General features: G+C 47.7%; 1 protein-coding gene and 1 pseudogene across 1 annotated transcript; one reads left to right on the top strand and one right to left on the bottom strand.

The window, feature by feature from the left end:
- Positions 1-36,124: 36,124 nt before the first annotated feature.
- Positions 36,125-72,000, bottom strand: LOC134944232 (nondiscriminating glutamyl-tRNA synthetase EARS2, mitochondrial-like; annotated as a pseudogene).
- Positions 72,001-72,095: 95 nt separating this feature from the next.
- On the top strand, positions 72,096-133,971 carry NDUFAB1 (NADH:ubiquinone oxidoreductase subunit AB1). The gene is made up of 5 exons (XM_063934756.1): positions 72,096-72,353; positions 93,450-93,572; positions 126,993-127,080; positions 132,344-132,463; positions 133,839-133,971. Exons 1-4 carry the CDS (start codon positions 72,198-72,200, stop codon positions 132,433-132,435), a joined length of 459 nt encoding a protein of 152 aa, XP_063790826.1. The 5' UTR covers positions 72,096-72,197; the 3' UTR covers positions 132,436-132,463; positions 133,839-133,971.
- Positions 133,972-144,179: the final 10,208 nt, after the last annotated feature.

The following is a 144,179-nucleotide window of genomic DNA, read 5'->3' as shown; positions in this document are numbered from 1 at the left end:
ATCACAATCCACCCATGTTGAGTGAGAAATTGATGAGTCGTATTCCTTGATCAGCTGTTCCTGGAAGATGGCTTAGATCAGCAGATCAACTAGATAAGGTATGACCGTGACCCCTTACAGTCTCCAACTTGCGACCCTTATCACCCTGATCCTTGTAAAAATTCTCGGGGCCGATGATAGGCCGAATGGTAGGGTCCCAACTGGTAATGATCTTTCACCAGTATGAATCCTAAGTATGCTTGGTGAGGAGTTCAAATCGGGATATGAAGGAATGCATCCTTTATGTCCAAAGACACTATGACTCCCCCGGGTCTAGGCCTGCAATGACCGATTGGATTGATTCCAACTTGAATCTGTAGGCCGGTAGAAACTGGGTCAAAAACTTTAAATTGAGTATCGGTGTGACCGTCTGTGGGCACGACAAAAAAGATTCGAACAGAACCCCTTTCCTCCATGAGAGTAGGGATGTGTGTAGCAATTTCCAAATTGTCGTCGGTAATGCCTTAGCTTTTGAACGGAATGACAGCTTAGGTGTTGTCAATATTTATCCTTAATATAGGGAGACAAACCCTGTTGATGCAAAATTCTCTTCTCGAGTCTCAGACCCGGTCTCCCTAGACCTTTCCAACCCTTAACCCCGTAGGAGGTCCAAGGTGAGTTTGTGTAGACACCCGATTACTGGCTATTGGGAATAGCCACTTTTATCCGAGACTCCTCCAGCACGAGACTGAGAACCAAACTAGTTGAATAATGGACCAGAGTAACTGCTACTGCCTATTGGTACAGTTCTATGATACCCGGTAGGCAGAAGATCCGTTTCACTCCACTTGTCTGAAAACCAGTAGACTAAGGAAAGCTTCCCCTCCCAGGGAAATCGCCTTCCAACCCGGTAACTATAGCCGCTTTACCGAAACACGAACCTCCTAGGTCCGTGTGAGAAGGTCTTGCCAGTAGAAGTTGGATTTCCATGTCAATTCCAACCTACCTACGACCCTTCTTTTTCAGTGGGACTGCAATAATTAAGAATGTCCCGTTAACAGACTAGGCAGGGGAAAGCCCACCATTGTTATGGGATTCTTTCCCCTTCTGTGGAATCCGAAATTCTGTTAGTCACAGAAACCATTTGAGAGATATATCTAAGATCGGAATGCTAACCTTCCTATTAGCCTGATAAGTATATGTGGCTAACTCTCGGACATGCTCCGCTAGGAAAAAATAGTATTTGGGAATTTGGAAGCATTAACTGGCCTCCTCTAGTAATTTACGCCTCTAACGTTTCGCCCTCCGTTACGAGAGCCAACACCCTTTTTCCACTCCTACTCTAGGGTAGGAAAGGGTCTCATTATCGTTTCCACCCATTTTGTTATACCCGTGCGGATGGAGTAATTTTAACTATGGATTACTCCCTTTCGGATGGGCTCGCAGCCCATACTCAAAAGTTGAAATATATATGTCAGGTTATGTTTTCCTAACCTTGACGGATCACTGCCCCTCTGGTTGTGTGCCCATTCTCAACAGTCGCGCACCCCAGGGCTGTTAACCTTAGTGCTCATTTATTTGAGCAACCAAAGTAATCATTGCGTTCCCATTTACCTTAGATAAACATATACATACCGCTCAGCCGGACTTTCACCTATTAGAATAGGAGGAGAAATGCCGTAGAAATATTGGGAGCTCTGAAGAGTATTTGCAACAAGCTGGAAATCTTCTTCTAGTAAAAAATAAACAATTAATATAAATACTCATTCAACTATCACCAACAAAACCCACCAACTGCTGATACAGGTAGAGTTGAATTGGGTGACAATATCTGATGCTCCCTTCTCCGCCGGACCTGTCATCAGCGTCCGTTGGAGGCATTATGCATATAAATATATAATTAGATGTACGCCAAAGGTAACTGGAGTTATCGTGCTGGTAATAAGACTTAGCGTTCTTGGTTTGTGCATTTGATGTTGAAAATGCACCCCCACAGAATACATTGCAGTGCATTTCATCTTTATAATAGTCAACGGAATACCGTAGCGGATGACGGGAACAAAATGTACACTGGAGTCACCTGGCTGGTTGAGAGAGAAAAAAATTAAAAATTATTTTAAACCGCCTCGTTGCAACCCTCGCACATCCAACTGTGATTCAGTTCTGAGGTCGGGGTTGATAACCAGTCGTTCCCTTTATTTTCACAGGATCTTTGTATTAGAAAGTCCTTGAAAATTATAAAGTGTAACCTTCTGATTGAAAACACATGGAAAATCCTCTGCTTCAGAGTCCTAACCTACAAGCAACCAGCAGAGGGAGTAAATACTGTATAATAAAACCCCTCCCCTTTATCTGACTGACCAGGAAACATGGTCACACTGATGGGGGCGTATAGCCCTTCCAGTCAGCATTCTGGCGCCTTTTACTTAATGAAAAATTGCCGCCACTGAAAATTTGAATACACCTCGTCATAAACCCCCAGTGATTATAGAATTACACAATAGGTGGTCTCTAACTCAGGGCTTTGGGCATTATCCCCTATACTGTGGATAATTCTTCTCTGTATCTGTATCAGTGGCTTGAACCCGGGACGCTGCACATTGGAGTCAATGCTCCTCTCTTGCCTCCTCCCGCGCTCTGGGTCCCCTGCCTTCCCGGGTACTGTACCGCCAGCACGGATAAACCGAGTCCTCGGCCGCACATATCACTTTCCCCCGCCATCCTCCCGCTTGATGTGCCGGTGGAGGAGCGGGCGCGCGGGACAGCGTGCATGCTCCTTCTAAGAGCGGCATAGGGAGAGCCATATGCCGTGGCCGAACACTTGACTTGATAGAGCTGCAGAGGGAAGGGGAGGGGGGGGGAGCGGGGGATGCTGTTAGACTGTCCTGTTAATTTGTCAGACGGCAGCAGCGTGTAGTGGGACTATTATGAACTAGGGCTGCTCTATTGCCACCAGTATTCACTGTAAACTCTCCTGACTCTGTGTTTCGGATTTTCCAGTTGAGAGACGTAGATCCCTTTAGCTGGTATCCTTGTCTCTCTATTCTGAAGACACTTGTCCCCCTTTTAGTAGGCTGACGTAATCTTATCTTCTGTTGGTAAAGCCTGCACCCTCCTATAATTTAGGTGGGATTGGGCATCGTTTTCCTTTGAGAAAGCCTGCACCCTCCTTTTAGTAAGGATTGGGCCAGTCATAAATGACAAAACACACACAAAAAAAAAAAAAAAAATTTATGGAGCAGGAGCTCCCATTCTTGTGCTTCTTTCCTTCTAGCACAATTTTTCAAACTGAGGGATGAGGGGCGTGAAGGGGGAGGAGCTGGTTGTGCAGACAATGTTTCATTTTAGATTGTGCCACACCTCCGGTTGCAAGCTTCACACCCCTAATGTACATGATGTTCCAATGTCCCCTAGTGGATGAAAGAGAAAAGAGGATTTTGGTACTAACCGATAAATCCATTTCTCTGAATCCTCTAGGGGACACCGGAGCATTCTTAGACATTAGGGGTGTGAAGCTTGCAACCGGAGGTGTGGCACAATGTAAAATTAGCATTGTCTGCACAGCCGGCTCCTCCCCCTTCACATCCCTCCTCCCTCAGTTTGAAAAATTTGACTGAGAGAATAGGACATGACAATAGCACAAGGCGAGGAACCGAACCGTACAACCCATCAAACAGCATCCAATAAACTCGTACTCGTGTGTACGAACTGTTTGAACAAGAAATTTGAACACAGCAGGTTGACAGCACAGAGGCGGGCGTCCAGTGTCCCCTAGAGGATTTAGAGAAATGGATTTATCGGTAAATACCAAAATCCTCTTTTCTCGTTCATCCACTAGGGGACACTGGAGCATTCTTAGACATTAGGGGACGTCCCAAAGTTATCCCCCAGGGAGGGAGTGCTGTATGTGACCTGCAAAACTAAACGTCCGAACTTAGTCGTCAGACGCGAAGGTGTCAAACTTAGAAAATTTCGCGAACGTGTGGGTTGAAGACCACGTCGCCGCTCTGCAAAGTTGAGTAGTGGAAACACCTCTGGCAGCCGCCCAGGAGGCACCCACTGATCGGGTGGTATGAGCACCCATCTGAACTGGAACCTGCTTGCCACAGTAATCATAAGCTTGTCGAATGGTAAGTCTAATCCATCTAGAAAATCCGCGGATGAAGACACCACTCTCCCGGATGCATCTGCCTTCCAGTTTTCTACTCCTGGAATGAATATTGCCGATAGTATGATGTTTCGCCTGTCCGCCCACAACAGGATCTTTGTTGATTCTTTCAACGCCATCTTGCTCTTCGTTCCCCCTTGACGGTTTTTGTAAGCCGTCGTCGTGACATTGTCTGACTGTATCCGTACATACTGACCTATGACCAGGTCTTTGGCCAAGAGAAGTGCGTTGTAAACAGCTCTTAGTTCCAGAATGTTTATGGGTAATCTGCTCTCTTGAGGCGTCCACCTTCCCTGGAATTGATGGTCTTCCAGGACGGCACCCCATCCTCTGAAACTGGCGTCCGTTGTCAGAATCCTCCAGTCCCAAATACCGAATCTCTTTCCTGCTGCGAGATTCTTGTGCATCAACCACCATGTGAGGGAGATATGTACTTGTGGTTGAAGTCTGATTCTCCGATGAAGTAGCCAATGCGAACCTGCTCCTTGAGCAATGAGGTTCATCTGAAATGGTCGGGAATTAAGTCTTCCGTACTGGAGAGCCTCGAACGACGCTACCATCTTTCCTAAAAGTTGTACACAGAGATGGAGAGACACCGTCGGTGTCCCTAGTACCTGAGTCACCAACTTCCGTATGTCCTGAATCTTGGACTCTGGTAGAAAAATTCTCAATTTCACCGTGTCCAATATAAGACCTAGGAACTGAATCCTTTGCGTTGGAATGAGGTTGGATTTCTTGAAGTTCACTATCCATCTGTGTTGGATCAGACATTGGTGAGATGTGTGAGCATGCTTTATCAGCTTCTCCTGAAAAGAGGCTTTGATGAGGAGATCGTCTAGGTAAGATAATATAGTGACTCCCCTTAATTTCAAATCTGCCACCATTACCGCCATGATCTTTGTGAAGATCCGTGGGGCTGAAGATAGACCGAACGGTAGAGCTCTGAATTGATTATGATCTTACACCAATGCAAACCGTAGGTAAGCTTGGTGTGGGGACCAAATTGGGATATGCAGGTACGCATCTTTTATGTCCATGGATATCATGAACTCCTTGTGTTCTAGACCTGCAATGACCGACTGTATTGATTCCATCTTGAATCTGTAAATTCTTAGAAATTGGTTTAAAACTTTTAAATGTAGAATCGGTCTGACTGTTCCGTCTGGCTGTGGCACGACAAAAAAAAAACTGGAATAAAATCCCGTTCCTCTCTGAGGGGTAGGAACTGGAACAATGACCTCTGACTGTAGCAATTTTTGAATTGCTGAAAGTAAAGCTTTTGCTTTGATAGGGCACCGAGGTAACCCTGTTGTAAAAAATTGACTGTGAGGTCTCTCTTGAAAATCCATCCTGTACCCTTGGGAGATTATATTGTTTATCCAATTCTCTGGAGAGGTGTTGGCCCATGTGTCCTGAAACCTCTCCAGTCGTGCGCCCACCAGGGGAGACCCTAGGTGAGCTAGGAGACCGTCATGCCCCGGTTTTTTCAGCAGGTTTATCCTGCTTTCTGGTAGTTGCTTGTGAGCGGCCTCTACCTCTGCCCCCACGTGCCGGTCCACCAAAACCTCTTTCTCGGCCTCGAAAGGACTGAGATCTGAAAGAATTAAACGATGGTCCCGAATAACCTCTCTTAACCTGTGGAGTGTGTATAAGGAGTAGGCAGGAATGTGGACTTTCCAGCTGTAGCTTGGGAAATCCACTTGTCCAATTCTGGACCGAAAAGCGTGTCACCCGTAAAGGGAATAGCTTCCATTGCCTTTTTAGTGTAAGAATCTCCTTGCCATTCTCTAAGCCATAAAATTCTCTTTGCTGATATGGCCGATGCGGAGATGCGCGATGCAATTCTACTGGCATCCTTAGATGCCTGACATAAATATGAAGCTGATTCCCATGGCCTTGTTCACCCAAGCACAGATGAGTGTAGGTCTCTGTGCTGCACCTGCTGCTACAAAAATCGACTTTAAAGCTGTGTCAACTTTACGATCTGAAACCTCCTTTAAAGTCGTTACATTAGGTATTGGTAAAATTGTCTTTTTTGACAACCTACCTAGGGAAGCCTCCACTACCGGTGGATTTTCCCATTTATCCATTACCCCCTTAGGTAAAAGATACGTTACCTGAAACCTCTTTGGGAATTGGAAGCGTTTATCAGGTTGTTTCCATGCCTCCTCCATTTGATTTTGGAGAGACTTAGGAATGGGAAACATTGTTAAAATCCAGTATTACCTTAATTAAAGAATCAATACCTGAGATCGCTGAATCCTCTTCTGTGGAATCAGCATCCAGGTTAGGTTCAATTAACTCACCTTCCTCCGTATCCATAAGGAGACCCTCCTCTTCCTCCGTTACCTGAACAACAGGGAGGGGTCTTTTAACCGCTTTGCGCACAATTGTGTCTGGTTGTGCGGGTGGCGTTAATCTGATGAGAAATTCCTCCATTGTCTTTGAGAATCCCGCAGCCCACTCTGATTGTTGCTTGTGTGATTCTGCCAACTCTTTGGATATTCTGTGACCGTGATGGAGCACTGTTCCCTGGTTGTGCGCCCTTGTCTACGCAGGAGTCGCACACCCCCGAACTGCCCATCCTCGTGCTTTTCTTATTACATTTCGTACACACGTAATAGGCTTTTGATGTCTTGGTTGCTGCCTTAGACATGATTAGCCCTTTTATTGACAATTTAAACACAACTTTCACCCTTTATTCAGGAAAAGAAAGTTTGTAGTATATGACGGGAGTGAAGTGTTTGGAACCGGCTGTAATAACTCTTCTGATTCCGAGAGGTAATTAAAAAATTTTTTTTAAAATTAATTAATAAATAAATTATCAAACATCAGCCGGTTAGCAGCCCTCACAAGCCCAGCTGTCAATCAGCTACGATGATAGGGTTGTCCACGTACTCCCAGAATTTTCCTCAGGATCTTTGCATAAACCAATACTGAATCTAGCGCTCTGTCACTCCAATCAATATGCTGCCAGTAACATAGGGCTACTCACCCCTATTAGATTAAAAAATCAAAGAAGCAACAAAGAAAACTAATATTACAGCGCATATGGATTAGAATTTATAAGGGTCTTTTTTATTAAAACACATATATATATAAAATATGCAATTTATACCACCGGCCGGTCAATATACCTTTACAATGATTATTTCACATATAAACTGGATGTAGCATATATTGTAACAAGTTACTCTATATCCACTTAGAATTTCTTAACAACACCTATTGTAATGGTTAAAATATAATTTATCCAATATTTACTGAGGCTGAATGATACACACAATGTTCTTTTCTGTGGGGCTATATCACAGTCACTTCGATGAAGAAATGATGAAATAAAGTTATTCCTCACATGGAATGCGGTTATATGCGCTTTATATAGCCACAGCCTATAAATAATGTGAGCCAATGCTCCCTCTAAAAGCGTGTCTGGCCAGACATTTATGCAGTGCGGTCTCACCACTCCTGTGTATGGATTATTTCACCCAGAATGTCCTCCCCGGCTGCTGGTGCTTTCAACCTTTTATCGTGCAGTCATCTCTGGGGGATCATAAGAAAAGGTGAAGAATTCCAACTACAACCTGCTGGAGTGTACGTGTTAGTTGTCGAGACCTCCGGATAGTGGTATATATAGCAATTTAAATGAGTAGTTGACGCGTTTCCCCGCCTCCCTCCGGGTTCAGCGGCTTCATCAGAAGTCCCTTGAAAATATAAGTAATAAGTTATTCCTTCAGGAGATCCTCAATTATTTATGCTATCTTTTTTACTAGCAGGGGGAGCCTAACTAAACTTCCCTCATATGATAAGGTCTAAGAGGGGAGGGCTCTCCCTGCCCCTCAGCTTTGGCGCCTATACTGTTATCTTAAAATGGCCGCTGTAAAAAAATTTAATGCACTTCATTAGAATGCCTGCGCCCTGTCTGCATACACTACACTGAGATTTTGTACCTCCTGTGTCCCCTTTCCTATTAAACATTGACCCGCTTCTATCCTCCGGCTCTCTGTACTACAACCGTGCCGTTTGTATGCCCCCTCGGCTGAGCCGTGTTGTCACGCGGGACCTGGTTACTGTCTGACTCCGCAGCGCGACCCGCCGATCCTCCGGCTCTCTGTGTCTCTATCTCCCGCGGGACCCGGGCGCGCTGTAAAAGTGTCCGACTTAGCAGTGCGACCCGCCGTGCTCACACGGGACCCGGGTGCGCTGTACAAGAGTTATGCTCCAGCAGCGCGACCCGACTCTCCCTTGCATGCCTTCTGACAGCGGCGCTATCTAAGCCGCCCGTATAGCTGGCGCTTCTGCTCTCTGCCCTCTGTTAAGTTATTAGGGGTCAGAATAAATGGCCTGTACTTAAGTGTACAATATACTGCCGGGAGAGTATATTACTGGCCCTGTTACAACCAGTACTCACGGTTTGAAGCAAAAGAGGATATCCTGAGGAGAGATGCCGATCCCTTCAGTAGGGATCATTGTCTCTCACATATATACAAGCTTTGTCCCCCTTTTCATAGGTTGACACAGCCCGTCTTTGAAGAAAATTTGAATTTAGTCAGGAGCTATCTGCTCCTACGTGCTTCACCTCTAGCACAATTTTCAAAACTGAGGCATGAGGGGCGTGAAGGGGGAGGAGCCGGCTGTGCAGACAATGCAAAGTTTTAAGATTGTGCCACACCTCCGGTTCGCAGACTTCACACCCCTAATGTCTAAGTGGAACTCCAGTGTCCCCTAGTGGATGAAAGAGAAAAAGGAAAAATGTAAAGCCTCCTGTAACACCAAGGAAGTGTCAATGCGTCAACTCCTGCTGCTGGATCTATTGTCCTGGACACATATCTGGGCAGCGGACGGCTTAACCGAGACGCCATTAGGTCGACCCCATCTCCTCTCCACCATGTTGAAAATCCGCGGATGTAGGCACCACTCTCCCGGATGCATGTCCTGGCGACTGAGATAATCAGCTTCCTAGTTCTCCACACCTGGAATGAACACTGCCGAGAGGATGATGTTTTGCTTTTCTGCCCACAACAAGATCTTTGTGGCTACCTCTAACGCCATCTTTCTCTTTTGAACCCCCTCGACGGTTTATGTAAGCCGTCGTCATGACATTGTTCGACTGTATCCTTAGTGTTGACCCATGACTAGGTCTTTGGCTATGAAAAGCGCATTGTAAACTGCGCTCAGTCCGAACCTGTTTATGGGTAAGGTCGCTTTCCTGTGACCTCCATCTTTTATGTCCATGGATACCATGAACTCTCCCTGCAATAGCTGACTAGATTTACTCCATCCTGATTCTGCAAACCGTGAGGAATTTGTTACTCTAGGACGGCACCCCAACCTCTGATACTGGCGTCCGTGTCAGGTTCCTTTAAGCCCAAATGCTCACCCTCTTGCCTGCTGTGAGATGTTTGTGTAACAACCACCAGACCAAGGAGGTTTGTGGTGGAAGTCGGATTCGTATATGTAGAAACCAGTGCGAACCTGCTCTAAGCAATGATGGCCATCTGGAATTGCCGGGAATGAAGTCTGCCGTATTGGAAAGCGTCGAATGACGCCACTATCTTCCCGAGAGGTTACCTATAGAGGTGTAGAGAAACCGTCTGTGCCCTTAGAACCGGAGCCACTAACCTCAGTGGGTCCTGGATCTTGTTCACTGGTAGGAATACTCTCAATTGTACAGTGTCCCAGATGAGACCTAGGGATATAATCTGTTGAGTTGGCATGAGGTTTGATTGTTTGGAAGGTCAGAAACCTCCCATGTTGAATGAAAGATTGATGAGATCTCTGAGCATCCTGTATGAGCTGTTCCTGAGATGATAGCCTGGATTAGCAGATAGTCCAGATAAGGTATGATCGTGACCCCTAACTGTCTCAATCTTGTCACCATGATTGGAATGATGTTTGTAAAAATACTCGGGGCTCTAGAGAGACCGAATGGCAGGGCCCTGAATTGGTAATGAACCGTCACCCGTGCAACTCTTAAGTAAGCTTGATGGGAGGACCAAATCGGGATATGAAGGTATTTTGTACTATCAAAAGATTTGAATAAATCCCATTCCTCTTTAAGGATCCGGGGCTGGTGACAAAACCCCTTTGCATGCACGAGTCCTTGAATTTGCCGTTTGTAATACTCTTGCTCGCAACGGGCACCTAGGACCTCGCGCTGTAAGAAACGGACCGCGGGATGCGTGGCCTAGCGGGACTTAGGAGTAGATGCACTGTGCCTGAGCTCCTGCTAAAAAGCTACTCACTAAAGCTTTCTAGGTGCCTACCTGCCCTTTCATTTGCCCCCAGTACACCCACAAGACCCCCACAACGTAAGGTGGTGAGCTGCGGAGCCGGAGTGTAGGTTACTCCTGCACTTGCGGGTTGCGGCCTCCACCCGGGGTGAAGCCGGGACCTAAATTTGAGTGTCAGCCGACCGGGCTCCAGTGCGCTCTGGGCGCTACGTGCCGCCACATAGCCGGCAAAAACGATATACCCCCCGCCTGGGAAGCCTTACCGGGAGAAGCGGCGGCGAAAACGAGCCCCAGGAACTACAGGCTAGCCACCGAGACGAGCTGCGGCCCAGCTCGGGAGGACCCGGTGGCGGCGGCCATCTTGGGAGAGGCGGGCGGGGAACTGCGGGAGCTGAGATTGCACGGACGGCCCCCGTTAGCGGCAGACATCCCGCCATCAGAGCCTGGCCGAGGGCTGAGGAGGCGGTATAGAGTCCCCACTCAGGCTGACGGACCACGGGCAGCGGTGGAAGGAGGTGAGGCCCGTTTGAGCTGGAGAGTGGCGGCCATCTTGGAGGGGGCAAGGTCAGCACTCACTATAGAGTTCATAGAGTTCCTGCAGATTCCCACCAGCCTTGTACAATCACAGCCTGAGGTACTCTATTCTGTATATATACTGGGAGCTGGCTTAAATGGTGCATTCAACACCTCGTACCTTTTTACGCCTATCCAGCATTCCATAAGCATTGCCTAGTCCTCACCCGCTACACCGTGCGCCAGAGCCCCCTGCTGGTAGTCCATATACAGCATCCCCCTCACCTGATACACAGGGGCACTATCTGATGAGAAAGTGACAACGTTGGCTCCCTGTAGTGGTGCATGCTACGGCACATATAGGATGTAGACACCTCTTCAATGAATCCTCATCGTCACCCCCCGCAATCATTTTAGCTGATGTAATCACGCACATGGCGTAAGAAGATATCTGCAGTCCTAGGCCTTAGACGGAATTCTCCTTTCTACTGGGATTCTCCCATTTCCTCAAAGTAATACATGATGGCTCCAAAAAAGAATAAAGCCTCCAAATCAATCTCTCAAGTTGCCTTTTTCAAGCCTTCCCCCTATCGAAATAAGTCTCAGGGGCCTGGGTCTTCTGCCTCCGGGTCGGATCCCCCGCCCACAACTTCATCGCCCATGATGGCTCTATCTTCACCCCAGGATTCCCCCCCCCCCTCTCCTCGCCTGGAGGACAGCGAAGCCTTAACGGTGGGCGCCATGAAGCTATTGTTACACCAGTTTAAAGATGAGGTGGCGTCTGAATTTCGTTCTATGTTGCAATCTTGCCAGCGTTCCGTTGAGGATTTGGGCAAGAGGACCGGACACTTGGAAACTAAGATGGGGGAGGTAGTGGGCTCTCATAATACTCTTATCGATTCCCATGATACCCTTGAAGGGGAAGTGGCGGCTCTGCGGGACAAAGTAGCGGACTTGGAGGACCGCTCACGCAGAAATAATCTCAAGCTCAGAGGGGTACCGGAATCCGTATCTAATAGCAGCCTACATGACTATACAATCGAAATATTCAAGAAGCTGCTACCCTCCGCTACATCTGCGGACTTGATATTGGACCGTATCCATAGGGTCCCGAAGGCCCGCAGTGCTCCCGAAGGGGCGTCGAGAGATGTTTTAATGAGAGTCCATTTCTATCATATTAAGGAATCCCTGCTTAAAGCGGCTAGACCTACCTCAGATACGGCGAGAGCTCTGGGCCAGCTTCAACTTTTCGGAGACTTATCACACTACACCCTCACCAGGAGACGTTCCTTTCAGCCTGTCACCGCGGCCCTTAGGAAAGCTGGAATCGTATATAGATGGGGTTTCCCTACGCGTCTATTAATTTCTAGGGAAGGCACCACTATAATGGTGTCTTCGGTCGAGGACGGTATGAGACTTCTTCACAAATGGAATATAGCTGGAGATCAGGGGTCCAGCTCCCCTGACCGCCGACTTCAGCCGGACTGGTCGACGGTTGGGAAGTAGGCCCTTCTCACTGCGGTGTTTTCCCTGCCATGAATGTCCATTTATAGGACTAGCGTTGTTTCCATATGATTGTACTAATTTCAGGGCTTAGTACAAGTTACATGCCTGGTTATTACATGTTTTACGCCCCCTAGACTAATGTACGGCAGGGTTTTTTTTTTGTTTCTCCTTAAAGGTTGTGGTGGTTTCACGGGCTCCTGGACTGGTCTGTATGCTCTTCTCTGAGCCCTTTTATTGCTGTACTTACAGTATGGCTCTGTGCCGGTTCCGGGACCCTGTGTCTCATTACAAATTAACCTATCATTCCATTCTTAATGACATTCCGTATGTATGCCATGTGCGATTGAATATACAGTTTACAAATATTTGATTACTTGATTGCGGGGAGGTTGGCCACTAACCTCCCAACTTTGTTTGGTGAGGCGCTGTATGTTTTTGCGCCTTACTATGGCTTCGTCTCTACACGGAGTCGACTTTCCTTGTTTTGTGTACTATATTTTTCTCTCTTCTCTCTTTGTCCTCCTCAGTGTGTCTCCTTTTGTGTCTCGTCCCCCCCCATGTCTTTTTTCTTCTTTCAAATGTGTTCAGGGAATTGTACCTTTTAATCACATTTCTTGGTTTCAGCGGATGCTCCGCCTCCTGGTTAGTTTATTATGGTTAACTTGGTATCATTGAACGTTAAGGGATTGAATTCCCCACAGAAGCGTAGACTGGCCTTATCTTCCTTCTATAAAATGAAGGCGAATGTGGTCGCTATCCAGGAAACCCATTTTAGGAAATTAGACCCCCCTAGATTCTATGATAATCACTTCCCTACCTGCTACATGGCCAACGGCCCCGTAAAAAAAGCCGGAGTGGCTATACTAATCTCTCGTGACTGCCAATTCACTTTAGAATCCCAAATTGTAGACCCCGAAGGAAGGTATCTAGTATTAATCGGTAAGCTTGAAGATACTGTTGTCACCTTGGCCTCCTGCTATGCACCCAACTCTGGTCAACTCTCCTTCTGTAGGAATCTATTCTCCCTGATACAGAAGCACGCAAAAGGTGCAGTCATGCTACTGGGGGACTTCAACTTAGTTGTAGACCCCTCCGTTGATAGATCTCTCCCCACCAGAAGTCCCTTGACTAAATCCAGAACGTCCCCTATTAATACCCCTGGGCTTCGCCAATTGCTAGGAGAGTACGAACTCTACGATGCGTGGAGAACTAAACACCCTACGGTTAGGGATTACTCCTTTTATTCGCATGTCCACTCCTCATACTCTAGGATTGATCTCGTATTAACTGACAGAGTGTCACTCCCGGCCATTATGAAAATTAACATACTACCGATGACATGGTCTGACCATTCTCCGCTGAAGGTGGTGTGGAAGCTCGGGGCCCGTAAATTGTCTCCGGGCCCTTGGAGACTAGGAAACTTCTTGTTATGCCATCAAGAAGCTTCTCTTGCCGTTCAACAAACCTTAAGAGTATATTTAGAAACTAACACACCCGAAGATACTTCAGTCTTTAATAATTGGTGCTCTTGTAAGGCTGTAGTGCGGGGGGCTGCCATTCAGGCCGCTTCACGGCTGAAACGTTCTCAAAATGCTGAACGTGCTGAAGCCGAGAGCGAAGTTGCAAAACTAGAAATAGCACATAAGGCTGACCCACATAATAGAACTGCCTTTAGGCTTTTGCTGGCCGCAAGGGAAAGGGTGAACACTTTTTCTCTGCGGGAAGTACAACGCAACCTCGCTCGATTGAATCAGAGATTCTATGTATTTGGAAATAAGGCAGGGCGCCTCTTGGCGCGGAAACTAAGAGGTAGGCGGGCTAAGGCCAGAATCCACTTTGTCTACTCTCCCACGGGTTCAAGAGTCTCTGACCCATATAGAATAGCAGATACTTTCGCAGAGTATTACTCCCGACTCTACAACTTACAGTCAGACCCTGATACCACCCAACCTATTGAAGCTGAAATCCAGTCCTTTTTAAAAAACTTATCCCTACCGACGGGATCAGTACTAAATGCCGGTGGTCGGAATCCCGGCGGTCGAAATACCGACACCGGAATCCCGACCACACAATCCCGACAGGGGTGGCGAGCGGAACGCAGCCCCTTGCGGGCTCGCTTCGCTCGCCACGCTGCGGGCACGGTGCCTCGCTACGCTCGGCACACTATTATATTCTCCCTCTATGGGTGTCGTGGACACCCACGGAGGGAGAATATGTCGGGATTGCGGCGGTCGGGATTGCGGCGTCGGTATTTCGACCGCCGGGATTCCGTCCGGCGGCATCTTGACCGGATCCCCTACCGACACTGGACTCCGAGACCTGCCTGTCCCTTGGCTCCCCCTGGACTATGTCTGAAATTGAGGCAGCTATTGACGGTCTTCCACGAGATAAAGCACCGGGCCCAGACGGTTTTCCATCTAATTTCTACAAAACCTATAAAGCAGACTTGGCTCCAGTGTTATTGGCTGTCTTTAACGAGGCGTCGGAGGCTGGGAGGTTCCCGAAAGAGATGCTTGAAGCAAGGATAGTGGCTATCCCTAAGCCGGGTAAATCTACCACATCCGTTCAAAATTACAGACCGATAGCTCTGTTGAATACAGACGTAAAGCTTTTTGCTAAGATAATCGCTAACCGTCTTTGCCCCTTATTGCCTTCCCTTGTAGCTGCTGACCAGGTTGGCTTCGTCCCGGGCAGGCAGGCCCCGGACAACACTCGGAGAGTTTATAATGTCATTGAGTATTGTAATGTTAATAGAGCACCCCTCCTCGTCCTATCGTTAGACGCTGAGAAGGCGTTTGATAGGCTACACTGGGGGTATCTAAGATCAGTTCTGAGTAAGTTTGGATTCCAGGGTAGGTTTCTAGATTCCATCTTTGCATTATATTCTGCCCCCTCCGCCAAGGTGTATGTCAATGGGTGTCTGTCCAGGGGTTTCGAAATTCTAAATGGCACAAGACAGGGGTGTCCTTTGTCTCCCCTGATTTTCGCTCTGGCTATTGAACCCCTGGCTGAGACTATTAGGACTGACACAGAAGTCTCGGGACCCGAGATAGGGGGACTGAGTCATAAAGTCAACCTCTTCGCAGATGATATTCTAGTATGCTTGACAAACCCCGAATCCTCCCTTATCGGACTCCATGCCATATTAGATAGGTACTCCAGATTGTCATTCTATAAATTGAATACTTCCAAAACGGAAGCTCTACCGCTTCATATCCAGCCACATATCCTGGCCTTACTTAAGGATAGATACAGGTATGCTTGGCAGGTGAAATCTATTAAATGTTTAGGTATACATCTATCGCTTGATAAAGACCTTTATGATTGTAACTACACACCTTTATTTAGCGCCTTCGACAAATTGATTAAAGAATGGTCTCTACATGAAATCTCCTGGCTGGGGCGTGTCTCTGCAACAAAGATGGTACTGCTACCGAAATTCCTATACCTGTTTCGGGCCATCCCCCGCCACTTCCCTAAAGCTCTTAGTGTTAAGGCTAATAAAACGTTATCACACTTTATCTGGAAGGGAGCGAAACCGCGGATCTCTAGGCAGGTTCTGTCATTGCCCAAGGGCTTTGGTGGGGTTGCCTACCCCAACTTAGATGCATATCACTCCGCATGCCTTCTCAGCCAGGCCCGAGATTGGTTTGTCGCGCACTCCCCCAAACCATGGGTAGTTATTGAAAAAGCCTTCTTAGGGCAGATTAATATTACAGACCTATTTCTATTACCTATACATAGTGTTCCGAAATGGATAGGTCCTGGGGACGCAATTAGAAGTACTCTGAAGCTATGGCACTCCGTGGTTGAGTCTGACCCAACTATAACGTTACCTGCAGCGGATCTCTCTATCAGAACGATTGCTTGTAATATCCCTGATCTTGTTTTGGACGCCTGGATTGACGCTGGAGTTGGGAGACTGAAAGATCTTTTTTTGGATAATAGCTTGATCCCGTTCTCCCGGCTTCAGTCTCGGTTTGGGATTTCAAGACATGACTTTTTCAAGTATCTACAGATACGCCATTGGCTCCAATCGTATGTTAACGGGTCTAGAAGCCCACTCCCCCTACCTGCTGTTATGCTCTCTAGATTGTCATCCCCGGGCCATAGGGGTGGGATATCCAGGTGGTACCAGTACATTGTTCTTTTGAATAAAAAAGGTAAACTACATGCGCAGTTGAAGTGGGAGAGAGATCTCTCTATTGTACTTCGAGAGGAAGAGTGGGATACAATCTCATCACTGTGCTTTAAAATCTCTAAATGTCTCCAGCACTCAGAAATGTTCTATAAATTATGCAATAGGGCGTACTTCACTCCGCAGCGGCTTCACCAGATCTGGCCCTCGACTTCCCAGCTATGCTGGAGAAAATGTGGTGGCGAGGGCTCCATTCTACATATTTTTTGGGACTGTCCAATCTTGAGGCCTCTGTGGACGGAAGTATTCTCTCTTTTGGGGGAGCTAGTGGGAACGACAGTGCCATTAGATCCACTGTTTGCCCTATTTCACTACCCTTCTCACACTCTTCTCAGCTGCGACAGGTATATCGTAGGACATGTCTTAATATCAGCTAAGGCAGCAATAGGCCAGCTGTGGAAATCACAGTCCATACCTCACATTCAGACGGTTATTAATAATACCCATAAGCATTTTCTGTTTGAAACAGCGGGATGTGTGTATTCTTCTTCCCCCTCTTCTATCTACATGAGATGGTTTAAATGGAGTGAATTCCGGGAGAGACAGGGTCACTCCGTAATTTTTAGTGATCCCATTGACACGGCAATTCTGCATTCTTCACAACCTGATGATACCTAGTGGTGCAGATGCCCCCTAACTAACCAGGTATTTATATTTATATTTATCTCTATGTTATAATATTTGAGTAAGGTGCTCCCCTGACACGCATATTCTCAACTCCTTGGCGATACGTCTTTTGCCCTCATGTGTCACTGTCTTGTTCTGTTTTTCCCTCTCTACTGCTCTTTCTATTCTGTTATTCTTAAGGTTATAGTTATGACAGATAGTTAAGAGAATCAGTGGCCCTCATTCCGAGTTGATCGGTCGCAAGGCGAATTTAGCAGAGTTACACACGCTAAGCCGCCGCCTACTGGGAGTGAATCTTAGCTTCTTAAAATTGCGACCGATGTATGCGCAATATTGCGATTACTAACTACTTAGCAGTTTCAGAGTAGCTTCAGACTTACTCTGCCTGTGCGATCAGTTCAGTGCTTGTCGTTCCTGGTTGACGTCACAAACACACCCAGCGTTCGCCCAGGCACTCCCACCGTTTCTCCGGCCACTCCTGCGTTTTTTCCGGAAACGGTAGCGTTTTCAGCCACACGCCCCTGAAACGCCGTGTTTCCGCCCAGTAACACCCATTTCCTGTCAATCACATTACGATCGCCGAAGCGAAGAAAAAGCCGTGAGTAAAAATACTTTCTTCATAGTAAAGTTACTTGGCGCAGTCGCAGTGCGAACTTTGCGCATGCGTACTAAGCGGATTTTCACTGCGATGCGATGAAAAATACCGAGCGATCAACTCGGAATGAGGGCCAGTGTACACGATTAGTGAACTAAGCTTCTAGATTCAGAGTTGGTATATATGATTGGACCTACTGTGATTAGCTCAATGCTGTACTCATTATATGACCTCTGTTCGTGTACATTTCTCTGATTTTTCTTCTCTATACTTGGAAATTAATAAAAAATCATTATTGAAAAAAAAAAAAAAGAAACGGACCGCGCGGACGTCTTTGAAACAGTATCCTGTAACCCTGGGCAATAACTCGTTTACCTAGACGTCTGGTGAGGTCTTTTTATTTTATTTTTATTTTATGGCCCAGGCGTTCCGAAAACCTTCCAACTCTGCGTCCACCAAGGGGTACCTCAGGTGAGCAGGGAGACCGCCATGCCAAGGGTTTGTCAACAGGTTCGTCCTGCGTTCTGTGTCGACTGTGAATGACCTCTACCTCTCGAGTAAGAAGTAGGTAGAAAAGTAAATTTCACTGCAGTTGTCTGCGAAATCCACTTGTCTAACTCAGAACCAATTGTAATAGTCTATTCTTGGTATCGGAGTCCACACGCCCTCTTCTGAGCCATAAAACTCCTCTAGCCGAAATGGCAGAAACCGAAATGCGGGACGCTATCCTTAGAAACCTGGCACATATAAGACGCTGATTCTCAAATATGCTCCGCTACTGAGAATCTTCCTCCTGGCTACATTCTTACGCCCAAGCCCTGCGACAATGTGCTGCTACAAAAATTGATCTTAATGCAGCGTCAACCTTGTGACATGACCTATCCTTTTAGGCGGTCACGCTAGGCATAGGGAACATTGTCTGCTCCCAAATGGGTGGCATGAAATCGTTGATCAGGTTGTCTGAGTCTGGAGAGTTTCAGGAATAGACATCTTCTGATACGAAAAAATGGAAACCTCACTGGTTCCGTAACTCCATACCTCGTGAAGCTTAGGATCACCAAAACCGCTTCTCTAAGGGAATCCAAACTCCTGATCTAAGGCAGATTCAAGTATCTCGCCTTTTTATCTATAAGAAGACCCTCTGCCTCCTTCGAGTAAGATGGGAAGAATTCTATTATGCTCACATTACTTAATGCTTGCGCAGGAGGGATTAATTTAAATCAGAAATTCCTCCACAGTCTTTGAGAATCCCTCAGCCCCTTCTGACTGCTGTTTGCAGGATTCTGATATTTCCCTTGAAATATTTGTCAGGGCTTGCTCCCATGACCCTGGCGGAGCCTTGCTCCCGAGTTGAGCGTCCCTAACAGCAGACGCATACTCGAGGGTCGTCCAAACTAGCGCTCATCTTATTATGCATACAATAAGTTCTTGGTAAGTGCATTTGACAGTTGAAGCCGCACCCCATAGAGCGTCTCACAGTGCTTTCCCCCTTTACAATGGGAACAGAAAGACTAACGGGTGATGGGATTAAAGGTACACTGGATCCATCTAGCTGGATATTTCATTTTTATATTACATTTAAAAATTAAATAAAAATAATAATAAATAAAATATGAACAATAATAATATCACCAGCTTCGTTGTAACCCTCGCCCACCGAAACTGTATTTCAGTTCTGAGGTCGGGGTTGTGATCCAGTCGTTCCCTTCATTTCGTCGGGATCTTTTGTGTAGAAGTCCCTTGAAAATATATAGCACAAAAAGGTCTGTTAGACTACATTGAAAATCCATTGCAGCAGAGTCCTAATATACAAATGTCCAGTAGAGGGAGCTCTATTATAAAAAACCCTTCCTCTGCTCTGACTGGCCAGGAAGGGGGGGGGGGGGGTAATATAGAGTCCTTTTTGAGCTTCTAATAGTTTTAAAAATGGTCACCAATTACATTGAATATATATATATATATATATATATATATATATATCTCTAAGGGGGTCTGGGACTCCAGGTCGACAACAAAAAGGTCCGGATATCCTCTATGACCCTAATGCAGTGTCTTACTCCCCTTGTTACTCTGCTCCCTTTATGGCTGCCCCAGCCCTGACTTACTTGCAAGAGGTCTCCAGGCTACTTCTGACACTTGCTATACATCCCCCCCTTGCTGTCTCCCCCAGCCCTCCGCTGGCGGCGGGAGGGGACGAGAGACCGTTTGAGCGGGCGGCGGGAGGGGACGAGAGGCGGGAGGGGACGCACTTTCCAAGCGTCACGGTCTGTGTGTAAGTGGCGGTGGTATGTGGTTACCGCCGCTGATAGCCGCGCTGTGTTCCCTCATCCCTTCGTCTGTAGAGGGGGGGGGGGGGGCAGGCGGGAGAGCTGGCATGATGTAGGTTTGTGGCCGCTACCATAAGAAGACGTGGAGCAGCGGGGGAGCTGCGCTGTTAGCTGCCAGGGCTTAGGTCATAGGAAGCCAGGAGGCAGCAGCGTATGTGAAGCCGCTGCCGCTCGTTCCCGCCCGACATATTTTCCAGCCCTCCGCGCCATGCTTGTACTAGCGCCGATGGCGGGAGGGAGCGTGTGTGGGCTATTAGCGCGGACCCCGTGTAGGTGAAGCTGCGGCTGCTAGCCGCGCCAGATACTCTGTCAGTGTGCCGGTTCCCCCAGCCCTCTGGAAGGAGGGGGGCGGCGGGGGAAGCTGCGCTGCTAAATTTAGGGCTTAGAGCCAGAAGTTAGCAGCCTTGTGTGCGGGAGAAAGTTTGTTAAACTGTCTCCTAGATCCCTAAATAAGCTAAGATAATTTTATCTGTAACTAGGGCCCTTTTTACAACCAGTACTCACTGCTGACTCTGTGCTCCGGATTTTCAGAGGAGAGATGCAGATCCCCTTTAGTAGGGATCATTGTCTCTCTAGTCTTAAGACTTTTGTCCCCCTTCACATTAGGTTGACGCAGCCTTAGTAATTTATTTCTTTGTAATGGAGCAGGAGCTCCTTATGTGGCTGTTACCTCCTTGGCACAATTTTTCAAACTGAGGGAGGAGGGATGTGAAGGGGGAGGAGCCGGCTGTGCAGACAATGCTAATTTTACATTGTGCCACACCTCCGGTTGCAAGCTTCACACCCCTAATGTCTAAGAATGCTCCAGTGTCCCCTAGTGGATGAAAGAGAAAATAAGAATTTACTTACCGATAATTCTATTTCTCGGAGTCCGTAGTGGATGCTGGGGTTCCTGAAAGGACCATGGGGAATAGCGGCTCCGCAGGAGACAGGGCACAAAAAAGTAAAGCTTTACTAGGTCAGGTGGTGTGCACTGGCTCCTCCCCCTATGACCCTCCTCCAGACTCCAGTTAGGTACTGTGCCCGGACGAGCATACACAATAAGGGAGGCATTTTGAATCCCGGGTAAGACTCATACCAGCCACACCAATCACACCGTACAACTTGTGATCTAAACCCAGTTAACAGTATGACAACAGAAAGGGCCTCTTAAAGATGGCTCCTTAACAATAACCCGAATTAGTTAACAATAACTATGTACAAGTATTGCAGATAATCCGCACTTGGGATGGGCGCCCAGCATCCACTACGGACTCCGAGAAATAGAATTATCGGTAAGTAAATTCTTATTTTCTCTATCGTCCTAAGTGGATGCTGGGGTTCCTGAAAGGACCATGGGGATTATACCAAAGCTCCCAAACGGGCGGGAGAGTGCGGATGACTCTGCAGCACCGAATGAGAGAACTCCAGGTCCTCCTTTGCCAGGGTATCAAATTTGTAAAATTTTACAAACGTGTTCTCCCCCGACCACGTAGCTGCTCGGCAGAGTTGTAATGCCGAGACCCCTCGGGCAGCCGCCCAAGATGAGCCCACCTTCCTTGTGGAGTGGGCTTTTACAGTTTTAGGCTGTGGCAGGCCTGCCACAGAATGTGCAAGTTGAATTGTGTTACAAATCCAACGAGCAATCGACTGCTTAGAAGCAGGTGCGCCCAACTTGTTGGGTGCATACAATATAAACAGCGAGTCAGATTTTCTGACTCCAGCCGTCCTTGCAATGTATATTTTTAAGGCTCTGACAACGTCCAACAACTTTGAGTCCTCCAAGTCGCTAGTGGCCGCAGGCACCACAATAGGTTGGTTCAGATGAAATGCTGATACCACTTTAGGGAGAAAATGCGGACGAGTCCGCAGTTCTGCCCTATCCGAATGGAAGATTAGATAAGGACTTTTATAAGATAAAGCCGCCAATTCAGATACTCTCCTGGCAGAGGCCAGGGCTAGTAACATAGTCACTTTCAATGTGAGATATTTCAAATCCACCTTTTTCAATGGTTCAAACCAATGGGATTTGAGGAAATCTAAAACTACATTTAGATCCCACGGTGCCACCGGAGGCACCACAGGAGGCTGTATATGCAGTACTCCCTTGACAAAAGTCTGGACCTCAGGGACAGAGGCCAATTCTTTTTGGAAGAATATTGACAGGGCCGAAATTTGAACCTTAATGGATCCCAATTTGAGACCCATAGATAATCCTGATTGCAGGAAATGTAGGAAACGACCCAGTTGGAATTCCTCCGTCGGAACCCTCCGATCCTCGCACCACGCTACATATTTTCGCCAAATGCGGTGATAATGTTTCACGGTGACTTCCTTCCGTGCCTTAATCAAGGTAGGAATGACTTCTTCTGGAATGCCTTTCCCTTTTAGGATCTGGCGTTCAACCGCCATGCCGTCAAACGCAGCCGCGGTAAGTCTTGAAAAAGACAGGGACCCTGCTGTAGCAGGTCCCTTCTCAGAGGTAGAGGCCACGGTTCGTCCGTGAGCATCTCTTGAAGTTCCGGATACCAAGTCCTTCTCGGCCAATCCGGAACCACTAGTATTGTTCTTACTCTTCTTTGCCGTATGATCTTCAATACCTTTGGTATGAGCGGCAGAGGAGGAAACACATACACTGACTGGTACACCCAAGGAGTTACCAGTGCGTCCACAGCTATTGCCTGTGGATCTCTTGACCTGGCGCAATATTTGTCCAGTTTCTTGTTGAGGCGAGACGCCATCATGTCTACAATTGGTCTTTCCCAACGGTCTATTAACATGTTGAAGACTTCTGGATGTAGACCCCACTCTCCCGGATGAAGATCGTGTCTGCTGAGGAAGTCTGCTTCCCAGTTGTCCACGCCCGGGATGAACACTGCTGACAGTGCTATCACGTGATTCTCCGCCCAGCGAAGAATCTTGGCAGCTTCTGCCATTGCACTCCTGCTTCTTGTGCCGCCCTGCCTGTTTACATGGGCGACCGCCGTGATGTTGTCCGACTGAATCAACACCGGCTTTCCTTGCAGGAGAAGTTCCGCCTGGCTTAGAGCATTGTAGATTGCTCTTAGTTCCAGAATGTTTATGTGAAGAGACTTTTCCAGACTCGTCCATACTCCCTGGAAGTTTCTTCCTTGTGTGACTGCTCCCCAGCCTCTCAGGCTGGCGTCCGTGGTCACCAGGATCCAATCCTGAATGCCGAATCTGCGGCCTTCTAATAGGTGAGCCTTCTGCAACCACCACAGAAGTGACACCCTTGTCTTTGGTGACAGGGTTATTCGCAGGTGCATCTGCAGATGCGACCCTGACCATTTGTCCAACAGATCCCTTTGGAATATTCTTGCCTGGAATCTGCCGAATGGAATTGCTTCGTAAGAAGCCACCATTTTTCCCAGGACTCTTGTGCATTGATGTACTGACACTTTTCCTGGTTTTAGGAGGTTCCTGACCAGATCGGATAACTCCTTGGCTTTTTCCTCTGGAAGGAAAACCTTTTTCTGAACCGTGTCCAGAATCATTCCTAGGAACAGCAGACGAGTTGTCGGGATTAAATGGGATTTTGGAATATTCAGAATCCACCCGTGTTGTCTTAGCACCTCTTGAGATAGTGCTAAAGCTGTCTCCAGCTGTTCTCTGGACCTTGCCCTTATTAGGAGATCGTCCAAGTATGGGATAACTAATACGCCTTTTCTTCGAAGAAGAATCATCATCTCGGCCATTACCTTGGTAAAGACCCGAGGCGCCGTGGACAATCCGAACGGCAGCGTCTGAAACTGATAGTGACAGTTTTTGAACAATGAACCTGAGGTACCCCTGGTGTGCGGGGTAAATCGGAACGTGTAGATACGCATCCTTGATGTCCAAGGATACCATAAAGTCCCCTTCTTCCAGGTTCGCTATCACTGCTCTGAGTGACTCCATCTTGAACTTGAACTTTTTTATGTAGAGGTTCAAGGACTTCAGATTTAGAATAGGCCTTACCGAGCCATCCGGCTTCGGTACCACAAATAGAGTGGAATAATACCCCTTTCCTTGTTGTAATAGGGGTACTTTGACTATCACCTGCTGAGCGTACAGCTTGTGAATGGCTTCCAACACCCTCTCCCTTTCGGAAGAGACGGTTGGTAAGGCAGACTTCAGGAAACGATGAGGAGGATCCGTCTCTAATTCCAACCTGTACCCCTGAGATATTATCTGCAGGATCCAGGGGTCTACCTGCGAGTGAGCCCACTGCGCGCTGTAATTTTTGAGACGGCCCCCCACTGTCCCCGAGTCCGCTTGAGAGGCCCCAGCGTCATGCTGAGGTTTTTGCAGGAGCCGGGGAGGGCTTCTGTTCCTGGGAAGGAGCTGCCTGTTGGTGTCTCTTCCCTCTTCCTCTGCCTCGTGGCAGGTACGACAAGCCCTTTGCTCTCTTATTTTTGTAGGAGCGAAAAGGCTGCGGTTGAAAGGTCGGTGCCTTTCTCTGTTGGGGAGTGACTTGAGGTAAAAAAGTGGATTTCCCGGCAGTAGCCGTGGCCACCAAGTCTGATAGACCAACTCCAAATAACTCCTCCCCTTTATACGGCAAAACCTCCATGTGACGTTTTGAATCCGCATCGCCTGTCCACTGTCGTGTCCATAAGGCTCTTCTGGCTGAAATGGACATAGCACTCACCCGAGATGCCAGTGTGCAAATATCCCTCTGTGCATCACGCATATAGATAAATGCATCCTTTATTTGTTCTAACGACAGTAAAACATTGTCCCTATCTAGGGTATCAATATTTTCAATCAGGGATTCTGACCAAACTACTCCAGCACTGCACATCCAGGCAGTTGCTATAGCTGGTCGTAGTATAACACCTGCATGTGTGTATATATTCTTTTGAATAACTTCCATCTTTCTATCTGATGGATCCTTAAGTGCGGCCGTCTCAGGAGAGGGTAACGCCACTTGTTTGGATAAGCGTGTGAGCGCCTTGTCCACCTTAGGGGGTGTTTCCCAGCGCGCCCTAACCTCTGGCGGGAAAGGGTATAATGCCAATAACTTTTTTGAAATTATCAACTTTTTATCAGGAGCAACCCACGCTTCATCACACACGTCATTTAATTCTTCTGATTCAGGAAAAACTGTTTGTAGTTTTTTTCACACCATACATAATACCCTGTTTTACGGTATCTGTAGTATCAGCTAAATGTAACGTCTCCTTCATTGCCAAAATCATATAACGTGTGGCCCTACTGGAAAATACGTTTGAATTTCTACCGTCGTCACTGGAATCAGTGCCCGTGTCTGGGTCTGTGTCGACCGACTGAGGCAAAGGGCGTTTTACAGCCCCTGACGGTGTTTGAAGCGCCTGGACAGGCATTAATTGATTGTCCGGCCGCCTCATGTCCTCAACTGACTGTTTAAGGGAAGATAAACCATCACGTAATTCCACAAATAAAGGCATCCATTCTGGTGTCGACCCCCTGGGGGGTGACATCTGCATATTTGGCAATTGCTCCGCCTCCACACCAATATCGTCCTCATACATGTCGACACCACGTACCGACACACACCGCAAACTCACAGGGAATGCTCTAATGAAGACAGGACCCACTAGCCCTTTTGGGGAGACAGAGGGAGAGTCTGCCAGCACACACCACAAAGCGCTATATATACAAGGGATATCCTTATATTAAGTGCTCCCTTATAGCTGCTTTAATATATATATATATAGCCATTAATGTGCCCCCCCTCTCTGTTTTACCCTGTTTCTGTAGTGCAGTGCAGGGGAGAGACCTGGGAGCCGTTCTGACCAGCGGAGCTGTGACAGAAAATGGCGCCGTGTGCTGAGGAGATAGGCCCCGCCCCTTTTTCGGCGGGTTCTTCTCCCGCTATTTTTCCAGTCAGGCAGGGGTTAAATATCTCCATATAGCCCCTATGGGCTATATGTGAGGTATTTTTAGCCTTGTATAAGGTTTATATTTGCCTCTCAGAGCGCCCCCCCCCAGCGCTCTGCACCCTCAGTGACTGCCCAGTGAAGTGTGCTGAGAGGAAAATGGCGCACAGCTGCAGTGCTGTGCGCTACCTTATGAAGACTGAGGAGTCTTCAGCCGCCGGTTTCCGGACCTCTTCACGCTTCAGCATCTGCAAGGGGGTCGGCGGCGCGGCTCCGGGACCGGACTCCACGGCTGGGCCTGTGTTCGATCCCTCTGGAGCTAATGGTGTCCAGTAGCCAAGCAGCAAATCCACTCTGCATGCAGGTGAGTTTACTACTTTCCCCCTAAGTCCCACGTTGCAGTGATCCTGTTGCCAGCAGGACTCACTGTAAAGAAAAAAACCTAAACTAAACTTTCTCTAAGCAGCTCTTTAGGAGAGCCACCTAGATTGCACCCTTCTCGTTCGGGCACAAAATCTAACTGGAGTCTGGAGGAGGGTCATAGGGGGAGGAGCCAGTGCACACCACCTGACCTAGTAAAGCTTTACTTTTTTGTGCCCTGTCTCCTGCGGAGCCGCTATTCCCCATGGTCCTTTCAGGAACCCCAGCATCCACTTAGGACGATAGAGAAATAGTATTAATGGAACTATACTGGAAACTACTGAGGAGGAAAGGGATCTAGGAGTCACTATTTCAAGTGACTTAAAGGCAGGTAATCAATGTAACAAAGCAATGAGGAAGGCTAGTCAGATGCTTGGCTGCATTGGGAGAGGAATCAGCAGCAGAAAGAAAGAAGTAATAATGCCACTGTATAGGTCATTGGTACGGCCTCACCTAGAATACTGTGTTCAGTTCTGGAGGCCATATCTTCAAAAGGATATTAATACATTAGAGACTGTACAAAGAAGGGCAATTAAAATGGTGCATGGCCTACATCACACAACATACCCAGAAACCCAGAAAGACTAAGAAATCTCAATATGTATAGTTTGGAGCAGAGAAGGGAAAGGGGGAACATGATAGAAACTTTCAAATATATCAAGGGTTTTAACAAAGTCCAGGAGCAAAACATTCTCCAAATGAAGAGAAGCAATAGGACACGAGGACGTGCACTGAGACTGGAGGGGGATGGGGGGGAGGGGGGGGGGGTTCAGGGGTAATTTGAGGAAAAATGACTTCACAGAAATGGTAGTGGACAAGTGGAATAGCCTCCCATCAGAGGTGGTAGAGGCTAAGACAGTAAAGCAATTTAAACATGCATGGGATAGACATAAGGATATCCTTACAAATAAATAAGGATCAAATAAGGTTAGAGATTACAAAATATGGTTAAAAAAAAAGGGGCAGATTAGATGGGCCAAGTGGTTCTTATCTGACGTCAAATTCAATGTTTCTATGTTTTTAAGAGTTTTGTCCGATCCCCCCCTAAGTCCCACGACGCAGGCAGACTGGTGCCAGCCAGTGCTGCCTGAATATAACAAACTAAAATAAAGTTTTGAAGAAAACTCTCTGGAACTCCAGAGAATGCAACTGGGTGCTTGGGCACATTTTTCTAAACTGAGTCTGCAGGAGGGGCATAGAGGGGAGGAGCCAGCACACTCTAAAGAATTTTTAAAAAGTGCCAGGCTCCAATGGACCCCATCTATACCCCAGTACTAAGCCCATCCCAGTATCCCCTAGGACGTTAGAGAAAACCCTATACCAGCATCGATGCATACACCTGGGGAATGAGGATAAACCCTATACCAGCATCGATGCATACACCTGGGGAATGAGGATAAACCCTACACCAGCATCGATGCATACCCCTGGGGAATGAGGATAAAACCCTATACCAGCATCGATGCATACACCTGAGGAATGAGGATAAAACCCTATAACAGCATCGACGCATACACCTGGGGAATGAGGATAAAACCCTATACCAGCATCGATGCATACCCCTGGGGAATGAGGATAAAACCCTATACCAGCATCGACGCATACACCTCGTACTTTGGCTTTTGCATCACTTTGGGGGTCATTCCGACCTGATTGCACGCTAGAATTTTTTGCTGCGCTGCGATCAGGTCAGTACAGCGCATGTGTATGCACCGCAATGCGCAGGCGTGTCGTACGGGTACAAAGTGGATTGTTGCTGAGCAATGGATTTTACAAAGAATCCATTCGCACAGCCGATCGCAAGGAGATTGACAGGAAGAAGGCGTTTGTGGGTGTCAACTGACCGTTTTCTGGGAGTGTTTGGAAAAACGCAGGCATGTCCAAGCGTTTGCAGGGCGGGTGTCTGACATCAATTCCTGGTAAGAACAGGCTGAAGTGATCGCAGCGGCTGAGTAAGTTCTGAGCTACTCAGAAACTGCACAAAACTTTTTTGTACCGCTCGGCTGCACATGCACAGCAAATATACACTCCCCTATAGGCGGCGACTATCTGTTCGCAGCGCTGCAAAAAATAGCTAGCGAGCGAACAACTCGGAATGACCCCCATTGTTTTTTTTTAAATCTCTTTATTTCTAGCAACAGAAAACACAGCCAATACAAAGAGGGAATTGCAGAATAAAAAAATGCTTTCAGTTAAAGCTATATAACTTGCTCAATGGGGGTCATTCAGAGTTGATCACTAGTGAAAAATGTTCACAGCGCAGCGATTAAGTGAAAAAGCGGCACTTCTGCGCATGCGGCGCAGTGCGCACACGCGACGTACTTTCACAACGGCCGATGTATTTTTACACAAGGTCTAGCGACGCTTTTCAGTCACAATGCCAGCCGCAGAGTGATTGACAGGAAAGGGGCGTTTCTGGGTGTCAACTGACCGTTTTCAGGGAGTGTTCGAAAAAACGCAGGCGTGCCAGGAAAAACGCAGGCGTGGCTGGCCGAACGCAGGGCGTGTTTGTGACGTCAAATCCGGAACTGAACAGTCTGAAGTGATCGCAAGCTAGGAGTAGGTCTGGAGCTACTCTGAAACTGCACAATTTTTTTTTGGTAGCCGCTCTGCGATCCTTTCGTTCGCACTTCTGCTAAGCTAAGATACACTCCCAGAGGGTGGCCGCTTAGCGTTTGCACGACTGCTAAAAACTGCTAGCGAGCGATCAACTCGGAATGACCCCCAATGTGTCCTCAACTAGAATGCAAAAAAGTATAATACATAAGTGGTCTAAGGGTCTGATTCAGAGATGGATGGAAATTCAAAGCCACATGCAAGCAGCATTGAATTTCCGTCTGATTTCTAGAATGGACATGCAATAGACGCCTCAGTAAAAGAGACGCCTCCTGCATTTAACTGCGATCCCAGCACTGCGACAGACGTTACCGCTGAGATCAAACATCGTGACCTTTCCATGGAGACGGCCACCTGAGTAAACGTCTACAGAAGCTGCGAGGCCAGGAAGTCTGCGTGCTGACATGCAGAACCTTTGCTCTCCCCTCCTAGACATGGGGGTGACACAACCCCGTTTATAGGAACGCAAGCCTCCCTCCGCCTCCCTCCCTGCCCCTTCAGCATTGCAAGGCTTGTTCTGCAAGTTCCCCTCACCAGCGTATATCTCAAAATCAGGCCCTAAAGCTGTGTACACACTTGTCCAATCCTCGGGAGATCCGACTCCCGACCGACCAGTTTGCCCGACATTGGACAATTGTGTATCCTCCGCCGACTGAACGGCACACCCGATCCTGGTTGCCTGTCGGGTCTCCTGGTTTTTTAACCTGCTTAAAAACTAGGACACCCGACCGCTGACGAGGCTACCGATATTATAGTGTGTAGGTTGGGGAGACCGGAGCTGGTGACTGATCTCTAGTCCCGGCAGCCAAGCACACTATCAGCGTGGTGACGGTGTGGGATCCCGGCACCATCCGCCGCTTCTACGGGACGCAGTGGTAGTGGTGGGAATCGGTTTAGGGTGAGGCGGTGGAGGGCATGGTGGCGATGGCAGAAGGTGGCATGGGTATGGCGTGGAGCCGATGCGCTTTACCTTAAAGCAGAGTACGGCAGCGGGCATAATTTTTTAAAATCAAGATTGCCACGGCTAGCCATTCGCGGCTAGACGTGTCAGCGCCCCTAATATTAGCCAGCGCGAGGCAGCTGGTGTCAGTCCGACGGTGGAGCAAGGAAGAGTTCCTGAATATCAAAGACGCCAGTGAAGTCCTGGAGACTGTTTCCAGCAGGCACACAAAATGAAAACAGATTACAAGCATTACAGGGGAATGCCAAGGCTGGCCTTCAATAGGGCACTAAAAAAGATCTCAAATGTAGGGGCAGTGGCAGGGAGAGGTCACACCGAGTCAGTTATCTCTAGGGCCCTCCATTCCTAGGGGCACAACATGACCCACTCATAGGAAAAATAAGAATTTACTTACCGATAATTCTATTTCTCGGAGTCCGTAGTGGATGCTGGGGTTCCTGAAAGGACCATGGGGAATAGCGGCTCCGCAGGAGACAGGGCACAAAAGTAAAGCTTTCCGATCAGGTGGTGTGCACTGGCTCCTCCCCCTATGACCCTCCTCCAAGCCAGTTAGGTACTGTGCCCGGACGAGCGTACACAATAAGGGAGGAATTTTGAATCCCGGGTAAGACTCATACCAGCCACACCAATCACACCGTACAACTTGTGATCTAAACCCAGTTAACAGTATGATAACAGCGGAGCCTCTGAAAAGATGGCTCACAACAATAATAACCCGATTTTTGTAACTATGTACAAGTATTGCAGATAATCCGCACTTGGGATGGGCGCCCAGCATCCACTACGGACTCCGAGAAATAGAATTATCGGTAAGTAAATTCTTATTTTCTCTATCGTCCTAGTGGATGCTGGGGTTCCTGAAAGGACCATGGGGATTATACCAAAGCTCCCAAACGGGCGGGAGAGTGCGGATGACTCTGCAGCACCGAATGAGAGAACTCCAGGTCCTCCTTAGCCAGGGTATCAAATTTGTAGAATTTAGCAAACGTGTTTGCCCCTGACCAAGTAGCTGCTCGGCAAAGTTGTAAAGCCGAGACCCCTCGGGCAGCCGCCCAAGATGAGCCCACCTTCCTTGTGGAATGGGCATTTACATATTTTGGCTGTGGCAGGCCTGCCACAGAATGTGCAAGCTGAATTGTATTACACATCCAACTAGCAATAGTCTGCTTAGAAGCAAGAGCACCCAGTTTGTTGGGTGCATACAGGATAACAGCAAGTCAGTTTTCCCGACTCCAGCCGTCCTGGAACATATTTTCAGGGCCCTGACAACATCTAGCAACTTGGAGTCCTCCAAGTCCCTAGTAGGTGCAAGGCACCACAATAAGCTGGTTCAGGTGAAACACTGACACCACCTTAGGGAGAGAACTGGGGACGCGTCCGCAGCTCTGCCCTGTCCGAATGGACAAACAGATATGGGCTTTTTTGAGAAAAAACCACCAATTTGACACTCGCCTGGTCCAGGCCAGGGCCAAGAGCATGGTCACTTTTCATGTGAGATGCTTCAAATCCACAGATTTGACTGGTTTTAAACCAATGTGATTTGAGGAATCCCAGAACTACGTTGAGATCCCACAGTGCCACTGGAGGCACAAAAAGGGGGTTGTATATGCAATACTCCCTTGACAAACTTCTGGACTTCAGGAACTGAAGCCAATTCTTTCTGGAAGAAAATCGACAGGGCCGAAATTTGAACCTTAATGGACCCCAATTTGAGGCCCATAGACACTCCTGTTTGCAGGAATTGCAGGAAACGACCGAGTTGAAATTTCTTTGTGGGGCCTTCCTGGCCTCACACCACGCAACATATTTTCGCCACATGTGGTGATAATGTTGTGCGGTCACCTCCTTTCTGGCTTTGACCAGGGTAGGAATGACCTCTTCCGGAATGCCTTTTTCCCTTAGGATCCGGCTTTCCACCGTCATGCCGACAAACGCAGCTGCGGTAAGTCTTGGAACAGACATGGTACTTGCTGAAGCAAGTCCCTTCTTAGCGGCAGAGGCCATAAGACCTCTGTAAGCATCTCTTGAAGTTCCGGGTACCAAGTCCTTCTTGGCCAATCCGGAGCCATGAGTATAGTTCTTACTCCTCTACGTCTTATAATTCTCAGCACCTTAGGTATGAGAAGCAGAGGAGGGAACACATACACCGACTGGTACACCCACGGTGTTACCAGAACGTCCACAGCTATTGCCTGAGGGTCTCTTGACCTGGCGCAATACCTGTCCCGTTTTTTGTTCAGACGGGACGCCATCATGTCCACCTTTGGTATTTCCCAACGGTTTACAATCATGTGGAAAAAACTTCCCGATGAAGTTTCCACTCTCCCGGGTGGAGGTCGTGCCTGCTGAGGAAGTCTGCTTCCCAGTTTCCATTCCCGGGATGAAACACTGCTGACAGTGCTATCACATGATTTTCCGCCCAGCGAAAAGTCCTTGCAGTTTTTGCCATTGCCCTCCTGCTTCTTGTGTCGCCCTGTCTGTTTACGTGGGCGACTGCCGTGATGTTTTTCCCACTGGATCAATACCGGCTGACCTTGAAGCAGAGGTCTTGCTAAGCTTAGAGCATTGTAAATTGCCCTTAGCTCCAGTATATTTATGTGGAGAAAAATCTCCAGACTTGATCACACTCCCTGGAAATTTTTTCCTTGTGTGACTGCTCCCCAGCCTCTCGGGCTGGGCTCCGTGGTCACCAGCATCCAATCCTGAATGCCGAATCTGCGGCCCTCTAGAAGATGAGCACTCTATAACCACCACAGGAGAGACACCCTTGTCCTTGGATATAGGGTTATCCGCTGATGCATCTGAAGATGCGATCCGGACCATTTGTCCAGCAGATCCCACTGACAAGTTCTTGCGTGAAATCTGCCGAATGGAATTGCTTCGTAGGAAGCCACCATTTTTACCAGGACCCTTGTGCAATGATGCACTGTTTTTAGGAGGTTCCTGACTAGCTCGGATAACTCCCTGGCTTTCTCTTCCGGGAGAAACACCTTTTTCTGGACTGTGTCCAGAATCATCCCTAGGCACAGCAGACGTGTCGTCGGGATCAGCTGCGATTTTGGAATATTTAAAATCCACCCGTGCTGTTGTAGCAGTATCCTAGATAGTGCTACTCCGACCTCCAACTGTTCCCTGGACTATGCCCTTATCAGGAGATCGTCCAAGTAAGGGATAATTAAGACGCCTTTTCTTCGAAGAAGAATCATCATTTCGGCCATTACCTTGGTAAAGACCCGGGGTGCCGTGGACAATCCAAACGGCAGCGTCTGAAACTGATAGTGACAGTTCTGCACCACGAACCTGAGGTACCCTTAGTGAGAAGGGCAAATTTGGGACATAGAGGTAAGCATCCCTGATGTCCCGGGACACTATATAGTCCCCTTCTTCCTGGTTCGTTATCACTGCTCTGAGTGACTCCATCTTGATTTGAACCTTTGTAAGTGTTCAAAATTTTTTTTAGAATAAGTCTCACCTAGCCTTCTGGCTTCAGTACCACAATATAATGTGGAATAATACCCCTTTTCTTGTAGTAGGAGGGGTAATTTAATTATCACCTGCTGGGAATACAGCTTGTGAATTTTTTCCCATACTGCCTCCTTGTCGGAGGGAGACCTTGGTAAAGCAGACTTCAGGAGCCTGCGAAGGGGAAACGTCTCGACATTCCAATCTGTACCCCTGGGATACTACTTGTAGGATCCAGGGGTCCTGTACGGTCTCAGCGCCATGCTGAGACTTGTCAGAAGCGGTGGAACGCTTCTGTTCCTGGGAATGGGCTGCCTGCTGCAGTCTTCTTCCCTTTCCTCTATCCCTGGGCAGATATGATCTTATAGGGACGAAAGGACTGAGGCTGAAAAGACGGTGTCTTTTTCTGCAGAGATGTGACCTAGGGTAAAAACGGTGGATTTTCCAGCAGTTGCCGTGGCCACCAGGTCCGATGGACCGACCCCAAATAACTCCTCTTCCTTTATACGGCAATACAACTTTGTGCCGTTTGGAATCTGCATCACCTGACCACTGTCGTGTCCATAACATCTTCTGGCAGTTATGGACATCGCATTTACTCTTGATGCCAGAGTGCAAATATCCCTCTGTGCATCTCGCATATATAGAAATGCATCCTTTAAATGCTCTATAGTCAATAAAATACTGTCCCTGTCAAGGGTATCAATATTTTTAGTCAGGGAATCCGACCAAGCCACCCCAGCTCTGCACATCCAGGCTGAGGCGATCGCTGGTCGCAGTATAACACCAGTATGTGTGTATATACTTTTTATGATATTTTCCAGCCTCCTGTCAGCTGGTCCTTGAGGACGGCCCTATCTATAGACGGTACCGCCACTTGTTTTGATAAGCGTGTGAGCGCCTTATCCACCCTAAGGGGTGTTTCCCAACTCGCCCTAACTTCTGGCGGGAAAGGGTATACCGCCCATAATTTTCTATCGGGGGGAACCCACGCATCATCACACACTTTATTTAATTTATCTGATTCAGGAAAAACTATGGTAGTTTTTTCACATCCCACATAATACCCTCTTTTGTGGTACTTGTAGTATCAGAAATATGTAACACCTCCTTCATTGCCTTTAACGTGTGGCCCTAATAAGGAATACGTTTGTTTATTCACCGTCGACACTGGACTCAGTGTCCCTGTCTGTGTCTGTGTCGACCGACTAAAGTAAACGGGCGTTTTAAAACCCCTGACGGTGTTTTTGAGACGTCTGGACCGGTACTAATTGTTTGTCGGCCGTCTCATGTCGTCAACCGACCTTGCAGCGTGTTGACATTATCACGTAATTCCCTAAATAAGCCATCCATTCCGGTGTCGACTCCCTAGAGAGTGACATCACCATTACAGGCAATTGCTCCGCCTCCTCACCAACATCGTCCTCCTACATGTCGACACACACGTACCGACACACAGCACACACACAGGGAATGCTCTGATAGAGGACAGGACCCACTAGCCCTTTGGAGAGACAGAGGGAGAGTTTGCCAGCACACACCAAAAACGCTATAATTATATAGGGACAACCTTATATAAGTGTTTTCCCTTATAGCATCTTTTTTATATATTTCTAACGCCAAATTAGTGCCCCCCCTCTCTGTTTTAACCCTGTTTCTGTAGTGCAGTGCAGGGGAGAGTCTGGGAGCCTTCCCTCCAGCCTTTCTGTGAGGGAAAATGGCGCTGTGTGCTGAGGAGATAGGCCCCGCCCCTTTTTCGGCGGCCTCGTCTCCCGCTCTTAACGGATTCTGGCAGGGGTTAAATATCTCCATATAGCCTCCGGAGGCTATATGTGAGGTATTTTTAGCCAAAATAGGTATTCATTTGCCTCCCAGGGCGCCCCCCTCCCAGCGCCCTGCACCCTCAGTGACTGCCGTGTGAAGTGTGCTGAGAGGAAAATGGCGCACAGCTGCAGTGCTGTGCGCTACCTTTAGAAGACTGAGGAGTCTTCTGCCGCCGATTCTGGACCTCTTCTTACTTCAGCATCTGCAAGGGGGCCGGCGGCAAGGCTCCGGTGACCATCCAGGCTGTACCTGTGATCGTCCCTCTGGAGCTGATGTCCAGTAGCCAAGAAGCCAATCCATCCTGCACGCAGGTGAGTTCACTTCTTCTCCCCTAAGTCCCTCGTTGCAGTGATCCTGTTGCCAGCAGGACTCACTGTAAAATAAAAAACCTAAGCTAAACTTTTCTAAGCAGCTCTTTAGGAGAGCCACCTAGATTGCACCCTTCTCGGCCGGGCACAAAAATCTAACTGGCTTGGAGGAGGGTCATAGGGGGAGGAGCCAGTGCACACCACCTGATCGGAAAGCTTTACTTTTGTGCCCTGTCTCCTGCGGAGCCGCTATTCCCCATGGTCCTTTCAGGAACCCCAGCATCCACTAGGACGATAGAGAAATCACCATTTGAGTCCGTGAGCGCTCATGAAAGAAAAGGAAAAAAGAACATACATAGTGTATACCATTTTCGCATTTAGCAATTCACTATTAGGAAGGTATCAAATCTCTCGTACCAGAATGATTGGTCTACCTGAAAGGTAGACAAACACACTTTTATCAAGCTGAGGTCTGGCCCATCAGAAATCCTCCTTATCGAATCTCCTCATCAGCATGGTGCACCCAAAAAGAGAAATCAAACTCCAATAGTGCAACACCGTTTTATTAAAACATTAAAATATAAACCTCGAAGTTATAGATGGTCTCTCACCAATTGAAATGGTCCACCTTACGGCAGACAAAACAGCAAGGTTAAGATGATAAACACAGGCGTCCCTGGAACCCGCAGTCCAAATCCAATGGTGAAGTCCCAAATATTCTCCAAGGATAATCCTCCCGCCAACGCGTTTCGACACGTCCTGTGTCTTTCTCAAGGCATTGTGAGGATTACCATTTGAGTCTATATATACCCCATCCAATTACACTTTACACAAACCTATTTCCAGACATGGATCAACTGCAACCTAATAATCCTATCCTATACATGTGCCCTCTCCATTCCCCAAGTCCATTCCTTCTTTTTATACTGTTGAAAACTCCCGCTCTGTATTCCGTGTGTCTCTTCCGGAAATGCGTCACCCGGAAGTCGTCATCACGTGGCAGCGTCTTTACCGGAAGTTGTCATCCCGGCGTCCGGCGGTTGCGATCCGCCCTCTACACCCGGATATAGTATGTCCACGGCTTCACTCCGCTCCCCGGAAGTGTATTGCCCCACACTCCACTCGATGTTTTGGAGTGCTTCATCGGTCATAAATTAACCCTGACGGATCCCTGTCTCCAAAGTGACTTGATCCTCAAAAGGAAGGAGGTACAAAAGGGAATTAAGAATACCATAATGCTGAGCATATAATTTTCAAGAAAAACAAATCAAACAACAAAATTAATAAACTCTAGATTAACATATTTATACCATAAATTATTACAGAAAATATGTAAAAAAATAAATAAAAATTTTAAAGAGTTTTTAAAAAAGTTTTTCCTTTTTATAAATAAAGTTTTTCTTAAAAAAGTTTTCTTAAAAAAAAGGGGGAATGAAACCTTTGTGTTCACATAAACCACTTCAACTCAAAGTCCTTGTTCAATCCATTAGGAACAAGAGTCTTGCAATTATAGATCAAGGTCATTTCGTTCCGTGCCAATTTAGAAGCCAAGTCATTCCCTCTAACATCCCCAGTGACATGTCTTAAACCATAAAAATTCTTTATTTGGGAGACATCACATTTATGAATTTCTTTAAAGTGAAGGGAAAGGGCATGTGTTTCCATGCCTTTCGTGATGTTCCTTAGGTGCTCCCCCAACCTCACCTTCAAGGGTCTGCTCGTACGCCCTATGTAAAATTTACTGCATGTGCATTCAATGCAGTAAACTACACTTGACGTATGGCATGTAATAAAATCTGATATCTTGATCTTCCTACCATTGATCCCTACCTCTGTAATCTTCATACCAAACATGACCCACTGTCCGCAACCTTCTAATACACAATGTCACTTGGAATGAGGAGAAAACCACTTACCGGTTCAACTCCGGAAGTTTATCCAGGTCTAGAAGAGCCGAGTGAGTGCTGGTGCTACCCAGATTGTACTGCTGGACTAGCTGCGGCAGGGTGCGGCCCATCTGGTTTCCTGCATGATGACAGGACAGAACAGGTGAGGAGAATGTATATATAATAATGTAATAACCACTAGAGAATCTGATATTGCTGATAGAACCAGAGAGAACACCTATCTGCCCCCTGTAGAACCCATTATGCACCTAACAAGGACAAAGAGGGAGCATACACCGAGAAATCTTTCAGTTCAATGTAATCATAGCTCCATCATATAAATGGCTGCGACTGACTCTCCACCCGATACGCTGCTCTGACACCCATATTCCCCAATGAATAGATCTGTGGTTTTGTTTTGTCCGCCACAACACAATTATAAGTTAGGAAAGGTTGCACTTCAGAAATCTGTCTTTTTTTCTACCTCCACTAACTATATAATAACCCCAACCTCCTCTAGGATCACACGCTTTATTAATTTGGTCAGCCAGGTATCAGTTCTGGGTGTAGAGTTGGATAAATATATCTTCCCATCGCTTGGACAGTTTGCTGCCATCTTTGTTAAGCAAGAGCGGGAGGTGAGCATATAATGGGGGCTGCCAGCCCAGAGCACGGAAAAGCAGTAGGTGCTTGGTGGTGGAGATCAGCCACTCTTCTCCTCTCAGCACGTGCGTCACACCCATTTTACTATCATCCACCACATTGGCCAAGTGATAAGTGGGGAAGCCATCTCCTTTCAGGATCACCGGTCTCCTTCCACACTTGCCACATCATGCCGTGTCCAACCATAGACCAAGTCCTGGAAATCGTGGGTGCCACTAGGCAACGGGAACCGGACCACAAATGGCAAATTCTGCGTCAGCTTTTCCTGCACATGATTTGTGGTCAGATGTCTGCAGCGGTTGTCGTAGCTTCAGCACAAACAAAAAGGAAACTGATCACAAACAATAAACACACCTAGGGGAGTATTCAATTACCTGCGGTGTTCACACACTTTGACTCTTTTGTGAATTCTGACACAGTGATGACTGATTTGCAGTAAGTTAATCTGCATTAGTTTACATTCTTAAGACTGATTTGCAAGTAATTATTTCCTGGTAAGGACAATTTTGATTGTAGTGGTGTAAAAATAACGTTCGGATGGGTTGGGTATGGGTGACCGGCGCTTGAGATCCCGCCGTTTACCATACCGACTCCAGGATCCTGGGAATTAGAATGCCTGCAGGGGGGCGCGCAACAAAGCCCCTTGCGGGCTCGGTGGGGAGCTGTGCTCGCCACAGGTTCTATACCCACTCTATGGGTGCCTAGTCGGATTTTGATGCGGCGGGATGTAAGCGACGGTATTGTGACCGGCACATAACTACATCCCGTTCAGACTATGGATATCAGTAAGAAGCAACACTATAATATTAACAAGTTTTGATTCGACTTCTGCGAAATTTTGCAAAAAGTTTCAAACAGAATACATCTAGCAAAACTAGACTTATGCTTAAGTTTCTGTTATTTGGTTTCCAGTAATGTAGAATCTCTTTGTCTTTATGAAATCTTTATATCACTGGGAATCCACACTCAGCATGCAACGATTAAGTCTAAATACGGTGGCTGAAAGGGGGAGGGGCTACTATGTACCGGGCGTGTTTTCATTTTGTGTCTAATAGGAGCTTGGTGACACATATGGGCTCAGTTATTTACAAGTTATACACAGCAAGCATGGAAACAGCTGCTGCAGGGGTCTCATACCTAGGAGTCTGCTTACTCCTAAATGCTTCTTGCCCCAGCAGTTCTAGTCTGAGGGGTGCGGAAGCAGCGGTACACAGCTTCCCTCTTCAGCAGGGTCTGTACAGCCTCTCGATACAGATTCAGACGCTTCCACTGTTCACGGGGTCCGTACAGGCACGGGGTCCCTAAGACAGAACTACAAGAACAATAATCGGTGTTATTGCTCGCTGCGCAACAGGGGACTGCATGAATGGGAGTATAAGTGCACACATTGAGAACCTACCTGCCCATTCCAACATGTCTTCTCTACCCTCAGCAGCTCCAGAACCAGGCGGCTGCTGTCAGCAACTTCCGGGCGCAGAATAAACACTACTCATGTTATATATATATATGTATATATATATATATATATATATATATATATATATATATAGCAATTACAGGGGCTCTGCATTCACTATATTACCTAACAATAATAAACAGTGGAGTTTTAGTTCATGTATTGATCGATGCACTTAAGCCTGCAGCCCCCGACAAGGGACCCCACTATACGGCAGGTTCTACTTTATTGCTCAAAATAATTACCATAAAAATAGCTGTCACATTAGTGTTAAACTTTAGGTATGCTACCTGGTCTAATGCTCACAGCAACTTTGCTTTTGAAAGTGAGACAGTTATCAACACACATGTTGGAAAATCACCTAGGAAACCAGCTGACACAAGCTATAATAAATAAGTTAAAACAGGGTGCATGAGATCACAGAAAGAGTAAATTAAAAAATGAATCTAATAAACAAAAAACACGAATCCACAGCACTCACCATTCCTAGATTTGGGGTATCACACGGTATGTGACCACATTGTTTAACTAGAAATCACAGGGGCTATGCACTCACTATATAAACTAACAGTAATAAACAGTGGAGTTTTATTTCATGTATTGATCAATGCATTTAAGCCTGCAGCCCCCGGCAAGGGACCCCACTTTACTGCAGGTCCTACTCTATTGCTCAAAATAATTACCATACACATTACAATTGCACATTGGTGTTAAACTTTAGGTATACTACCTGGTCTAAAGCTCACAGCAGCTTTGCTTTTATAGGTGAGACAGTTACCAACAATATAGTTGTAGAGTGCAGTGCGTATGCCAAACAGGTGCAGGAAACCTAAGGGGGCAACAGAATGGTCATCAGTAGAGAAACGGCAAAAGAAATTAAAATATACATTGGATCTAGATACATGCCACATATACGCCATTCCCCAAATCACAAATATTTTTAATTCTGTACATAATCATATTTTCAAATAATACCCTTTTCAGGCAGAAATCCCGGCAATTACCTGGCATTTCAGTGCCCGGTCGTTTTGCCGGTCTCTTTTTGACCCCCCCCCCCCCCCCTTCACACAGAGAAGCAAATTACTGGGCCAAGAACTTTGACCCGGTAATTTGCGGATCAAAACGGGAATTTCATCTGTGTGAAAGGGTCAAATCGGGTCGAAATTCACGGTTCCCTAACCCTGGTAAATTCCTGCGTCGAACCCCCGGGAATTTCAACCCGGGTGACCTTTCCACATAGAAAAAATAAGATTTTAAACCTACCGGTAAATCTATTTCTCCTAGTCCGTAGAGGATGCTGGGGACTCCGTAAGGACCATGGGGCATAGACGGGCTCCGCAGGATAGGGCACCTAAAAAGAACTTTGACTATGGGTGTGCACTGGCTCCTCCCTCTATGCCCCTCCTCCAGACCTCAGTTAGAGAACTGTGCCCAGAGGAGATGGACAATACAAGGCAGGATTTAGAAATCCAAGGGCAAGATTCATACCAGCCCACACCAAGCATACCACGTAACCTGGATCATACAAAACCAGTTAACCGTATGAACAATAACAGCAACGGTCCAAGACCGATGTCAACTGTAACATAACCCTTATTTAAGCAACAACTATATACAAGTCTTGCAGAGTTTCCGCACTGGGACGGGCGCCCAGCATCCTCTACGGACTGGGAGAAATAGATTTACCGGTAGGTTTAAAATCTTATTTTCTCTTACGTCCTAGAGGATGCTGGGGACTCCGTAAGGACCATGGGGTTTATACCAAAGCATCCAATCGGGCGGGAGAGTGCGTATGACTCTGCAGCACCGACTGAGCAATAGCTAGGTCCTCATCAGCCAGGGTATCAAACTTGTAGAATTTAGCAAAAGTATTTGATCCCGACCAAGTCGCCGCTCGGCAAAGTTGTAATGCCGAGACGCCTCGGGCAGCCGCCCAAGAAGAGCCCACCTTCCTAGTGGAATGGGCCTTAACCGAATTTGGTACCGGCAATCCAGCCGTAGAATGAGCCTGCTGAATCGTATTACAGATCCAGCGAGCAATAGTCTGCTTCGAAGCAGGTGCGCCAATCTTATTGGCAGCATACAGGACAAACAGAGCCTCTGTTTTCCTAATTCTAGCCGTCCTGGCTACATAAATCTTTAAGGCCCTGACTACGTTCAGGGATCTGGAATCCTCCAGGTCACTTGTAGCCACAGGCACCACAATAGGTTGATTCATATGGAACGAAGAAACCACCTTAGGCAAAAATTGCGGACGTGTCCTCAATTCAGCTCGATCCACATGAAAAATCAAGTAGGGGCTTTTGGGTGATAAAGCCGCCAATTCTGACACTCGCCTTGCTGATGCTAAGGCCAACAACATGACCACCTTCCTAGTAAGAAATTTCAACTCAACCTTGTTAAGCGGTTCAAACCAGTGTGAGGCTGGATGTGCAGCACTCCCTTTACAAACGTCTGGACTTCTGGAAGAGAAGCCAACTCCTTCTGAAAGAAAATCGAGAGGGCCGAAATCTGTACCTTAACAGAGCCTAATTTCAGGCCCATATCCACTCCTGTCTGTAGGAAGTGGAGAAAACGACCCAGATGAAAATCTTCCGTAGGTGCATTCTTGGTTTCACACCAAGACACATACTTTCGCCAGATATGGTGATAATGCTTAACCGTCACCTCCTTCCTAGCCTTTATTAAAGTAGGGATGACCTCTTCCAGAATCCCCTTTTTCGCTAGGATTCGGGGTTCAACCGCCATGCCGTCAAACGTAACCACGGTAAGTCTTGAAACACACAGGGCCCCTGTTGCAACAGGTCTTCGGTCAGAGGAAGAGGCCAGGGATCTCCTGTGAGCATCTCTTGTAGATCTGAGTACCAGGCCCTTCGAGGCCAGTCTGGGACAACGAGTATCGTCTGTACTCTTCTTTGCCTTATGATCCTCAACACTTTTGTGATGAGAGGAAGAGGATGAAAAACGTAGACCGATTTGAACACCCACGGTGTTATTAGAGCGTCTACAGCCACTGCCTGAGGGTCCCGAGACCTGGCACAATACATCCGAAGTTTTTTGTTGAGGCGTGACGCCATCATGTCTATTTGAGGAGTTCCCCAAAGATGTGTTATGTCTGCAAAGACTTCTTGATGAAGTCCCCACTCTCCTGGATGGAGATCGTGTCTGCTGAGGAAGTCTGCTTCCCAGTTGTCCACTCCCGGAATGAAGACAGCCGACAGAGCGCTTACATGATTTTCCGCCCAGCGAAGAATCCTGGTGGCTTCCGCCATCGCGACTCTGCTTCTTGTCCCGCCTTGGCGGTGCACATGAGCCACGGCTGTGACATTGTCTGATTGAATCAGAACCGGTAGGTTTCGAAGAAGACTCTCCGCTTGTCGAAGGCCGTTGTAAATGGCCCTGAGTTCCAACACATTGATGTGTAGACAGGACTCCTGGTCTGACCAAAGTCCCTGAAAATTTTTTCCTTGTGTGACCGCTCCCCATCCTCGGAGGCTCGCGTCCATGGTAACCAGGATCCAATCCTGAATTCCGAACCTGCGACCCTCCAGCAGGTGAGCACTTTGCAACCACCACAGGAGAGACACTCTGGCTCCTGGGGACAGAGTTATTTTCCGATGTAAGTGCAGATGGGACCCCGACCACTTGTCCGAAGGTCCCATTGAAAAGTCCTTGCATGGAACCTTCCGAAGGGAATAGCATCGTAGGCCGCCACCATTTTTCCCAGAACTCGAGTGCATTGGTGAACTGACACCCTTTTCGGTTTTAGCAGGTCTCTGACCATGTTCTGGATGTCCTGGGCTTTCTCTATTGGGAGGAAGACCTTAATTTGTTCCGTGTCCAGTATCATACCTAGGAACGGTAGTCAAGTTGTCGGAATCAACTGTGACTTCGGTAGATTTAGAATCCAACCGTGTTGCTGAAGCACTCTCAGAGAGAGCGCCACACTGCTCAGCAATTTCTCTCTTGATCTCGCTTTTATCAGGAGATCGTCCAAGTATGGGATAATTGTGACTCCATGCTTGCGCAGGACCACCATCATTTCCGCCATTATCTTGGTGAAAATCCTCGGGGCCGTGGAAAGTCCAAACGGCAACGTCTGAAATTCGTAATGACAATCCTGTACAGCGAATCTCAGGTATTCCTGATGGGGGGCATATATGGGGACATGAAGGTACACATCCTTTATGTCCAGAGACACCATAAACTCCCCCTCCTCCATGTTGGCTATTATCGCTCTGAGTGATTCCATTTTGAATTTGAATCTTTTTATGTACAGGTTTAGGGATTTCAGATTCAAAATAGGTCTGACCGAACCGTCCGGTTTCGGGACCACAAATAGGGTTGAGTAGTAACCTCTTCCCTGCTGGTGCAGGGGAACCTTGATTATCACTTGCTGTATACACAGCGTTTGAATTGCAGCTAACACTACATCCCTTTCCGATGTGGAAGCTGGTAGGGCCGATTTGAAAAATCGTCGCGGGGGCACCTCCTCGAATTCCAGTTTGTAACCCTGGGAAACTATTTCCAACACCCAGGGATTCAGGTCTGATCTGACCCAGGCCTGACTGAAAAGTCGAAGACGTGCCCCCACCGGTGCGGACTCCCTCGGGGGAGCCCCAGCGTCATGCTGTGGGTTTTGGAGCAGCCGGGGAGGACTTTTGTTCCTGGGCACCTGCCGAAGCAGGTGCTCTTTTGCCTCTGCCCCTACCTCTGGCAAGGAAAGAGGATCCCCGACCTCTTCTGGACTTGTGCGACCGAAAGGACTGCATCGGATAGGGTGGTACTTTCTTTTGCTGTTGGGGAATATATGGTAAAAAATTTGATTTACCTGCTGTAGCTGTGGAAACCAGGTCCGTCAGCCCATCCCCAAACAATACATCTCCCTTATAGGGTAGTACTTCCATATGTTTTCTGGAATCCGCATCACCCGTCCATTGGCGAGTCCATGAGGATCTTCTCGCCGAGATAGACATGGCATTGGCCCTAGAAGCTAGCAATCCAATGTCCCTTTGAGCATCCCTCATAAATAAGACTGCGTCTTTTATATGGGCTAGAGTTAAGAATATAGTATCCTTATCCATATTATCAAAGTGATCTGTCAGCTCATCTGTCCAAGCTGCAATTGCGCTACACACCAATGCCGACGCAATTGTCGGTCTTAGCACAGCACCCGTATGAGAATAAAATAAGATTTTACTCACCGGTAAATCTATTTCTCGTAGTCCGTAGTGGATGCTGGGGACTCCGTAAGGACCATGGGGAATAGCAGCTCCGCAGGAGACTGGGCACAGCTAAGACAGATTTAGGACTACCTGGTGTGCACTGGCTCCTCCCACTATGACCCTCCTCCAGACTTCAGTAAGGATACTGTGCCCGGAAGAGCTGACACAATAAGGAAGGATTTTGAATCCCGGGTAAGACTCATACCAGCCACACCAATCACACCGTATAACTCGTGATATTATACCCAGTTAACAGTATGAACATAACAGAGCCTCTCAACAGATGGCTCAACAATAACCCTTTTAGTTAACAATAACTATATACAAGTATTGCAGACAGTCCGCACTTGGGACGGGCGCCCAGCATCCACTACGGACTACGAGAAATAGATTTACCGGTGAGTAAAATCTTATTTTCTCTGACGTCCTAGTGGATGCTGGGGACTCCGTAAGGACCATGGGGATTATACCAAAGCTCCCAAACGGGCGGGAGAGTGTGGATGACTCTGCAGCACCGAATGAGAGAACTCAAGGTCCTCCTCAGCCAGGGTATCAAATTTGTAGAATTTTGCAAACGTGTTTGCCCCTGACCAAGTAGCAGCTCGGCAAAGTTGTAAAGCCGAGACCCCTCGGGCAGCTGCCCAAGAAGAGCCCACTTTCCTCGTGGAGTGGGCTTTTACAGATTTAGGCTGCGGCAGGCCAGCCACAGAATGCGCAAGCTGAATTGTGCTACAAATCCAGCGAGCAATAGTCTGCTTTGAAGCAGGAGCACCCAGCTTGTTGGGTGCATACAGGATAAATAGCGAGTCAGTCTTCCTGACTCCAGCCGTCCTGGAAACATAAATTTTCAAGGCCCTGACTACGTCCAGTAACTTGGAGTCCTCCAAGTCCCTAGTAGCCGTAGGCACCACGATAGGTTGGTTCAAGTGAAAAGCTGATACCACCTTAGGAAGAAACTGGGGACGAGTCCTCAATTCTGCCCTATCCATATGGAAAATCAAATAGGGGCTTTTACATGACAAAGCCGCCAATTCTGACACACGCCTTGCCGAAGTCAAGGCCAAAAGCATGACCACTTTCCACGTGAGATATTTTAAATCCACGGTTTTGAGTGGCTCAAACCAATGTGACTTTAGGAAACCCAACATCACGTTGAGGTCCCACGGTGCCACTGGAGGCACAAAAGGAGGCTGAATATGCAGCACTCCCTTGACAAATGTCTGAACTTCAGGCAGTGAAGCCAGTTCTTTTTGGAAGAAAATCGACAGAGCCGAAATCTGGACCTTAATGGAACCCAGTTTTAGGCCCACTGTAGGAAGTGCAGAAATCGACCTAGCTGGAATTCCTCCGTTGGGGCCTTCCTGGCCTCACACCACGCAACATATTTTCGCCATATGCGGTGATAATGTTGTACGGTTACATCTTTCCTAGCTTTAATGAGCGTAGGAATGACTTCCTCCGGAATACCCTTTTCTTTTAGGATCCGGTGTTCAACCGTTATGCCGTCAAACGCAGCCGCGGTAAGTCTTGGAACAGACAGGGCCCCTGCAGCAGCAGGTCCTGTCTGAGCGGCAGAGGCCATGGGTCCTCTGAGATTAATTCTTGAAGTTCCGGGTACCAAGACCTTCTTGGCTAATCTGGAACAATGAGAATAGTTCTTACTCCTCTTTTCCTTATTATCCTCAGTACCTTGGGTATGAGAGGAAGAGGAGGGAACACATAAACCGACCGGTACACCCACGGTGTCACTAGAGCGTCCACAGCTATCGCCTGAGGGTCTCTTGACCTGGCGCAATATTTTTCTAGCTTTTTGTTTAAGCGGGACGCCATCATGTCCACCTGTGGCCTTTCCCAACGGTTTACAATCAGTTGGAAGACTTCTGGATGAAGTCCCCACTCTCCCGGGTGGAGGTCGTGCCTGCTGAGGAAGTCTGCTTCCCAGTTGTCCACTCCCGGAATGAACACTGCTGACAGTGCTAAGACGTGATTTTCCGCCCATCGGAGAATCCTTGTGGCATCTGCCATCGCCGTCCTGCTTCTTGTGCCGCCCTGTCGGTTTACATGGGCGACTGCCGTGATGTTGTCTGACTGGATCAGAACCGGCTGGTTTTGAAGCAGGGCTTTTGCCTGACTTAGGGCATTGTAAATGGCCCTCAGTTCCAGAACATTTATGTGTAGGGAAGTCTCCTGACTTGACCAAAGTCCTTAAAAGTTTCTTCCCCGTGTGACTGCCCCCCAGCCTCGAAGGCTGGCATCCGTAGCCACCAGGACTCAGTCCTGTATGCCGAATCTGCGGCCCTCTCTGAGATGAGCACTCTGCAGCCACCACAGCAGAGACACCCTGGTCCTTGGAGACAGGGTTATCAACTGATGCATTTGAAGATGCGATCCGGACCATTGGTCCAACAGGTCCCACTGAAAGGTTCTGGCATGGAACCTGCCAAATGGAATTGCTTCGTAGGAAGCTACCATCTTTCCCAGGACTCGCGTGCAGTGATGCACCGACACCTGTTTTGGTTTCAGGAGGCCTCTGACTAGAGATGACAGCTCCTTGGCTTTCTCCTCCGGGAGAAACACTTTTTTCTGGACTGTGTCCAGAATCATCCCCAGGAACAGTAGACGTGTCGCCGGAACCAGCTGTGACTTTGGAATATTCAGAATCCAACCGTGCTGGTGTAGCACCTCCTGAGATAATGCTACGCCGACCAACAACTGCTCTCTGGACCTCGCCCTTATCAGGAGATCGTCCAAGTATGGGATAATTAAAACTCCCTTTTTCCGAAGGAGTATCATCATTTCGGCCATTACCTTGGTAAATACCCTCGGTGCCGTGGACAGGCCGAACGGCAACGTCTGGAATTGGTAATGACAATCCTGTACCACAAATCTGAGGTACTCCTGGTGAGGATGGTAAATGGGGACATGCAGGTAAGCATCCTTGATGTCCAGAGATACCATGTAATCCCCCTCTTCCAGGCTTGCAATAACCGCCCTGAGCGATTCCATCTTGAACTTGAATTTTCTTAAATATGTGTTCAAGGATTTCAAATTTAAAATGGGTCTCACCGAACCGTCCGGTTTCGGTACCACAAACATTGTGGAATAGTAACCCCGTCCTTGTTGAAGTAGGGGCACCTTGACTATCACCTGCTGGGAATACAGCTTGTGAATTGCCTCTAACACAGCCTCCCTTTCTGATGGAGTCGTTGGTAAGGCAGATTTGAGGAAACGGCGGGGGGAGATTGTACGGACAATCAGGTATTCCTCTCTCAAGCATCAGATATGGAGGAATGCTTTCTAGATTCAGGATATAATAAACAGGATCTACAACTTGCATTAGGAAACGTATCCAAATTAGAACGGGCAGAGCTCTTTGTCCCAAGAACTAGAGACAAAAGTAAGAATAATGATAGGTTCAAGTGGGCATTCACGATGAATTATTCCTCCCAACATAATGCAGTAAGAAAGATTCTGAGAAAACACTGGCCAATATTAAAGAAAGATCCTATAATTGGACAAGATCTACCAGAGGAACCCATTTGCATTTACAGGAAGGCTCCCAATTTACAGTCTAAATTGGTACATAGCCTCCATGCAGTACCTCTTAATAAACCCAAGATAACATCTATTGGGTTTTATAGATGTGGGACATGTATAGCATGTAGAAATATCCCCAATACGTTTGGAAATAAGAAAGAAGAAGTCACCATCAATAGTAAAAAATGTGTTATAAGTGACTTCATTACATGTCACTCATCTAACGTTGTTTACTGCATCGAATGCAGTTGTAATAAGTTCTATATTGGGCGCACTGGAAGAGCCCTGAAAGTCAGGTTAGGAGAACATCTCCGAAATATTAAAAAAGGTCTGGACACCCATGCATTGGCGGTGCATTTCAAGAAAGTCCATTAGTGCGACCCTAAAAATATATTGAACTTCTATGCATTAATGAAAATATCCCTGGATATAAGAGGGGGGGACCCACACAAAAAATTAGCGAAAACAGAGATGCAAGCCATTTTCACTTACAAGACTCTGGAACCCATGGGTCTCAACAAAGACTTTGAGACAAAGTGGTTTCTATGAGTCGAGTTTGTTTCTTAATATTGTGATTAAACTTCTTTTTAAGTCATGAACATAATACATATAGATCAGCATCATAAGAAAGCGCTAGATTAGGGTAGATGGGGTTGGAAGTCTTTGAATATTTTATTCATTTTACCAAAGAAATACCTATGGGTCGATTTTTTGTGGGATGAATAGGGGCAGGGTCATACCAAGATCATGCATGTATTTTTACATTTTATATTCTCCGTTTTTACCTATTTTTTATTCTTTTTTACTATGTTACCATATACGAACGGGCTTCTACAAAATGGCGCCTGATGGAGACTCCAAAACACTTTGTCAGTTCATCCAGAGCCAAGTGCCGTCATCATATCCCATTTCCGGTCACATGATGGACATCGGGGGAATGAACGGACAATACACTTCCGCCCATACAGACGGCCGGAAGTAAGAGCCGGCGTAATGACGGACTTCCGCCGGAAGTGAGGTCGAGGCGCGCCGTTAACACGCGGCCCACACATTAAGATGGGAAAAGAACTTCGGGATATATGGAATGGACTATCAGGATTGAACTTTTGTGCTATTGTGAATAGGCCCGGTAGTAATTAGGAAGTCTATGTCTGGCATTAGGATTAGATATGTTCCCATTAGGTGAGGTATAAATACCCATACCCTTTGGGGTTTTAAACACACACCTTGAAAAAGATAACCAGCAGTTATCGAAACGCGTCGGTGGAATCATTGTGGGGGACTCGTGGAAGGCTCGCTGGACGTTTGGAGATTGTGCCTGGGGACGCTCAGCTTACAATAACATATGCTTGTTTGTCTACCTCCAACTGTAGACCATTCTGTTCGGTGAGAGTCCATCTGTCTACCCACTTTTTGTTTTAAAATGTACATTAAAATGTTTTTATGGTATGATAAAGCTGGATTCTTTTATCGTATAAACAACCCTTTATGAGGTCTAAGAACACTGTACGCTGACTACGTAAGAAGTACCGTAAGGGTACGCTAGTTGCGTATCGATCGCTCAGCCGTAGGCGAGACGCTCAAGCGTCGCTTTCGCTCACGGCCCAGAGATCACAGGCAGACACGCTATTGGCTGTGACTAACGTAATGATTCGCTATGGCGTAGCGGACGCTCGAGACCACGAGGAGATCACCAGCGGCGCAGACGCTCACAACGCTATACCTTGATATCTATACCTTTAACAATGAGATACACAGTATACCTTTATGTAGAGACAATGTGTAAGTGCAACCTGGTGTAACCTGATTAACTACAAAGCTGCTTGAGCGTCACCGAAGCTCTGTGAACACTTAACACTATGAGAAAATACACAGATACTTGTTTAGGGTCCAAAGCCTATTATATGTATTATAACTAATATACTTGCAAAAAGGAATCACAGTACAAATGATACACTACAATATAACAGAGACTTCCTAACCAAATAACTATACAAGAAATACAATACAATACAATACTAATCAAGGGAAAATACGAGAGAAAGAGAAGAGAGGGGGAGAGAGAGATATGAGATGAGAGAAATGGCTCACAGTAAGACAATATGATTACGGAGAGAAACTTACGCACAAGGGGAAACGATCGCAAGCGCCACAGGCCCGTCTTTTATGCTCCACACACAATGCAATCCAATGGTCCCTACAATCTTATCGTCCATTGGACACAGGAATTCGGCTTCGCATTATAACAAAAGGTCATAGGTTGATTCATACAGGTGGGCTGTCTTGTATCAGTGGCCTTGGTTATGCAACACAATGGGTGATGACTAACACATTCCTGTCTTCTGGAGAGCTATTGTTTGGCGAATACAAAACAGAACCTTGTCTCTGGGCTTTGTTCTATATTCATGATGTCCACTTTCAGTTGAGACAATGACATCTCAGCCCTCATTCTCCTGGATACAAACCCTAATCCATTCGTAAACACAGGTGTTGGCCCTCCTCATTGAGTCTCAAAGCTCAGTGTAATTAAAGGCTATTGTACTCCGTCTGCGGGAAAGATACTGATTTGGAGTACAATTGATCTTCAATTACTATTCCTGTGCTTACCTTATGCATGTGAAGATATGAGGCCCTCCCAACATGCAAACTATTGTTTGGGGGATCTCTGAGGTCAAAGAGCTATTTGAGACCCACTGATACCTGTCTCCAACTGTTCAGGTGCATGACAAATAATAATAAATGGACATAACTTCTTATGTCCATAACTATTCGCACGAGCGATTAATCCGCTCCAAACCAACACCGGAATATTGCTATTTAAATACTCTTCCGATGGGTACCAAACACCACTGTATGACCCCTGTTAGACCCTTCGCACAATACAAAGAGGAATCCCTCTGTTCAGGAACATGCTATATTAACCAAACTTTCAGAATCTATCAAAGGGACCATGATCTACAAACTACATTAATTGTGAAAATATGTAACTATTGAGTCGCACGCTACGACTACATACTCCTTACCGTAAATACGCATACCGAGTGCGAGCGGGTGCACGCAACAGCGGGTATGCGCTATCACGGGAAAGCGCACGCATGCGCAGCGCGGACCAGTGTGAGGTGCAAATATGGCAGTGTGCATAGAGATATTTTTCTGACTTTGACAGTCTACCCTTTGGCAGTCAATAATAACTGCCACCTTCTAAAACGTTTCAAAAGGAGAAAAAAATATAGGTCAGGGGTTAATTCATTTCCATGGTTGGGTAGGGGAGGAGAGAGGAGTAGGTGTGAGGAGGGTATGACCTAGTGAGATAGCAGAAGCGTGTGTGTATGAGTCCATGTTTGGGGGGTCATGTATCATCGTGCCGTACGTGTTGTAAATCAAGCTTCGAGGTATTGCGAAGTATACATTTGAATTCCTTCTTATCCCGTATCAAGGGTCTGTGGATGGGCTGTCAAACTCTACCGAGCTCATTTCGGCTTTCAGTTGTAACAAAATGGGGATGCACATTTTAGTTGATGATACATGAATGGGGGAAGTATGTGGTTGCTGATATCTGTGCCTGTATTCCCTATCGACTATGTGTGTCATTACCTGAGGGTTGTAGAGATGAAGATAAAGAACACTTATGGAAAATGCAATGATATTCTATGTCAGGTAAATGTACATCTGTCGTCGAAGTTTTGTTCGGTATCAGTTGAAAGTCGTCTTCTTTGCGCTGTTTTGCTCGTTAGGCATGAGCAATAAGCTTTGTCAATGCCATCAGATTTACAAAAAATGTTGGGCTAGCGTAAGTTTAAGAATACTAGGGAAACTGGGGATCCATGGCAAAGTTCATCAAATGTCCATTTCTCAAGTGGTCAAAACTCCTTCTTTGGTCCATCCGTTGTCTGTATAGCGTCTCGTCAACTTCCTCGTCCACGGGGGTCTTTTTATCTTGGAGAAAAGCAGAAAAACAGGTGAAAGAAACGGACCGTATAATCGCATTTTCATTACATCATGGTTTCTATCATTGGGTCATAAATCAAATCCAGGTTAATTACAGTTTCCTCACTCCTCAAACTCATCACTCTTGTACTTTGTTTGCACCTCATTAAAGCCTGCCCGCATCTAAATATCAATCCAATAAATATAACAACACCTAAAATACATAGGAGAAACTTCCCAACATCCATTATGACTCCTTGAGCCCAGTCTCCCAAACCGGAGAACCAATTTCGCGGGTTCAACCATGACACCCAACCAGTCAGCTCATTACCTACAGCAGCAAGAGTGAGATTGTGTTTTCGGCGAAATTCCCACTTTAATTGGAGAATATCATCCATCTTTTGGTCTATGACCTCTACCGGATCCTCGGTGCTATTCGTGATATACGTGCAACACTTCACGCCGTACTGTGTTGCCAATGTAACACAATATCCGCCTGTTACTGCTGTAAGATAATTAAGAACCATTCTATGCTGTACCAGTTCTGTTTTATAAGCTTGAAGTTCTCTTCCAGTGTATCTAAACGTGTCATCATACATTTCAGTGATATTATCTAACAAATTGGCGAGTGCGGAAATGTATCTATAATTCATCACTCCTCGAGCGGTGCGAGTGAAATCTAACGCCACCAGAACCTGAATCCCGGTGGATTCATGGATCAGATCAGAGGCCGGATGCTCTAACCTTTCTGACAGTTGTCTTTTAACCCGGTGCTCGTAATGAGTGTGAGTATAAGGAGCTTGGGCACCACGGTGTATGTCTCTCATTTTGTCATGTGTTACAGTCATCACTTCAGGCAATACTTTTCCAATATAACACAATCCTTCAGAGTTTGGGGCAAGCCACTTGTACGCCTTTCTCCCGCATATGAAATATGCATCATCGGGGAGAACATAAGGGACGGAGAAGGACATGACCATATTACACACCTTCCAGGTGAAATCTCCTGACCCTAATTCTTCCATCTGCTTAATACACGTATCAGGCTGTACGATATGTGCACAGTATCCTGGTGATACTTCTCCAACTCTAGTAATCTTATTTCCTAAGGTATATCTATACCGGAAAGATTTTCCTCTACTGGCTATGTGGCGTACAAGCTCTGTATCTGTAGGCATTCTATCTGCTCTGTGTGAAAAGGTCATGGTGTGGTTACTCCATGACACTTCCCAATTTCCCGGCCTTCTGGGATTGGAGATGTTGAAACATAATAAGGACCTATCCACATGGTATTGGTGTAGCTTCAAACTAGGAGGGCTGGAGATATTAAACCTCCTGTCCACCGGTCTCCCACCCTTTAGCTCAAGTACCTCCCCTACCGTTAAAGGAAATGGTACTAGCCCTGATTTGCTATGACCCTGAGGTACTTGAGAGCATACCCAACAATCTGTTTTGTTTAACACATTACCCACTAAGGAGTGATAGTCACTCAATGGATGCCGGTCCATATGGATATTAAAACTGGATTGGCATTTCTTTATGCACCCATCCTCAATCAGATTATCACAGAGCCTACAGATACAGTTTTCTTTTTGAACTAACAATCCTTCAAAGAAAATGTTTACAGATAACATGGTTGTTAGATCGTGCCCGGTACTCGCCTTTGCTTGGTGATTGGGTTGCTATTGGAAATTTACACCTCCGTCTCAGTCATCAGGACCTTTCTGGATCCTTTCTCGACCTCACTGGTACTCTCACCGAAACAGACTGCTCTGGTCAACATCATGGTTAACGGGAAAATCCATATCACAGTCTCTTGGGGCAAGTCCATCTTACAGGAGGAGAAAAGAAGACATTTGTAAAGGGGGTATAAGAAAATCAGTTTGAGGGGGAGAGAACTTGTTACGATAATAAGTTCTCTCGTCTTGTTGTTCTTCTTGTTCTGCTGTCCTCTCAAAGGTGCTGTCTCTCAGTCTTCCAAACGAACATTCTGGTGATGCAATATTCCTTCCCAACCAGCGATCTTTCTGTAAGGAGCAAAAATCTGGCATTACCATTGGTCCAACTGAGGGGTGACATACCATCTTTAAACCATGAAAACATGAGTGAGAAGAGAGAGTAAAAAAAAAAAACAAAGAGAGAGAGAACACTTCAAGTGCATATATATATTACATAACTCAACAACAAACAACAATAGGAAACGAGACTCAAAGCATTTTTATCAAACATTTTTTTCCAACATTTAAGAAAACATTGTTAGCATTATCAGGCTGTCATTTCTACGTGTCTAATGGTCTCCTTGAACAGTCCCTCCCCACCAGCACCTGCATTACTCCACTGTTTGTATCTGTCCAGAAATACATTGTGGCGGATAGGTCCTGCTGGGGTTTGGTAGACTTCTGCAAGGACCAAGTGGATATGCAATGTGTGAATTCTTACCACTAATTGTCAGAGATGGGGATAGAGAGAGAGAGAAAAACATTTTTCTTCACAAATACATTTACAACGTTTCACCTGGTCATTCCTGTGTCTTCAGTGAATGACCTCCCAATTTATTAACCGTTACCTCAGGCTTACCTCCAGTCCTAATGATCACCTTTCTTGACTACCTACCATGGGTGTGGCTCAAAATTCCTCCTATCTGATCTCTGATTATAATGGTGTGTGTTGTAATTTTGCTCATTTCTTGGTCTAGGGGGTCTAACTTTATGTGGGTTATTACAGTTGTTGGCATAATGCCCTTCTCTTCTACAATGGTAACAAATCCTTGGCTTTCTCCATGTGCTAGGGGCCTGGGGTTCCGGTCGACTTGATGCATCCTCTAGTGCTTGGATGTTCAGTGTCATCAACCGCTCTCCCTGCGCTTCCCTGGTTCTTTGGATATTTCGGTCATGCTCGATAGCGGACTCTCTTAATGCCGCCACCGAGATACCTCTCCAATGTGGTATGGAGGTTTGTACCCTAATTTTTAGTGTGTCCTTTAAGCTCTCCATTAATACGGACACAGCTACCTCTCTGTGGTGTACGTTAGTTTCAATGTCATCTATACCAGTGTACCTAGCCATATCCTGCAGAGCCCGGTGAAAATACTCTTCTGCGGATTCACCTTCTTTTTGTTTTATTGTAAAGATTTTATTCCACTTTACTACTGTAGGAAAATATTCTTTCAACTGTAGATTGATTCTTTTTACATTATCTTGGTTATACTCGTTTGTTAGTGGCACTTCCTCATCTAGCTTACAATCAGCGATAAATTTCAATGAATCAACATCGGGGGGTAAACATGCCCTCAAAACTGTCCTCCAATCTTTGTTACTTGGCTCTGCAGTATGTCCTAGCACTCTAATGTATCTTTGACAAGCAACTAAGTCTTTCCTGGGATCAGGAAATTCAGACAGAATTGTTCTTAATTCTGTTCGGGAAAAGGGGCAGTACATGGCGATGTTCCTGACGGGAGTGAATCCTGAAGTGTCAGTTTTCCCATTTGGTACTGCGATTACCCTAACAGGATTAAGTCCAGTAACGTCATTCTGAATTGATTTTACGATATAAGGTACATTTGTTTGTGCGTGATGTATAATACCATACGTACCTGTGGACACGACCTCACCTGACCCTCCATTAGGGGGTTTGTTTACAGTCTTTACCGATTGGGTCGCGTCCACCTGGATGTCTTGTGTGATGGCTTCTGGAAATGGTGCCGACATCGTTCTGGGCTCACTTTCTTGTTGGTGTTCCTGAGGAAAGTTTAACATGGGGTGCGACTTGCATGGGTTAATAGTTGTACATTCAACAGTATTACAATTATCTTTGTTACATTTATTACACTTATTCTTATCATCTATACTACAGTTGCTAAGAGCGTTTTTATTGTTCACCCTTGTGCTTTTCTCCGCAACCACAATCCCCTCCATTGCCATTTCTCTCCTCTCAAGATGAAAGTTAGGTAAGTAAGTTACATTTCTTTGCATTTCACTCTCCTGTTGCCATATCTGTAAACAATCATAATGCTTGATTCGTCTCTTTGCTGATTTAATGAGACATATCTTTCTCCTTAAATTATGCAACACCTCTGAGTCAAAACTACCTATCCCGGGAAATGGTACCTTATCCCCCGCAGTCATTCGTGTCCATTCATCACAAAAGGTCTCAGAGTGGGGACCATATTTCCCCCACATTACTAACCGAGCAGACCCTCGGGGTCTGCAAGCCTCTGGAGTCTGAATCCTGACCTCCGACCGTCTCTGTATTGTGCACTTGGCTGCCATTGTGGACCTTTTTAACACAGAAAAACTTCCTAAAATGCACCAAACACAGAACTTCGTTGGAAATCCTTAAAGCTCTTCCACTGAACTTCTTCTGCTCCGGGTATCTCCGTTCCGCCTTCTAGCAGACACGTGTAGCCGTTGCAGGCCCTATCTCTAGAGATTTTCCTGAGAAAATTCCCTTCCTTTTTCTTTTACACAAATCACGCTTGCATGTGCTCCCTACAACACGTATGAGGGCAAGATTTACGCATGGATATACGACCTCATATCACGTTGCATTATTGGTCACACATACAACCGTGCGGTCCAATCGTACCACTTATAGACACTTGTTGCCCATAAATGGTAGGATCATTGGAGTCTCCCTACTGTGCTCCAAATCAGCCAGAGCGTAATACAACGAAAACTTTATCACACTCTGTTGCACGTTTTCACTCAGATCGTGCTCATCACGTTCCACACAGATCACAAAGTTCACAAAGCGGGATTATCACATAGATCACAAAGTCCACGAAGCGGGATTCAATACACTCATACCGTTTTCAACCCAATATCATTCTTATAGTTTTCTGATCAGAAAAAAAATCATTTCCCGTATTCTGATAGCTCTCCCCAGAGGTATTACAGTAAAGTAAGGTATTTAAACTAAGTTTTGGAAAGCTGAAATCAATTTGTGCTATTTATCGCCTTGCGTTATTTACCGCGTTGCGCTACTTATCGCTTTTGCGTTAAAAATCAACTTATCGTGACTTGAGCTACGTGGGCGTAACCGGACGCTACGCTGCGTAATGTACACTGCGTGCGTCGGCCTTTGGATTGCGTACGCAAGTCTCAGTTAGGGACACGTGTACGCAAAGCAAAGATCCACCGTAACACAATTTATACTTTTATCAATGTAGATGATCCCTGATCATCTACCGCACACCACACTGACTTCGCCTTATCTCCCAGGCAAACCGTGTGTTGGTCTATACTTTAACTATTACCTCTATTCTTAAACTATGAAATAACAGCAAATCTCTTTTAGCACTTTTCTATCAACTATAAAACTGGCAAACAGGATAGTGATATACGAAAATTTTAAATGAAAAGGAAATACAGATGTATACGTGCGTGTATACGCAAGACAGAAGAAAAATACAGTTTTAAAAGACACAAGCGTTTTGTTCTTACCTCCGGTTCCCGGATTCCTTCAGCACTCTTTATCTAAGCGAAGCAGACGCTTATCCCGTCAGCACTGCGAGACAACCTCCCGCCCTTTGCTGAGGGATAATGTCTGCTGATCTACCTAGTGCAGATATGTGAAGGACTGGACGGCCCCCAATTGATAAAGCTGGATTCTTTTATCGTATAAACAACCCTTTATGAGGTCTAAGAACACTGTACGCTGACTACGTAAGAAGTACCGTAAGGGTACGCTAGTTGCGTATCGATCGCTCAGCCGTAGGCGAGACGCTCAAGCGTTGCTTTCGCTCACGGCCCAGAGATCACAGGCAGACACGCTATTGGCTGTGACTAACGTAATGATTCGCTATGGCGTAGCGGACGCTCGAGACCACGAGGAGATCACCAGCGGCGCAGACGCTCACAACGCTATACCTTGATATCTATACCTTTAACAATGAGATACACAGTATACCTTTATGTAGAGACAATGTGTAAGTGCAACCTGGTGTAACCTGATTAACTACAAAGCTGCTTGAGCGTCACCGAAGCTCTGTGAACACTTAACACTATGAGAAAATACACAGATACTTGTTTAGGGTCCAAAGCCTATTATATGTATTATAACTAATATACTTGCAAAAAGGAATCACAGTACAAATGATACACTACAATATAACAGAGACTTCCTAACCAAATAACTATACAAGAAATACAATACAATACAATACTAATCAAGGGAAAATACGAGAGAAAGAGAAGAGAGGGGGAGAGAGAGATATGAGATGAGAGAAATGGCTCACAGTAAGACAATATGATTACGGAGAGAAACTTACGCACAAGGGGAAACGATCGCAAGCGCCTCTGGACATCCAGCTTCCCGATTATCAGCAATGATAATCGTTTGAAGAGAAGTGTAAGCTGGATGCCACAGGCCCGTCTTTCATGCTCCACACACAATGCAATCCAATGGTCCCTACAATCTTATCGTCCATTGGACACAGGAATTCGGCTTCGCATTATAACAAAAGGTCATAGGTTGATTCATACAGGTGGGCTGTCTTGTATCAGTGGCCTTGGTTATGCAACACAATGGGTGATGACTAACACATTCCTGTCTTCTGGAGAGCTATTGTTTGGCGAATACAAAACAGAACCTTGTCTCTGGGCTTTGTTCTATATTCATGATGTCCACTTTCAGTTGAGACAATGACATCTCAGCCCTCATTCTCCTGGATACAAACCCTAATCCATTCGTAAACACAGGTGTTGGCCCTCCTCATTGAGTCTCAAAGCTCAGTGTAATTAAAGGCTATTGTACTCCGTCTGCGGGAAAGATACTGATTTGGAGTACAATTGATCTTCAATTACTATTCCTGTGCTTACCTTATGCATGTGAAGATATGAGGCCCTCCCAACATGCAAACTATTGTTTGGGGGATCTCTGAGGTCAAAGAGCTATTTGAGACCCACTGATACCTGTCTCCAACTGTTCAGGTGCATGACTAGGTAAGAACAAATAATAATAAATGGACATAACTTCTTATGTCCATAACTATTCGCACGAGCGATTAATCCGCTCCAAACCAACACCGGAATATTGCTATTTAAATACTCTTCCGATGGGTACCAAACACCACTGTATGACCCCTGTTAGACCCTTCGCACAATACAAAGAGGAATCCCTCTGTTCAGGAACATGCTATATTAACCAAACTTTCAGAATCTATCAAAGGGACCATGATCTACAAACTACATTAATTGTGAAAATATGTAACTATTGAGTCGCACGCTACGACTACATACTCCTTACCGTAAATACGCATACCGAGTGCGAGCGGGTGCACGCAACAGCGGGTATGCGCTATCACGGGAAAGCGCACGCATGCGCAGCGCGGACCAGTGTGAGGTGCAAATATGGCAGTGTGCATAGAGATATTTTTCTGACTTTGACAGGTAATACACTATTTAGCCATCCTTTATCCACATATTCCATTGGTGAATGAACGAGGAAAAAAGGGGCTCATAACCATAAGAACCGCATTGGGAACGGAGACAGTACATCTGATCGGTGATCCGCTCCATTTCTAAATGCCGATTGTCTACTATTAGTAGACCACTCTTTGGGGTCACGCCCACTCCTCAATCTGGGGAGTGTAGCAACCCTACGAACACTATACGAGAAGCGCCTGTGATATGGTGTGGTAATTATTTCTTTTGGTCTATGTTTTGGAGTGTTGGTGACACTTTTTACCACCTGAATTCAGGCTGCTTATCAAGCCCAGTGTTTACGGTCTTTTTTCCATTTCGGCGGGGGGGAGATGTCTCGAATTCCAGCCTGTACCCCTGAGATACCACTTGAAGGATCCAGGGATCTACTTTTTGAGTGAGCCCACTGATTGCTGAAGTTTTTGAGACGGGCCCCCACCGTACCTGTCTCCGCCTGTTGAGCCCCAGCGTCATGCGGCGGACTTAGCAGAAGAAGCGGGGGAGGACTTTTGTTCCTGGGAAGTGGCTGTATGCTGCAGCTTTTTTCCCCTACCTCTGCCTCTGGGCAGAAAGGACGCGCCTCTACCCAGTCTGCTCTTTTGGGGGCGAAAGGACTGTACCTGATAATACGGTGTTCTCTTTGGTTGTGAGGGGACATGTGGCAAAAATGCTGACTTCCCAGCCGTTGCTGTGGACACTAGGTCCGAAAGACCATCCCCGAACAACTCCTCACCCTTATAAGGCAAAAGTTCCATGTGCCTTTTAGAATCTGCATCACCTGTCCACTGCCGGGTCCATAACCCTCTCCTGGCAGAAATGGACAGTGCACTTATTTTAGATGCCAGCCGGCAAATATCCCTCTGTGCATCTCTTATGTAGAAGACAGCGTCTTTAATATGCTCTACGTTTAGCAATATAGTGTCCCTGTCTAGGGTGTCAATGTTTTCTGACAGGGAATCTGACCATGCAGCTGCAGCACTGCACATCCATGCTGAAGCAATAGCTGGTCTCAGTATAATACCAGTGTGCGTATATATTGCTTTCAGGAGAGCCTCCTGCTTTCTGTCAGCAGGTTCCTTTAGGGCGGCCGTATCCTGGGACGGCAGTGCCACCTTTTTTGATAAGCGCGTAAGTGCTTTATCCACCCTAGGGGGTGTTTCCCAACGTGACCTATCCTCTGGCGGGAAAGGGTACGCCATTAGTAATTTTTTTTAAATTACCAATTTTTTATCGGGGGAAGCCCACGCTACTTCACACACTTCATTTAATTCTTCAGAAGGGGGAAAAACTACTGGTAGTTTTTTCTCCCCAAACATAATACCCTTTTTTGTGGTACCTGGGGTACCTCAGAAATGTGTAAAACATTTTTCATTGCCTCAATCATATAACGAGTGGCCCTATTGGACATTACATTAGTCTCTTCGTCGTCGACACTGGTATCAGTATCCGTGTCGACATCTGTGTCTGCCATCTGAGGTAGCGGGCGTTTTAGAGCCCCTGATGACCTTTGAGACGTCTAGGCAGGCACGGGCTGAGAAGCCGGCTGCCCCGCATTTGGCATGTCGTCAAATTTTTTATGTAAGGAGTCGACACTTTCGCGTAATTCCTTCCACAAGTCCATCCACTCCGGTGTCTGCCCCGCAGGGGGTGATAACACATTTATAGGCACCTGCTCCTCCTCCACATAAGTCTCCTCATCAAACATGTCGACACAGCCGTACCGACACACCGCACACACACAGGGAATGCTCTGACAGAAGACAGGACCCCACAAAGCCCTTTGGGGAGACAGAGAGAGAGTATGCCAGCACACACCAGAGCGCTATATAATACAGGGATTAACTAAATTATATCCCCTTATAGCTGCTATATGTATATTGCGCCTAAATTTAGTGCCCCCCCCTCTCTTTTTTACCCTTTCTGTAGTGTAGACTGCAGGGGAGAGCCAGGGAGCTTCCTTCCAGCGGAGCTGTGAGGGAGAAATGGCGCCAGTGTGCTGAGGGAGATAGCTCCGCCCCTTTTTCGGCAGACTTTTCTCCCGCTTTTTTATGGATTCTGGCAGGGGTATTTATCACATATATAGCCTCTGGGGCTATATATTGTGATATATTTGCCAGCCAAGGTGTTTTTATTGCTGCTCAGGGCGCCCCCCCCCAGCGCCCTGCACCCTCAGTGACCAGAGTGTGAAGTGTGTATGAGGAGCAATGGCGCACAGCTGCAGTGCTGTGCGCTACCTTGGTGAAGACTGATGTCTTCTGCCGCCGATTTTCCGGATTCTTCTTGCTTCTGGCTCTGTAAGGGGGCCGGCGGCGCGGCTCCGGGACCGAACATCAATGGCCGGTTCCATGCGGTCGATCCCTCTGGAGCTAATGGTGTCCAGTAGCCTAAGAAGCCCAAGCTACCACCAGTTAGGTAGGTTCGCTTCTTCTCCCCTTAGTCCCTCGCTGCAGTGAGTCTGTTGCCAGCAGATCTCACTGTAAAATAAAAAACCTAAAATATACTTTCTCTCTAGGAGCTCAGGAGAGCCCCTAGTGTGCATCCAGCTCAGCCGGGCACAGGATTCTAACTGAAGTCTGGAGGAGGGTCATAGTGGGAGGAGCCAGTGCACACCAGGTAGTCCTAAATCTTTCTTAGCTGTGCCCAGTCTCCTGCGGAGCCGCTATTCCCCATGGTCCTTACGGAGTCCCCAGCATCCACTAGGACGTCAGAGAAATACACTTTAAGGTAGTTTCTTGCCTGCGATCTGCAGGGTACTTAAGAGCCGCTGTGTCAGGAGACGGTAGCGCCACTTTCTTGGACAAGCGCGTCAGGGCCTCGTCCACAGTGGGGGGTGATTCCCAAATCTCCCTGTCCTGTTTAGGGAAGGGGTATGCCATATAAATTCTTTTGGGGATCTGCGGTCTCTTTTCCGGAGTCTCCCAAGCTTTTCCAAAGAAATCATTTAATTCATGAGATGTGGGAAAATTAATAATCTGTTTCTTTCCCTTAAACATGTGTACCCTTGTGTCGGGGACCGAGGGTTCATCCTCAATATGCAACACATCCCTTATTGCCACAATCATACACTGAATGGTTTTAGTCACCCTAGGGTGCAATTTTAGTTCGTCATAGTCGACACTGGAATCAGAATCCGTGTCGGTAGTAGTGTCTCGTGTTAAGGGACGCTTTTGAGACCCCGACGGGCCCTGTGAGTCGGTCCAATCCGAGGATTGACCCCCTGATGTCCCCCCTGATTCAGCCTTATCAAGCCTTTTATGTAAAGATGCCACACTTGCATTCAACATATGCCACATGTCCATCCAATCCTGAGTCGGCACAACCGACGGGGACACACCACTCATTTGCTCCACCTCCTCCTTAGAGAAGCCCTCCGCCTCAGACATGTCGACATACACGTACCGACACCCCACACACACAGGGATTAACCTATAAGGGGACAAAACCCCAACCAGGCCCTTAGGAGAGACAGAGAGAGAGTATGCCAGCACACACCCAGCGCTTAAAAACACTGGAATAATAAGAATTTACTTACCGATAATTCTATTTCTCGGAGTCCGTAGTGGATGCTGGGGTTCCTGAAAGGACCATGGGGAATAGCGGCTCCGCAGGAGACAGGGCACAAAAAAAGTAAAGCTTTACTAGGTCAGGTGGTGTGCACTGGCTCCTCCCCCTATGACCCTCCTCCAGACTCCAGTTAGGTACTGTGCCCGGACGAGCATACACAATAAGGGAGGCATTTTGAATCCCGGGTAAGACTCATACCAGCCACACCAATCACACCGTACAACTTGTGATCTAAACCCAGTTAACAGTATGACAACAGAAAGGGCCTCTTAAAGATGGCTCCTTAACAATAACCCGAATTAGTTAACAATAACTATGTACAAGTATTGCAGATAATCCGCACTTGGGATGGGCGCCCAGCATCCACTACGGACTCCGAGAAATAGAATTATCGGTAAGTAAATTCTTATTTTCTCTATCGTCCTAAGTGGATGCTGGGGTTCCTGAAAGGACCATGGGGATTATACCAAAGCTCCCAAACGGGCGGGAGAGTGCGGATGACTCTGCAGCACCGAATGAGAGAACTCCAGGTCCTCCTTTGCCAGGGTATCAAATTTGTAAAATTTACAAACGTGTTCTCCCCCGACCACGTAGCTGCTCGGCAGAGTTGTAATGCCGAGACCCCTCGGGCAGCCGCCCAAGATGAGCCCACCTTCCTTGTGGAGTGGGCTTTTACAGTTTTAGGCTGTGGCAGGCCTGCCACAGAATGTGCAAGTTGAATTGTGTTACAAATCCAACGAGCAATCGACTGCTTAGAAGCAGGTGCGCCCAACTTGTTGGGTGCATACAATATAAACAGCGAGTCAGATTTTCTGACTCCAGCCGTCCTTGCAATGTATATTTTTAAGGCTCTGACAACGTCCAACAACTTGGAGTCCTCCAAGTCGCTAGTGGCCGCAGGCACCACAATAGGTTGGTTCAGATGAAATGCTGATACCACTTTAGGGAGAAAATGCGGACGAGTCCGCAGTTCTGCCCTATCCGAATGGAAGATTAGATAAGGACTTTTATAAGATAAAGCCGCCAATTCAGATACTCTCCTGGCAGAGGCCAGGGCTAGTAACATAGTCACTTTCAATGTGAGATATTTCAAATCCACCTTTTTCAATGGTTCAAACCAATGGGATTTGAGGAAATCTAAAACTACATTTAGATCCCACGGTGCCACCGGAGGCACCACAGGAGGCTGTATATGCAGTACTCCCTTGACAAAAGTCTGGACCTCAGGGACAGAGGCCAATTCTTTTTGGAAGAATATTGACAGGGCCGAAATTTGAACCTTAATGGATCCCAATTTGAGACCCATAGATAATCCTGATTGCAGGAAATGTAGGAAACGACCCAGTTGGAATTCCTCCGTCGGAACCCTCCGATCCTCGCACCACGCTACATATTTTCGCCAAATGCGGTGATAATGTTTCACGGTGACTTCCTTCCGTGCCTTAATCAAGGTAGGAATGACTTCTTCTGGAATGCCTTTCCCTTTTAGGATCTGGCGTTCAACCGCCATGCCGTCAAACGCAGCCGCGGTAAGTCTTGAAAAAGACAGGGACCCTGCTGTAGCAGGTCCCTTCTCAGAGGTAGAGGCCACGGTTCGTCCGTGAGCATCTCTTGAAGTTCCGGATACCAAGTCCTTCTCGGCCAATCCGGAACCACTAGTATTGTTCTTACTCTTCTTTGCCGTATGATCTTCAATACCTTTGGTATGAGCGGCAGAGGAGGAAACACATACACTGACTGGTACACCCAAGGAGTTACCAGTGCGTCCACAGCTATTGCCTGTGGATCTCTTGACCTGGCGCAATATTTGTCCAGTTTCTTGTTGAGGCGAGACGCCATCATGTCTACAATTGGTCTTTCCCAACGGTCTATTAACATGTTGAAGACTTCTGGATGTAGACCCCACTCTCCCGGATGAAGATCGTGTCTGCTGAGGAAGTCTGCTTCCCAGTTGTCCACGCCCGGGATGAACACTGCTGACAGTGCTATCACGTGATTCTCCGCCCAGCGAAGAATCTTGGCAGCTTCTGCCATTGCACTCCTGCTTCTTGTGCCGCCCTGCCTGTTTACATGGGCGACCGCCGTGATGTTGTCCGACTGAATCAACACCGGCTTTCCTTGCAGGAGAAGTTCCGCCTGGCTTAGAGCATTGTAGATTGCTCTTAGTTCCAGAATGTTTATGTGAAGAGACTTTTCCAGACTCGTCCATACTCCCTGGAAGTTTCTTCCTTGTGTGACTGCTCCCCAGCCTCTCAGGCTGGCGTCCGTGGTCACCAGGATCCAATCCTGAATGCCGAATCTGCGGCCTTCTAATAGGTGAGCCTTCTGCAACCACCACAGAAGTGACACCCTTGTCTTTGGTGACAGGGTTATTCGCAGGTGCATCTGCAGATGCGACCCTGACCATTTGTCCAACAGATCCCTTTGGAATATTCTTGCATGGAATCTGCCGAATGGAATTGCTTCGTAAGAAGCCACCATTTTTCCCAGGACTCTTGTGCATTGATGTACTGACACTTTTCCTGGTTTTAGGAGGTTCCTGACCAGATCGGATAACTCCTTGGCTTTTTCCTCTGGAAGGAAAACCTTTTTCTGAACCGTGTCCAGAATCATTCCTAGGAACAGCAGACGAGTTGTCGGGATTAAATGGGATTTTGGAATATTCAGAATCCACCCGTGTTGTCTTAGCACCTCTTGAGATAGTGCTAAAGCTGTCTCCAGCTGTTCTCTGGACCTTGCCCTTATTAGGAGATCGTCCAAGTATGGGATAACTAATACGCCTTTTCTTCGAAGAAGAATCATCATCTCGGCCATTACCTTGGTAAAGACCCGAGGCGCCGTGGACAATCCGAACGGCAGCGTCTGAAACTGATAGTGACAGTTTTGAACAATGAACCTGAGGTACCCCTGGTGTGCGGGGTAAATCGGAACGTGTAGATACGCATCCTTGATGTCCAAGGATACCATAAAGTCCCCTTCTTCCAGGTTCGCTATCACTGCTCTGAGTGACTCCATCTTGAACTTGAACTTTTTTATGTAGAGGTTCAAGGACTTCAGATTTAGAATAGGCCTTACCGAGCCATCCGGCTTCGGTACCACAAATAGAGTGGAATAATACCCCTTTCCTTGTTGTAATAGGGGTACTTTGACTATCACCTGCTGAGCGTACAGCTTGTGAATGGCTTCCAACACCCTCTCCCTTTCGGAAGAGACGGTTGGTAAGGCAGACTTCAGGAAACGATGAGGAGGATCCGTCTCTAATTCCAACCTGTACCCCTGAGATATTATCTGCAGGATCCAGGGGTCTACCTGCGAGTGAGCCCACTGCGCGCTGTAATTTTTGAGACGGCCCCCCACTGTCCCCGAGTCCGCTTGAGAGGCCCCAGCGTCATGCTGAGGTTTTTGCAGGAGCCGGGGAGGGCTTCTGTTCCTGGGAAGGAGCTGCCTGTTGGTGTCTCTTCCCTCTTCCTCTGCCTCGTGGCAGGTACGACAAGCCCTTTGCTCTCTTATTTTTGTAGGAGCGAAAAGGCTGCGGTTGAAAGGTCGGTGCCTTTCTCTGTTGGGGAGTGACTTGAGGTAAAAAAGTGGATTTCCCGGCAGTAGCCGTGGCCACCAAGTCTGATAGACCAACTCCAAATAACTCCTCCCCTTTATACGGCAAAACCTCCATGTGACGTTTTGAATCCGCATCGCCTGTCCACTGTCGTGTCCATAAGGCTCTTCTGGCTGAAATGGACATAGCACTCACCCGAGATGCCAGTGTGCAAATATCCCTCTGTGCATCACGCATATAGATAAATGCATCCTTTATTTGTTCTAACGACAGTAAAACATTGTCCCTATCTAGGGTATCAATATTTTCAATCAGGGATTCTGACCAAACTACTCCAGCACTGCACATCCAGGCAGTTGCTATAGCTGGTCGTAGTATAACACCTGCATGTGTGTATATATTCTTTTGAATAACTTCCATCTTTCTATCTGATGGATCCTTAAGTGCGGCCGTCTCAGGAGAGGGTAACGCCACTTGTTTGGATAAGCGTGTGAGCGCCTTGTCCACCTTAGGGGGTGTTTCCCAGCGCGCCCTAACCTCTGGCGGGAAAGGGTATAATGCCAATAACTTTTTTGAAATTATCAACTTTTTATCAGGAGCAACCCACGCTTCATCACACACGTCATTTAATTCTTCTGATTCAGGAAAAACTGTTTGTAGTTTTTTCACACCATACATAATACCCTGTTTTACGGTATCTGTAGTATCAGCTAAATGTAACGTCTCCTTCATTGCCAAAATCATATAACGTGTGGCCCTACTGGAAAATACGTTTGAATTTCTACCGTCGTCACTGGAATCAGTGCCCGTGTCTGGGTCTGTGTCGACCGACTGAGGCAAAGGGCGTTTTACAGCCCCTGACGGTGTTTGAGGCGCCTGGACAGGCATTAATTGATTGTCCGGCCGCCTCATGTCCTCAACTGACTGTTTAAGGGAAGATAAACCATCACGTAATTCCACAAATAAAGGCATCCATTCTGGTGTCGACCCCCTGGGGGGTGACATCTGCATATTTGGCAATTGCTCCGCCTCCACACCAATATCGTCCTCATACATGTCGACACCACGTACCGACACACACCGCAAACTCACAGGGAATGCTCTAATGAAGACAGGACCCACTAGCCCTTTTGGGGAGACAGAGGGAGAGTCTGCCAGCACACACCACAAAGCGCTATATATACAAGGGATATCCTTATATTAAGTGCTCCCTTATAGCTGCTTTAATATATATATATATAGCCATTAATGTGCCCCCCCTCTCTGTTTTACCCTGTTTCTGTAGTGCAGTGCAGGGGAGAGACCTGGGAGCCGTTCTGACCAGCGGAGCTGTGACAGAAAATGGCGCCGTGTGCTGAGGAGATAGGCCCCGCCCCTTTTTCGGCGGGTTCTTCTCCCGCTATTTTTCCAGTCAGGCAGGGGTTAAATATCTCCATATAGCCCCTATGGGCTATATGTGAGGTATTTTTAGCCTTGTATAAGGTTTATATTTGCCTCTCAGAGCGCCCCCCCCCAGCGCTCTGCACCCTCAGTGACTGCCCAGTGAAGTGTGCTGAGAGGAAAATGGCGCACAGCTGCAGTGCTGTGCGCTACCTTATGAAGACTGAGGAGTCTTCAGCCGCCGGTTTCCGGACCTCTTCACGCTTCAGCATCTGCAAGGGGGTCGGCGGCGCGGCTCCGGGACCGGACTCCACGGCTGGGCCTGTGTTCGATCCCTCTGGAGCTAATGGTGTCCAGTAGCCAAGCAGCAAATCCACTCTGCATGCAGGTGAGTTTACTACTTTCCCCCTAAGTCCCACGTTGCAGTGATCCTGTTGCCAGCAGGACTCACTGTAAAGAAAAAAAAACCTAAACTAAACTTTCTCTAAGCAGCTCTTTAGGAGAGCCACCTAGATTGCACCCTTCTCGTTCGGGCACAAAATCTAACAGGAGTCTGGAGGAGGGTCATAGGGGGAGGAGCCAGTGCACACCACCTGACCTAGTAAAGCTTTACTTTTTTTGTGCCCTGTCTCCTGCGGAGCCGCTATTCCCCATGGTCCTTTCAGGAACCCCAGCATCCACTTAGGACGATAGAGAAATATATGACCAGATAGCGCTTTTTATATATATAACCTTAATTCCCACTCACTGCGTCGCCAAAGTGCCCCCCTCCTCTTTTTTCCAGCCTGTGAAGTTCAGCAGAGGAGAGATCAGGGAGCCAGTGTATCCTCATGCAGTTTCTGTGGAGAAAATGGCGCTGGTTAGTGCTGAGGATCAAGCCCCGCCCACCCGACGGCGGGCTTCGGTCCCAGTAATTCTATATAAAAAATGGCGGGGGATTTTAGGATTTACTGTCCCACAGCCGAATCCTGCTTTATATTGCCAAAAAATGAGGAAACTTGCTGCCCAGGGCGCCCCCCCCCCCCCCCCGCGCCCTTCATTGCCTGGTTGTGTGTGTGTACTGGGAGCAATGGCGCGCAGCGGTACCTCATGAAGATCTGATGTCTTCTGCCGCCTTCTCATACTCACCTGGCTTCTATCTTCGGTATCTGTGAGGAGGACGGCGGCGCGGCTCCGGGACGAACCCCAGGTGAGACCTGTGTTCCGACTCCCTCTGGAGCTAATGGTGTCCAGTAGCCTTAGAAACAGTGCCCAACTTGACAAGCCAGCTCTGCTTCTCTCTCCTCAGTCCCACGATGCAGGGAGCCTGTTGCCAACAGGACTCCCTGAAAATAAAAAACCTAACAAATTCTTCAAAACAGAAAACTCTGGAGAGCTCTCTGCAGTGCACCCTTTCTCCTCTGGGCATAGAATCTTACTGAGGTCTGGAGGAGGGGCATAGAGGGAGGAGCCAGTGCAAACCCATAGTCAAAGTTCTTTTTAGGTGCCCTATCTCCTGCGGAGCCTGTCTATACCCCATGGTCCTTACGGAGTCCCCAGCATCCTCTAGGACGTAAGAGAAAGGACCAGTGCTTTTCATTAAATAACCGGGTAGAACTGTTTCACCCGGTAATTTGATTTTCTGTGTGAAAGGGGTAATAAAGATTGCTAAATGCGCTAGACTGGATTGCTTTAATTATCTAATACTGGTGCTGGTTTTGTATGTAATTTTGTTCTTCTTAAATTTAGTCTGCTATTCACCAAAAAAGGCCTTTTGCCAGTATGGCCCCAAATATTTAATGGAAAACGGAGTTGTTTTTTCCCGGGGAGCACATTGATATTACATGAGAGGTAACTCTCACCAATTTGTTGTAATGAAAGTGTATTTAGATGTAATTACAGTGTAGATCAGCGATTTTCAACCGCTGTGCCGCGGCACGTCTCTAGGTGTGCCGCCACCAGCCAGAGCTGCTCCCCGCCGCTGCCCGCCAGAGAGATCCGTTGCCACCCGCCAGCCAGAGACCCGCCGCAATCAATAGCCGGTTCGGGCAGTGCTGTGCACTTCCGCATGCGTGACTCATAGGTCACGCACGCCGCGTCTCATTCCTGCCTGGAGTGCCCGTTCGCCCGCCCACTGGCCACTCTATGTCGCAATCCTGCCTGGAGTGCCCGTCTGTCCACTGGCCACTGCTGCTCCTCCATCCATGCTGCCATCTCAGCGTTACAGCTGCAGGTTTTATATTTAAAATAAACATTTTTATTTATGTAAGCAATGTTTGGAATCACAGGGGGGTGGGGGGAGGGATGTGGACAGCAGCAATTACTATTGGGGGCAGTGAGTGGAATTACTGGGGGGACAGTGTGTGGCATTATTAAGGAATAGATATGTTTTACCGACAAACGGGATGTTGGCTGTCAGTATACCGACAGCGGCATCCCGTCTGTTTAATTACTGTGGGGGCCAATGTGTTTTGTTTCCCGTGGCGCACTGATGGAGTGCCTTGGCAATTTTAAAATCTTATCGGTGTGCCGCGAATTGAAAATTACTGGTGTAGATGGTACATTCAAGAAAATGTAAGTGGGTTAATATTTCCTTAGACTGTATTTCTGAGTACATCCAAATGATCCTAACAGTAAAAGTACATTTATGAAGCAATTTAATGTCAATAGAACACACTTAATATAAAATTGAGTCATCATCAAATGAACATTCTATACGTATATTCATGCCATCATGTGACCAGAATTGCCACTGGCCTGTTACTACGACCATAAAGTTTTGTGGTTGCCGTAGTAACGAACTTAATATGCCAATGGCAATTCTGGTTAATGTTGGGGGAAAGGCAACCTCCGAAGGGTCAGATGCAGACTGGAGCAAATATGTGCATGCGTCATGTGACTTGCGCACTGCTGGGAGTGCTGGCATGGATCCCCCTCAGGTAGGATGACCATATTATCCCTTTAACCTGGGACACTCATGAATTACACAGGTTCTGTGGCTGGCTGGCTGGCTGCAGGCCTGCATTTCACCTGGTTTTAAGCAGCCACAGAACCTGTGTAATTCATGAGTGTCCCAGGTTAAAGGGATAATATGGTCAGCCTATCTCAGGCGATAATGCAAATAGAAGCCCATAGACTTGTATTGGGTAACGCCATCTAAAGACCAAGCTTGGTGCATATGAAAAGAGCTGTCAAACCTCAGAAAATGCAATTTTTGGAGGTCTGGCTGCCTTTTTAGGTTTGGTGTATCCAGCCCTGGGTGAGACATATGCGGACTTGGTGAAATTGGACCGGTGTGATGGATACAGCAGTTACCTGGTGCAGAAGCAGGACTGCTACTAGGATGCGGACTTTGGGATGTCTTTGGCACACGGTGTACCAAGGATGGCGGCACAAGGGAGCATGCACAATAACATGACAGTGCCACAGATCTCTTCTTCATTCCTGCTACTGGCTCCTGAGGACAGCACATGGACACAGCAGCAATGATGCACAGAGGGGAGTCAGGAGGAGGTCATACACACTGTGCACAACACACACACACACACCTGCCTACTGCAGCTACCAGACATGGAACCTACATAATGGGCATGTCTGTGTAATAACATTACTGTGCTGGTAAGAAAGAACGAGGCCATGTGACAGCCTCCATGGCACCCGGTGACCTTCCACTATGTCCTCTTTAGGTGTACCAAGATGGCGCCGGATCCCTTCTATTGGGCGTACCAAGATGGAGGGGTGAATCCCACTGAGGGAGATATTTCTGTTGGTAGATTAGTACCAGAGGTCAGCTCTGTAACGTGACGAGCGCCTGCCCTTATTATTGTCACCAAGAGCGCCTTCAGTCCGGCTCTTTACTCCGCCACTCTCACCCACCACTGTGCGGTCGATCTGTCCCCCCCCCTCCCCTTCCACGCTCATCTCTATGGTGACAGGCGGGCGCTCTAGCCCTCTCCCCCGGAAGTCTCCGTGACCGCAGCCCGCGCCGCGTTGCAGAGTGGGTAGCCGCTGTCAGCAGCTGCAGCAGCCATGGCGTCCCGTGCCCTCTGTGTGTGTGTCCGCTCAGCGCTCCGTCCCCTCCCCCGCCGCTCCCTACCGGCCCTGGGCACCAGCACGCCGGCCTGCAGGCAGCGCTCCACCCTGGCCAGGCCCTCCGCCACCGGCGCCCCGGTGCTCGCCACACAGGTATACCGCAGCCACAGGGGGGGTACATAGTGCCTACATTACATACGGGGACATGGTGCTTGTCTGTGTCTCTATTAGTAAACTGGATTATGCTGTGGGTCCCTAGCTTTTGGGGGACTACAAATTCCAGCATGCCCTGAATGGCACCACAGCTAGATATAGCTCCCCCCCCCCCCCCCCTCAAAATACCATACCGGCTTGTGCATGCACTGGGCTGTAGTCACAGCAGCTGGGGAGTCAGGGTGCAGGCTGTCTATTGCATGTTACTGAGTGTTACACGTGTGGGGGGCTTTTTCAATTTTTTTTTAGATTAAACATTGAGTGTATATTATGCGTGCTGTGGGCACCCTCATTGGTGTTCATTTTATATTTATGATGGTATCCGGTCACTAGGTCGACATGAGTTTTTCGCATTTTGTTTTTATCTTTTGAACTTTTTCATACTTTACAATCCACATGGACTACGATTGGGAATAACCTTGCCCAAAGCATGGCGAGTGGACACTGTGCACTAATTGGGGTTCCCAGTCACTTTACGAAGAAAACGACACCAAAAAAAATTACTCATGTCGACCTATTTCAGGTGTCGATCTAGTCACTGTCGAACAATAGTGGTCGACCTAATGACTGTCGACCCAACGATCCACACCTCTTAGGATTATCCTGGGGATAAACAGCAGTAATGTGTGACTGGGCCCTGGTAGGTGGCCAATACCTGGAGAGATACTGGCATTTTGGTGGGTTGGAATATGAAGTAGGGTTTGTATAGTATATTTCACCTGTAAAGATGCGTGCAGGTATTAAATCTCCTTGAGACATTAAGGACACCTAGTGGGTGATGGGTAGTTGAGAGGCCAGCACCCTTTATTGCCCCTAAATAACGCCACTAAATTTATTGTGTAGCCCCAATATTATTATTCAATTTAGGGGCTTGCGGAAGTGTGGCTTCTGTGCGCAATGAGTCGCTCCTAAATTAACCAGCACCTTGGAAGTTAAGCAGAAATTACACCATGAGATATGGATTCATGGTGTCCAGAGTCGACTACATCTTCAAAGTCACTAAGCATGCTTTTAACAGCACTGAAAGTGATTGAGGTTAGATCCGCCCCCCCCCCCCCCACTCTTTCTCTCTCTCTCTCTCTCTCTCTCTTTGACATTTAATAGTAGTAAGAATTTCTTATCCAATGCTGCTATATTGCATTATGAAGTCATGTAATGTGATGTCTGCCAAAGCTTTTCTTAGATGTGTATATCAGTCTTTTTTTTCAAAATGAAGGCAAAGAAATAGACTTTTTTTTTCACATGGATGAGTAATATTTTCACTAATTAGTAGAACCACTTAACTGTACTACTAGATAAGGTAACACTAGGTACAGTCCACTGATAGGGGGTAGTGGGATATGGCAGATTAAAATAGAGGCCCAGCTGATATACAACTACAGCTCTAGCCATGGAGGTAACACACAGTGATAGCTAGAAATGTACCTAATGTTGATGTGAGTTTCATAGTGACAGTGTCAGAGAATTGCCTAATTGAAACTGCAGATTTATTATCAGGCATGTATGTAATTGTAAACAAAGAAAAAATAACCTGCGCTGGCTGCTCATGTATTAATTGGGTTTGGTATTTGTGCAATCTCCAAAAGTCCAGATTCCTCCCAAACTGGCCTCAGGTGTGGTGAAATTGGAAAGTGATCCTCGTGCTGAAGGGCAGAATCCACCTGTTTGTGCCAGTAAAAGTTCCCTGGAATGAAATAGCTTGGCAGTGGGTTTTTTATCCTGAGAAAATCTGACCACACAAAAAGTACATCCCTGTCCTTACAGCAAATAAGAAAAAAGGACGTACCGTTGGACTGATATTTTGCCCCCCTGAAAACAATAAGGCAACATCCAAATCTAAATGGGAACATTGAACAGAGCTATATCTATTCTGTGCCTTTCAGCATTGAGTGCTTCAGTAATACTTCTTCCATTGATGCTGAGGGTCAGTATCTGGCATGGAGGGGGTGGGGGGATGGAGATGGCAGCTATGGGCCCACATCTTCTCTTCTGATTGCGTATTGAAGCTGGAAAAACTATACAGCCAACTGAAGATCTAACATGGGGAGATAGTTTTAGTACCATTTGGCCGGTATCCGGTCTCCAGCTCGACCACTATTGGTCAACAGTAAGTAGGTCGACATGGTTTCTAGATCGACAGGGACTCTAGGTCGACATGACAAAAGGTCTACGTGAGTTTCTCACTTTTTTTTTTTCCTTTTTCATACTTTACGATTCACATGGACTACGATTGGGAATGGTAATGTGCTGAGTGCAGCTGTAGCGAAGTGAGGCACCTTGCCCGATGCGAGGGAACACGGTGCACTAATTGGGGTTCCCGGTCACTTTACGACGAGAACGAAACTAAAAAAGTGGAAAAACTCATGTCCACCTAGTACGTCGACCTAGAGTCCCTGTCAACCTACCGTACTTACTGTCGACCTAGACATTGTCGACCCTGCACACCACACCCAGTTGACCCCCTATGTGTGCACATTGATCCTGTTACTCCACTCTCTGGCCCAGTGGCATGATCTGCCCGTGTCACCTTTACAGAGAAACGCACCTAATATCTCAACTCATTAGGGGATTGAACCAGTTTGGTGTGAGTGGATAAAACTGTATTATTGTTTTTGGCAAATACATTTTTGATTGAACAGTCACAGGAGCCTGGAAGAAGGCTACAAATGAGTGTACTGATCAGACTGCTATTAAAGCTGTAGCTATGGAGAAGGGCACATCCCCCACCTCCAGAGCAGATCTAGGAATAAAGTGTTGGTGATAAGCCTTCACACAGCAGGATTGTTCATTGTACCAATCAGAATTCAGCAGATCGAACTTACCTTTAACAAAATTATCCCTTTCTTGGTAGCATCTTCATCTATATGGGGACTGCACTTAGTTATTGTATTTCTCACATAAGCACATTAATAATTTCTCTATCGTCCTAGTGGATGCTGGGGTTCCTGAAAGGACCATGGGGAATAGCGGCTCCGCAGGAGACAGGGCACAAAAGTAAAGCTTTCCGATCAGGTGGTGTGCACTGGCTCCTCCCCCTATGACCCTCCTCCAAGCCAGTTAGATTTTTGTGCCCGGCCGAGAAGGGTGCAATCTAGGTGGCTCTCCTAAAGAGCTGCTTAGAAAAGTTTAGCTTAGGTTTTTTATTTTACAGTGAGTCCTGCTGGCAACAGGATCACTGCAACGAGGGACTTAGGGGAGAAGAAGTGAACTCACCTGCGTGCAGGATGGATTGGCTTCTTGGCTACTGGACATCAGCTCCAGAGGGACGATCACAGGTACAGCCTGGATGGTCACCGGAGCCTTGCCGCCGGCCCCCTTGCAGATGCTGAAGTAAGAAGAGGTCCAGAATCGGCGGCAGAAGACTCCTCAGTCTTCTAAAGGTAGCGCACAGCACTGCAGCTGTGCGCCATTTTCCTCTCAGCACACTTCACACGGCAGTCACTGAGGGTGCAGGGCGCTGGGAGGGGGGCGCCCTGGGAGGCAAATGAATACCTATTTTGGCTAAAAATACCTCACATATAGCCTCCGGAGGCTATATGGAGATATTTAACCCCTGCCAGAATCCGTTAAGAGCGGGAGACGAGGCCGCCGAAAAAGGGGCGGGGCCTATCTCCTCAGCACACAGCACCATTTTCCCTCACAGAAAGGCTGGAGGGAAGGCTCCCAGGCTCTCCCCTGCACTGCACTACAGAAACAGGGTTAAAACAGAGAGGGGGGGCACTAATTTGGCGTTAGAAATATATAAAAAAGATGCTATAAGGGAAAACACTTATATAAGGTTGTCCCTATATAATTATAGCGTTTTTGGTGTGTGCTGGCAAACTCTCCCTCTGTCTCTCCAAAGGGCTAGTGGGTCCTGTCCTCTATCAGAGCATTCCCTGTGTGTGTGCTGTGTGTCGGTACGTGTGTGTCGACATGTAGGAGGACGATGTTGGTGAGGAGGCGGAGCAATTGCCTGTAATGGTGATGTCACTCTCTAGGGAGTCGACACCGGAATGGATGGCTTATTTAGGGAATTACGTGATAATGTCAACACGCTGCAAGGTCGGTTGACGACATGAGACGGCCGACAAACAATTAGTACCGGTCCAGACGTCTCGAAAACACCGTCAGGGGTTTTTAAAACGCCCGTTTACTTTAGTCGGTCGACACAGACACAGACAGGGACACTGAATCCAGTGTCGACGGTGAATAAACAAACGTATTCCTTATTAGGGCCACACGTTAAAGGCAATGAAGGAGGTGTTACATATTTCTGATACTACAAGTACCACAAAAGAGGGTATTATGTGGGATGTGAAAAAACTACCATAGTTTTTCCTGAATCAGATAAATTAAATAAAGTGTGTGATGATGCGTGGGTTCCCCCCGATAGAAAATTATGGGCGGTATACCCTTTCCCGCCAGAAGTTAGGGCGCGTTGGGAAACACCCCTTAGGGTGGATAAGGCGCTCACACGCTTATCAAAACAAGTGGCGGTACCGTCTATAGATAGGGCCGTCCTCAAGGACCAGCTGACAGGAGGCTGGAAAATATCATAAAAAGTATATACACACATACTGGTGTTATACTGCGACCAGCGATCGCCTCAGCCTGGATGTGCAGAGCTGGGGTGGCTTGGTCGGATTCCCTGACTAAAAATATTGATACCCTTGACAGGGACAGTATTTTATTGACTATAGAGCATTTAAAGGATGCATTTCTATATATGCGAGATGCACAGAGGGATATTTGCACTCTGGCATCATGAGTAAATGCGATGTCCATAACTGCCAGAAGATGTTATGGACACGACAGTGGTCAGGTGATGCAGATTCCAAACGGCACAAAGGTGTATTGCCGTATAAAGGAAGAGGAGTTATTTGGGGTCGGTCCATCGGACCTGGTGGCCACGGCAACTGCTGGAAAATCCACCGTTTTTTACCCTAAGTCACATCTCTGCAGAAAAAGACACCGTCTTTTCAGCCTCAGTCCTTTCGTCCCTATAAGATCATATCTGCCCAGGGATAGAGGAAAGGGAAGAAGACTGCAGCAGGCAGCCCATTCCCAGGAACAGAAGCGTTCCACCGCTTCTGACAAGTTCTCAGCATGGCGCTGAGACCGTACAGGACCCCTGGATCCTACAAGTAGTATCCCAGGGGTACAGATTGGAATGTCGAGACGTTTCCCCTTCGCAGGCTCCTGAAGTCTGCTTTACCAAGGTCTCCCTCCGACAAGGAGGCAGTATGGGAAAAAAATTCACAAGCTGTACTCCCAGCAGGTGATAATTAAATTACCCCTCCTACTACAAGAAAAGGGGTATTATTCCACACTATATTGTGGTACTGAAGCCAGAAGGCTAGGTGAGACTTATTCTAAAAAAATTTTTTTTGAACACTTACAAAGGTTCAAATCAAGATGGAGTCACTCAGAGCAGTGATAACGAACCAGGAAGAAGGGGACTATATAGTGTCCCGGGACATCAGGGATGCTTACCTCTATGTCCCAAATTTGCCCTTCTCACTAAGGGTACCTCAGGTTCGTGGTGCAGAACTGTCACTATCAGTTTCAGACGCTGCCGTTTGGATTGTCCACGGCACCCCGGGTCTTTACCAAGGTAATGGCCGAAATGATGTTTCTTCTTCGAAGAAAAGGCGTCTTCATTATCCCTTACTTGGACGATCTCCTGATAAGGGCATAGTCCAGGGAACAGTTGGAGGTCGGAGTAGCACTATCTCGGATACTGCTACAACAGCACGGGTGGATTCTAAATATTCCAAAATCGCAGCTGATCCCGACGACACGTCTGCTGTGCCTAGGGATGATTCTGGACACAGTCCAGAAAAAGGTGTTTCTCCCGGAAGAGAAAGCCAGGGAGTTATCCGAGCTAGTCAGGAACCTCCTAAAAACAGTGCATCATTGCACAAGGGTCCTGGTAAAAATGGTGGCTTCCTACGAAGCAATTCCATTCGGCAGATTTCACGCAAGAACTTTTCAGTGGGATCTGCTGGACAAATGGTCCGGATCGCATCTTCAGATGCATCAGCGGATAACCCTATATCCAAGGACAAGGGTGTCTCTCCTGTGGTGGTTATAGAGTGCTCATCTTCTAGAGGGCCGCAGATTCGGCATTCAGGATTGGATGCTGGTGACCACGGAGCCCAGCCCGAGAGGCTGGGGAGCAGTCACACAAGGAAAAAATTTCCAGGGAGTGTGATCAAGTCTGGAGACTTTTCTCCACATAAATATACTGGAGCTAAGGGTAAATTTATAATGCTCTAAGCTTAGCAAGACCTCTGCTTCAAGGTCAGCCGGTATTGATCCAGTGGGAAAACATCACGGCAGTCGCCCACGTAAACAGACAGGGCGACACAAGAAGCAGGAGGGCAATGGCAAAAACTGCAAGGACTTTTCGCTGGGCGGAAAATCATGTGATAGCACTGTCAGCAGTGTTTCATCCCGGGAATGGAAACTGGGAAGCAGACTTCCTCAGCAGGCACGACCTCCACCCGGGAGAGTGGAAACTTCATCGGGAAGTTTTTTCCACATGATTGTAAACCGTTGGGAAATACCAAAGGTGGACATGATGGCGTCCCGTCTGAACAAAAAACGGGACAGGTATTGCGCCAGGTCAAGAGACCCTCAGGCAATAGCTGTGGACGTTCTGGTAACACCGTGGGTGTACCAGTCGGTGTATGTGTTCCCTCCTCTGCTTCTCATACCTAAGTGCTGAGATTTATAAGACGTAGAGGAGTAAGAACTATACTCATGGCTCCGGATTGGCCAAGAAGGACTTGGTACCCGGAACTTCAAGAGATGCTTACAGAGGTCTTATGGCCTCTGCCGCTAAGAAGGGACTTGCTTCAGCAAGTACCATGTCTGTTCCAAGACTTACCGCAGCTGCGTTTGTCGGCATGGCGGTGGAAAGCCGGATCCTAAAGGAAAAAGGCATTCCGGAAGAGGTCATTCCTACCCTGGTCAAAGCCAGAAAGGAGGTGACCGCACAACATTATCACCACATGTGGCGAAAATATGTTGCGTGGTGTGAGGCCAGGAAGGCCCCACAAAGAAATTTCAACTCGGTCGTTTCCTGCATTTCCTGCAAACAGGAGTGTCTATGGGCCTCAAATTGGGGTCCATTAAGGTTCAAATTTCGGCCCTGTCGATTTTCTTCCAGAAAGAATTGGCTTCAGTTCCTGAAGTCCAGAAGTTTGTCAAGGGAGTATTGCATATACAACCCCCTTTTGTGCCTCCAGTGGCACTGTGGGATCTCAACGTAGTTCTGGGATTCCTCAAATCACATTGGTTTAAAACCAGTCAAATCTGTGGATTTGAAGCATCTCACATGAAAAGTGACCATGCTCTTGGCCCTGGCCTGGACCAGGCGAGTGTCAAATTGGTGGTTTTTTCTCAAAAAAGCCCATATCTGTTTGTCCATTCGGACAGGGCAGAGCTGCGGACTCGTCCCCAGTTCTCTCCCTAAGGTGGTGTCAGTGTTTCACCTGAACCAGCTTATTGTGGTGCCTTGCACCTACTAGGGACTTGGAGGACTCCAAGTTGCTAGATGTTGTCAGGGCCCTGAAAATATGTTCCAGGACGGCTGGAGTCAGGAAAACTGACTTGCTGTTATCCTGTATGCACCCAACAAACTGGGTGCTCTTGCTTCTAAGCAGACTATTGCTAGTTGGATGTGTAATACAATTCAGCTTGCACATTCTGTGGCAGGCCTGCCACAGCCAAAATATGTAAATGCCCATTCCACAAGGAAGGTGGGCTCATCTTGGGCGGCTGCCCGAGGGGTCTCGGCTTTACAACTTTGCCGAGCAGCTACTTGGTCAGGGGCAAACACGTTTGCTAAATTCTACAAATTTGATACTCTGGCTAAGGAGGACCTGGAGTTCTCTCATTCGGTGCTGCAGAGTCATCCGCACTCTCCCGCCCGTTTGGGAGCTTTGGTATAATCCCCATGGTCCTTTCAGGAACCCCAGCATCCACTAGGACGATAGAGAAAATAAGAATTTACTTACCGATAATTCTATTTCTCGGAGTCCGTAGTGGATGCTGGGCGCCCATCCCAAGTGCGGATTATCTGCAATACTTGTACATAGTTACAAAAATCGGGTTATTATTGTTGTGAGCCATCTTTTCAGAGGCTCCGCTGTTATCATACTGTTAACTGGGTTTAGATCACAAGTTGTACGGTGTGATTGGTGTGGCTGGTATGAGTCTTACCCGGGATTCAAAATTCCTCCCTTATTGTGTACGCTCGTCCGGGCACAGTACCTAACTGGCTTGGAGGAGGGTCATAGGGGGAGGAGCCAGTGCACACCACCTGATCGGAAAGCTTTACTTTTGTGCCCTGTCTCCTGCGGAGCCGCTATTCCCCATGGTCCTTTCAGGAACCCCAGCATCCACTACGGACTCCGAGAAATAGAATTATCGGTAAGTAAATTCTTATTATTGGATGTGGAAAGACAAGTAGTATAAGTTCAACGACGTGGGATGTGAACATGCGTGTAGATGGTGACACAAAAACTATTGGATGGTCAATATGACTGTCTGAGGTATAGATACAATGGGGTCGATTCAATTCGGCAACTTATGAATAGCGCCGGGAATTAGCTCCCGACGCTACTCAATTCAGCTGCTAGTTACCCGCAATTGTCGGGAATTCTTCTCTCATCCCCGGGGGGATGAGAGAAGAAACCCGACAAAAGTGCTGCCTCGCGGCCGGCGCGAAGCTGATTCTGTCGGGAATCAGCCTCGCGCCGGGGAGTTAAGTCGGAGAATGCCCTTTCTTCCGACAATTCAACCTGTTTAGTCGGCGAGAACGGGCCATCGCCGACTTAACTGGAGCTGAATTGAATAGCGTCGGGAGCTAATTCCCGGCGCTATTCATAAGTTGCCGAATTGAATCGACCCCATTGTGAATTTGTGATATTGTTTCTTTTTGGGGTGGAACCATAAGTCGTACATTTGACGTGACTGAGTGGCCAAAGGGAGCCATTGTTTTTGGCAGAGAGCATGGCCGTAGCCTGGAGGAGGTGGTGGCATTTGTTGGTGTGCTCTCGTAAATAGTGAGTAGTATCTACCTACAATGGAAGAAGCATGGATACCAAGAATCTCGGCAGCGGAACAGTGGCCATAAGGCTTGGATTGGCACCAGACTGACATGCTACATCTCGCGTGGCCTTCAAATTCGCCAGATCTGGGACTTTGGGATTGTTTGGTTGACTCCGGCATTGTACTGTTGAAGCAGTTCCTGACTTGTTTGGAACAGATTGGTGGTTGCTAGGTGCCTTTACATGCCTGTGGTCCCGACTTGTCATGATCTACTTTCAGCCGCAGTTCCTCCACTGAGATTCTTGTTGTCCATGCTGCTTCCACTGTAGATGGATGCTACTCACTGTCTGCGAGGGCACACCAACAAACTCTGCCACCTCCAGGCTGCGGCCATGCTCTCGGCCAAAAACAATGGCTCCCTTTCTCTAGCATCCATAAGGGATATTGGGGAAATCTAGTACGATGGGGTATAGACAGGGTCCAAAGGAGCCAGTCCACTTTAATTTTTTTCACTGGGTGTGCTGGCTCCTCCCCTCTATGCCCCCTCCCACAGGCAGTTTAGAAAAAAGTGCCCTCAGGAGAGGATGCACACTCTGCTAGCTCAAAGCTGTTTCTCCAGTTGATTTTCAATCTTTGTTATTTTCGGTATGCTGTTTGGGCAACAGCATACCTGCACTGTGGGTGTTAGGGGGAGGTCACTGGCCTTGTGAGGTGTCAGAGCCGCTTCCCCGCTGCAGGACCACTGTCCTGAGAGGTGGTTGTACAATGGGGCACTGCGCCTTACCGGTTACAATCGCAGAACGGCACACTCCCCTAACAACAATAGCCTGAAGGTGACTTCAGTGGTGAGTACAAACCGGGGGCCCCGCTAGGGGGGTCCCCCGGTTCATGATGTGGCAAAACGCTGGAGTGTCATACGGGATCCTCTCGGGGGAGTCCCGTTATAGCTTCCTGTATACACTGGCAGCGGTGGGTAAAACTAGCACTTGTGTGATGTTTTCTACTCATAAGGGGACTTTTGCCAGTATCAAAATCACAAAAGCCCGGCGCCATTACAAGGGGCGGAGCTTCCTCAGAGCGGGACCAGCAGCGTTTTGACGCCTTCCTCTACTTAGTTGCAGCAGCAGCAGGCACACACAGCTCCTCCAGACACTAAGATACGCAGGAAAACTGGTACAGGGGTGTAGCAAAGGGGGAGAGCAGCTATTGTACACAATCGGTGTCCTGAAAAAGACACACACACCAGTGTTTCACCGTGATATATCAGCTTGCAGCCTCACTGGGGCCGTTTACCTTTGGGTGTGCTGTTCCATTCTTTTTCCCTCTCACATACAATAAGGGCAGGCTTGCTATTGATTTCTTTTCTGTATGTGTATGTGTTTACTGTAAACATGGTCAAACACAAATTATGCAGTGTATGTCACACCAGATTCTCTCCCTCTACATCTGATTTCATATCATGTGAACAATGTAGTTAGTCCTCGCAGCACAGTGAGGTCTGCAGCAGGCTGTTATAGACCTAGCTGCAAGGGATCCCCCTCTCTAGATCAGGACCACAAAAGCGTGGGTTACCTGCTTTACTCTCAGACTCTAAGGAGACACAGGAGGAGGGGGTGGAATTGGATTCTGTTACTGGGGATTCACCTTCTACGCAAGGTATTGAACCCCTCATTATAGCTCTATGGGACATGTTAAAGCTCCCTCTAGAGGACGCTGCAGCACAGCAGTAATTTCTCTGACGTCCTAGTGGATGCTGGGTACTACGTAAGGACCATGGGGAACAGACGGGCTCCGCAGGAGACTGGGCACTCCAAAAGAAAGATTAGGTACTATCTGGTGTGCACTGGCTCCTCCCTCCATGCCCCTCCTCCAGACCCCAGTTAGAATCTGTGCCCGGCCCGAGCTGGTTGCACACTAGGGGCTCTCCTGAGCTTCTAGTAAAGAAAGTATTTGTTAGGTTTTTTATTTTCAGTGAGATCTGCTGGCAACAGACTCACTGCTACGAGGGACTGAGGGGAGAGAAGCGAACCTACCTGCTTGCAGCTAGCTTGGGCTTCTAAGGCTACTGGACACCATTAGCTCCAGAGGGATCGAACACTGGGCCCGTCCACGATCGTCCGGTCCCGGAGCCGCGCCGCCGTCCCCCTTGCAGAGCCAGAAGCAAGAAGAACATCCTGAAAATCGGCGGCTGAAGACTTCGGTCTTCATGAAGGTAGCGCACAGCACTGCAGCTGTGCGCCATTGCTCCCTATGCACACCACATACTCCGGTCACTGATGGGTGCAGGGCGCTGGGGGGGGGGGGGGGGCGCCCTGGGCTGCAATTAGAGTACCTTCTATGGCAAAAAGCACATAATATAGTCCAATAAACTATATATGTGCAAAATCCCCCGCCATAATATAAATAGAGCGGGAGAAGTCCGCCGAGAAGGGGGCGGGGCTATCTCCCTCAGCACACTGGCGCCATTTCTTCTTCACAGCTCCGCTGGAAGACAGCTCCCCAGGCTCTCCCCTGCAGTTTCCAGGCTCAAAGGGTAAAAAAGAGAGGGGGGGGGGGCACTAAATTTAGGCGCAAATTGTATATGTAAAGCAGCTATAGGGAAAAATCACTTTGCGTTAGTGTACATCCCTGATTATATAGCGCTGTGGTGTGTGCTGGCATACTCTCTCTCTGTCTCCCCAAAGGACTTTGTGGGGTCCTGTCCTCAGTCAGAGCATTCCCTGTGTGTATGCGGTGTGTCGGTGCGGCTGTGTCGACATGTTTGAGGAGGAGGGTTACGTGGAGGCGGAGCAGGAGCCGATAAGTGTGATGTCGCCCCCTGTGGGGCCGACACCGGAGTGGATGGATATGTGGAAGGTTTTAACCGACAGTGTCAAGTCCTTACATAAAAGGTTTGACGACGTGACAGCCATGGGACAGTCGGCAGCTCAGTCCGCACCTGCCCAGGCGTCTCAGAGGCCATCAGGGGCTCAAAAACGCCCGCTGACTCAGATGGCAGACACAGATGTCGACACGGAGTCTGACTCCAGTGTCGACGAGGATGAGATAAATGTACAGTCCACAAGGGCCATCCGATGTATGATTACGGCTATGAAAGATGTTTTACACATTGCTGACATAAACCCGGTTACCACAAAAAAGGGGTATTATGTTTGGGGAGAAAAAGCAGCCAGTGACTTTTCCCCCATCTGATGAGTTAAACGAATTGTATGAAGAAGCGTGGGGTTCCCCAGATAAGAAACTAGTAATTTCTAAGCGGTTACTAATGGCGTACCCTTTCCCGCCAACGGATAGGTTACGCTGGGAGACATCCCCTAAGGTGGACAAAGTGCTCACACGCTTATCAATAAAGGTGGCACTGCCGTCTGAGGATACGGCCGCCTTAAAGGAGCCTGCAGATAGAAAGCAGGAGGCTATCCTGAAGTCTGTGTATACACACTCGGGTACTATACTGAGACCTGCTATTGCTTCAGAATGGATGTGCAGTGCTGCAGCAGCGTGGTCTGATAACATTGATTCCCTTGACAGGGACACTATATTGCTAACCATAGAGCATATTAAAGACGTAGTCTTATATATGAGAGATGCACAGAGGGACATTTGCCGGCTGGCATCTAGAATTAATGCGATGTCCATTTCTGCCAGGAGAGCATTATGGACTCGGCAGTGGACGGGTGATGCTGATTCTAAAAGGCACATGGAAATTTTGCCTCATAAGGGTGAGGAATTGTTTGGGGACGGTCTTTCGGACCTCGTATCCACAGCAACAGCTGGGAAGTCGACTTTTTAACCTCAGATTCCCTCACAGCCTAAGAAAGCACCGTATTATCAAGTACAGTCCTTTCGGCCTCAGAAAGGCAAGCGGGTTAAAGGCGCGTCCTTTCTGCCCAGAGGCAGGGGTAGAGGGAAAAAGCTGCATCATACAGCCAGTTCCCAAGAACAAAAATCCTCCCCTGCTTCCACTAAGTCCACCGCATGACGCTGGGGCTCCACATGTGGAGCCAGGTGCGGTGGGGGCCCGTCTCCGGAACTTCAGCTACCAGTGGGTTCGCTCACAGGTGGATCTCTGGGTTCTACAAGTGGTATCTCAGGGATACAAGCTGGAATTCGAGACGTCTCCCTCTCGCCGTTACCTCAAATCAGCCTTGCCAGCTACTCCCCAGGACAGGGAGGTAGTACTGGCGGCAATTCACAAGCTGTACCTCCAGCAGGTGATAATCAAAGTTTCCCTCCTTCAACAGGGACGGGGTTACTATTCCACAATGTTTGTGGTACCGAAACCAGACGGTTCGGTGAGACCCATTCTAAATTTGAAATCCTTGAACACTTATATAAGGAAGTTCAAGTTCAAAATGGAATCGCTCAGGGCGGTTATTGCAAGCCTGGACCTACATGTCCCCATTTACCCACCTCACCAGGTGTACCTCCGTTTTGTGGTACAGGACTGCCATTACCAATTCCAGACGTTGCCGTTTGGTCTGTCCACGGCACCGAGGGTATTTACCAAAGTAATGGCCGAAATGATGATACTTCTTCGAAAGAAGGGAGTTATAATTATCCCGTACTTGGACGATCTCCTTATAAAGGCGAGGTCCAGGGAGCAGTTGTTGGTCGGAGTAGCACTATCTCAGGAAGTGCTACAACAGCACGGCTGGATTCTGAATATCCCGAAATCGCAGCTGGTTCCTACGACGCGTCTACTGTTCCTGGGTATGATTCTGGACACAGAACAGAAGAAGGTGTTTCTCCCGGAGGAGAAGGCCAAGGAGTTGTCATCTCTGGTCAGAGACCTCCTAAAACCAAAACAGGTGTCGGTGCATCACTGCACGCGAGTCCTGGGAAAGATGGTAGCTTCTTACGAGGCAATTCCGTTCGGCAGGTTCCATGCACGGATCTTTCAGTGGGATCTGTTAGACAAGTGGTCCGGATCGCATCTTCAGATGCATCGGCTGATCACCCTGTCCCCGAGGGCCAGGGTGTCTCTGCTGTGGTGGCTGCAGAGTGCTCATCTTCTCGAGGGCCGCAGATTCGGCATACAGGACTGGATCCTGGTGACCACGGATGCAAGCCTCCGAGGTTGGGGGGGCAGTCACTCGGGGAAGAAACTTCCAAGGACAATGGTCGAGTCAGGAAGCTTCCCTACACATAAATATTCTGGAACTAAGGGCCATTTACAATGCCCTAAGTCAGGCAAGACCCCTGCTTCAAAACCAGCAGGTGCTGATTCAGTCAGACAACATCACGGCGGTCGCCCATGTAAACCGACAGGGCGGCACAAGAAGCAGGATGGCGATGGCAGAAGCCACAAGGATTCTCCGATGGGCGGAAAATCACGTGATCGCACTGTCAGCAGTGTTCATTCCGGGAGTGGACAACTGGGAAGCAGACTTCCTCAGCAGGCACGACCTCCACCCGGGAGAGTGGGGACTTCATCCAGAAGTCTTCCAGCTGATTGTAAATCGTTGGGAAAGGCCACAGGTGGACATGATGGCGTCCCGCCTCAACAAAAAGCTAAAAAGATATTGCGCCAGGTCAAGGGACCCTCAGGCGATAGCTGTGGACGCTCTAGTGACACCGTGGGTGTACCAGTCGGTTTATGTGTTCCCTCCTCTTCCTCTCATACCAAAGGTACTGAGGATAATAAGAAAGAGAGGAGTAAGAACTATACTCATCGTTCCGGATTGGCCAAGAAGGACTTGGTACCCGGAACTACAAGAAATGATCTCAGAGGACCCTTGGCCTCTGCCTCTCAGACAGGACCTGCTACAGCAGGGGCCCTGTCTGTTCCAAGACTTACCGCGGCTACGTTTGACGGCATGGCGGTTGAACGCCGGATCCTGATGGAAAAGGGCATTCCGGTTGAAGTCATTCCTACGCTGATAAAAGCTAGGAAGGATGTGACAGCAAAACATTATCACCGCATATGGCGAAAATATGTTGCTTGGTGTGAGGCTATGAAGGCCCCAACAGAAGAATTTCAGCTGGGTCGATTTCTGCACTTCCTAGAGTCAGGAGTGACTATGGGCCTAAAATTGGGATCCATTAATGTCCAGATTTCGGCCCTGTCTATTTTCTTTCAAAAAGAACTGGCTTCACTGCCTGAGGTTCAGACGTTTGTTAAGGGAGTGCTGCATATTCATCCCCCTTTTGTGCCCCCAGTGGCACCTTGGGATCTCAACGTTGTGTTGGATTTCCTAAAATCACATTGGTTTGAGCCACTTCAGACCGTGGAGTTGAAATATCTCACGTGGAAAGTGGTCATGCTTTTGGCCTTGGCTTCGGCTAGGCGTGTGTCAGAATTGGCGGCTTTGTCATGTAAAAGCCCCTATCTGATCTTCCATATAGACAGGGCAGAATTGAGGACTCGTCCCCAATTTCTCCCTAAGGTGGTATCAGCGTTTCATTTGAACCAACCTATTGTGGTGCCTGCGGCTACTCGGGACTTGGAGGCTTCCAAGTTGCTGGACGTAGTCCGGGCCCTGAAAATCTATGTTTCCAGGACGGCAAGAGTCAGAAAAACTGACTCGCTGTTTATCCTGCATGCACCCAACAAGCTGGGTGCTCCTCCTTCTAAGCAGACTATTGCTCGCTGGATCTGTTGCACGATTCAACTTGCACATTCTGCGGCTGGACTGCCGCATCCTAAATCAGTAAAAGCCCATTCCACGAGGAAGGTGGGCTCTTCTTGGGCGGCTGCCCGAGGGGTCTCGGCTTTACAACTTTGCCGAGCTGCTACTTGGTCGGGTTCAAACACATTTGCAAAATTCTACAAGTTTGATACCCTGGCTGAGGAGGACCTTGAGTTTGCTCATTCGGTGCTGCAGAGTCATCCGCACTCTCCCGCCCGTTTGGGAGCTTTGGTATAATCCCCATGGTCCTTACGGAGTACCCAGCATCCACTAGGACGTCAGAGAAAATAAGAATTTACTCACCGGTAATTCTATTTCTCGTAGTCCGTAGTGGATACTGGGAGCCCGTCCCAAGTGCGGACTCTCTGCAATACGTGTATATAGTTATTGCTTAACTAAAGGGTTTTGTTATGAGCCATCTGTTAATGAGGCTCATTTGTTGTTCATACTGTTAACTGGGTATAGTTATCACAAGTTGTACGGTGTGATTGGTGTGGCTGGTATGAGTCTTACCCTGGATTCCAAATCCTTTCCTTGTAGTGTCAGCTCTTCCGGGCACAGTTTCCCTGACTGGGGTCTGGAGGAGGGGCATGGAGGGAGGAGCCAGTGCACACCAGATAGTACCTAATCTTTCTTTTGGAGTGCCCAGTCTCCTGCGGAGCCCGTCTGTTCCCCATGGTCCTTACGGAGTACCCAGCATCCACTACGGACTACTAGAAATAGAATTACCGGTGAGTAAATTCTTATTTTTTCTTAGCACAGAACAAACCCAGTGTCACTTTCACTGATTCTGCAGAGTTAGATTACCTATTTAAGTTAGCCTGGAAAAATCCAGGTTAGAAATAGTGTCACAACGGTTTTTGCACACTTTCCCATTGCTCCTGAAGGCAGTAAATTCTGGGAAGAACCACCAGCTGTTGACGTATCAGTCTCTTGCCTTTCTAAAAAGGTGGTACTGCCAGCTCTGGGCTCCTTTACAATAAAGGACCCTGGGGATAGAAAAATAGAGACTACACTGAAGTCTATCTACACAGCGGCAGGTGTATCGCAAAGACCGGTCATAGCAGGGTGCTGGGTGACTCATGCCATTCATACCTGGGCTTCTCAGATTCAGGAAGGCCTCTCATGGGAGATGTCCCTGGTCACTACGGTGACTCTCCTGAAGCATATTCAGGACACTGCACGCGTCCTGTGTGACTCTCAAGGAGATAGGCACTATTAATGCCAGGACCACTGCTATGGCAGTGTTGGCGCGCAGAGCTGTGTGGTTGCGTCTGTGGATAGCGGACGCAGAGTCCAAGCGCAGTGTAGAGTCTCTCCCTTTTTCAGGGGATTGGCTCTTCGGGGTGCAATTGGATACATGGATTTCTAAGGTAACTGCGGGGAAATCCACATTTCTCCCCTCTGGGGCCCTGCTGGCTAGACGTTCCTACCCAGGGCTGTCTACCCAGTCCTTTCGGTCTCACAGATTTAGATCTAGGGCCAGAGGTGCCTCCAATGCGGCTAGAGGCACCAGAGGTAAGACAAGAAAACCAGCAATCGCAGGTTCTCAGGAGAGCACTGGTTAAACTACCTCCTAAGGCCTCAGCACGACGGTGCCCACCCACCCTGAGGGGATCTCGAGGTGGGAGCTCGGCTGCGTCACTTCAGCCTCTTCTGGGAAAACTCCTGCCAGGCTACCTTGGTAAAGGACCTAATTTCTCAGGGCTACAAGCTGGTGATCGAGGGCGCTCCTCCCCAACGATTTTTCAAATCAAGCTTACCAGCTTTGGAGGATACATGTGTTACGCTGCAACAGGCCATCCTGAAATTGGTCCAGTCCCAAGTCATTGTTCCAGTGCCACTGCAACAACAGGAAACTGGTTACAACTCCAACTTGTTCGTGGTACGGAAACCGGACTGTTTGGTAAGGCCCATTTTGAGTCTAAAATCCTTGAACCCTTACCTAAAGGTATTCAAGTTCAAGATGGAATCCATGAGAGCAGTGATTGCGGGCCTGGAAGAACGAGAGTTCATGGTGTCATTTGATATAAAGGACGCCTATCTCCGTATCCCGATTTGGCCGCCTCACCGGGCTTACCTGCGGTTGGCCCTGCCGAACGATCACTACCAGTTCCAGGCGCTACCCTTCGGCCTGTCCACAGCTCCGAGGGTATTCATGAAAGTAATGGCGGAGATTATGTTCCAACTCTGGGTCCAGGGGTCAATATTGTCCCTTATCTGGTCAATCTCTTGATAAAAGCGAGATCCAGGGAGCTTTTATTGCTCCATATAGACCACACTATCCACCTTCTGTTGCACCAGTGGTGGATCCCCAATTTACAGAAGTCCCACCTGGAGCCAACTCAGCGGCATCTGTTCCTGGGAATGTTGCTGGATATTGTGGTCCAAAAAGTGTTCCTCCCAGAGGACAAAGCGAGAACACTTCAGGAGATGGTCTGAATGCTCTTCCGGCCTACGCGAATATCCATACATCTTTGCATAAGATTGTTGGGGAAGATGGTAGCCTCATACGAGGCGATCCAGTATGGGAAGTTCCATGCCAGAACGTTCCTATTGGACCTCCTGAGCAAGTGTTCCGGATCACATTTTCAGATGCACCGGATAATACGGCTGTCACCTCAGTCCAGGATTTTCCCTCCTGTGGTGGCTGCAGTCCTCCAGCCTACTGGAAGGTCGAAGTTTCGGGATTTAGGATTGGATCCTCCTCACGACGGATGCGAGTCTGAGAGGATGGGGAGCTGTCGCCCAAGGGGCTCCGTTCCAGGGCAGATGGTCAGGCCACGAAGCCCTACATCCGATCAACATTCTGGAGGTTCGGGCGATCTACAATGCTCTGATCCAGGCCTCTCTTCTACTCGGGGATCACACGATCTACGTTGTCAGACAACGCCACGGCAGTGGCCTACATCAGTCGACAAGGAGGGACAAAAAGCAGGGCCTGCATGCGAGAGGTGTCAGATACGTCTCTGGGCAGAGAGAAATGCAAGAGCAATGTCCGCAATCTTCATTCCAGGAGTAGACAACTGGGAAGCGGACTTCCTGAGTCGTCACGATCTCCACCTGGGAGAGTGGGGGCTCCCCCATCAGGTATTTCAGCAGATCATCGACCAGTGGGGCTGCCCGCAAATAGACATGATGGCTTCTCGACTCAACAAGAAGCTTGGAATTGCTCACGAACCAGAGACCCTCAGGTGAGGGCAGTGGATGCACTGACATCTCCTTGGCGTTACTGGCTGGCCTACCTGTTTCCTCCGATTTCATTGCTCCCAAGGGTGCTAAAGCGAATCAGGAATCGAGGAGTCCAGGCAATTCTGATTGCCCCGGATTGGCCTCAGAGGGTGTGGTACGTGGATCTTCTGGACATGTCCGTCGAAGACCCTTGGCCTCTCTACCACTGAGATGAGATCTTCTTCAACAAGGACCGTTCGTCTACCCGGACTTACTGCGGCTTCGTTTGACGGCATGGAGGTTAAGCGGAACATCCTAGCTCACAAGGGCCTTTCCAAAAAAATTATTACTACCATGGTTCAGGCCAGGAAACCTGTGACGTCAAAACACTATCATATCTGGAGAAGATGCGTCTCTTGGTGCGAGGAACGCATGTCTCCGCCTGCGGAGTTCCACTTGGGATGTTTCCTGCAGGCTGGTGTGGATAAGGGCTTACGTCTAGGTTCCATTAAGGTCCAGATTTCAGCTCTCTCCATCTTCTTCCAGAAGAAATTGGCTGTGTTGCCAGAAATTCAGACCTTCTTGCAAGGGGTACCTCACATACAACCTCCTTTTGTGCCGCCCACGGCACCCAGGGATTTGAATGTTCTGTTGGAATTTCTACAGTCCTCCTGGTTTGAACCACTGATGAAGGTAGAAGACAAGTACCTCACATGGAAGACGGTGATGTTATTGGTCCTGGCTTCTGCTAGGTGTGTCTCAGAATTGGGGGCCTTATCGTGTAAAAGTCCCTACCTGATCTTTTACGAGGACAGAGCAGAGCTGAGGACTAGGCAGCAGTTCCTGCCGAAGGTTCGTCTCTGTGTTCCACTTGAATCAACCTATTGTGGTTCCGCCAAGTTCTGGCACTTCTGCTCCGGATGCATTGGATGCTGTGCGAGCTTTTAAGATCTATGTCAAGAGAACGGCTCGAATCAGAAAGACTGATTCCTTGTTCATGCTATATGAGGCTCAAAAAAAGGGTTGCCCTGCTTCTAAGCAGTCCATTGCTCGTTGGCTTAGGCTTACTATCCAACAGGCCTATGTATCGGCAGCCTTACCTGTTCCACAGTCTCTGAAGGTTCACTCTACGAGATCGGGCGGGGTCTTCCTGGCGGCTGCCCGTGGAGTCTCGGCCTTGTCACTATGCCGAGCTGCTACCTGGTTGGGGAAGAACACCTTTGGTTATTTCTACAAGTTTGATACCCTGGCCAAAGAGGATACCCAGTTTGGGCAGGCAGTGCTGCAGACGTCTCCGCACGTTCCCGCCCGTTCTGGAAGCTTTGGGACGTCTCCATTGTACTAGATTCCCCCAATATCCCTTATGGATGCTAGAGAAAATAGGATTTGAATTACCTACCGGTAAATTCTTTTCTCGTAGTCCATAAAGGATATTGGGCGCCCACCATAGTGCGTTGACTTTTCTGCAGGTTGTCTTTTATGGTTACCTGTTCAGCTTGTTGCTGTTATTGTTGCTGGTCGTTTTTATGTTAGTGTTATGCTGGCGTTTAAATCTCACCACTGTTTATCTCATTCCTTCTCTCATATATATCCTTTCTCCTTCAGGCACTTATTTACCTATAACTGCCTGTGGGAGGGGGCAGAGAGGGGAGGAGCCAGCACACCCAGTGAAGAAATTTAAAGAGCACCGGCTCCTTGGGCCCCGTCTATACCCCATCGTACTAGATTCCCCCAATATCCCTTATGGACTACGAGAAAAGGATTATCGGTAGGCAATTAAAATTCAGTTTTTGCCACTCGGTCACGTCATGGACCCATGGTTCCACCTCAAAAAGAAACTCTCAACAAATTTGCATTGTATCAATGCCTCAGACATTCATAATGGTCATCCAATAGTTTGTATCACCATCTACACACATGTTCACGTCCCACGTCGGTGAACTTATACCACTTGTCTTTCCACATTCCAGATTTTGTTTGGTGTGTTTATATAGGCTATTATATATTGGCTATTATGTGACCGTCATACACTCAAAGAAGAAGTGGGTGTTTTCATGAGACTACAGCTGCATTGCTCATTTATCCTTTGTGGTCCTTTATGATAGTGGGTTGTTTGTTCTCCATAATGTATTTACAGTTTTGTTCCACCTGGTATTCATCTAAATTCTTCCTCTGCCCTCATATCTTCCTGCAGGTGTCCAACTCCTTATTTCGGTCATGTCGCCAGTACAGCGGTGCACCCCCCCTCACCCTGGAGGGTATTTCCGAGCGGGTTTTATATGTACTGAAGTTGTACGATAAAGTGGATCCAGATAAGGTGAGACCACCGAGGTTACTTCAGTGCTTGCGTTAAACTAAGGTCTAAAACTTGTTTGTTTTTTCATTGTAACACGATGGCCATTTATTGGGTCTTTGGAGTTGTAATGATTGGGTTTGGAAATCTTTCTTCCATAAATTGAATCTAGTTCCTTTGTGTAGTTAGATGCTCTAAAGAGCCACATCGCAGTACAGCGACCACTCTCAGTGCTTTGCCATGGTAGCAGAATTAAGCGATTCTCAATAGTCTGTATATTTTCAAAACCCTGGTGTATCTTCCCAGGGGGTGTTTGTAATACACCATGGGGTATATGCAATTAGCGGCGAATCGCGGCAATTTTTCGGCCGTTTTTTAATTCGACACAATTCGACCGTCTAATTTCGGCAAGTGGGTGCCGAAATTGACCATATTCAATAAAAAACGGATTCGACAGTCCCGCTGACGAAAAACGGCCGATTTGACGGATTTTGTTCCGATTTTTAAAAACGGGAAAAGACTCGAAAAAAAATTGCGTGGGGTCCCCCCTCCAAAGCATAACCAGCCTCGGGCTCTTCGAGCTGGTCCTGGTTCTAAAAATCATACGGGATCCCCCGTATTTTTAAAACCAGCACCGGGCTCTGCGCCTGGTGCTGGTGCAAAAAATACGGGGGACATAAAGAGTAGGGGTCCCCCGTATTTTTTACACCAGCATCGGGCTCCACTAGCTGGACAGATAATGCCACAGCCGGGGGTCACTTTTATACAGCGCCCTGCGGCCGTGGCATTAAATATCCAACTAGTCACCCCTGGCCGGGGGTACCCTGGGGGAGTGGGGACCCCTTCAATCAAGGGGTCCCCCCCCAGCCACCCAAGGGCCAGGGGTGAAGCCCAAGGCTGTCCCAGTGTCTAATGAGAGTAATTATTCTAGGTCTCTAATGGGCAGACGGATCCTCATGCCAAGGGTTCGGCATATGTGGAGAATGATGGTTCACAACCAGCTAACATGTTGGCAGCCAACAACTTAAATATGACTGAGGGAGGAGAACAGCAATCATCCTCAGGAGGCCTGTGTATGAGGAAAACAAATCATTCTTTTCCAGCTTCTAATTGGCAGAATTAAATGGGAGAACTTTGGTTTAAGCTGAATAAAGAATTTGCTTGCCCATTCTTACCCCATTTTGTCCTATTTGGGAAAAGCATGGGTCTTAAGGCCAATAGAGAATAGTCAGAAACCCTAGGAGTAGCCATTCAGACTAATTGCCCTAAGTGGAAACGGTTGACAATATCAGAACAGATCATAGTGGCTTCACTATACGGGGGGGGGGGGGGCTTCTGTAGGTTCGTGCATATCCACTATGATGGTGGTGCGAAGAAGATTTCTAGAGGGTTTGCCATTTGAAAGGACACTTCTATTTTGTGCAGAGCTGGACAGAAGGATTTCTGTGGCTACGGGAGGACAGAACAATATTTTACAGGTAAGTAGAGGCACCCAAACTGAAGGGCCCAAATGCCTCAGACACACATGATGCATAACAGTCACCCACTCAGCTAGCTCCAGATGGGGTGGAAGCCCAGGCGTCTGAGGATAGCAGGGACTGTGGTCCAAAAGAAAAGGAAAAGAACCAAATTACGATTGCATATAATGTTCCGCTACTCAGAGCCATTTTGTTTGCCCCATGAAATACCATGCTGTTATAGGCGACCGTGAATGGAAGCTTATGACTGGTTTTCTGAATATAAGGGTAATTCTCATATTTGCAGACTATTACATTGGATAACAAATTCTTAGATACATCTGTATCTAAAGGAACACAGAAGATGCAACAAAGGTTCACAGCTGAAAATTGTTATTGCACGTTTTCAATTTCTACACACCACATTTCATATCTGTATTTTCAGTATGTGCTGCTTGTTTGTCTTTTCCGTAATATGAATTACTGAAAGTAACATTTTATTTTGGATTTGTGTATCACCTATAGACACTTTCTCTTGTTTAACCTTATATTATTATATATCTTATTATGTTAATCAAGTGAACAAAATAACTGCCCTAGCTATGGAAGAAACATTTCGGATTCTAGCATGCATCAAGCAGTCTTTGCTGGCAATCTTCGTGGATTCATAGAATAAAATAGATAATGGTCCTTTCAATCTTCTATGTTTCTCAAACGTCCTAGAGAATGCTGGGGATGCTTCAAGAACCATGGGGTATAGACAGGATCCGCAGGAGACATGGGCAGTTTAAGACTCTAAACGGGGTGTGAAATGGCTCCTCCCTCTAACCCCCTCCTCCAGACCCCAGTTAGATTCTGTGCCCAGTGAGACTGGATGCACACTGAGGAGCTCTCCAGAGTTTCTCAGAAAAAATACTTTATTATTTTCAGGTAGACCTGCTGGCAACAGGCTCCCTGCATCGTGGGACTGAGGGGGAGAGAAGCAGAACTACTTCTGTGAGTTTCAAGGCTCTGCTACTGGACACCATTAGCTCCAGAGGATCTGATCACTAGGTACGCCTAGATGCTCGTTCCCAGAGCCGCACCGTCACCCCCCTTGCAGAGCCAGAAGTCAGAAGACGGGTGAGTAAAAGAAGATCAGAAGACTTCAGTGATGGCAGAAGACTTCAGTGTCTTCGAGCGGCCGCGCTGCGCGGCATTGCAGGGCGCAGTGGGGCCGCCCTGGGCAGCATAATACCTCATAAATACCTGGCAAAAGAGGAATACAGTGCTTTGCCACTATGTCCAGACCCCCGCCAGTATAAAGTATATGAAAATTAGCGAGACTGAAGCGCGCCATTAAGGCTTAGCCCTCACAGCTCTAATCAGCGCCATTTTCTCTTCACAGAGCTGCAGAGACGCTGGTCCTGACCTCCTACGCTGCTGTACAAGTAACGATGCAAAACGGGGGGGTGGGGGCACAGTATTTTGGTGCTGTTTTAGTTGTATAAAAAGCGCTAACAGGGCTGAGGCATTATGGCATTATTTTAATCGTTTCAGTACCGGGATAGGTGCTGGATTGTGAGCTGGCAAAACTCCCTCTGTGTTTCTCTAACAGGCTTTGCTGTGGGTCTGTGCCCTATATCCCCAGTGTGGTTGTCGGTACGCGTGTGTCGACATGGCTGAGTGCTCTTCCCAGGAGGAACCTGGAGTAGGGACAGAAAAGACTGTGGGAGTGACCGTGTCGGCACCGCCGTTGGCTGATTGGGTAAATGTTTTGAATGCAAATGTGGCTCGGTTGAATAAGAGATTAGATAAATCTGAGTCTAAGAACCAGACATGGAGAGAATCCATGGAGGATGCATTGTCGCAAGTTCAGACCCCCTCGGGGTCACAAAAACGTGCACTTACCCATATAGCAGATACAGATACCGACACGGACTCTGATTCCAGTGTCGACTATAGTGATGCCAGATTGAATCCTAAACTGGCTAAGAGCATTCAGTACATGATTGTGGCGATAAAAGACGTATTACATATCACAGAAGACCCTGCTGTTCCTGATACTAGGGTCTGCATGTTTAAGGGTAAGAAACCTGAGGTAACGTTTCCTCCCTCTCATGAACTGAACGCTCTTTTTGAAAAAGCCTGGGAAAATCCTGACAAGAAGGTACAGGTTCCCAAGAGAATTCAGGTGGCATATCCGAAAAGTGGGAGTCAACCCCCACGGTGGAAAAAGCTCTATCGCGTCTGTCCAAAAAGGTAGCGTTTCCGTCTTCTGACACGGCAGCCCTAAAGTATCCTGCGGATCGTAAGCAGGAAAATACACTAAAATCCATCAAGGGCCAATGCCATGGCAGTCTCGGCTAGGAGGGCATTGTGGATTCATCAATGGAATGCTGATGCCGACTCTAAGAAGACTATGTTTAACGGTAGCGTCTTGTTTGGTGACGGCCTCGCTGACCTGGTATCTACGGCTACCGCGGGTAAGTCATAATTTTTACCTTATGTTCTTGCACAACAAAAGAAAACGCCCCACTATCAGATGCAGTCCTTTCGGCCCAATAAATACAAAAAAGGACGAGGGTCTTCCTTCCTTGCTACGAGAGGAAAAGGAAAAAGGTCACAGGCTGTAGCAAGTTCCCAAAGGCAGAACTCCTCCCCGGCTTCTACCAAATCCACAGCATGATGCTGGGGCTCCTCTGCGGAAGTCCGCACCGGTGGGGGGCACGTCTCCAACTCTTCAGTCAGGTCTGGGTTCACTCGGCCCTGGATCCTTGGATATTAGAAATAGTAGCCCAAGTGTACAAATTGAAGTTTCAAGACGTGCCCCCTCACCGATTTTTCAAATCGGCCTTGCCAGCTTCTCTTCTAGAAAGGGAGGTTGTGTGCGCTGCAATACTAAAGCTGTGTCAAAATCAAGTCATTGTCACGGTACCCCCGTCACAACAGGGGGAAGGCTTTATTCGAGCCTGTTCGTGGTCCCGAAGCCGGATGGCTCAGTCAGACCGATTTCTGAACCTAAAATCCCTCAATTTCTATCTTAAAAAATAAAAAATCTAATTCAAGATGGAATCTCTCCGAGCAGTGATCTCCAGTCTGGATGAGGGGGATTTTATGGTGTCTGTCGACATAAAGGATACCTACTTACACGTCCCCATATATCCTCCACATCAGGCTTACCTGAGGTTTGCTGTTCAGGATTGTCATTACCAATTTCAGACGTTGCCGTTTGGTCTATCCACGGCTCCGAGGATTTTCACCAAGGTTATGGCAGTAATGATGGTTCCCCTGCGCAAGCAGGGAATCACAATTATCCCGTACTTGGACGATCTCCTGATAAAGGCGAGATCCAAGGAGCAATTGCTGAAAAACGTTACGCTCTCCTTAACAGTTTTGCAACAACATGGTTGGCTCCTAAACTTGCCAAAATCACAGTTGGTTCTGACAACACGGCTGTCGTTCCTGGGTATGATACTGGATACAGAATTAAAGAGAGTTTTTCTTCCAGTGGAAAAGGCTCTGGAAATACAGAACATGGTAAAACAGATTCTGAAACCGGCAAGAGTGTTGATTCTTCAATGCACTCGGTTACTGGGGAAGATGGTGGCGGCCTACAAGGCCATTCAGTTTGACAGGTTCCATGCCAGAGTGTTTCAGTGGGACCTGTTGGACAAGTGGTCCGGGTCTCGCCTGTACATGCACCGGAAAATAATCCTATCTTCCAGGACCAGAATCTCTTTCCTGTGGTGGCTACACAGTTCTCACCTCCTAGAGGGACGCAGGTTCGGGATTCAGGATTGGATCCTGGTGACCACAGATGCAAGTCTCCGAGGCTGGGGAGCAGTCACACAGGGGAGAAATTTCCAGGGAAAATGGTCAAGCCAGGAAGCTTGTCTGCACATAAACATTCTGGAATTAAGGGCCATTTACAACTGCATTCTGCAAGCAGAACATCTTCTTCGGGTTCTGCCCGTCTTAGTCAGACAACATAACAGCAGTGGCGTACATATACCGCCAGGGCGGAACAAAGGGCAGAGCGGCGATGGCGGAGGCCACAAAAGTTCTTCGCTGGGTGGAGAAACATGCAAGCGCTCTGTCAGCAGTCTTCATTCCAGGAGTGGACAACTGGGAAGCAGACTTCCTCAACAGACACGATCTCCATCCAGGAGAGTGGGGTCTTCATCAAGAGGTCTTTGCAGAAGTGACAAGTCGTTGGGGAATTCCTCAAATAGACATGATGGCGTCTCGCCTCAACAAGAAACTTCAGAGATATTGTTCCAGGTCGAGGGACCCTCAAGCAAGAGCAGTGGACGCCCTAGTGACACTGTGGGTGTTTCCGTTGGTCTATGTGTTCCCTCCACTTCCACTCATTCCAGAGGTGATAAAGATCATAAGAAGAACAAGGGTTCAGGCGATACTCGTTGTTCCAGACTGGCCAAGGAGGGCCTGGTATCCAGATCTTCAGGAGTTGCTCATAGAGGATCCCTGGCCTCTTCCTCTACGAGAGGACCTGTTGCAACAATGACCGTGCGTGTATCAAGACTTACCGCGGCTGCGTTTGACGGCATGGCGGTTGAACACCAAATCCTAGCCCGAAAGGGTATTCCCAGTGAAGTCTTTCCCACACTACTTCAGGCTACAAAAGAAGTAACAGCAAAGCGTTACCACTGTATTTGGAGAAAATGTGTCTTGGTGTGAATCCAAGAAGGCTCCTACGGAGGAGTTTCAGCTGGGGCGTTTGCTCCATTTTTTGCAAGAAGGTGTGGATGCGGACCTAAAGTTAGGCTCCATTAAAGTACAAATGGCCTTATCTATTTTCTTTCAGAAAGAATTGGCCTCCCTTCCAGAAGTTCAGACCTTCGTGAAAGCCGTGCTACACATCCAACCTCCCTTTGTGCCCCCGTGGCACCATGGGATCTTAATGTGGTGTTGCAGTTCCTGCAATCTCATTGGTTTGAACCTTTACGTAAGGTTGAGTTGAAATTCCTTACTTGGAAAGTAGCGATGTTGGCCTTGGCATCCGCAAAGCGGGTATCTTAATTGGTGGCTTTGTCTCACAAAAGCCCCTATTTAATCTTACGTACTGATAGAGCGGAGTTGAGAACTCGTCAGCAATTTCTGCCAAAAGTGGTTTCATCGTTTCACGTAAACCAGCCTATTGTGGTGCCAGTGGCTATTGACGCCTTGGCGGAATCTAAGTCTCTCGATGTGGTCAGAGCTTTGAAAATTTGTCGCCAGAACGGCTCAAATTAGGAAAACAGAGGCTCTGTTTGTCCTGTGGGCTCCCAACAAGATTGGGGCTCCTGCTTCCAAGCAGACTATTGCACGCTGGATCTGTAATACGATTCAGCAGGCTCATTCTACGGTGGGATTGCCGTTACCGAAATCGGTGAAGGCCCATTCTACCAGAAAAGTGGGCTCATCCTGGGCGGCTGCCCAAGAGGTCTCTGCATTACAGCTTTGCCGAGCTGCTACTTGGTCGGGATCAAACACTCTTGCAAAGTTTTACAAGTTTGATACCCTGGCTGAGGAGGACCTCTTGTTTGGTCAATCGGTGCTGCAGAGTCATCCGCACTCTCCCGCCCGTTCTAGAGCTTTGGTATAAACCCCATGGTTCTTGAAGCATCCCCAGTATCCTCTAGGACGTTTGAGAAAATAGGATTTTAATACCTACCGGTAAATCCTTTTCTCTTAGTCCTTAGAGCAGGGATGGGGAACCTTCGGTCCTCCAGCTGTTGTTGAACTACACATACCAGCATGCCTTGCTACAGTTTTGCTGTTTGGCCATGCTAAAACTGTTGCAGGGCATGCTGGGATGTGTAGTTCAACAACAGCTGGAGGACCGAAGGTTCCCCATCCCTGCCTTAGAGGATGCTGGGCGCCCGTCCCAGTGCGGGCTGTATCTGCAGTTTTTGGTTATGGTTACACACATGTTGATTTCAGTCAGTATGTGGCTGATGTTAGTCATGCCGTTGCATGCGTTGTTGTTGAATGCCATGTTGTACGGCGTGTTTGAGGTGTGAGCTGGTATGTATCTCACCTTAGTTTTAAAAATTAAATAAATCCTTTTCCTCTAAATGTCCGTCTCCCTGGGCACAGTTCCTATAGCTGGGGTCTGGAGTAGGGGCATAGAGGGAAGAGCCAGTTCACACCCCTTTTAGAGTCTTAGAGTGCCCATGTCTCCTGCGGATCCTGTTTATACCCCATGGTTCTTGAAGCATCCTCTACGGACTAAGAGAAAAGGATTTACCGGTAGGTATTAAAATCCTATTTTCCATTATGTTGTCCAGGAAAAAGGGTCCCTTCATCTACAATTATTCTGATAGTTATGGGGCTGCCAGACATTGACCCGATTTGCATCAGACATAATTGCAAAGTGAACAACATTTGGTCCAGGGACCCATTGGTATCTCTACAGATGTCCTTTTTATGGGTATTTCACCTAGGATAGCTTTCCTCCCTTACCAGTGTTTTCCTGGGTTCTCAAGGAAGAGAAGAGTCGTCTTCTTGCCCCCAGATTGGCCAAGAAGCGCTTGGTACTCCGGCATTCTAGCCATGGAATTAGGCCCACGTTGGTGACTTCCTCTATGACAAGCTGCTGTCTAAGGACCCATTGGGCATGATTCAATTCTAAGAGAGTTGAATACCACCGGGAATTGGCTCTCGGGGCTATTCAGTACATCGCAACGGGAAGTCTGAGAATGCCCATTTTCCCTGACTAAACAGGGTGTTTTATCTGGAGAACCGGCATTCTCTGATTTAGGTGCCCGGCGCGATGCTGTTTATATAAAGAAAGTGGTTCCTCTGGTAGTTGTCGCATCCGTTATATTGTAGTACGTCTGTTTTTATTTATTTTATTCTTTGCATGATAGGGTAGGGTTGCCAACTAGCCCATGTTTTCAACTTAAGTTTCTTTCGTCTTAATCAGGAGATTGGCATTCCCATTCTACAGAGTCTTTCACTGACCACAACCAGCTTGTCCTGGTGGATGTGGAGAGAGCTGTGAAGATTTATAAAGAGAACAGCCAGACTTAAGCTGGCCATACATCTAAAGATTTATTGTCCAGTCCGGTTGATTGGAACAAAAATATGGTAATGTATGGGAGCAAGTGATAATTGACCATTTGCTCTGAAATGGTGGAAAACTGACCAAAGCAGCCGTTCGGACAAATTGGATAAAGCAAACGGATTGACAGTTTCTTCTTCAGAGTCCATTCCTCAGCAATCGGCCTCTACAAATACCTCCAAGCCCAGTACCAAGCAGGCCTGGGCTGCCAGACGTCCAACTGCCAAGTCTGAAGACAAGCCCTCATCCTGACGGGGCGGGCCTCCCTCAGGGGATACCAGGACTGGAGACCAACTTCTTCAATTTGCACATACATGGTGTCAGACCAGCACAAACACCTGAGTGCGAGAAGTGGTCTCACACAGCTATGCTGTCCACTCTAGACCTCTACAACACCTAATCCTGTTCAGATGGAACGGACTACCCCATCCAATCAGGTCCCAGACAATAGTCCTCTCTCCAGAAGTAAGTCTGCATCTAGCTTGGTGGCTCCACACATCCCACTTGGACAAGGGTCGACCTTTCTTGCTCCCGGATAGGACTCTCCTGACTACGGATGCCAGTCTCCATGAATGGGTGGGAGGGTGAGGGTGGGGGGGGGGGGTGCGGGCGGGCAGGCAGGCAGGCAGTGTTCACACCGGAAGTTGCTTGCACTATCAGTGTCCTGGAACTTCGAGCTGTCTACCGAGCACTCACGCTGACAAGGGACATTCTCCAGGGCAGATTGGTACAGATCCATTCTGACAACGTCACTGCGGTGGCCTACCTCAACCGTCAGGAAGGCACTAGCAGTCGGTTGGCAATGCAGGAAGTGGCTCATGTTCACTGGTGGCCCGAACGCCATCTCTTGGCCATCTCAGCAGTGTTCATCCCAGGGATATTCAACTGGGAAGCGGACTTACTCAGTCATCACAACGTGCACACCGGCAAGTGAGCTCTTCACCCAGACATCTTCCAGTTTCTGGAGGGCAAGTGTGGCCTGCTGGACGTGGACCTCATGACAAAGTTCCTGTGTACGGGACCTGAACAAGAGATCCTAAAGCAGCCTTCGTGGACGTCCTGGCAGTGAGGTGGACCTTCTGTCTGGTGTACCTCTTTCCTCCGGTCTCCCTTCTTCCTTGAGTTCAACAAAAATTCAAGCAAGGAGGAGGCACCGTATGGTCAGAGGGCTGCTGGTTTTTAGCAGCCCTAAACTCCTAAACTTTCTTATTTTATTTTTATAGTCTTACTATTTTTCTTTTCTTGAGTGATCTTTCTCGTCTTATACGTACCTTAGAGTCGTCCAACAACTCTCCGCCGCGATAACGCTTACCCACGAGTACAGTGCTGTTTTGGCGGGCGTCTGTGTCAGATATACTAGCAGGTCCAGCAGACGTTACCAGGCTGTGGCCGGAGCACGGGGAGAAGGTAAGGCATCCGTTCCGCTTAGAAGGGGAATACGGACACAGCCACACTGTTTTGGGAGGAGACTACCAAACAGTCGCTGACACGGCTGCCACCTCGGGTGCGCCAGCACTAGGCCTTAGGGATCAGAGGCTCCAGGAATGGTATGAGGCCGTGATCCCTAGGGTTGATGTCAGCAGTGGGGAGTCGGATGCTCTCCTGGTCGCTCCTCCCCCCGATTCATGACCATTTTCCTCAGAGTCTCCCGCCATGAACTGTTTTCGCGCTTCCGTCTCAGACGCTGTACACGAAGGGAAACCCAGTTGCAGCATAGGTGGCTGTGAGACTGGTGCGTCTATTCACTGAGCGTCTGTGTTCACTATAGATTCATGGAGCGGCAGTGTACACTAGTAACGTCTGGATCCACTCAGCGTTCCCAAACGTATTGATCGGTCCTGGAAGCTGGGTGAGTCTCCCTGTATCCCACTGTACGAAGTACGGGTAATACAGCACTAAGTCTCTATTGACCTTTTTGAGTACAAATAGTTAGATAAGTGCCTATTGCATATGAGTCTGTATACTAATACTGTTTCTTTTGCTATGCGTCTGAATAAGGTAGATCTGTTTAAACTTAATTCAGTAATATGTTCTCCTACATACTTGAAATGTAGTTTGATGATGTGCTCATACTGCTTATTATACTAAAGTATAACGTGACTGACTGCTAGTGTGCTGATTTTACTATATATTCTGTCAGGTGTTTTTTATCTATTCTGATCCTCAATGCTGGTGCATGGGTAGGGTCGGATTGTATGTCACTTTAAAAAGCTTAAGGTGATTACAGTCACAAATTGTGTAGTGCACTGTGGAAATGTTGATTATCATGTCTAAGAGCGGCAAAGGTGAGGAAGATACACTCACAGCAACACCAACACTCATATATGTTTGTCTTGCAAAGCTGTGTTAACCTTTCAGGATCTGGTTCAGGATGGTTTGTGTGAAAATTGATTTAGCTTTCACTAGGGTCTCTTGAAAAAATACAAGGCAGATTCAGGTGCAGGTTGATCCACCTTAGACTATGTTTGCACAGACCTTATCCAGTATAGCTGAACGGATAATTCCTCCAACTCCTGTACCAGGGATAGGTTACACGATTAACCCTTACATTCAGCTTCCCACCTGCGGTTTATCACTTCCAGTAGCAGCCTCTTAAAAGAAACGGGCTGATAAACCAGTGGTAAGTAAATCTTCATCCTCACAGGCTGCACATGTTTCAGATGAGGATTCATCGGAGGATGAAAGCTCAATAAATTCTACTTCGGCATACGAAGAGGAGGAGGAAGGTCTCAGCTCAGTGGATATTGCTGAGTTAATTAAAGCAATGAAAGCCATTCTATCCTTAGAGGATTCAGCAGAGCCTGTGTTAAAAATCAAGGCACCTGTGTTTAAACATCCCTAAACAGTGAAGACTGAGTTTCCGGGGTCAGATCAGCTGACTGAAGTCATGGAAGAGGCTTGGGCTGCGGCCAATAAGAAGTTTAGAATTCCTAAAAAATGGAATTCCAATTATCCTCTTCCAGATGGGGATTATTTTAAAAAGGGAGGTGTCTCCTAAAGTAGATACGCATGTGATTCGATTAGTGCGATAATCTACATTACTTTTGCCTTCAACATCATTAAATGATGTCACGGATAGGAGAGTGGATGGTTTTTTAAAAAACATTTTTTCCCTGTCTGGAACAGTCATAAAGCCAGCCATGGCTTCAGCTTGGATGGCAAAGGCAGTGGTCGCCTAGTCTTATGCATTGGAGGGGGATTTTACAATTGCATCTAGAGAGCAAAAATCCAATATAGCACATATAAAACAGGCTGCAATGTTCTTGGAAGAAGCAGCATTGGATATGGGTACTATTGCCTCCAGTGCATCAGTTTCAACAATAGCTGCTCGCAGAGCAGTTTGGCTACGTACATGGAAAGCTGATTTAGAATCGAAGATTGTTTTGGAATCTTTGCCTTTTTCTGGAGATACATATTTTTTATGGTCTGTCACTGGGGGTCCCTAATACTAGGTGTGGGACCCCATCATGTCGGCATGATGGGGTCCCGGACCCACACCTAGTATTAGGGACCCCCAGTGACAGACGCCTTGCCGTTCAGCCTGGGGGCTTAACCCTATATCTGCAGATATATAATCAACTAAGCTCTCTGTATTATCTGATTATTTAGTGTTACTTCTCACTCAGTGTGCATTAGGGATAGCTATATGTTTTTCTCTTACCCAGAATTACCCCTCCCTTTTAGCACCTGAGTGACATCACAATCTGAGCAGCTTACCAATAAATGTGCATGATATTATTCTTGGTAAAGAATTGACTGATATTTTGGAGTCAGAAGCAGACTCCAAGAAGGTAGTTTCAATTTCAAACCTAAAGTACCAGCTTTTCAGCCCTTTCGGTCTCAAGGAGAAGCTAAAGAAAAAAGTGACAGGCAGTCCCAATACAACAAATCTGGTAAGACTAAAAAATATTGGGCTACCAGAGGGCCAGTTGGTAAAACAGATAAGCCATCAGCCTGATGGTGTGGGCCTCCACCTTGGGGATCCCAGGGTGGGGGGCCGACTTCTTCAGTTTGCACAGATCTGGCAGCAGTCTACAACAGATGCCTGGGTGCAGGAAGCGGTATCTCTAGGTTATGCTTTTGCCTTCAGGAAGCACCCTCCTCTAAAGTGTTTTTGTACCAGCCCGTCTCTGGTAGAAACGAAGGCCAGGGCTTTGCAAGAGGCAGTTCAGAAATTGCTTCAGTCAGGAGTAGTCATTCCAGTTCCTCCTGCACAACGAGGACAGGGTTTTTACTCCAACATGTTTCTAATTCAGAAACCAAATGGGTCATTCCGGCCAATTCTCAATCTCAAAGTGCTGAACAAATACATTTGGGTACCTCTGTTTCATATGGAGACTGTACGTTCAATCATTTTGGCCATGGAACCTGGGGATTATATGGTATCCCTGGATATACAGGATGCTTACCAGTTCCAGTCCCTACCTTTTGGGTTAGCCACAGCCCCCAGAGTATTTACCAAGATTATGGTGATAATGGTAGTTTATCTCCGCCAGCAGGGGATAAGAATTTTTCCATACCTCGACGATCTTTTAGTCCTGGCACAGTCACAGGAATTGCTCCTATGTCCTCTGCAACAGACCATAACGTGTCTGCAAAGGCACGTGTGGCTCAAAAATTGGACAAAATTGTCTCTGGTTCCGTCACAGCAGATGACTCATTTGGGGGGCTGTACTGGATTCAAGTCTTCAGAGAGTAATTTTGCCTCTTAACGATATCCAAGGTTCAGTCAAGGATTCAGGACTTGCTACACAGTCAAAAGTTATCCATTCACGCAGCAATGCATGTGATGGGATTGATGGTGTCAACATTCGACATGGTGGAGTATGCACAGTTCCACTCGAGGCCTCTGCAGCATCTGATTCTTGCCAAATGGAATGGGATGCATCAGACGATAAAAACGCAGACTATACTTCTTACGATAGAAGAAGGTCATTAGCCTGGTGGCTACAGACATCCCATCTGGACAAGGGGAGACCCTTTTGGATATCAGATTGAAATTCTAACAACAGATGCCAGTCTCCAGGGCTGGAGAGCAGTGTCAGGAAGGTTGTGTTTCCAGGGGCAATGGACCAAGGAAGAAGTTACCTGCCAGTAAATATATTGGAACTTCGGGCCATATACATGGCACTGATTCAGGCAAAGGGATATTCTTCGGGGAAAACCAGTTCAGATCCGCTCTGACAATGCGACGGCAGTAGCGTACCTCAACCATCAGGGAGGAACTCGCAGCCCGAAAAGCGATGAAGGAGGAAAGTCACATACTAAAGTAGGCAGAACTTCATCATCCAGCCTTGTCCGCAGTGTTCGTTCCGGGAGTCCTAAACTGGGAAGCGGATTTTCTCAGTCGACACGTTATTCAGGCAGGCGAATGGGCTCTACACCCGGAGGTCTTCCAGACTCTAGTAGACAAGTGGGGGTTGCCAGAGAGATCTCATGGCGTCCAGTCAGAACAACAAAGTTCTCGCATACGGGTCAAGAACAAAGGATCCCAGAGCGATCTTTGTGGATGCCCTGCCTGTGAGATGGGGCTTTTTTCTGGCTTCCTCCAATCACCCTATTACCCAGGGTGGTGAGAAAGATAAAGCAAGGAAAGGGTGCCGTGATACTAATATCTCTGGCTTTGCATTGGTACACAGATCTGCAGAGAATGTTGATGGATGGCTCCACTCCTGCTCCCTCAACGTCCAGATCTACTGATGCAGGGTCCTTGTTATCACAGATATCTGGATCGACTGTCTTTGATGGCGTGGCTCTTGAAACCTCTATACTGAAGTCGAGTATTCTCACAACAGGTAATTCAAACAATGCTCAGAGCAAGGAATCCTTCCTCAGCTCGCATTTATCACTGAATATGGCAAGCCTATATTCATTGGTGCAGTGAATGGAAAATGCAACCTAGGTCTTTAAGAGTTTCCAGGGTCTTGGCATTCCTTCAGTTAGGAATGGATAAAGGTTTGAAGGTGGCTTCCTTGAGAGGTCAAGTGATGTGCGTACTTTTTTTTTCCAAGGAATGCTATACATTCAACCTCCTTTTGTTCCTCCTACAGTGCCTTGGAACTTAAATTTAGTCCTAAAGGCCCTTCAAGTTGCCCCATTTGAACCACTTAACAAAGTGGATCTTAAATTGTTGACAGCTAAAGTTTTTTTTCTACTGGCCATGGCATCAGCTAGAAGAGTGTCAGATTTAGGGACATTGTCATGTCATTCCCCATCTCTGATTTTTTTTTTTTTTTTTAAATCCAGATAAAGCAGTTCTCAGAACTAGATCTGGGTATCTTCCTAAGGTGGTGTCTAAATTCTACCTTAACGAAGAAATTGTAGTCCTGGCTTTCCAGGTAGCGGGCCTTTCTGCGGGAGATGCATCGCTGGATGTGGTCCGTGCCTTAAGGATCTATGTGGATCATACCAGTGCCATCAGATAGACCGATTCTCTCTTCATTCTCTACGGATTTCACAAGAGAGGATGGCCTGCTGATAAGCAGACACTGGCAAGGTGGCTTTGGATGACGATTTCAGAAGCATATTCTCAAGCTGTTCTCCCTGTTACGGCTAATGTATCTGCTCACTCTACTTGTAAGGTAGGTCCGTCATGGACAGCACAACGTGGTGTTCAGGAGAACAGATATGTAAGGCAGCCACATGGTCTTCCATTAACACATTCATTAGACATTATGCCATGGATACCTTTTGCCTCTCACTACGCTGAATTCGGGCGAAGGATTCTCCTGTCCAATCAGGAGCGTCCCCACCACTAATAATTGCTTTGGGAAATCCCAATGTTATCCTGTGGATAACCTGTGGACCCTGCCGGAGAAATATACATTATGGTAAGAACTTACGGTTGATGACTGTATTTCTCTAGTCCACAGGATCCCACCCTGACGCACCTGATTTGAGGATCCTTTTACTCACTAACCTCTTCCCTCTTGTACGAAAGAGTGTGCATGTGTGTTCTTCTCGCCTGATTATGGCTATCTATGATGCTCCTGCCTTGAGCTTTGGGAATACAACTGATTTGCCTGAGGCAGGAGGCGGGGCTATATGGACTGGCCCGCTGCATGCTGGGAGGCCGAAAAGCTTTGACCGATTGGTGCAAATCTGCTGTCACTTCATCATATCCCAATGTTATCCTGTGGAACCTGTGGAATTGGAAGAAATACCGTTATCAACGTTAAGTTCTTACCATAACGTATATTTCTCTGACGTCCTAGTGGATGCTGGGACTCCGTCAGGACCATGGGGATTAGCGGCTCCGCAGGAGACAGGGCACAAAAATAAAAGCTTTAGGACTAGGTGGTGTGCACTGGCTCCTCCCCCTATGACCCTCCTCCAAGCCTCAGTTAGGTTTTTGTGCCCGTCCGAGCAGGGTGCAATCTAGGTGGCTCTCCTAAAGAGCTGCTTAGAAAAAGTTATTAGGTTTTTTATTTTCAGTGAGTCCTGCTGGCAACAGGCTCACTGCAACGAGGGACTTAGGGGAGAAGAAGTGAACTCACCTGCGTGCAGGATGGATTGGCTTCTTAGGCTACTGGACACCATTAGCTCCAGAGGGATCGAACACAGGCCCAGCCATGGAGTCCGGTCCCGGAGCCGCGCCGCCGACCCCCTTGCAGATGCCGAAAAGTGAAGAGGTCCAGAAACCGGCGGCAGAAGACTTTTCAGTCTTCATGAGGTAGCGCACAGCACTGCAGCTGTGCGCCATTGTTGTCAGCACACTTCACACCAGCGGTCACTGAGGGTGCAGGGCGCTGGGGGGGGGTGCCCTGGGCAGCAATGATAATACCTTGTTCTGGCTAAAAATACATCACATATAGCCCCTGGGGCTATATGGATGTATTTAACCCCTGCCAGGTCTCACAAACACCGGGAGAAGAGCCCGCCGAAATAGGGGGCGGGGCCTATCTCCTCAGCACACAGCGCCATTTTCCTGCACAGCTCCGCTGCGAGGAAGGCTCCCAGGACTCTCCCCTGCACTGCACTACAGAAACAGGGTAAAAAAACAGAGAGGGGGGGCACTTTTTTGGCGATATTGATATATTAAGCTGCTATAAAGGAAACAACACTTCTGTAGGGTTGTTCCTATATATTTATAGCGCTTGGGTGTGTGCTGGCAAACTCTCCCTCTGTCTCCCCAAAGGGCTAGTGGGGTCCTGTCTTCGATAAGAGCATTCCCTGTGTGTCTGCTGTGTGTCGGTACGTGTGTGTCGACATGTATGAGGACGATGTTGGTGTGGAGGCGGAGCAATTGCCGGTAATGGTGATGTCACCCCCTAGGGAGTCGACACCGGAATGGATGGCTTTGTTTATGGAATTACGTGATAATGTCAGCACGTTACAAAAATCAGTTGACGACATGAGACGGCCGGCAAACCAGTTAGTACCTGTCCAGGCGTCTCAGACACCGTCAGGGGCTGTAAAACGCCCTTTACCTCAGTCGGTCGACACAGACCCAGACACGGACACCGAATCTAGTGTCGACGGTGAAGAAACAAACGTATTTTCCAGTAGGGCCACACGTTATATGATCACGGCAATGAAGGAGGCTTTGCATATCTCTGATACTGCAAGTACCACAAAAAGGGGTATTATGTGGGGTCTGAAAAAACTACCTGTAGTTTTTCCTGAATCAGAGGAATTGAATGAAGTGTGTGATGAAGCGTGGGTTAACCCCGATAGAAAACTGCTAATTTCAAAGAAGTTATTGGCATTATATCCTTTCCCGCCAGAGGTTAGGGCGCGCTGGGAAACACCCCCTAGGGTGGATAAGGCACTCACACGCTTATCAAAACAAGTGGCGTTACCGTCTCCTGAAACGGCCGCCCTCAAGGATCCAGCTGATAGGAGGCTGGAAACTACCCTGAAAAGTATATACACTCATACTGGTGTTATACTGCGACCAGCCATCGCCTCAGCATGGATGTGCAGTGCTGGGGTGGTTTGGTCGGATTCCCTGACTGAAAATATTGATACCCTGGATAGGGACAGTATTTTATTGACTATAGAGCAATTAAAGGATGCTTTTCTTTATATGCGAGATGCTCAGAGGGATATTTGCACTCTGGCATCGAGTGTAAGTGCGATGTCCATATCTGCCAGAAGAAGTTTATGGACGCGACAGTGGTCAGGTGATGCGGATTCCAAACGGCATATGGAAGTATTGCCGTATAAAGGGGAGGAATTATTTGGGGTCGGTCTATCGGATTTGGTGGCCACGGCAACAGCCGGGAAATCCACCTTTTTACCTCAGGTCCCCCTCCCAACAGAAAAAGACACCGTCTTTTCAGCCGCAGTCCTTTCGTTCCTATAAGAACAAGCGGGCAAAAGGACAGTCATATCTGCCCCGAGGCAAAGGAAAGGGTAAGAGAGTGCACCAAGCAGCTCCCTCCCAGGAGCAGAAGCCCTCCCCGGCTTCTGCAAAGCCCTCAGCATGACGTTGGGGCTTTACAAGCGGACTCAGGGGCGGTGGGGGGTCGACTCAAGAATTTCAGCGCACAGTGGGCTCACTCACAGGTGGACCCCTGGATCCTGCAGGTAGTATCTCAGGGTTACAGGTTGGAATTCGAGAAGTCTCCCCCTCGCCGGTTCCTAAAGTCTGCTCTGCCAACGTCTCCCTCAGACAGGGCGACGGTATTGGAAGCCATTCACAAGCTGTATTCTCAGCAGGTGATAGTCAAGGTACCCCTCCTACAACAGGGAAAGGGGTATTATTCCACACTATTGTGGTACCGAAGCCGGACGGCTCGGTAAGACCTATTCTAAATCTGAAATCTTTGAACCTGTACATACAAAAATTCAAGTTCAAGATGGAGTCACTCAGAGCAGTGATAGCGAATCTGGAAGAAGGGGACTTTATGGTGTCCCTGGACATCAAGGATGCTTACCTGCATGTCCCAATTTGCCCTTCACATCAAGGGTACCTCAGGTTCGTGGTGCAAAACTGTCATTATCAGTTTCAGATGCTGCCGTTTGGATTGTCCACGGCACCTCGGGTCTTTACCAAGGTAATGGCCGAAATGATGTTTCTTCTGCGAAGAAAAGGCGTATTAATTATCCCTTACTTGGACGATCTCCTGATAAGGGCAAGGTCCAGAGAACAGCTGGAGGACGTAGTAGCACTAACCCAAGTAGTGCTGCAACAGCACGGGTGGATTCTGAATTTTCCAAAATCTCAATTGACCCCGACGACACGTCTGCTGTTCCTGGGAATGATTCTGGACACGGTTCAGAAAAAGGTGTTTCTTCCGGAGGAGAAAGCCAGGGAGTTATCCGAACTTGTCAGGAGCCTCCTAAAACCAGGAAAAGTGTCTGTGCATCAATGCACAAGAGTCCTGGGAAAAATGGTGGCTTCTTACGAAGCGATTCCATTCGGCAGATTCCACGCACAAACTTTTCAGTGGGATCTGCTGGACAAATGGTCCGGATCGCATCTGCAGATGCATCAGCGGATAACTTTGTCTCCACGGACAAGGGTGTCTCTTCTGTGGTGGTTGCAGAGTGCTCATCTGTTAGAGGGCCGCAGATTCGGCATACAGGACTGGGTCCTGGTGACCACGGATGCCAGTCTGAGAGGCTGGGGAGCAGTCACACAGGGAAGAAAACCCCTGCTTCAGGGTCAGCCGGTGTTGATCCAGTCGGACAACATCACGGCAGTCGCCCACGTAAACAGACAGGGCGGCACAAGAAGCAGGAGGGCAATGGCAGAAGCTGCAAGGATTCTTCGCTGGGCGGAAGATCATGTGATAGCACTGTCAGCAGTGTTCATTCCGGGAGTGGACAACTGGGAAGCGGACTTCCTCAGCAGACACGATCTACACCCGGGAGAGTGGGGACTTCATCCAGAAGTCTTCCACATGATTGTGAACCGTTGGGAAAAACCAAAGGTGGATATGATGGCGTCCCGCCTCAACAAAAAACTGGACAGGTATTGCGCCAGGTCAAGAGACCCTCAGGCAATAGCTGTGGACGCTCTGGTAACACCGTGGGTGTTCCAGTCAGTGTATGTGTTTCCTCCTCTGCCTCTCATACCAAAAGTACTGAGAATTATACGGCAAAGGGGAGTAAGAACGATACTCGTGGCTCCGGATTGGCCAAGAAGAACTTGGTACCCGGAACTTCAGGAGATGCTCACGGAAGATCCGTGGCCTCTACCTCTAAGACGGGACCTGCTTCAGCAGGGACCGTGTCTATTCCAAGACTTACCGCGGCTGCGTTTGACGGCATGGCGGTTGAACGCCAAATTCTAAGGGAAAAAGGCATTCCGGAAGAGGTCATCCCTACCCTGGTAAAAGCCAGGAAGGAGGTGACTGCACAACATTATCACCGCATTTGGAGAAAATATGTTGCGTGGTGTGAGGCCAGGAAGGCCCCGACGGAGGAATTTCAACTGGGTCGATTCCTACATTTCCTGCAAACAGGATTGTCTATGGGCCTCAAATTAGGGTCCATTAAGGTTCAAATTTCGGCCCTGTCGATTTTCTTCCAGAAAGAATTGGCTTCAGTTCCTGAAGTCCAGACTTTTGTAAAAGGAGTACTACATATACAGCCCCCGGTTGTGCCCCCAGTGGCTCCGTGGGATCTTAATGTAGTTTTGGATTTTCTCAAATCCCATTGGTTTGAGCCACTCAAATCGGTGGATTTGAAATATCTTACATGGAAAGTAACCATGCTACTGGCCCTGGCTTCAGCCAGGAGAGTGTCAGAATTGGCGGCTTTATCGTATAAAAGCCCATATCTGATTTTCCATTCGGACAGGGCAGAACTGCGGACGCGTCCTCACTTTCTGCCTAAGGTGGTTTCAGCGTTTCACCTGAACCAGCCTATTGTGGTGCCTGCGGCTACTAGCGATTTGGAGGATTCCAAGTTGCTGGACGTTGTCAGGGCATTGAAAATATATATTTCAAGGACGGCTGGAGTCAGAAAATCTGACTCGCTGTTTATACTGTATGCACCCAACAAGCTGGGTGCTCCTGCTTCTAAGCAGACGATTGCTCGTTGGATTTGTAGCACAATTCAACTTGCACATTCTGTGGCAGGCCTGCCACAGCCTAAATCTATCAAGGCCCATTCCACAAGGAAGGTGGGCTCATCTTGGCGGCTGCCCGAGGGGTCTCGGCATTACAACTCTGCCGAGCAGCTACGTGGTCGGGGGAGAACACGTTTGTAAAATTCTACAAATTTGATACCCTGGCTAAAGAGGACCTGGAGTTCTCTCATTCGGTGCTGCAGAGTCATCCGCACTCTCCCGCCCGTTTGGGAGCTTTGGTATAATCCCCATGGTCCTGACGGAGTCCCAGCATCCACTAGGACGTCAGAGAAAATAAGATTTTACTTACCGATAAATCTATTTCTCGTAGTCCGTAGTGGATGCTGGGCGCCCATCCCAAGTGCGGATTGTCTGCAATACTTGTACATAGTTATTGTTACAAAAAAATCGGGTTGTTATTGTTGTGAGCCGTCTGTTCAGAGGCTCCTACGTTTGTCATACTGTTAACTGGGTTCAGATCACAGGTTGTACGGTGTGATTGGTGTGGCTGGTATGAGTCTTACCCGGGATTCAAAATCCTTCCTTATTGTGTACGCTCGTCCGGGCACAGTATCCTAACTGAGGCTTGGAGGAGGGTCATAGGGGGAGGAGCCAGTGCACACCACCTAGTCCTAAAGCTTTTATTTTTGTGCCCTGTCTCCTGCGGAGCCGCTAATCCCCATGGTCCTGACGGAGTCCCAGCATCCACTACGGACTACGAGAAATAGATTTATCGGTAAGTAAAATCTTATTTTCCACTTCAACCAGACCGGTTGTCTCAGGGTCACTGTCTACACCCGGACCTAGCCTGTCTGTCTTTGATGGCATGGCTCTTGAGTCATCCCTCCTGAGGTCCAGTGGTTTCTCTCGCTCTGTGGTCTAGACCATGCTCAGAGTGCGGAAGCCGGCCTCCGCCCGTATCTATTACTGTGTGGCATACCTACTTCCAGTGGTTCTCTGCAGGAAGGTATGACCCTCTGGTTTTTAGAGTTTCCCGAATCTGTGCCTTTCTTCAAGCTGGATTGAACCTTGGACTCCCCTTGGCCTCTGAAGGTGCACGTGTCTGCTCTTTCAGTCTGGTTCCAGCGCTGAATTGCTCCACTGCCAGAAGTTTGCACCTTTCTTTAGGGTGTCCTCCGTATTAAACCTCCCTTTATCCCTCCAGTAGCTCCGCAGGATTTGTCATTGGCACTTCAGGAGTCTCTGTTTGAACCCCTGGAATCAGTGGATCTCAAATGGCTAACAGCAAAGACTCTTCTTCTTGCTGTTGCATCTTCTCATAGGGTGTCAGATTTTTGGGCGCTCTCCCTTTCTGATCTTTCATCTGGACAAGGCTGTTTTATAAACACGTCCTGGTTTCCACCCTAAGGTAGTCTCCCGTTTCCACCTTAACGGATAAATAGTGGTACCGGCCTTCCAATCACCAGATATCTCTTGTCAGGAGAGGCTTCTTTGGATGTGGCCCGTGCCCTGTGGATCTATGTAGATCATACCAGCTCCATTTGGAAATTGGATTCCCTATTTGTCCTCTATGGATTCCACAAGAGGGCTGGCCAGCTGACAAACAGACTCTGTCCAGATGGCTTTGCATGATCTTGCAGGCTGTTCTACCTGTGCTGTATACAGTTTGCTCATTCTACTCGCTTTGTGGGTCTTTCGTGGGTAGCCCGCCGTGACGTGTCTGCCGAACAACTCTGCAAGGCGGCCACGTGGTCTTCTCTCCACAACTTTCTCAGGTTCTATGCCTCTGATACATTTGCCTTTCAGGATGCTTCATTTGGATGCCGGATTCTCCTTTCAGCTCAGGCGTGTACCTGCCCTTGAACAACTGCTTTGGGACATCCCCATTGTCTCCACTGTGGACCTCTATGGACCCTGTAGAAAAAGAGTTATGGTAGACTTACCTTTGTTAACTTTTTCAAAGTCCACAGGGCGCCCACTCTGACGCACCTGACATCTGTGGGTTTTTCCTCTTGGTCATTGGTTTTCTTCTCTGTTGTGTGAGAGTGTGATTCTTGTGTGTACCAGTCTTCCTTCTCTCCTATCCTGCTCTTGTTGAGCAAACTGATTTGCCTCGGGCTGTGGGCAGGGTATGGGGGGGGAGGACTGGCGCATCCTGGGATATGTAAAGCTTTAACTGTTTAGTGCCCTTTCCCCACCACCACCTACACACCCACTGAGTTCCCAGTGAACCTATGGTCTTTGAAGAAAAGAGTTAACAAAGGTAAGTCTACCATAACTCCTCCTTTTTTATTTATTTTTATTTATTTATTTTTGTACATATTGTCAGTTTTGATCATTTTGTTTAATTCTTGTAAGTGCCTACCGAATTTATTAATTTAGAATGATTAAAATATCGAAATAATACAGGGTACAGTGTGGCCTAATTCAATGTATAGTAAACTACTCCTATGCCGTTTTCCCTTCTGTGTTTATTGCAGATGGGACCAGTGCAGGTCAGGCTAGAGAAGTGTCTTCACAGACTACTTCTACAGTTGCGCCAAACAACCTCTGCGGCACGCCAGATCCCATGCGACTTGGCTTGCACCGAGCATCTTTTTAGTTGGAATGTGCATCTTAGTCGTAATGCAATTCAGCAACTGCTTCACAAGCCTGATTGATTTGACTTGCGACACTTGTACATCTGTGTGCGAATGAGTCTGAATCTGTATACAAAATGCTATGACGACCCTGTGTGCTTCATCTGCGACTTTGTACATATTTAAAACTTATTCCTGTTTGGTAATAAGTCGCAGCCTAGCGTCTCCAGTACAGAGTGGTGTTTCCCAGCTTCTGTGGGGCCAAAAAGACGCAAATTCAAAGAAAGTCACTATACTAAACTGATCTGTGCGGCTCCATGGTGCCAGGAGTGTATGAGGACACATCTGTATATACTGTTGGAGCATTTATATAGCCAGTGGTTGCAGATATGGTGGGGGATAATAATGGACTCCTTTGCGGACACAGACGTGCCTGCGTATATAGGGGGTCATTCTGACCCGATCGCATGCTGCAGTTTATTGCAGTGGTGCGATCGGGTCAGAACTGCGCATGCACCAGCGCTGCAGTGCGCCGGCGCATGCCAGACGGCCGAATGCCGTCAGCCCGCTACGCTCGTCTGTGCCTGATTGACAGGCAGAGGTGGTCGCTGGGCGGGGTGAATGGCGGAACGGTGGCGTTTGCCGGCCTTTTCGTGGGCGCGGTCCGGCCAACGCAGGCGTGGCCGCACCGAGCGGGGGGTGGGCTGCAGCGACTGCATGACGTCCCACGCAGCCGCTGCGGGCCGGGGAGCGATGAGTAGCTTCCGGCCAGCACGCTAAAGCTGCGCTGGTCGGGAGCTACTCTTGAAGTGCAAAGGCATCGCCGCTGAGCAATGCCTTTGCACATCTGCGGGGGGGAGGGGGGGGGGGGCACTGACTTGCGGGGTGGGATAGCCCTGTGCTGGGCGTTTCCCCACATGTCAGTGTGAATGATCGCAGCTGTGCTAAATTTAGCACAGCTACGATCATCTCTGGATGACCCCTATTGTCGCTTCTGAGTCTTTTGTGGATCTTTCTTTGGAGACACCTATGGCCTGTGGCTCTAAGCCATCTCAGTGTATTTAGACGCACCCTCGCAATGTGCACCAGCCCTAAGGCAGACGCAGTCTCTCTGTCCAAACATGGCCTCTTTGTGAGCGGTATTGTGTCTTTAGATGCAGCCACTGTCGTCAACACGCCTGCTTCTGGCTAGGCCACATCTCCCTCTGTACCTGTCAGGAACATCCACTGAAAATCACTCGTTTACAAATTTGTTCTTAGTCTCTGAGCAGAAACAAAAGGGACACATGCGCAGATTTACACATTGTCCGCTTGCATAACGTTGTGGTTAAAGCCCTGTCTATCTGCACAGCTGACTGCCACCTTCAACTAGTCATCCATAGGGTTTGGGTTTTTCAAATAATTTATCAAACAACATAAAAAAATATATATGTGAGCATCCAGTGATGATGTCTGCATAGGAACCCCTGTGTGTGATGGCTCCTGGTATACCAGCTGGGGCTGATGCATGTATTCTGCTGACCAGTCACCCTTCTGGGATAGTTAACCAAAATCACTTGATAATTCCATCAAAATCAGTCTATCGCAGGAGTTCCTCTGGGACAAGACACGCACTGGTGTATTGCTTTAGAGAACGTCTGCTAGAACAGACTGTTTATGGTTTTCAGATAACTGAAGACAAACCTTTAATCATGGTGACTTAGGTTTACGACCACATCACCTACAGTATGTCATGTGGGTTTTTTTCATCCGTATGTCCCTTGTAGTAGAACATTTTGGGAATTAGCACTTTGGGGAACACTACCATGTACCTGAACTTGAGAAAAAAATGTTTTCCTCCTTTTTAAAACCGTCCTTTCTCAGTGAATAATCTCAAATTTGGCACAGGCTGGCTTCCGGTGGTGGCCGGGATGGCCGCATGTTCACCGAGCTCCCATTGTCTGCTCTCCACCGCATTCCAGTAAGCACAGACTACAGCCAACTCTGTGGGAACCGAGTGATGCGTCCTCTGGGACCCTGACACCAGAGCATGGAAGTTGGCTGTGACAACACCATGGGCTCCCCTGCCTGAGCCCCTGCTAGGCACGCTGCTGTCCCCAGGATCCACCGGGTGTCCCTGAAGTGCGTGCCTGATTGTATTGTCAGCAGAGGCACCCCGACCACAGAGTGCCCGGCTGCTGCAGGAGGAAGAGCTGGAGAATCCAAGATCAGGATTCCCCCTCCCTGTCGCCATACCGGGGCCTTCCGCGCCTGGGTACGCCTCTCCACTGCCTGCACTTAACAGGAGCTAAAGATTGCCGGAATTCTGGCCAGGGTCATTGCTGGGAGGGGGCAATTGCCAGCCCACACACCAACAGTACCCTGTACTCCTGGTGGAGGCGAGAGGAAGAAGCGCAAAGACCGGAAATTGCCATCTTCCAGCCAACACACTTCCATACTGCTGACTTCCCCCTGCCTCTGATGCCACCCCCACCCCCAAAAGCGGCTAACCAAATCTTTATTGCCCTTACCATGAAGAACCCTTTCCACAACATAGGAAAGGGTTCTTCACGGTAAAGGGCAAAAAAGGTTTGGAACTCCCTGCCGGAGAGGGTAATAATGGCAGACTCTGTAAATGTATTTAAAAGCGGATTGGACAAATTCCTAACTGGTAAATGTATCCAGGGCTATAGCGTTTAACATACGGACATTACATCATCTGGGAGTGGTAAGAATCATTGTTTCTCTGACGTCCTAGTGGATGCTGGGTACTCCGTAAGGACCATGGGGAATAGACGGGCTCCGCAGGAGACTGGGCACTCTTTAAAGAAAGATTAGGTACTACATCTGGTGTGCACTGGCTTCTCCCTCTATGCCCCTCCTCCAGACCTCAGTTAGAATCTGTGCCAGGCCTGAGCTGGATGCACTTAGTGGGCTCTCCTGAGTTCAAAAGTATTTGTTAGGTTATTTATTTTCAGTGAGATCTGCTGGCAACAGACTCACTGCTACGTGGGACTTAGGGGAGAGAAGCAAACCTACCTGCTTGCAGCTAGCTTGTGCTTCTAAGGCTACTGGACACCATTAGCTCCAGAGGGATCGAACACAGGGCCCGACCTCGATCGTCCGTTCTCAGAGCCGCGCCGCCGTCCCCCTTGCAGAGCCAGAAGACGGAAAATACCGGAGAAAATCGGCGGCTGAAGACTCCGGTCTTCAATAAGGTAGCGCACAGCACTGCAGCTGTGCGCCATTGCTCCCACAGCACACCACACGCTCCGGTCACTGGTGGGTGCAGGGCGCTGGGGGGGGGGGGGGGCGCCCTGGGCTGCAATTAGTATACCTTTAATGGCAAACTGCACATAAAACCGTTCTAAACTGTATATGTGCCTAATCCCCCGCCATAATTTTCATTAAAAAAGCGGGAGAAGCCCGCCGCTGAAGGGGCAGGGCTATCTTCCTCAGCACAGCCAGCGCCATTTTCTCTTCACAGCTCCGCTGGAAGGACGCTCCCCAGGCTCTCCCCTGCAGTATACACTACAGAAAGGGTAAAAAAGAGAGGGGGGGCACACAAATTTAGGCGCATATTGTGATATAAGCAGCTATTGGGGGAAAATTCACTTGTGTATAGTGTCTATCCCTCTGTTATATAGCGCTCTGGTGTGTGCTGGCATACTCTCTCTCTGTCTCCCCAAAGGACTTTGTGGGGTCCTGTCCTCGGTCAGAGCATTCCCTGTGTGTGTGTGTGTGTGTGTGTGCGGTGTGTCGGTACGGCTGTGTCGACATGTTTGATGAGGACGCTTACGTGGAGGCGGAACAGGTGCCGATAAGTGTGATGTCGCCCCCTGCGGGCCGACACCTGAGTGGATGGATATGTGGAAGGTATTAACCGACAGTGTCAACTCCTTGCATAAAAGGTTCGATGACGCAGCTTTGGGACAGGCGGCATCTCAGCCCGCGCCTGCCCAGGCATCTCGGAGGCCATCAGGGGCTCAAAAACGCCCGCTACCTCAGATGGCAGACACAGATGTCGACACGGAGTCTGACTCCAGTGTCGACGAGGATGAGACAAATGTACAATCCACTAGGGCCATCCGATGCATGATTACGGCAATGAAAAATGTGTTGCACATTTCTGACATTAACCCGGTTACCACAAAAAAGGGTATTATGTTTGGGGAGAAAAAGCAGCCAGTGACTTTTCCCCCATCTGATGAGTTAAATGAATTGTGTGAAGAAGCGTGGGGTTCCCCAGATAAGAAATTAGTGATTTCTAAGCGGTTACTAATGGCGTACCCTTTCCCGCCAATGGATAGGTTACGCTGGGAGACATGCCCTAAGGTGGACAAGGCGCTCACACGCTTATCAAAAAAGGTGGCACTGCCTCCTCAGGATACGGCCGCCTTAAAGGAGCCTGCAGATAGAAAGCAGGAGGCTATCCTGAAGTCTGTATATACACACTTGGGTACTATACTGAGACCTGCTATTGCTTCAGCATGGATGTGTAGTGCTGCAGCAGCGTGATCTGATTCCCTGTCTGATAACATTGATTCCCTGGACAGGGACACTATATTGCTAACCATAGAGCATATTAAAGACGTAGTCTTATAATATATGAGGGATGCACAGAGGGACATTTGCCGGCTGGCATCTAGAATTAATGCAATGTCCATTTCTGCCAGGAGAGTATTATGGACTCGGCAGTGGACAGGTGATGCTGATTCTAAAAGGCACATGGAAATTTTGCCTTATAAGGGTGAGGAATTGTTTGGGGACGGTCTCTCGGACCTAGTATCCACAGCGACAGCTGGGAAATCGACTTTTTTACCTCAGGTTCTCTCACAGCCTAAGAAAGCACCGTATTATCAAGTACAGTCCTTTCGGCCTCAGAAAGGCAAGCGGGTTAGAGGCGCGTCCTTTCTGCCCAGAGGCAGGGGTAGAGGGAAAAAGCTGCACCAGACAGCCAGTTCCCAGGAACAAAAATCCTCCCCTGCTTCCACTAAGTCCACCGCATGACGCTGGGGCTCCACAGGTGGAGCCAGGTGCGGTGGGGGCCCGTCTCCGGAACTTCAGCGACCAGTGGGTTCGCTCACAGGTGGATCTCTGGGTTCTACAAGTGGTATCTCAAGCTGGAGTTCGAGACGTCTCCCCCTCGCCGTTACCTCAAATCAGCCTTGCCAGCTACTCCCCAGGACAGGGAGGTAGTACTGGCTGCAATTCACAAGCTGTACCTCCAGCAGGTGATAATCAAAGTTCCCCTTCTTCAACAGGGACGGGGTGACTATTCCACAATGTTTGTGGTACCGAAACCAGACGGTTCGGTGAGACCCATTCTAAATTTGAAATCCTTGAACACTTACATAAGGAAGTTCAAGTTCAAAATGGAATCGCTCAGGGCGGTTATTGCAAGCCTGGAAGAGGGGGATTATATGGTATCACTGGATATCAAGGATGCTTACCTACATGTCCCCATTTACCCACCTCACCAGGTGTACCTCCGTTTTGTGGTACAGGACTGCCATTACCAATTCCAGACGTTGCCGTTTGGTCTGTCCACGGCACTGAGGGTATTTACCAAAGTAATGGCCGAAATGATGATACTCCTTCGAAAGAAGGGAGTTATAATTATCCCGTACTTGGACGATCTCCTTATAAAGGCGAGGTCCATGGAGCAGTTGTTGGTCGGAGTAGCACTATCTCAGGAAGTGCTACAACAGCACGGCTGGATTCTGAATATCCCAAAGTCGCAGCTGGTTCCTACGACGCGTCTGCTGTTCCTGGGTATGATTCTGGACACAGAACAGAAGGTGTTTCTCCCGGAGGAGAAGGCCAAGGAGTTGTAATCTCTGGTCAGAGACCTCCTGAAACCAAAACAGGTGTCGGTGCATCACTGCACGTGAGTCCTGGGAAAGATGGTAGCTTCTTACGAAGCAATTCCCTTCGGCAGGTTCCATGCAAGGATCTTTCAGTGGGATCTGTTAGACAAGTGATCCGGATCGCATCTTCAGATGCATCTGCTGATCACCCTGTCCCCGAGGGCCAGGGTGTCTCTGCTGTGGTGGCTGCAGAGTGCTCATCTTCTCGAGAGCCGCGGATTCGGCATACAGGACTGGGTCCTGGTGACCACGGATGCAAGCCTCCGAGGTTGGGGAGCAGTCACTCAGGGAAGAAACTTCCAAGGACAATGGTCTAGTCAGGAGACTTCCCTACACATAAATATTCTGGAACTAAGGGCCATTTACAATGCCCTAAGTCAGGCAAAACCCCTGCTTCAAAACCAGCCGGTGCTGATTCAGTCAGACAACATCACGGCGGTCGCCCATGTAAACCGACAGGGCGGCACAAGAAGCAGGATGGCGATGGCAGAAGCCACAAGGATTCTCCGATGGGCGGAAAATCACGTGATAGCACTGTCAGCAGTGTTTATTCCGGGAGTGGACAACTGGGAAGCAGACTTCCTCAGCAGGCACGACCTCCACCCGGGAGAGTTGGGACTTCATCCAGAAGTCTTCCAGCTGATTGTAAATCGTTGGGAAAGGCCACAGGTGGACATGATGGCGTCCCGCCTCAACAAAAAGCTAAAAAGATAGTGCGCCAGGTCAAGGGACCCTCAGGCGATAGATGTGGACGCTCTAGTGACACCGTGGGTTTATGTGTTCCCTCCTCTTCCTCTCATACCAAAGGTACTGAGGATAATAAGAAAGAGAGGAGTAAGAACTATACTCATCGTTCCAGATTGGCCAAGAAGGACTTGGTACCCGGAACTACAAGAATGATCTCAGAGGACCCTTGGCCTCTGCCGCTCCAACAGGACCTGCTACAGCAGGGGCCCTGTCTGTTCCAAGACTTACCGCGGCTGCGTTTGATGGCATGGCGGTTGAATGCCGGATCCTGATGGAAAAGGGCATTCCGGTTGAAGTCATTCCTACGCTGATAAAAGCTAGGAAGGATGTGACAGCAAAACATTATCACCGCATATGGCGAAAATATGTTGCTTGGTGTGAGGCTATGAAGGCCCCAACAGAAGAATTTCAGCTGGGTCGATTTCTGCACTTCCTATAGTCAGGAGTGACTATGGGCCTAAAATTGGGATCCATTAAAGTCCAGATTTCGGCCCTGTCTATTTTCTTTCAAAAAGAACTGGCTTCACTGCGTGAAGTTCAGACGTTTGTTAAGGGAGTGCTGCATATTCAGCCCCCTTTTGTGCCTCCAGTGGCACCTTGGGATCTCAACGTTGTGTTGGATTTCCTAAAATCACATTGCTTTGAGCTACTTCAGACCGTGGAGTTGAAATATCTTACGTGGAAAGTGGTCATGCTTTTGGCCTTGGCTTCGGCTAGGCGTGTCAGAATTGTCGGCTTTGTCATGTAAAAGCCCCTATCTGATCTTCCATATGGACAGGGCAGAATTGAGGACTCGTCCCCAATTTCTCCCTAAGGTGGTATCAGCGTTTCATTTAAACCAACCTATTGTGGTGCCTGCGGCTACTCGGGACTTGGAGGCTTCCAAGTTGCTGGATGTAGTCAGGGCCCTGAAAATCTATGTTTCCAGGACGGCTAGAGTCAGAAAAACTGACTCGCTGTTTATCCTGCATGCACCCAACAAGCTGGGTGCTCCTGCTTCTAAGCAGACTATTGCTCGCTGGATCTGTAGCACGATTCAACTTGCACATTCTGCGGCTGGACTGCCGCATCCTAAATCAGTCAAAGCCCATTCCACGAGGAAGGTGGGCTCTTCTTGGGCGGCTGCCCGAGGGGTCTCGGCTTTACAACTTTGCCGAGCTGCTACCTGGTCGGGATCAAACACGTTTGCAAAATTCTACAAGTTTGATACCCTGGCTGAGGAGGACCTTGAGTTTGCTCATTCGGTGCTGCAGAGTCATCCGCACTCTCCCGCCCGTTTGGGAGCTTTGGTATAATCCTTACGGTCCTTACGGAGTACCCAGCATCCACTAGGACGTCAGAGAAAATAAGATTTTACTCACCGGTAAATCTATTTCTCGTAGTCCGTAGTGGATGCTGGGAGCCCGTCCCAAGTGCGGATTTCTGCATTACTTGTATATAGTTATTACTTAACTATAGGGTTTTTTGTTCTGAGCCATCTGTTTAGTGAGGCTCAGTTTGTTGTTCATACTGTTAACTGGGTATAGTTATCACGAGTTGTACGGTGTGATTGGTGTGGCTGGTATGAGTCTTACCCTGGATTCCAAATCCTTTCCTAGTATGTCAGCTCTTCCGGGCACAGTTTCCCTAACTGAGGTCTGGAGGAGGGGCATAGAGGGAGGAGCCAGTGCACACCAGATGTACCTAATCTTTCTTTAAAGAGTGCCCAGTCTCCTGCGGAGCCCGTCTATTCCCCATGGTCCTTACGGAGTACCCAGCATCCACTACGGACTACGAGAAATAGATTTACCGGTGAGTAAAATCTTATTTTTCATTTGGTACTAAGCCATTACTTCAGCAGACACATTATAATATGAATATATTAATGCAGAATACAGGTTGAACCCGATGGGCAGTTTGCCTCTTTTCAACCTCACTGACTATGTAACCATTATGCTTCTCACTCTGCTGCCAGGCTGCTTCCCTGCACCATGCTACCTACCCGAACAGCAGCCCCTCTCTCCAGCTACTGCCAGACACCCTCCACCCCACCGTGCTGGGTCGCTGGCATCAGTGTGCGCCACAGAGGCTTTTGTGCTCCCTACGACAGGCTGGCTCCTCCTTGGGGCCGCAGCAACACTGCAGATCCGGGACTATGTTTGCTTTTATTATAACCCTGTTTTAACCCACATAATTTACCCCCGGAAGCCTTTTTGCTGTTAGCTGTGGGGTTTTTTTTTATATAATAATATAACCTTGTATATCCTACTACTACACACGTCTGTTGTCCCATATGTGCCTCTGGTCCATGTATGGCTTATTTCCCGCAACATAACCTTCGCAGTGCGCCCAACATGGCTGCCCAACATGGCTGCCTGACCTGGGGTGCTCGCGAATGGGTTGAAAATTACATGGATCTGACTTATGTTGGGACACTACCCCTAGCGTTACACTACCACCACCCATTTTCTGTCATCTCTTCTAGGCGTGACCTATTCTACCCAGGGTAATCCTACGTAGTGCGCCCAAGATGGCTGGCTCACCTGGCACTTTTCATGGGTGGAATAGATGGCCCCTGAAAGTTATTACCCAAAATGTCCTCACCAACCCTGCGTTATGCTTATTGTGTTCCCTAAGTTAGTAGTTCATTATTTCTGTATGTTTTTTAACTACTTATGCCTTTGTTCTATGTACCATGTTTTGATGTACTGTATGTAAAGAGACTTTAAGTCCCATGGGAGAAAAGCACTATATAAATAAAAGTAGTAATCTGTATTGTAAACGCTTTTCAGCGTGCAAAGCACAAATGACCTCTGGAGGGCGCCAAGTATCAGTAATTTCATAAAAGAAAGTGCAGAACTCTCAAACCGTATGCAAGTTAGGTTAGATGGAGGTGAAATAAAGTGGATACTGTCCAATCACTGGGGAAAATTACGATTTGCCAAAATTTACAATCTTGCTGCAACTCATCAGATTTTTATTTTTATTTTTTTGTTGTAATCCTTTTCCTGCATCAGAAAACGCAGAATATCTCAGATTTTGGCAAATCACTCTTCATTAATCCCACTGGTAATGGTTTCCACCGAAAAGAAATATTACCTTTTGAGGAACTATGTTGGCTTGATGAAACCTAATTTGCTCAAAGGTTAGATGCTCTCGAAGAGTGTATGTAACTACATCTTCAGCTGAGGAGCGAGACTGCTGCACCAAGCGTCTTTCTCTGTCTAAATGTGCTTTTTATTTGCATAAAGAAAACACGGAGCAACAAAACTCTTTTGGTAGATCACACTCAATTTGTACGTATGTGTGTGACGGAGTCTGAATCTGTGTAAAAAGGGCGCAGATGCTGAGACTTTCTCATGCAAAGTTCTGTTGAGCTTAATATTGCCACTTTGGGGTTAATGTCACAGCCCAGTGTCTCTAGTACAGATGTAGTCACGCTCATCGTGGCTACACCTGCCGGCTGCATGCGCTCCCGGCCTTGCCGTGCCAAGTTTGATCTTTTGCTGCCCCATTCACTTTGAAAACGAGGCGCAAATGCGCCTAGATGTTGCCACAATGAGCGGTGTTTCGCCGCATATGGCTTATAGCTCCTAATTGTATGAGGACACAACTGTGTCCGGCCCCACAGCTGTTGCACCAGGCGAGATTGGCTGATGTGCAGGGCTCTTGTAGAGTCACAGTGGACCTGCGCACGCTGCCGCTCTGCATCACTCCATCTCAGACATTAGATTGGCTCTTTTGTGTCCCCCCCCACCACTGCGTAGTTGGCCTCTTTCTGATGCTTTGCTCTCTCTTCCAGCTCGCAATCAACTCTCATTTCATGAAAGACCTGGGATTGGATAGTTTGGACCAAGTTGAGATAATCATGGCAATGGAGGACGAGTTTGGTAAGCAAGCACTCCCCACCTAAATAAGACGTAACAAACATCTGTGTGCCCTGGAAAGTGCATAATGTAAAGCACGTGTCAAGGCGGTCAGCTGTAAGTAAATTGCTACCAGGTGCAGGAATGAATCTTGTGTTGGCCCATGTATAAAGAAGATTGTGTGCTACAGAACTATATATTTAAGACCTTTAATGGATGGTATGTGGGGAGTGGGGCGCAGGGGGTTTCATGAATTAGCATTAGAGCATATCAATAGTTCTGTTCAGCCCTGTTTGCGTCGTCATGTTGCTCTTGACAGAGGAAGTCACAGATGCAGGGAAACAAATGTGAAGTCAAATGATTAAAATATACAAATGTATTGTATATTATTTACAAAAAAAAGACGAGGAGAAAGTGCATAGAGGGGTAACTAAAGCATTATAGAAGGTTTTGTGTAAAAGCTGATACTGCCCCATTTAGATTTATTTACATAATTAAATATTAAGATGGAATTTAATCATAGTGTATGCATATATTAATGGTCCATATGAAAAGTCCTGGGACAACCTGCTCAGTTTAAGGCCTTAAGACCAGCCATAGTGGCCAGAAGGGTTCTTTACTGTAAGAGCTGTGAAAACCTAACCTGTCCTCCCGCACAAGCGATTATTGCCAGATTCCAGTAAATGGTAACACTGAGTTGGCCATTGTTCTAATGATACACAATGTACAGGGTAGCCGACGGTAATTACACAGTATACAGCGTTTACCAATATGGGGTCATGAAGAAATATTTCTGCTCTTAAGGAAAATTGGTCCATGCTATAGGATTGTTACAGGATTTCTGTTTTCCTCTGGATCAGCTGGGGGATGAGTAATTGCAGATGAGAAGTGGAAGTTGTATGCCTTGTTGCTTTATTATTAAATCCCGAAGTCATTTCTCATTTTGGCCTGTCCCGTTCAGTTTTGGTAATTCCATTATTTAAATCCTAGAAAACAAAGGAGCAGCGTTGGGAATTGGATCATGAACACACTATATATTTGAACAAGGTCGAGTTTCCAGATGAGCCTGAAATTTAGCAGATAATATATCCTTGGTACTTTGGCTGTGTAGTGTACTGAATGTGTTGCTGGCATCAGGCTAAGGAGACATGCACGTGGAGCATGTAAACTATTGTGTCCTCCGAGTCGTAGTAGTTTGTTAGCTGGGAAGTTGGAGTCGTGAAAACTGCTGCTGGAGGGGGGGTTCTTTATAAAAAGATCCATTATTTGGTGTTGGGCTTATGGTGACAAACATACTCTAGTGACATATAGGACTGTATTTTATGGATTTAGGAGATTGAATCCTGCTACTGTGTAAAATACTTGGAAATACAACTAGCAGCAGCATGTCCTTTTCTGCTTGTAACGGAGAATAGTCCCGTTCTTGTCACCACTTACAATACACCCTCTCACCACTAGGCGGCAGACTCGCAGCACTTGTTTTTGTTAGATGTCAGCAGGGTTTTCATAGATGGTTTTTCCTTGCATGCATACGTGGGAGACATACTAAATGTGGCTGTGCATTGTGGCGTTTATGTTCGGCCTTGCATTGTGCTGGTTTATCAGCATTTAGCCATTTTTCCTATTGTAATAACAGGACAGCAGCAATAAATCAGGGCTGATAAATAGCCACTGTATTTCATTAGTGAATAAATGTATTTGACGCAGGTGTTCTGTTTTTGCTGAACAATCAATTGATTCATGTCTGTGCTGTTTTTGGTGGATGCTGTCCCCTCTCTCTCGGTGAGCCCCGGTTGCCTGCCTCTGTAGTGGGTCCCATCCTAGCTGTTATACCTGCGATATAAAGTCCGTTACCAAGGGGCAGATTTATTAAGCCTGGTGAAGTGATAAAGTGGAAGGTGATAACGCACCAGCCAATCAGCTCCTAGCTGCATGTTACCTGTTATTTCAACTTAGATGCCGTAATCCTCAGATCATCTCCTTCACCTCTGATGCTGAACACTTGGAAGTAGTATTGGTATTATCTAAGTGGATGGAAGGTTTCACTCCAAGGCACCCCAAACGCTGTCCTGCTGCTCATCCTGCCTGGGTCTGACTCTGCGCCTCATTATAGGTCATTAGTAACTGCCCTGAGCTTTTCTCTGGCCCGGATTCTGCTGTGCCATGGGGATGGGGGATCATGCACCACATAGCTCAGCTTTAGTCATCAACAATACAGAATTCCACACACGGTGCATGACCTTTATTCCTTGCCTCCAGCTCAGACTTATCCTTGCTCTGCTTTCCACCCTGGTGTGATACGTTCTGCTGGGATACATACGTTTTGTCAATGTTGATGCTGTCAACAGTCAGTGTGTCGGCAGCATTATTTTGACAGGAGATTGCCAACACTGATCTAATGTTGTTTAAGGCACTGTAATGGGGTTGGCATTGCAGCTTTAAAAGGTGATGCTTTGTGATAATGTGTAATGTTATAATGTCAACTCAGGTTATTTATTACCACTTATTTATATAGCGCACACACATTCCGCAGCGCTTTACAGAGTTTGGAGCAGATGTATTAAGCCTGCAGAAAGGATAAAGAAGTGATAAGTGCAAGGTGATAACGCACCAGCCAGTCAGCTCCTGTCATTTTACAAATCCGTAAGGACTGGCTGGTGCATTTTCACCTTGCGCTTATCACTCCTTTTTCACGTCTCCAGGCTTAATACATCTGCCCCAATATTTGGCCATTCACATCAGTCCCTGCCCCAGTGTAGCTTACAGTCTATATTCCATACCGCATGTACACGCACACACTTACACGCAAGGGTTGATTTTGTTTGGAGCCAGTTAACCTACAAGTGTATTTTTGGATTGTGGGAGGAAACCAGAGTGTACCCAGAGCAAACCCACGCAAGCATGGGGAGAATATACAAACTCCACACAGTTAGGACCAAGGTGGGAATCGAACCCCTGACCTCAGTGATGTAAGGCAGTTACACTGCTTTAACTTTAGAACGGTGTCTACAATCTCCCATCAATATGATTCTGTCGACAGCATCAACATTGACAAAGCAACCGCTTCCCATTCTGCTGCTGGGAGACCTGACAGCCAGGGGAAGACGTTGGTCTCCTAGATCAGTGGTTCTCAACCGCGGTCCTCAAGTAGCCCCAACAGTTCATGTTTTCTAGGTCTCCTCACAGGATTGCAAGTGAAATAATTAGCTCCACCTCTGGGTCTTTTAAAATGTGTCGGTGAGTAATGTAAAAGTGTATAGACTGGGATGGAACCTGTCCGTTCTTCTGACCCATATCCGATTTCCCCCACAATATACTAAGTGGAGAAGTTGCCCATGGCAACCAATCAGCTGCTCTGTATGATTTTATAGTATGCAAATTATAAGTGTTACTTCAATGCTGATTGGTTCTTCTCCACTGGCTCACTTCTCCACAGTTTTCACTGCTTCATGAATAGACCCCTGAACAGAATGTGGTGTCATTGGTTGTGAGAGCAGCTTTGAAGCAGATGCCAGCTCTCAGCACACCACCGTAAAATTGATGTGTAGTCTTCTACGCTTGTAAATTCCTCGGTCATCACATATGATGGACACGGCAGGGCGGTGCACACCCCCTGGTGCCGGCCGTTCAGGCATCTAAAGGGGCTTCAGACTACATTGCAGATGACAGTTCCACTGCAGCCTTTCAGAACAAAAACATTTGACCTAATTATTTTTGCTGTTCTGCAGAAAGCGATGTTTAATCATTGCCATTCTGTGTCTGTGACCACCGCATCCCCTTCAGCGATAGATATTTGTGATGATCTGTGTTACTAGGACATTCTCAGCTGAGGACATGTTTTTCTATGCATGCCCTGATCTCTCCTCCTTCCCCCCCCCTTCCACATGGGTTGCTAGGAGACTGGAGTGTGCGCAAGCATTGGTAAACATGTGCACGGAGGCAGGCAGTGCAGCCAGCAAAGAGCACACTTACCCAGAGTACAGGTGCGGAAAATCAGTTCAATTAAATTGCAGGACTCTGGCATTAGAATTTATTAGGCAGCAGCGGCGTTTCATTACCTAGAACATCTGCGCAAAGTGCACTTAACAAAACACCGTTACCTTTTCAACTGAAGAAGGGCAGTCATCCACTGTATTTAAGTACAGCAATCCGCTTCCTCTGCTCACTGGTGCTATCCTGGTAGCCTGCAGGGTGTGCTGGATTTTGCTTAACGGAGCAAGGGCGCTGAAAGCTGCCATTACTCTACTCCCTAAATCAGAGAGGTGTGCTGTGGTTCCCGTAATGGCTAAACAGTCACCGTTCCCTACCTCTGCCCTAAACATTACCTTTGCCATGTATATGATAAAATAAATACACACTACTCCTGTTGCCTTAGTACACCGAGTGGAGAATTGTATAGCAGGGGGAAGTAAGATCTTCAGACCAGACACGGGTGTGCTAGGTATGACTGGGCTGCTGCTCTTTGTAGTTCACCCACTGTTAGCGCAAGTCCGAGGTACCAAAGCTTTAATAAACTATTTTTTCGCAGTGAAAAATTCTATTTTCACCACTTGATAAGATTTTCTTGGCATTAGTCAGCACTGTGGGGACAATGATGAGGCTGCTTTAGTACTATTAAACAGTTTTTGCCAGCAGTAGCGCTCCTCACCCTTTCATCAATTGGCCTATCAATGAGGATGGCGCTCAGACTGATTAGGGCAGTGATGTGAGGAGAGGAATTGAGGCAGCAGTGGGTTATAGTAGAAGTCCCCCATCAGCACAGAGCATATCAGGAGATGCACGATAAGGCTCCATGTGACATAATGTGAGGGGATACATACCAATTGCCTGCAGACGGGATCCCGGCTGTCATTCTCCTGACAACGGGATCCCGTCTGCCAGAATACTGGCAGCGGGGCAAGTGCTAGAAAGCCCCTTGCAGGCTCGCCACGCTGCTTCCACTTTTGCCATAGGTTATAGTCTCCCTCTATGGGTGTCGTGGACACCCACAGAGGGAAAATAGCCTATCTCGCCGGTACTCCGGCTGCAACATTTCACCACCTGTCAGGGATTCCGGCATCTGTATTGTGACGGCCGGGATCCCGACTGGCTGTATGGTAGCCGCTTCCCAATGTGAGGAGGGGAATGGAGGCAGCAGGGGAGTCAGACTGAGAGATGGCGGAAGGAGCAGGGTCCCCAAAGTTTGAGTTTTGATGTGAAGGTCCTGTTGAACTTTTGTAAGAAAATTGTGGTATCAGACGCACCTCTGTATAAAATAAATGTGACGCCCCTGACTTCTTCCATGCAGGCTTTGAGATTCCGGATGCTGATGGTGAGAAGCTCATGACTCCACAGGAGATAGTAGATTACATTGCAGATAAAAAGGATGTGTATGAATGAAATACACGTGTCAATCTCTCCGTTCTTTGTAAGTATGGCCGTTGTCCTTTCACGTTAGTCAGCTGGTCTAGCTCTGATCACCAGGAGCATAAACTGCTGAATACAGTCGCTCACTCACATATATACAAACACACATACTCATATACACACACACACACACACACACACACACACACTCATAAAATCACACACACATACTCTGTTGCATTTTGAATCCCCTGCTTTGGACTGGTGAATTACCTGCTGGATATTCAATACTCATATGGCAGGCATTTGGCACTTGCACTGCTTGCTATTTGCAGGCCTATCTAAGCATTTACAGAAGTCTCCATGACACACAGGTACATAAAGACCAGAGTTGAATGCATTTTGTGCAAACATTGTCCCGGAGATGCATCCACCTTGGGGGGTATTTCAGACGCACAGGATGCATTGTGTGAAATTACATTGTAAGCCATAATGATTATAAGTGAAGTCTCATTGCCGTATTAATATACACATAATATAATGAAGTGTCAAATATACATGAGGTTATAGTACATTGATGATGTCATTAATACATGTGGAGTTTTATTTTCTATATAGAATGTAATTTGTTACAAATACACCCCCACCCCCCTAATTGTAGTTTATGGCTTTACAAAATCCAATAGGAATCCTCTTCCTTGTAGTTATCAACCGGCCAATCAGTAATCCAGATAGATGTTACAACTTAATATTGCCGCAGTGCTAATGAACGAAGGGGACAGTACACAAGCAGCCAATCTGAAGGAGCTAGTTGGTGCTGCTGGTGTCCTCACCAATGTGTTTTTACACCCAGCCACTGGTACCAGCAATGGAACAATTTCTAACTGTGCTGGGTGCAAGGCTCTTCAGGTTACATCCTATGTATACACGGCCCTTCCTGTATATTCGGCGCTTGCTCTTCCCTGTTTATGCGTATTTGGCCGCAAATCTAAGTTGCATTCTGTTCTGCATATGGAGGCATATCTGTGAGTGTATGCAGAACAGAAAAGGCCTGCCTCTAATTCACAATAATCAACTAGACAACTGTAAATGTTAGCCAGACTGTGTACATTCCTCCAGGTTCATCAGCAAGTTTGGTTATGGCTTGTGGACACTCTTAGAGAACGGAGAGCCTCTATGTTTTATTAGATCTGTATTGATAGAGCATGTTGATGGTATCTAAGCCGACATAGCAGCATTGGGAATAGATGCCCTGTAAGGTAAAATATATTGGTGTATTAGAGTCCTTTAATGTGAAATAGTTTCAGATTTATGGCAGAGAAAAGGTTCCATTGCTGTTTATAGTTTGGGTCATATGTGTCTGTAGCAGAATCTGTCCTTTGCCCAACAGCTGTGTCCACGATATCTCTGCTAATTCTGTCTCTCTTCCTCTGCAGGTAGCTGGGATGGGCGAGCTCTGACCTCGCCTGCATGCTGTGGCGCCATGACTGCAGTCACCACCTCTTCCAGGATCCTGTATTTAAACTGTCTGAATGTGTTGGCCTTTAATAAATGTAAAACAAAAAACTGCTTTCATGTACATTGGTCATTACTGAATGAAATTATAGAACACTGCTGGCATAAACCATTAAAAAACCAACCCACCTCCCCCCAGTACATCACACAGTTGTTGCCCTGTGTTTCTAAAGGTTTAGTGGGCAATTCTTTTCTCCGCGATGGGCTTCCGCAAAAGTTGCGATGGCGTTCCGGTGATGTAGCTTCGCTTATTTTTCCTCACACCCCATAGAACTGTGCAAGAAAAAGAGTGCGGATTGCTTGCTTGACAATTGCCAAGCTTAAATGGTACTTGTACTTTTTCCACTGGGGCATTGGCAGTGGACACTGGGGCATTGGCCTGGCACTAAAACAATAAATTCTGAGCTGGCTCCTCCCCCTCCTTATCCCAGCCTGGAGAGCTCAGTTTTTTCAAAGTGCCTATGGGAGCTGGGTCACTTCTTGAAGCTGCCAGTTAGCATCTATTTATTTTTATTTTTTTTATGTGGGTCAGCAGTCTTTGCCTTCATCGTCTGTTTGACCACTGGACTCAGGGTTTCAGCAGTCTCTCCCTTAGTTCTCTTTGCCTTGGTTTCGGTTTTCATACAGTGGAATCTGTCTGGGGATGTCTCCAGTATTGCATTGTCCTCTAGTAGATGAAAGAAGACAGGATTTTTGTACTTACCAGTAAAATCCCTTTCTCCTATTCCATGGAGGACACCGGGCGCCCTCCCAGCGCTATATGTTTTGGTCTGTTCTCTTTCCACCTTCTGGTTCTTAGGGGTCGGCCTGTTGTCCAGACTTGTTTCTCTCATTTCTCCATTCAAGCTCGTCTTAAGGGCTTTGTTAAAAACTGAGATACAGTGCATCCGGAAAGTATTCACAGCGCTTCACTTTTCACATTTTATGTTAGTCTTATTCCAAAATGGAATAAATTCATTGTTTCCTTCAAAATTCTACACACAATACTCCATAATGTCAACGTGAATTTTTTTTTGAGATTTTTGCAAATTTATTAAGAATAAAAAAACGAAGAAATCACATGTACATAAGTATTCACAGCCTTTGCCATGAAGCTCAAAATTGAGCTCAGGTACATCCTGTTTCTAGTGATCATCCTTGAGATGTTCCTACAGCTTAATTGGAGTCCACCTGTGGTAAATGCAGTTGATTGGACATGATTTGGACAGGCACACACCTGTCTATATACTGTCCCACACTTGAAAGTGCATGTCTGAGCACAAACCAAGCATGAAGTCAAAGGAATTGTCTGTAGACCTCCGAGACAGGATTGTCTCGAGGCACAAATCTGGGGAAGGATACAGAAAAATATCTGCTGCTTTGAAGGTCCCAATGAGCACAGTGGCCTCCATCATCTATAAATGGAAGAAGTTTGGAACTACCAGGACTCTTCCTAGAGCTGGCCAGCCGTCTAAACTGAGCGATCGGGGGAGAAGGGCTCTAGTCAGGGAGGTGACCAAGAACCCGATGGCCACTCTGTCAGAGCCACAGCATTCCTCTGTGGAGAGAGGAGAACCTTCCAGAAGGACAACCATGTCTGCAGCAATCCACCAATCAGACCTGTATGGTAGAGTGGCCAGACAGAAGCCATTCCTTAGTAAAAAGCACATGGCAGCCCACCTGGGGATAAATTTACCAAGGTGGGAGTTCTATTTAAGATGGGATGTTGCCCATAGCAGCCAATCAGATTCTACTTCTCATTTATCTAGCACCTTCTAGAAAGTAATACCTGGAATCTGATTGGTTGCCATGGGCAATATTCCATCTTGAATAGAACTCCCATCTTAGTAAATTTACCCCCTGGAGTTTGCCAAAATGCACCTAAAGGACTTGCAGACCATAAGAAACAAAATCTCTGGTCTGATGAGACAAAGATTGAACACTCTGGAGTTAATAGCAGGCGTCATGTTTGGAAGAAACCAGGCACTGCTCATCACCAGGCCAATACCATCGCTACAGTGAAGCATGGTGGTGGCAGCATCATGCTGTGAGTATGTTTTTCAGCGGCAGGAACTGGGAAACTAGTCAGGATAGAGGGAAAGATGAATGCATCAATGTACAGAGACATCCTGGATGAAAACCTGCTCCAGAGTGCTCTTGACCTCGGACTGGGGTGACTGTTCATCTTTCAGCAGGAGAGCGACCCTAAGCCCACTGCCAAGATATCATAGGAGTGGCTTCAGGACAACTTTGTGAATGTCCTCGAGTGGCCCAGCCAGAGCGCAGACTTGAATCCGATTGAACATCTCTGGAGAGATTTGAAAATGGCTGTGCGCCGACTCTTCCCATCCAACCTGATGGAGCTTGAGAGGTGCTGCAAAGAGGAATGGGTGAAACTGCCCAAAGATAGGTGTGCCAAGCTTGTGGCATCATATTCAAAAAGACTTGAGGCTGTAATTGCTGCCAAAGGTGCATCAACAAAGTATTGAGCCAAGGCTGTGAATACTTATGTAGATGTGATTTCTTAGTTTTTTATTTTCTCTGACGTCCTAGTGGATGCTGGGAACTCCGTAAGGACCATGGGGAATAGCGGCTCCGCAGGAGACTGGGCACAAAAGTAAAGCTTTAGGACTACCTGGTGTGCACTGGCTCCTCCCCCTATGACCCTCCTCCAAGCCTCAGTTAGATTTTTGTGCCCGGCCGAGAAGGATGCACACTAGGGGCTCTCCTGAGCTTCTTAGTGAAAGTTTAGTTTTAGGTTTTTTATTTTCAGTGAGACCTGCTGGCAACAGGCTCACTGCATCGAGGGACTAAGGGGAGAAGAAGCGAACCTGCCTGCTTGCAGCCAGCTTGGGCTTCTTAGGCTACTGGACACCATTCGCTCCAGAGGGACCGAACACAGGCCCAGCCTCGGAGCTCTGTCTCAGAGCCGCGCCGCCGGCCCCCTTACAGAGCCAGAAGCAAGAAGAGGTCCGGAAAAATCGGCGGCAGAAGACATCAGTCTTCAACAAGGTAGCGCACAGCACTGCAGCTGTGCGCCATTGTTACTCAGGCACACTTCGGTCACTGAGGGTGCAGGGCGCTAGGGGGGGGGGGGCCCTGAGCAGCAATGTAAACACCTTGGCTGGCATAAATACACCACATATAACCCCCAGGGCTATATGGATGTATTTTAACCCCTGCCAGAACTCACCAAAAAGCGGGAGAAAAGGCCGCCGAGAAGGGGCGGAGCCTATCTCCTCAGCACACGGGCGCCATTTTCCATCACAGCTCCGCTGGAAGGACGTCTCCCTGACTCTCCCCTGCAGTCCTGCACTACAGAAAAGGGTAAAAAAGAGAGGGGGGCACTAATTTGGCGCAGTTTTAATACTAACAGCAGCTATAAAGGGAAAAGCACATTTTATAGTGGTATTCCTGTCTATAAATAGCGCTCTGGTGTGTGCTGGCATACTCTCCTTCTGTCTCCCCAAAGGGCTAGTGGGGTCCTGTCCTCTATCAGAGCATTCCCTGTGTGTGTGCGGTGTGTCGGTACGATTGTGTCGACATGTTTGAGGAGGAAAATGAGATGGAGGCGGAGCAATTGCCTATTATAGAGTTGTCACCCCCTAGGGAGTCGATACCTGAGTGGATGAGCTTATGGAAGGAATTGCGTGACAGTGTCAGCTCTTTACGACAGACAGTTGACGACATGAGACAGCCGGCTACTCAGCTTGTGCCTGTCCAGGGGTCTCAAACGCCATCAGGGGCTTTAAAATACAAGTACCACTAAAAAGGGTATTATGTTTGGTGAGAAAAAACTGCCTGTAGTTTTTCCTGTATCCGAGGAATTAAATGAAGTGTGTGATGAGGCGTGGGTTTCCCCCGATAAAAAACTGATAATTCCTAAAAGGTTATTGGCATCGTACCCTTTCCCGCCAGAGGATAGGGCACGTTGGGAAACACCCCCTAGGGTGGATAAAGCGCTCACACGCTTGTCTAAACAGGTAGCACTACCCTCTCCTGATACGGCCGCCCTAAAGGAACCTGCCGATAGAAAGCTGGAGAATATCCTAAAATGTATATACACTCACACGGGTGTTATACTGCGACCAGCAATCGCCTCAGCCTGGATGTGCAGTGCGGGCCTGGCGTGGTCGGATTCCCTGACTGAAAATATTGATACCCTAGATAGGGACAGTATATTACTGACTATAGAGCATTTGAAGGATGCATTTCTATATATGCGTGATGCACAGAGGGATATTTGCCGACTGGCATCAAGAGTTAGCGCGCTGTCCATTTCTGCAAGAAGAGGTTTATGGACGCGGCAGTGGTCAGGTGATGCGGATTCTAAAAGGCACATGGAAGTATTGCCTTATAAGGGGGAGGAGTTATTTGGGGTAGGTCTATCAGACCTGGTAGCCACGGCAACTGCTGGAAAATCCACATTTCTCTATCGTCCTAGTGGATGCTGGGGTTCCTGAAAGGACCATGGGGAATAGCGGCTCCGCAGGAGACAGGGCACAAAAAGTAAAGCTTTTTCCGATCAGGTGGTGTGCACTGGCTCCTCCCCCTATGACCCTCCTCCAGACTCCAGTTAGATTTTTGTGCCCGGCCGAGAAGGGTGCAATCTAGGTGGCTCTCCTAAAGAGCTGCTTAGAAAAAGTTTAGCTAGGTTTTTTATGTTACAGTGATTCCTGCTGGCAACAGGATCACTGCAGCGAGGGACTGAGGGGAGAAGGAGTCAACTCACCTGCGTGCAGGATGGATTGGCTTCTTGGCTACTGGACATCAAGCTCCAGAGGGACGATCACGGGTACAGCCTGGATGGTCACCGGAGCCACGCCGCCGGCCCCCTTGCAGATGCTGAAGGCAGAAGAGGTCCAGAATCGGCGGCTGAAGACTCCTGCAGTCTTCAAAAGGTAGCGCACAGCACTGCAGCTGTGCGCCATTTTCCTCTCAGCACACTTCACACGGCAGTCACTGAGGGTGCAGGGCGCTGGGAGGGGGGCGCCCTGGGAGGCAAAATGATTACCTATAAAGGCTAAAAATACCTCACATATAGCCCTAGAGGCTATATGGAGATATTTAACCCCTGCCTAATTTTTCTAAATAGCGGGAGACGAGCCCGCCAGAAAAGGGGCGGGGCCTATCTCCTCAGCACACGGCGCCATTTCCTCTCACAGCTCCGCTGGTCAGGACGGCTCCCAAGTCTCTCCCCTGCACTGCACTACAGAAACAGGGTAAAACAGAGAGGGGGGGGCACATTTATGGCGATAATTTGATATAACAAAGCAGCTATAAGGGAGCACTTATTATAAGGCTATCCCTGATATATATATAGCGCTTTTGGTGTGTGCTGGCAAACTCTCCCTCTGTCTCCCCAAAGGGCTAGTGGGTCCTGTCTTCGTTAGGAGCATTCCCTGTGTGTCTGCTGTGTGTCGGTACGTGTGTGTCGACATGTATGAGGACGATATTGGTGTGGAGGCGGAGCAATTGCCAAATATGAGGATGTCACCCCCTAGGGAGTCGACACCGGAATGGATGCCTTTATTTATGGAACTACGGGATAGTGTCAACACGCTAAAGCAGTCGTTTGACGACATGAGGCGGCCGGACAATCAATTAGTGCCTGTCCAGGCGACTCAAACACCGTCAGGGGCTGTGAAACGCCCTTTGCCTCAGTCGGTCGACACAGACCCAGACACAGGCGATGACTCCAGTGGTGACGGTGACGAATCAACCGTATTTTCCAGTAGGGCCACACGTTATATGATTTTGGCAATGAAGGAGGCGTTACATTTAGCTGATACTACAGGTACCACTAAACAGGGTATTATGTGGGGTATGAAAAAACTACCTATAGTTTTTCCTGAATCAGAAGAATTAAATGACGTGTGTAATGAAGCGTGGGTTGCCCCTGATAAAAAGCTGATAATTTCAAAGAAATTATTGGCATTATACCCTTTCCCGCCAGAGGTTAGGGAGCGCTGGGAAACACCTCCTAGGGTGGACAAGGCGCTAACACGCTTATCTAAACAAGTGGCGTTACCCTCTCCTGAGACGGCCGCACTTAAAGATCCATCAGATAGGAGGATGGAAAATATCCAAAAAAGTATATACACACATGCAGGTGTTATACTACGACCAGCTGTAGCGACTGCCTGGATGGGCAGTGCTGGGGTAGTTTGGTCAGAGTCCCTGATTGAAAATATTGATACCCTGGACAGGGACAATATTTTACTGTCGTTAGAACAAATAAAGGATGCATTTCTTTATATGCGTGATGCACAGAGGGATATCTGCACACTGGCATCACGGGTAAGTGCTATGTCCATTTCGGCCAGAAGAGCTTTATGGACGCGACAGTGGACAGGCGATGCGGATTCAAAACGGCATATGGAAGTTTTGCCGTATAAAGGGGAGGAGTTATTTGGAGTCGGTCTATCAGATTTGGTGGCCACGGCTACAGCCGGGAAATCCACCTTTCTACCTCAAGTCACTCCCCCACAGAAAAAGGCACCGACTTTTCAACCGCAGCCCTTTCGTTCCTTTAAAAATAAGAGAGCAAAGGGCTATTCATATCTGCCACGAGGCAAAGGTCGAGGGAAGAGACAGCAACACGCAGCTCCTTCCCAGGAACAGAAGCCCTCCCCGGCTTCTACAAAAGCCTCAGCATGACGCTGGGGCTCCTCAAGCGGACTCGGGGAAGGTGGGCGGTCGTCTCAAAAATTACAGCGCGCAGTGGGCTCACTCGCAGGTAGATCCCTGGATCCTGCAGATAATATCTCAAGGGTACAGGTTGGAATTAGAGACGGATCCACCTCGCCGTTTCCTGAAGTCTGCTTTACCAACGTCCCCCTCCGAAAGGGAGACGGTTTTGGAAGCCATTCACAAGCTGTACTCTCAGCAGGTGATAGTCAAGGTACCTCTTCTACAACAAGGGAAGGGGTATTATTCCACTCTTTTTGTGGTACCGAAGCCGGATGGCTCGGTAAGGCCTATTCTAAATCTGAAGTCCTTGAACCTGTACATAAAGAAGTTCAAGTTCAAAATGGAGTCACTCAGAGCAGTGATAGCGAACCTGGAAGAGGGGGACTTTATGGTATCCTTGGACATCAAGGATGCGTATCTCCACGTTCCAATTTACCCCTCACACCAGGGGTACCTCAGGTTCGTTGTACAAAACTGTCACTATCAGTTTCAGACGCTGCCGTTCGGATTGTCCACGGCACCTCGGATCTTTACAAAGGTAATGGCCGAGATGATGATTCTTCTTCGAAGAAAAGGCGTATTAATTATCCCATACTTGGACGATCTCCTAATAAGGGCGAGGTCCAGAGAACAGCTAGAGATGGGATTAGCACTGTCTCAAGAAGTGCTAAAACAGCACGGGTGGATTCTGAATATTCCAAAATCCCAGTTAATGCCGACAACTCGTCTGCTGTTCCTAGGGATGATTCTGGACACGGTTCAGAAAAAGGTTTTTCTCCCGGAGGAAAAAGCCAAGGAGTTATCCGAGCTTGTCAGGAACCTCCTAAAACCAGGAAAGGTGTCTGTACATCAATGCACAAGAGTCCTGGGAAAAATGGTGGCTTCTTACGAAGCAATTCCATTCGGCAGATTCCACGCAAGAATTTTCCAAAGGGATCTGTTGGACAAATGGTCAGGGTCGCATCTTCAGATGCACCTACGGATAACCCTGTCTCCAAGGACAAGGGTGTCTCTTCTGTGGTGGTTGCAGAGTCCTCATCTATTGGAGGGCCGCAGATTCGGCATACAGGATTGGATCCTGGTGACCACGGACGCCAGCCTGAGAGGCTGGGGAGCAGTCACACAAGGAAGAAACTTCCAGGGAGTATGGACGAGCCTGGAAACGTCTCTTCACATAAACATTCTGGAACTAAGAGCAATATACAATGCTCTAAGCCAGGCAGAACCTCTGCTTCAGGGAAAACCGGTGTTGATCCAGTCGGACAACATCACGGCAGTCGCCCATGTGAACAGACAGGGCGGCACAAGAAGCAGGAGTGCAATGGCAGAAGCTGCAAGGATTCTTCGCTGGGCAGAGAATCATGTGATAGCGCTGTCAGCAGTGTTCATCCCGGGAGTGGACAACTGGGAAGCAGACTTCCTCAGCAGACACGATCTTCACCCGGGAGAGTGGGGACTTCATCCAGAAGTCTTCCACATGCTGGTAACCCGTTGGGAAAGACCAATGGTGGACATGATGGCGTCTCGCCTCAACAAAAAACTGGACAGGTATTGCGCCAGGTCAAGAGATCCGCAGGCAATAGCTGTGGACGCGCTGGTAACGCCTTGGGTGTACCAGTCGGTGTATGTGTTTCCTCCTCTGCCTCTCATACCAAAAGTATTGAGAATTATACGGCAAAGAGGCGTAAGAACGATACTAGTGGTTCCGGATTGGCCAAGAAGGACTTGGTACCCGGAACTTCAAGAGATGATCACGGAAGATCCGTGGCCTCTACCTCTAAGGAGGGACTTGCTTCAGCAGGGTCCCTGTCTGTTTCAAGACTTACCGCGGCTGCGTTTGACGGCATGGCGGTTGAACGCCGGATCCTAATGGAAAAAGGCATGCCGGAAGAAGTCATTCCTACTTTGATTAAAGCAAGGAAAGAAGTAACCGTGCAACATTATCACCGAATTTGGCGAAAATATGTTGCGTGGTGCGAAGATCGGAGTGCTCCGACGGAGGAATTTCAACTGGGTCGATTCCTACATTTCCTGCAATCAGGATTGTCTATGGGTCTCAAATTGGGATCTATTAAGGTTCAAATTTCGGCCCTGTCGATTTTCTTTCAAAAAGAATTGGCTTCAGTCCCTGAAGTCCAGACCTTTGTTAAGGGAGTGCTGCATATACAGCCTCCTGTGGTGCCTCCAGTGGCACCGTGGGATCTCAATGTAGTTTTGGATTTTCTAAAATCTCATTGGTTTGAACCACTAAATAAGGTGGATTTGAAATATCTCACTTGGAAAGTGACCATGCTTCTAGCCCTGGCTTCTGCCAGGAGAGTGTCAGAATTGGCAGCTTTATCTTACAAAAGCCCATATCTGATTTTCCATTCGGACAGGGCAGAACTGCGGACTCGTCCGCATTTTCTCCCTAAGGTGGTGTCAGCATTTCATCTGAACCAGCCTATTGTAGTGCCTGCGGCTACAAGTGACTTGGAGGACTCCAAGTTACTGGACGTTGTCAGAGCATTAAAAATATATATTGCAAGAACAGCTGGAGTCAGAAAATCTGACTCGTTGTTTATATTGTATGCACCCAACAAGATGGGTGCTCCTGCGTCTAAGCAGACGATTGCTCGTTGGATCTGTAGCACAATCCAACTGGCACATTCTGTGGCAGGCCTGCCACAGCCTAAATCTGTAAAGGCCCACTCCACAAGGAAGGTGGGCTCATCTTGGGCGGCTGCCCGAGGGGTCTCGGCATTACAACTTTGCCGAGCAGCTACGTGGTCAGGGGAGAACACGTTTGTAAAATTTTACAAATTTGATACTCTGGCTAAGGAGGACCTGGAGTTCTCTCATTCGGTGCTGCAGAGTCATCCGCACTCTCCCGCCCGTTTGGGAGCTTTGGTATAATCCCCATGGTCCTTTCAGGAACCCCAGCATCCACTAGGACGATAGAGAAAATAAGATTTTACTTACCGATAAATCTATTTCTCGGAGTCCGTAGTGGATGCTGGGCGCCCATCCCAAGTGCGGATTATCTGCATAAATTGTACATAGTTATTGTTAACTTATTCGGGTTATTGTTGTAGGAAGCCATCTTTCAGAGGCTCCGCTGTTATCATACTGTTAACTGGGTTTAGATCACAAGTTGTACGGTGTGATTGGTGTGGCTGGTATGAGTCTTACCCGGGATTCAAAATCCTCCCTTATTGTGTACGCTCGTCCGGGCACAGTACCTAACTGGAGTCTGGAGGAGGGTCATAGGGGGAGGAGCCAGTGCACACCACCTGATCGGAAAAAGCTTTACTTTTTGTGCCCTGTCTCCTGCGGAGCCGCTATTCCCCATGGTCCTTTCAGGAACCCCAGCATCCACTACGGACTCCGAGAAATAGATTTATCGGTAAGTAAAATCTTATTTTTTACCCCAGGTAGCTTCTCAACCTAAGAAGACGCCGTATTATCAGGCGCAGTCCTTTCGGCCCCATAAGGGCAAGCGGGCAAAAGGTGCCTCATTTCTGCCCCGTGGCAGAGGGAGAGGAAAAAGGCTGCAACAAACAGCCAGTGCCCAGGAACAAAAGCCCTCTCCCGCCTCCGCAAAGTCCTCA

Source organism: Pseudophryne corroboree, chromosome 7, assembly GCF_028390025.1.
Source record: "Pseudophryne corroboree isolate aPseCor3 chromosome 7, aPseCor3.hap2, whole genome shotgun sequence".
NCBI classification, from domain to species: domain Eukaryota; kingdom Metazoa; phylum Chordata; class Amphibia; order Anura; family Myobatrachidae; genus Pseudophryne; species Pseudophryne corroboree.
Note: the sequence above shows the minus strand (reverse complement) of the source record. Positions and strands in the feature narration are given on the sequence as shown.

Coding starts and splice junctions, on each gene's coding strand:
- NDUFAB1 (XM_063934756.1), top strand. CDS start 72,198: ATGGCGTCCCGTGCCCTCTGTGTGTGTGTCCGCTCAGCGCTCCGTCCC. Junction 93,573..126,992: donor ATAAAGTGGATCCAGATAAG/GTGAGACCACCG, acceptor TCTCTCTTCCAG/CTCGCAATCAACTCTCATTT. Junction 127,081..132,343: donor GGCAATGGAGGACGAGTTTG/GTAAGCAAGCAC, acceptor TCTTCCATGCAG/GCTTTGAGATTCCGGATGCT.